This window comes from Oncorhynchus keta, chromosome 1 (genome assembly GCF_023373465.1).
Source record: "Oncorhynchus keta strain PuntledgeMale-10-30-2019 chromosome 1, Oket_V2, whole genome shotgun sequence".
NCBI classification, from domain to species: domain Eukaryota; kingdom Metazoa; phylum Chordata; class Actinopteri; order Salmoniformes; family Salmonidae; genus Oncorhynchus; species Oncorhynchus keta.
Window position 1 is genome coordinate 26,038,802 of NC_068421.1, and position 144,179 is coordinate 26,182,980.

General features: G+C 41.4%; 6 protein-coding genes and 1 non-coding gene across 15 annotated transcripts; 2 read left to right on the forward strand and 5 right to left on the reverse strand.

Moving 5' to 3' along the window:
• The first annotated feature begins 1,115 nt into the window (after nucleotides 1-1,115).
• LOC118358077 (mucin-13-like) lies at nucleotides 1,116-7,227 on the forward strand. 3 transcript variants are annotated; one of them, XM_035735549.2, is made up of 7 exons: nucleotides 1,116-3,470; nucleotides 3,665-3,922; nucleotides 4,060-4,172; nucleotides 4,266-4,482; nucleotides 4,708-4,845; nucleotides 5,000-5,146; nucleotides 5,610-7,227. In XM_035735549.2, the coding sequence occupies exons 1-7, from the start codon at nucleotides 3,326-3,328 to the stop codon at nucleotides 5,867-5,869; spliced, it is 1,278 nt and encodes a 425-aa protein (XP_035591442.1). In that variant the 5' UTR covers nucleotides 1,116-3,325; the 3' UTR covers nucleotides 5,870-7,227. The 3 variants fall into 3 exon arrangements, with proteins under 3 accessions (XP_035591442.1, XP_035591515.1, XP_035591601.1); XM_035735622.2 differs by having other exon boundaries at nucleotides 1,775-3,470; nucleotides 5,000-5,032; XM_035735708.2 differs by lacking the exon at nucleotides 5,000-5,146 and having other exon boundaries at nucleotides 1,775-3,470.
• A 3,267-nt stretch (nucleotides 7,228-10,494) lies between these two features.
• LOC118358223 (microtubule-associated protein 6 homolog) lies at nucleotides 10,495-16,674 on the reverse strand. 2 transcript variants are annotated; one of them, XM_035735919.2, is made up of 4 exons: nucleotides 15,559-16,674; nucleotides 14,179-14,404; nucleotides 13,620-13,668; nucleotides 12,662-12,806 (listed from the first exon to the last, which is right to left on the reverse strand). In XM_035735919.2, the coding sequence occupies exons 1-3, from the start codon at nucleotides 16,302-16,304 to the stop codon at nucleotides 13,624-13,626; spliced, it is 1,017 nt and encodes a 338-aa protein (XP_035591812.1). In that variant the 5' UTR covers nucleotides 16,305-16,674; the 3' UTR covers nucleotides 12,662-12,806; nucleotides 13,620-13,623. The 2 variants fall into 2 exon arrangements, with proteins under 2 accessions (XP_035591728.1, XP_035591812.1); XM_035735835.2 differs by lacking the exon at nucleotides 13,620-13,668 and having other exon boundaries at nucleotides 10,495-12,806; nucleotides 15,559-16,670.
• On the forward strand, nucleotides 16,369-23,524 carry LOC118358328 (diacylglycerol O-acyltransferase 2-like). Of its 3 annotated transcripts, XM_035736059.2 has the most exons (8): nucleotides 16,841-19,811; nucleotides 20,019-20,138; nucleotides 20,472-20,577; nucleotides 20,693-20,765; nucleotides 20,886-21,081; nucleotides 21,263-21,425; nucleotides 21,551-21,765; nucleotides 21,982-23,524. In XM_035736059.2, the coding sequence occupies exons 1-8, from the start codon at nucleotides 19,754-19,756 to the stop codon at nucleotides 22,131-22,133; spliced, it is 1,083 nt and encodes a 360-aa protein (XP_035591952.1). In that variant the 5' UTR covers nucleotides 16,841-19,753; the 3' UTR covers nucleotides 22,134-23,524. The 3 variants fall into 3 exon arrangements, 1 of the variants encoding a protein (XP_035591952.1); XR_008137234.1 differs by lacking the exons at nucleotides 16,841-19,811; nucleotides 21,263-21,425; nucleotides 21,982-23,524 and adding an exon at nucleotides 16,369-16,515 and having other exon boundaries at nucleotides 20,472-20,765; nucleotides 21,563-21,708; XR_008137245.1 differs by lacking the exons at nucleotides 21,263-21,425; nucleotides 21,982-23,524 and having other exon boundaries at nucleotides 17,429-19,811; nucleotides 20,472-20,765; nucleotides 21,563-21,708.
• A 14,538-nt stretch (nucleotides 23,525-38,062) lies between these two features.
• On the reverse strand, nucleotides 38,063-41,601 carry LOC118358381 (52 kDa repressor of the inhibitor of the protein kinase-like). Its single transcript, XM_035736192.2, has 5 exons — nucleotides 41,336-41,601; nucleotides 40,776-40,896; nucleotides 40,497-40,604; nucleotides 40,298-40,334; nucleotides 38,063-40,202 (listed from the first exon to the last, which is right to left on the reverse strand). The coding sequence occupies exons 1-5, from the start codon at nucleotides 41,422-41,424 to the stop codon at nucleotides 38,299-38,301; spliced, it is 2,259 nt and encodes a 752-aa protein (XP_035592085.1). The 5' UTR covers nucleotides 41,425-41,601; the 3' UTR covers nucleotides 38,063-38,298.
• Nucleotides 41,602-42,279: 678 nt separating this feature from the next.
• trnap-cgg (transfer RNA proline (anticodon CGG)) lies at nucleotides 42,280-42,351 on the reverse strand. The gene has a single exon. It is a non-coding gene; the product is annotated as a tRNA-Pro (tRNA).
• A 417-nt stretch (nucleotides 42,352-42,768) lies between these two features.
• On the reverse strand, nucleotides 42,769-55,258 carry LOC118358445 (dual specificity tyrosine-phosphorylation-regulated kinase 1A-like). Of its 3 annotated transcripts, none has more exons than XM_035736406.2 (12): nucleotides 54,480-55,258; nucleotides 52,646-52,715; nucleotides 50,930-51,126; nucleotides 50,664-50,756; nucleotides 50,334-50,522; nucleotides 48,451-48,598; nucleotides 48,036-48,322; nucleotides 47,710-47,856; nucleotides 47,444-47,584; nucleotides 47,020-47,323; nucleotides 46,677-46,801; nucleotides 42,769-46,340 (listed from the first exon to the last, which is right to left on the reverse strand). In XM_035736406.2, exons 2-12 carry the CDS (start codon nucleotides 52,653-52,655, stop codon nucleotides 45,768-45,770), a joined length of 2,214 nt encoding a protein of 737 aa, XP_035592299.2. In that variant the 5' UTR covers nucleotides 52,656-52,715; nucleotides 54,480-55,258; the 3' UTR covers nucleotides 42,769-45,767. The 3 variants fall into 3 exon arrangements, with proteins under 3 accessions (XP_035592299.2, XP_035592218.2, XP_035592386.2); XM_035736325.2 differs by lacking the exon at nucleotides 54,480-55,258 and adding an exon at nucleotides 53,717-54,470; XM_035736493.2 differs by lacking the exon at nucleotides 52,646-52,715.
• Nucleotides 55,259-56,969: 1,711 nt separating this feature from the next.
• Nucleotides 56,970-119,278, reverse strand: LOC118358598 (CD166 antigen homolog A-like). 2 transcript variants are annotated; one of them, XM_035736589.2, is made up of 17 exons: nucleotides 119,179-119,278; nucleotides 118,972-119,058; nucleotides 78,519-78,625; nucleotides 71,387-71,588; nucleotides 71,148-71,212; nucleotides 70,617-70,704; nucleotides 70,193-70,351; nucleotides 67,788-67,912; nucleotides 67,403-67,535; nucleotides 66,739-66,851; nucleotides 66,315-66,441; nucleotides 65,913-66,034; nucleotides 64,245-64,377; nucleotides 63,594-63,623; nucleotides 58,015-58,126; nucleotides 57,755-57,905; nucleotides 56,970-57,643 (listed from the first exon to the last, which is right to left on the reverse strand). In XM_035736589.2, the coding sequence occupies exons 2-16, from the start codon at nucleotides 119,021-119,023 to the stop codon at nucleotides 57,791-57,793; spliced, it is 1,683 nt and encodes a 560-aa protein (XP_035592482.1). In that variant the 5' UTR covers nucleotides 119,024-119,058; nucleotides 119,179-119,278; the 3' UTR covers nucleotides 56,970-57,643; nucleotides 57,755-57,790. The 2 variants fall into 2 exon arrangements, with proteins under 2 accessions (XP_035592482.1, XP_035592527.1); XM_035736634.2 differs by lacking the exon at nucleotides 63,594-63,623 and having other exon boundaries at nucleotides 118,972-119,207.
• Nucleotides 119,279-144,179: the final 24,901 nt, after the last annotated feature.

A 144,179-nucleotide genomic window follows, 5' to 3' on the forward strand; every position in this document is an offset into this window, starting at 1 on the left:
CTACATCAACAATCACTTCAAGTGATGCCACCACTCCCTCAACTGCATCAACAGTCACTTCAAGTGATTCCACCACCACCTCAACTATATTAATAGTCACTTCAAGTGATGCCACCATTCCCTCAACAACATCAACAGTCACTACAAGTGATAGCATCATTCCCTTAACTCTCTCAACAGTCACCTCAAGTGATGCCACCACCACCTCAACTATATCAATAGTTACTTCAAGTGACGCCACCAATCCCTCAACTATAACACCCACCTCAAGTGATGCCACCACCACCTCAACTATATCTATAGTCACTTCAAGTGATGCCACCAATCCCTCAACTACATCAACAGTCACTTCTAGTTATGCCACCACTCCCTCAACAGTCACCTCAAGTGATGCCACCACCACCTCAACTATATCTATAGTCACTTCAAGTGATGCCACCAATCCCTCAACTACATCAACAGTCACTTCTAGTTATGCCACCACTCCCTCAACAGTCACCTCAAGTGATGCCACCACCACCTCAACTATATCTATAGTCACTTCAAGTGATGCCACCACTCCCTCAACTACGTCTACAGTCACTTCAAGTGATGCCACCACTCCCTCAACTACGTCTACAGTCACTTCAAGTGATGCCACCACTCCCTCAACTACGTCTACAGTCACCTCAAGTGATGCCACCACCACCTCAACTATATCAATAGTCACTTCAAGTGATGCCACCAATCCCTCAACTACATCTACAGTCACTTCAAGTGATGCCACCACTCCCTCAACTATATCTATAGTCACTTCAAGTGATGCCACCACTCCCTCAACTACGTCTACAGTCACTTCAAGTGATGCCACCACTCCCTCAACTACGTCTACAGTCACCTCAAGTGATGCCACCACCACCTCAACTATATCAATAGTCACTTCAAGTGACGCCACCAATCCCTCAACTACATCAACAGTCACTTCTAGTTATGCCACCACTCCCTCAACAGTCACCTCAAGTGATGCCACCACCACCTCAACTATATCTATAGTCACTTCAAGTTATGCCACCACTCCCTCAACTACATCAACAGTCACTTCTAGTTATGCCACCACTCCCTCAACAGTCACTTCAAGTGATGCCACCACTCCCTCAACTACGTCTACAGTCACTTCAAGTGATGCCACCACTCCCTCAACTACATCAACAGTCACTTCTAGTTATGCTACCACTCCCTCAACTATATCAATAGTCACTTCAAGTGATGCCACCAATCCCTCAACTACATCAACAGTCACTTCTAGTTATGCCACCACTCCCTCAACTATATCAATAGTCACTACAAGTGATGCCACCACTCCCTCAACTACATCAACATCCACTTCAAGTGATGCCACCACTCGGCCATCACCCACTTCAAGTAATGGCAGCTCTCACTCAACTACATCAACAGTCAATTCAAGTGATGCCACCACTCCCTCAGCTACATCAACAGTCACTACAAGGGATGCCATCATTCCCTTAACTACATCAACAGTCACTTTTAGTTATGCCACCACTCCCTCAACTACACCAACACCCACTTCAAGTGATGCCACCACTCCCTCAGCTACATCAACAGTAATTTCAAGTGATGTCAACCCTCCCAAAATTCCCTCAACAGTCAGTTCAAGTGATTCCACCACTTCCTCAACAGTCAGTTCAAGTGATGCCACCACTCTCTCAAATACATCAACAGTAATTTCAAGTGATATTACATCAACATTCATTACAAGTAATGCCACAACCCCTCAACTACATCAACACCCACCTCAAATGATGCCATCACTCCATCAACAGTCACTCAAAGTAATGTCACCACTCATTCAACTACATTGACAGTAACTTCAAGTGATACCACCACTACTACATTGACTTCAAGTAATATTACATTAACACCCAATTCAAATGAAGACACTACTCCCTCAACTACATCAACATCCACTTCAAGTGATGCCACCACTACTTCAACTACGTCTACAGTCACTTCAAGTGATGCCACCACTCCCTCAACTACATCTACAGTCACTTCAAGTGATGCCACCACTCCCTCAACTACGTCTACATCCACTTCAAGTGATGCCATCACTCTCTCAACTACATCAACATCCACTTCAAGTGATGCCACCACTCCCTCAACACCCACTTCAAGTAATGGCAGCTCTCACTCAACTACATCAACAGTCAATTCAAGTGATGCCACCACTCCCTCAGTTACATCAACAGTCACTACAAGGGATGCCATCATTCCCTTAACTACATCAACAGTCACTTTTAGTTATGCCACCACTCCCTCAACTACACCAACACCCACTTCAAGTGATGCCATCACTCCATCAACAGTCACTCAAAGTAATGTCCCCACTCATTCAACTACATTGACAGTAACTTCAAGTGATACCACCACTACTACATTGACTTCAAGTAATATTACATTAACACCCAATTCAAATGAAGACACCACTCCCTCAACTACATCAACATCCACTTCAAGTGATGCCACCACTCCCTCAACTACATCAACAGTGACTTCAAGTTATGCCACCACTCCCTCAACTACATCTACAGTGACTTCAAGTTATGCCACCACTCCCTCAACTACATCAACAGTGACTTCAAGTTATGCCACCACTCCCTCAACTACATCAACAGTGACTTCAAGTTATGCCACCACTCCCTCAACTACATCAACAGTGACTTCAAGTTATGCCACCACTCCCTCAACTACATCAACAGTGACTTCAAGTTATGCCACCACTCCCTCAACTACATCAACAGTGACTTCAAGTTATGCCACCACTCCCTCAACTACATCAACAGTGACTTCAAGTTATGCCACCACTCCCTCAACTACATCAACAGTGACTTCAAGTTATGCCACCACTCCCTCAACTACATCAACAGTGACTTCAAGTTATGCCACCACTCTCTCAAATACATCAACAGTGACTTCAAGTTATGCCACCACTCTCTCAAATACATCAACAGTGACTTCAAGTGATGCCACCACTCCCTCAACACCCACTTCAAGTAATGGCAGCTCTCACTCAACTACATCAACAGTCACTACAAGGGATGCCATCATTCCCTTAACTACATCAACATCCAGTTCAAGTGATACCACCACTACTTCACCTACGTCTACAGTCACTTCAAGTGATGCCACCACTCCCTCAACTACATCCACAGTCACTTCAAGTGATGCCACCACTCCCTCAACTACATCCACAGTCACTTCAAGTGATGCCACAACTCCCACTGCTACATCGACAGTCACAAGTGATGTCACTACTCTAAGACCAATAATGCCGTCAACAAGTGGTACTACTACAGTAATAACAAGAACCTCAACATTTGTAGCAGTATCCACTCCCTCAACTCCCTCACAGGGACTAACTTTCAGAGACACTACTTTGGTGACAACAATCAAAACCACTGTTGCAGAATGCGGTAAGATTATATGCACTCATTCTCAAAAACCATCATAAGATAATATGATTCTTAATAACAAAAGTAGTAGACATAGTATAGAATTATTTATGTTTTAACTTACAAATTGATACCAACGACTATTGAAATGTGTGAAAATATTGCTGTACATACACAGAATTATTTTACCTTTATTTATTGTCATTTGTTTTCAGTGTCAGAAACTCTGGTGAATGTCATCAGGCTGGAGAAAATCACCAGTAAGTTAATCAGTGTGAGTTGGACAGGTATTAACCTGGACCAGCAGATACAGTACAAAGTGAAGCTGGAGTCTGGTTCCAACTCAAGCCAGAGTGAGACCTCAGCCACCAAAGCTGTTTTCTCAGACCTTACTCCTGGAACCATGTACACTCTGAATATTGAGTACTTATCCTGCAGTATCAAGAAATACATTTCAGCAAACATAATCACTGGTATGTCAAAATGTTTTCAAGTAATCTGCTTAAATTCACTAAGAACCTACTTTTGTTTAAAAAAATATATAGATCAAATTAGTACAATGGGACATTTCTTTTGGTGAATGTTAATTTATCTTTTTTTTCTCCAAAAGCTGGAAAGGTCTATGAATCTTTCACTCGAATTCCAGGCAGAGATTTTGTGTCTGATTATACAAATCAATCCAGCAAACTTTACAAAGACTTTGTAACAAATTTCACCATGCAGGTAAATATTCACTAAGCATTTTTTATAATTGCTTTTTCATTTGAGTCATATAATGTAACCCTGTATGATTTAAATGCACATGTTTCTTTAAAGGTTGAAAACAATCTCCCGGAGGAATACCGGGACCTTATCAGGGATAAAGAAATGGTGATTGTTGTGACTGGTGTTCGCAGAGGAAGTGTGATCGTTGACTTTGATCTGGTCACTGCTCTGGAGGTCAACCTGTCAACCTCTGACGTGCAGAACAGCGTCATCAATGCGCTGAAATCATCTGCACTCGGAGTGGATCTGAATATCACCTCTGTAAAAGGTTCAATTCCAATAACTACGTACAATGATATTTTCTATGCTAGTTAATCAAACATGTGATTTTGGAATAAATATTTAAGAAACAGAAATATTGATCCTCTGGATCAATTGAATGATAGATTTGTATATCTAGGTATAACACAAGTCTACATTCACACCAGGTGGTTATCATATCGCCATGTGTATTTAGTGGCTTTTAGTAACTTCATTTATTACTTTATTACAGAGGCAGATATCTGTCAAAGAGGCAGTTACACATGCTCAAAAAATGCCAGCTGTATCAGAGAGGGACCTTCACATACATGTGAATGCAAGGCAAAATTCCATGACAAAAATCCAACCGTACCGGGAACTGACTGCAAGAGTAAGAAAACTTTGTTGCTTGAAATGTGCGCTACACTTTACATTAAATAAGTACTTTATACAAGAGTAATTACCAGCGGAATAGCATTTGTTATTACCCTGTAATACCCTAGTAAGTACCTCCAGTTAAGCAGTATTTACTCACTATTTTGTAGGAAATATCACTCCAGGTGCAGATCCATGCAAAGGTTTGTGTTCATCACTTGCTCAGTGTGTGGTTGGTCCTGGAGGCAGCCAGCAGTGTAGCTGCTATCCTGGTTTGATAGATCAGAATCCTGTTAATCCTGGGAAGCTGTGCATAGGTACACTAACGTCCTCTGCTTCAAAATGTATGTAGACATCTACTTTACTATTTTTTTACATCTAGGTTGTCCCCAGAATACGGCGTGTTCTGACAGAGCCATCCTTTGACATGACAGTGGTGGGCTTTCAGAGGGGTAGTGTGGTAGTTAGGATGATGTGTGGTTTTAATGAGAATATTTACACGGATGAAAGAGCTCTCCAGACTGCTCTACAGGGCACTATCTGTAAACACCTGGACATAACCGCCATAACTACCATGAAAAGTATCTTTAAAACATTGCATTTTTTTGTGTGAATTGGCATTACATGGCGATGGTGTTTGTTTAGTTGAATTAATGTATGTGACTTAGTTGTGATTTCACTAATTTCTTCTGTTTATTTTATGTGGGATGCTGCTTATCTAATATTGTCCTTTCAGTAGTTACTTACAGACATTGACCAAACATTTGTTTTTCCCTGTAGGAGTTTCCCAGATATCAACGGCCCCGGGAGAAGGCTGGAAAGTGGCGACCATAGTCCTGGGAGTTCTGCTGGGCTTGATTTTGTTAGTCGGGGTTGTCGTTCTGGTCAGCACCGCAGTGAGGAAAGCAACTGGCAAGCTGACCTCATACAACCTCCAGCACACAGAGCACAACAGACAGGTGGTGTCCAATGACTATTTACAAGGATGTTATTCTTACCAGATCAAAAATATCAAGATATTGAATATTAATAACATTTGAATTATATATTTTGATAGACAAAAGTATCAGCTATCACACCATGTAAAGGAACAACGTCCTAATTCTTTAATTGTTTTATAAAATTCAACTGGATTGATGTCAACTCCGTCAGACAAATATTTATTATCCAACAAGTGTTAAATAAAGGCCTTGATTGTTTAATTCGAACATTAGATTATTGAAATATGATATGATAATGCTCCAAGGCTAATTTCGTTAGCATTTTGACATGTTTTTCTAGATTCAGAACATAAAACAACATTTGGAAAGCAAACAATAACCCTTAGGTCTAACACAGCAAATAAGTCAGTAGTTTAAGCATATGTTGCAACAATGTTAAAATATTTTTTTGCTGAATATTGACAAAAAGATCGATATTAAGAGGGTTAGCCATCAGTGAGTTGACAAGCCATTGACGAGGCTAATAACAAATACTCAAAACAGCTTCTAAAAATAAACGTTTAATACAAACACTGGTAAAAATATAACCATACTATCAGATCTTTCAGCACTCTGACGGAGTTGACTTTAGACAAAAATCTGACGGAGTTGATGTTTTACGGAGTTGACAAAAAAATAAAATATTTCTTCTTCAATCAAGTAATATGCTAAGTTTATCCTCAGTTTCTTTATGACTCTAAAACCTAATCATATAATGTCCTATCTTAATCTATTCGGCAGATGGAGTTGACAGTTTATGATTGTGACAATGGTGATTTTAATATGGTTTGTTTAAATCTATCAAAAGGAGAGAACTTTACAGACCGTGAGTTGTCTTGTTGCACTACAGGTAATGAGGACATGAAGAAGGTGTCCTGATGGTGAAGCTGTCCCTGCTCATTCATGATTAATTTAGGGTTTTAGACAAATCTGCCAATGTTGACCAAATCTCCTAGTTTTGAGAGAAATATTCTTTAAAGTCAGAGAGGGCTATTGGAAGAAACTACATACGATATTTTTTCATTTAGTATTCATTATTGCTTGTTTTTAAAAACGTTAAACGCTTTTTTTGGAGAGTTTGAAATTGGGATCCTTTGTAAGGGCATGTCACATTCTGACCTTAGTTTCTTTTTATGTCTTTGTGTTAGGTTGGTCAGGGCGTGAGTTGGGGTGGGTAGTCTATGTTCTTTTTTCTATGTTATATTTCTATGTCTTGGCCTGGTATGGTTCTCAATCAAGGACAGCTGTCTATTGTTGTCTCTGATTGAGAACTATCCTTAGGTACCCTTTTCCCCCACCTGTTGTGTGGGAAGTTAACTTTGTCTTTGTTCAGGGCACATAGCCCAAAGCTACACGGTTTGGTTTTTGTTCTTTGTTTTGTCGGTGTCATTTTTGAATAAAGAGAAAATGTACGCTTACCATGCTGCACCTTGGTCCAGTCCTTCAGCCAGCCGTGACAGGGCATTTCTGGGTATAGAGCCGACATGGAAATTAATAATATTACAAATATTTTGACAATTTCAAAATCAAGTCTTTGCTCTAATAAAATTCCCCTAAATGTATTTTAAGGTCAAATAATGCAAAAAAAGATATATAAAAAAATCAAGTATAAAAATCTAGTTTCCATGCCGGACAAGGATTGTCCCGACTTTCAAAAATCCCTGAATTAAGATTTGTCACTCATGAAAACAGGAATAATAAGGTTTGGATCTGGAGAAAACATTTACTATTGCATTGGGAATTAAATATATTGTTTTAAAGTGCTATTGTGTAAGTGTGCAACTTCACTGAGTGCATAATGGCCTGGATCTTATTGCAGTGGATAAGAGTACTGAAAAAATCCACCAGAAGCCACAGTTGTCTGATAACTGAATATAGTACCATGACATCACCTGTGTCAGAGTGTGAGTGCAATGCCATGAACCCATAAAAAGAACAAAAAATGTTTTGTTATTTAACTATGCAAGCCAGTTAAGAGCAAATTCTTATTTACAATGATGGCCTACTCCAGCCAAACCCAGGTGATGCTGGTCCAATTGTGCGTCAAATGTGAAGCAGCCTGGATTCAAACCAGAGACTGCAGTGATGCCTCTTGCACTGAGATGCAGTGCCTTACACCGCTGTGCCACTCGGGAGCCCTAAAACTCATAAAGGGCTCATTTAAAAAAAAATAGCAGTCTTATTATTGTTCAGTTAATAATCAGCATGATTGAGGGCTTGGTAAAATCATTTAAATAAACATTTAATTTGTATTTTTATATTATTCATTTTGAATGTGCCTTTAAACATACCTGTATTCGTCTTGGAGGAAGGTGATTCTATTTTGCAGACAAGCACCTCATTCGCTCCTCCAATCTCCTTCACTTAGTACAGACTACATGATATATCAATGTATCAATGATGTCGTTCTTGCTGTGGGTGATTCTTTGATTCACCTCTACGCAGACGGCACCATTCTGTATACATCTAGCCCTTCTTTGGACACGGTGTTAACAAAACTCCAAATGAGCTTCAATGCCATACAACACTCCTTCTGTGGCCTCCAACTGCTCTCCTTCCAGACTCATATTAAACTAAATGCATGCTCTTCAACCGATCACTGCCCACACCCGCCCGCCCGACAAGCATCACTACTCTGGATGCTTCTGACTTAAAATATGTATACAACTATAAATACCTAGGTGTCTGGCTAGACTGTAAACTCTCCTTCCAGACTCATATTAAGCATCTACAATCCAAAGTTAAATCTAGAATTGGCGTCCTATTTCGCACTCATTTTACCATTCCCTGGTAAAACTGACTAAAAACTTGACTTCGGCGATGTCATTTACAAAATAGCCTCCAACACTACTCAGCAAATTGGATGCAGTCTATTGCAGTGCCATCTGTTTTGTCACCAAAGCCCCATATTTATTTAACTTAGTAAGTCAGTTAAGAACACATTCTTATTTTCAATGACTGCCTTGTTCAGGGGCAGAACAACAGATTTTTACCTTGTCAGCTCAGGGATTTGATCTTGCAACCTTCCGGTCACTGGTCCAACACTCTCACCACTAGGCTACCTGCCGCCCCAATATGCTCTCGCTGGCTGGTCCTCGCTACATATTCGTTGACAAACCCACTGGCTCCAGGTCATCTATAAGTCTTTGCTAGGTAAAACTCTGCCTTATCTCAGCTCACTGGTTACCATAACAACACCCACCTGTAGCACACACTCCAGTGGGTATATTTCACTGGTCGTTCCCAAAGCCAATACCTCTTTGGCCGCCTTTCCTTCCAGTTCTCTGCTACCATTGACTGGAACGAATGTTAAAAATCACTGAAATTGGAGACTTATAACTCCCTCAATAACTTTACACATCAGCTGTCAGAGCAGCTTACCGATCGCTGCAGCTGTACACAGCCCATCTGTAAATAGCCCATCCAACCAACTACCTACCTCATCCCCATATTTGTTTTCTTCTGCTCTTTTGCACTCCAGTATTTCTACTTGCACATCCTCATCTGCACATATATCACTCCAGTGTAAATGGCTAAATTGTAATTACTTCACCACTTATTGGCCTATTTATTGACTTACCTCCTTACTTCATTTGCACACACTGTATACATATGCTTCTATTGTGTTATTGACTGTACATTTGTTTATCCCATGTGTAACTCTGTGTTGTTCTTTTTGTCGCACTGCTTTGCTTTATCTTGGCCAGGTCGCAGTTGTAAATGAGAACTTGTTCTCAACTGGCCAACCTGGTTAAACAAAGATGAAATAAATAAACAAAAATGATTATACTGGTGGGGTCTTGACTGTTCACATGGCAACAGGGGCAGTCCTGGTAGGCTAGACTTCTCTGGGGCAGACAGACTGACGTTCCCTGGTATTAACTCCCAGACAGGAGAAGTTGTCTGTCACTCCAGATCAGTCCTTTCCTGATTCGCTCATTATTCATTAATAGGTCTCATGTCTCCACTGAGTCCAGTCTCTCAGTTAAATAGCTGCAGAATGTGGGAGTGTCTACATTTGTTATAGAATCACCTTGTTCTTTACAAAAGGTAAAGGAAGAAGAAATGTCTGATCATCCGTTTGAAGACGGAGCACTAATGTTTTACTTTTTACCCAATTGGAGATACAAAGTCAGCTAGCGTGGACCTGGTGAATGTAGATTAAAATAATTAAACATCACCTTTATTCTTGTAAAAGGTCTACAGTATGGCAAGCTATGTGCGTGAAGATACTTCTGGCCAAACAGGGGATTCTGCATTAGGCAGTTCCACTGCCATCTTTGCTCCTCCATTAAATATTCAATACAGCTCTCCAAATAGTGGCCCATAACAACTTAATTATTCAGGAGGTTTTACATCAGGATGACTGAATCACAGACAAACAACAGACACTGCATGTGTTCAGTCCTTCATTGGATTGGCTAGGAAAGCAATCAATTACTGTTTCCATGTTATAGCTGCAGTTGTCTGAGGGCACCTTTTGTTTGTGGGAAGCAAAATAATTTGTTGACTTCTTGTTGATGGGGCCATTTATATCTCAGAACTAATTCCTGATGATGCTTTTCTGCTCCTCATTTAGCAATAGTGGGAAGTGTTCCTTGTGTTACCAATTGTAACACATGTTTTTGTTCAAGTTGTACTTTATGCTTATATGATTAAATAATTGTAATTTGACAGAACGTGAATACCACTGCCATAACAAACACTTTATTGTACCACCCAATGAGAAATAGCAAAGCAACCAAACCATCTTCAGTGGACCTTACATCATTTCTCTGAATCTTTAATGTCCACTAAAATAAAAAGAGGCAGTTTTGGTGCCCTCATTTTCCAATAGGTTTTTCAATCTCTCTTTGTCTATGTAGCGTAATAAAAACCACTACCTCTTCTGAAGGAGTCTGAGAGAGTGTCTATGGGCCAGTTCAAGACTTCAAGTGCATTAACTAATACTCTATCATGATAATAGGTCACAACATTCAGATTCTGCTTCAACATTTTTAATTAGTTCATTCAGAGCAAGCTGAGAATACAAGCACACAATCACAACACATCTGCAGTAAATGACATCATATCGTCTTCATTTCACACGGTTCGAGTACATTCGCATCAAACTGACAGCATATAGATGAGAGAGTAATAGCACCGAGGTGTGGTGTGCTCAGCACGTTAGTTACTGTACTGGGGGGGCAGGCTCTAGGAGCCGGCGAGTTGCGGAGGTCTAACACACTGAACCCTGACAGGCACTAGAGAGCAGGGTGGTCTGGGGGTACAATAGACAGTAGCAGACACACAGCAGCATATGAGAGGACTGCCACATACTGTAACACACTGGCGGACTGCAGGTGCACAGACATGAGAAAGACAGGGTGAGATGATTTCAGAGTAGCACTCACTGTGAATAGATGTGATATCAATGGTTCCAGACAGACAGCTGCATGTTCCAAAAAGTGGTTTTGATCTTCTTATCCTGGCCCCCTCCTTATCTTTCTACACCTAACTACTGAGCCCATTGAAGAAAGTGGAGGTGATTGAGTAAATACAGTAGGTTTTCCTATGTCCTATATCATACATATGCTTATTTTTTACATTATACATGTTTTTGCACACCAATAGCATCACAGCTTTGTAATGACTATAATAACGACGAATCATTAAATAGGGTTATATTATCAGAAATACATCAGTTTTCATACTGTATCAAATAACTGGAAAGTGGACAGAGTGGTTCTCACATTGAAGAAGGCAGTAGAACCATGTGTGTGAAGGCAGAACTACAAAGCTGGTGGGTTGACATAACAGTTTCAATAGGCACCAGAGTACTAAGTGCATCTTTTGTACTGTAAGTCAGTGACAGTTTTCTTGTTTGTTTGTGTAGACACTTATGGTATGAGATCAGACTATGACTACACATGCAGTTATTCTGGAAATGGTTTGCCTCCATTTGATTTATCATGAATGATTTCAATTACAAGCTAGTTTGGGACCACAAATAGGGCCTTGCATGCAAGTTGTAGCAATTACATTACAGTTCAATTGGTTTCTTAGCAACCAAATTTATGAAACCAGATATCCTCCCGAATATGATGAAATATTAAATGATGTTAAATCTTGGTCAAAAGAGCGCAGTCACTGTAACCAGGAAACGCTACAGTAGTTAAGATTTTATATCTGCAGAGACCACATAGTCAATGCCGTCTAAGAGATGGAAAAGAAGAACCATAGAGAATCCATCATCACTATGATGATAGGTAGTCAGAAAAAAAAGCTAAACCTCTCACTGCCTTCAACAGCCGTTTAAGAGCCACACACTGTGTATCAATGTCTCTCTGTTTTAGAATGGTTAATCATTCTTTCTACAAAGGTTTGACAAATGCAACAAAATAATGTGCAAAAAAGGTGCTGAGTTTTAACAGAGAGGAAGTGCACACACGCGCATGCAAACACACACACACGCACGCAAACACACACGCACGCACACACGCACACGCACGCGCACGCACGCACGCACGCACACACACACACACACACACACACACACACACACACACACACACACACACACACACACACACACACACACACACACAAACAAAGCATTATAGTTAAAGGAGGGCATGGTGAAGATGTCAAACTGTCAACTTAAAAGCTCCACATCTAGTATGTATACACAGAGATGAGGAACATGAAGGAAAAGACAAAGAGAAAGAGATAGACCAAATGGATGAGAGTTCTCTAATTCTTTAGGCAGCCTTTAATTCCCCAAATTAAGTAGTGCAGAGATGTTTTGTTTTTACTTTTTTGCCTCAGCCAGTCTATTGCTTATCTCTTTGCTCTTCTTTGAGATAACTCCTCCTGGCTTGGACTCGTCTGGTTTGGTGCTCGTGGAGGTTTTCTTCTTGGTTGACAGTGCACCAGCGATGGTCTTCTCTTTCACCTTTTTCACCATTTTGCTCGTTGTTGTTGGTGTCTTTTTTGGTTTGGTTTTTGTCTTGTCCACCTATAGGGGCAGAGACGAGGGCAGTTTGTACTTGACATCCTCCTAAAACTGGAAGTAAACTATGCAGCCAAAATGTCATCAGTCCAGGTTACAGTATCATCTTTGCAAAGATACTGTATGATACAGTAATACAAAGAGCTCATGAATCTCTAAGGTAATTCATTGCCTGGAGATGTTACAGTAAATGTTTATTATGAGCATGCAATACATACCTTCCTGTTACTAACATCAAATAAAAATAAAATAGCAAATGTCATCATCTTGTTGGTAATATTTGCAATGCGTGGTTAGTGCACTTACAATGAAAGAAAACCACTTGCGTCTATTGTAACAAAATCTCTGCTTAGAAAAATGAATTTCACAACACAAAGGCTGTGTCTAAAATACAAATTTACAGTATAAAATTGGGGTTAGTATAAGAACAACTAACTTAATATGCACAATCTTATTCTATTTCCCTGTGACGAGACTATATTTTTGGTCATTCAACTATTTTTTTTATTTTTTAAAGAAAATTTTGATGTTTGCCTTTTGTATAAAGTGCCACTTCTGACACCAATCAAACCAAAGAACTGAGAGTTGAAATGTCATGCAAAACAATACATTCATTTAATGAATCCAAGCTCTCTTGGTGGTCTTGAGAGAGGCATTCCAAACTCTGAAGATGTGGCTGATAGCTTTACAGAAGGATTGAATTATCTGTCAGTTTGGTGGCTAATGTGACCCTAGTCCTGTTGGTTAAGGTGCATTCATCAAGGCGTGAGTTAATCTGAGGTTAACCTCCATGCCTTCCAGAAGAAATTGACAACACACCTGACTACAGCAGATCTAGAATAGAGCTGCTCTCAGTCTCAGAACAGTCCTACAAGAGTGAGAGAGGGAGGGGCCATATAAACATAGCATGCAGACACATGAGACTTCCCTACCACGCACAAACATGCACGTGGAGATTTAATTAAGCTTGATTGATTACATTAGTTTTGTGATGTGCTAATGCTTATCTTCATTTTGTAGTTTAGACAGTTCCTCTGGGATTTTATGCTGTACAACTTTGCAAAGTAATTAGGACCATGGAACACGCAACAGTGATGATCTCAATCATTATTATTGTAGCATCTAAATCAAAATAGTATATTGCTTGAAGGAGAACATATACATGAAAACAACCATGTCCAGAATAACTAATGCAGTTGGAAGTGTAATTTGCATTATCTTAATTTCCAATTAGACATAAATACATAAACATGAATTGGCCCGTCACAGCAACAGGTTGGAAAACTCTAAATTGAACATGTATTTTGTGCAATTAGATACACATTTTAACATAACATAGTTAGTGTTCAGTGTCATATGCATGTTGATGTGGGCTCACCTTGGTGGTCTCCTTGCCGCCCGGCTCGTTGTACAGGCTGCGTATCCTCCTGCGCTCCAGCAACTTGTTGTCAGTGGGCTGCACCTTGGTCTGCTCCCCCTTGTAGGTGGCGCTGTAGCTGGTCTCCAGGCTGGTCTTGTCCTTCTCATCCAGAGGAGGTTTGTACTGAGACTGGGGCTTGGTTAACTTCACTGGCTTCACATCTTTGTATGCCTTGAACTCATTCCTGAAAATCAATGAATCAGCAAACTCAGCATTAGTTCCACTGTTGTTTTGTCTAGATGCCACTGTATTAATTCATCATAAAACAAATCACTAAGATTTATTATGAATCCCAAACAAACATTGCTGTTGCCCAAAATCGGTGGGAGGAAATTGACCAGCCAAAGTGTGGTCTACAGCCAAAGTGTACACCGGGAGTGTAGCATGACTCGTTAGTCTCTTTACTGCCCATTACAGTAACTACAACACAGAGATTATGCTTACTTTTACACACAGACGACAGCTGCAAAACTCTCTCCATATTTGACACAAAAACTCATTGACCTTGCAGTCAAAAATGAGGGAAACAAAGGGAGAGCCCCCCCAGAGAGGCATTAGGGATAGGTTGAGAACAGTAGACATGATTATATCCAGAGCTCCTGCCTTGGCCCTGACATGATGTGCTTCTGTATTGATCTGGTAATAGAGGAGGATGAAACAGGGGACAATCAATGCTGCAGCAGCTACCTACGACAATATTAGTCCGATCATCATGATCACAGGACACTGAAATGAGAGAACATATGTTATATCAAATATCAAAGTAAAAAAACATGTAAGATTCATCTAGAAATAAACTGACACGTACAATTCATGATGTAGAGGCAGTGTGGGCTTTCTTGAGTAGATTATAAAGCCCAGTAGGGATTATGTGCACTTTATTGTCAATAGACTGAAGGCTACATGCATCTTGGCTTTGCTACTGCTAGTACAGTAACTACCAAAAATGCATGCATCAATTGTTAATCAATTGTATTTAAATGTTGTGCACAATATGTTCTTATCTTACCAACATGTGCACAATATTTAAATACAATTGATTAATAATTGATGCATGTATTTAGGTAGTTACTGTAATGCAATATTAAGATGTTGTGTAATTAATTGTACATTGAGTATTGGCTAAGCAACACAAAATATTGTGTTATGTCTTGTTACATCATTTTGGGCTCCACAATAAAGTTAATTGTGGCCTACATTCCATGTTTAATTTATGGTTGATATACTGTATTTAAACTGTGAAAAAATATATTTCAGAGGCAGAAAATGTGTACATAAAGTAATTCAATAATAAACATTAAATGAAAATACATAGTCCCGCAGTAATCAGATCGTCACCTATAAGAGCTGCCAGTGCCAGTTGAGACGACCTGTTTTATCTGTCTGTTCAGCGCGTCTGCTGCTGCCCTTCCTTTCCCCTCCACAGTGCCACCTGCTGGTGGCTGTCCCTCCGTTTTGGCACTCACTTTCTTCTCTACACTCTTCTCCTTCATTGGTTTCTTTTTCCTCTCTATGGATTCTTTCTCTTGCACCTTTTCTTCAATTTCACTCTTCTCCACACCGCTCTCGGGCTCTGTGGCTGCATGCTCCAATTTGGTCCCAACGCCTCCTTCTTGGGCACCGGAGGAGGCAGTGGGGCTGGGTTTGGGGATCCAGGGGTGGTCTCCCTTTTTCGGGACAGGCCATGGTTTATAATCCTTCTGATACTGGGTTACGTTGTTGAAAGGAGTCGCCGAGGGGTGATATTCATTCTTGGGTTTGTAGCTGGGCTCCGGGCGTATATCTTTCCATTCCCTGAAATCCTGGCGCATCACAGACGCACTACAGCCATGTTTTCCTGATGCGGCACCAGTCGCGGGCGGTGCCTTGGCCGCCACCGCCCCCGGTTCACTGTGAGAAGGTTGGGTTTCTATGGTGATAGGTCCGGTCCTCTTCTGTCTAGATGGAGGCTGGGGGTGGAGGTGTTGCACCTCGGCCACATCCGAATATTTCGTGAAAACCAGAGGCACGGCGATGTCCGCTTTGTCTAATTCACTCCAGAAGCGGTTAATGCAGCAAGCCCGTGTGATGCACGGCCATGCCATAATCAACGATGGAGATAGAATAACCTATGTACTTCAAATCTGAATCGAAGTGTTAGGCTACTGATGAGAGTCCTGGAAGAACGTCCTACTCACGGACTGGAGACGGGGAAATGATGCTCCCTGCACCCACTCAAATGCTGTCCAGTCAGGAAAATGTACTTGTCCACCTATGTCTCATTTTTTTCAGAAATCCTACGATGCTTGCTAGATGGTAAGAAATGTATGAGTCTTATAATACAAATAGACAAAGACCTTTGTAGGCTACTAGTTCTGCACAGTTAAAATAATTTAAATTGAAATAGACTGGATTTGCTGTGTGGAGCACATTGCATTCGCGGTCTGGATCGGCTTTCTGGTTGCGCATCAGAGCGACCCCACCCCGCTACGTTTTGTAAAACCTCAGAAAATGCCCTGGGTCTGCATTGTGAACTGTCACCTGGGTCGGTCACGTCTAGGCCTTAAAGAGGGAGGAGACACTGCCTGGTTAACCCTTCTTTTCCCGTGGATGATGTACATACACTGCCGACCTCGGTCTAGTGTACAGTATAGTTTAGCTCTGCCCTCACAAACTGTAGATTAGAATGTATGATGGGAGATGTACAGGGATACAAAGTATATTAAAAGCAGGTGCTTTCACACAGGTGTGGTTCCTGTCCTATTTAAGCAATTAACATCCCATCATGCTAAGGGTCATGTATAAAAAATGTTTGGCAGAACATTATTTCGGCCCTTATTTTGGCTGCCATGGCTATGCCCCCATAAGATGACAATTCATCCACAGGGCATGAGTGGTCACTGAATGGTTTGATGAGCATGAACATTATGTAAACTATATGTCATGGACATCTCAGTCACCAGATCATAACTCAGTTGAACACTTACAGTATGTGAGATTCTGGAGCAGTGCCTGAGGCAGCGTTTTCCACCTCCATCAACAAAACACCAAATTGTAGAATTTCTCTTGGAAGAATAGTGTCGTATCCATCCAATAGTGTTCCAGACACTCTATGCCACCAATGCCCAATTAAGAAACTTTATGTTGGTATTTACTTTATTTTGGCAGTTACCTGTATGTCTATAGCCTAAAGCTCGGTGAGTAGGCTTTAGTTCAATACAGTACATGACAAAAAGTATGTGGACATCAGCTCATTGAACATTTCATTCCAAAACCATGGGCATTAATATGGAGTTGGTCCCCCCTTTCCTGCTATTTTTTACCTTCATTTAACTAGGCAAGTCAGTTAAGAACAAATTCTTATTTTCAATGACGGCCGAGGAACAGTGGGTTAACTGCCTGTTCAGGGGCAGAACGACAGATTTGCACCTTGTCAGCTCTAACCACTAGGCTACCCTGCCGCCTCCACTCTTCTGAGAAGACTTTCCACTAGATGTTGGAATATTGCTGCGGGTTCTTGCTGCCATTCAGCCACAAGAGCATTAGTGAGGTTGAGCACTGATGTTGGGCGATTAGGCCTGGCTCACAGTCGATGTTCCAATTCATCCCAAAGGTGTTTGATGTGGTTGAGGTCAGGACTCTGTACAGGCCAGTCAATTTCTTCCACACTGAACCATTTCTGTATGGACATCGCTTTGTGCACGGGGGCATTGTAATGCTGAAAAAGGAGAGGGCCTTCCACAAACTGCTGCCACAAAGTTGGAAGCACAGAATCATTGAGAATGTCATTGTATGCTGTAGCATTATGATTTCCCTTCACTGGAACTACAGGGCCTAGCACAAACCTTGAAAAACAGCCCCATACCATTATTCCTCCTCCACCAAACTTTAAAGTTAGCACTATGCATTGGGGCAGGTAGGGTTCCCAGATTCGTCCGTTAGAATTCCAGATTTCCACATACCTTTGTATATATAGCTTAGCATCAATACTGAATAATTATAAGTAGACCTATGGTGCTTGAGGCTATTGGGGTGTGATTCAGTGTGAGTAGTCCTACTTTATTGAGAATGTAAAGGTCACAAATATCAGTCGCAGAGACACCGTTGGGAACAAACACAGAAACACAGAGGGATAGAAAAAGCTACAAACAGTTGGAACAACCAGGGCATTATTCAAATCATTTACATGTGGCTGAGAGATGCAAAGTATCATCAATTATAATGGAGGGACCTATTAGATAGGCTTTGTGAACGGGTAAATTGCACAATTGTTTAGGTTTCATATCATGTGGGACTGTTATTGAATAAGCCATTATGAGGCTTATAATGCATTTAGGCTTTTTGTCTCCATTAATGAGACTAAAAGTGGCATTGATGGATAGCCGACCTGTCTTTGCTCATAGTGATCTGTTTAAATCTATACATTAACTAAGGAAACGTTGCCAATATAATTCAGGTGGCAATATTTATTGTATTATACTTGATTCAAAGAAAACTCCTTATAAATATGTACAGTATGCAAGATACATTTTCATGTTTATTTTCACCATGATTCATTCATTGGTTTCAATGTGGGGTCAAGGTTTCCTTTATTAAACAAAAAATGTTAAGATTACAGGATCATTGCAAAACAAAGACATGCTGTTAATTGTTACAGTAGCTGTTATGAACCAAGGACAGTCTATGAGACACGTTGTCTCAAAGCGCTGGAATGGAATCTCTCACCCTATGACTACCATTGGATTTTCCCAGCTTGTGTATCTGTTAATTTCGAGTTTGATGCCATGATCCATGGACTGATTGCTTAGTGAAAACACATTTGTTCAATCAAAGAAAAATCCATTTACCTTTCTGTTTTATTTTACTATCGGACACATTTCCTTTATTAGTTGACAATCATCATTGACACCCAATTCATCCCTTGCTTCTACCTGGTCTCAGAGAATGTTGTATTATTCTGTACGTAAATCCACAACACTTCATCATTTAGTATGATATTACGTTTCATATTAAGGTATGTATTAATATGTGGATGTGCATCACTCCTTTCGTATTATAAATGACAAATTACATGATGAAGTTCAAACTCGCAACCTTTGGGTTGCTAGATGTTCACCCTGACCAACCACCCTACTTTCGTTTCTGGCATAACTAACCATCTGTTTTATGTAACCATACCAAACTTAACATACCACACTAATTTGAGTGTCCTGGATTTACATGTACTATGTTACGCCTAGTCCATGAGACCAGGATGCTTGCTTACGTAGTTTATAAATGGCATGTAATATGACTAAAGAGAGGCAACATAGCCCAGTTGGGTCATTTTGACATAATGGAACAGATAATATACAAGGACAATGTTCAGATGTCCCCTGCACTAATAAAGAGAGTACACAATGCTCTCTGTGACAATCCCAGCACCCTTCACACTGTCGCCCCTCCCTTGAGGAGTATAAACTTGCTCAACTGAGTGTGAGAGCACTGATGTCATGGGTTGTAATAGAGATCACTAGTTGTATTGCCTGTTAACTGCTAACATTTTTGGCTTTCTATGTTCAATATTGTGGTTTTTAAGGCAATACTTGTGGCATACACCAGTGTCCTGCGAGGTAAGATCAGTTTTACGGGGTGCAATTAATCCATTCCAGTATAAATCCATTCATTATTAATTACATTTGGTTGATTTCTTGAATATTTTGGGATATTGGTTACATATTTTTTGTAGTTTTCAAGGTCATGAGAATAGAATATGATTGCATTTTAACTAGCAAAGGGTTGACATTAAACTTAATCAATCCTAATGTGATGTGTTTCAGGAACTGGCTCCGTCATCCTGTCGGCCCTGCTCTCTGTGCGCTGGGCCTGGTGTCCCAGGCTGGAGAAGCAGGTCCAGGTCTTCTCTGTCATGCAGTCCATCGTCTCCTTCCTTATCATGGGTGAGATTCCCTGATGAGCTCTAAACTCTTCACTGTAAAATGGCTGAAGCACTGGATTTTTGGTTTCTATTTATGTTTAGCATATAAAATGGCCAGCCTTTTATTGGGTTTCTTGGAAAACTGTTGGGTACTAGAGGGCATAAACATGGCACCATGGTCTTAATGGGTTGTAAAACCTCTAACTGGCTATGACACAGCACAAATAGTAATATATGATTCTCTAAACTTGTGTGCTTCTTTGTATACTTTTTTGTATTTTTACAGATTTTAATAGGATGTTTGTCAATGCAAAATGAATCTGTGTTTCATTCCCTGGCGTCTGTGTTGGACCAGGCCCTATATGCTCTGTGGTGATGCTGTACCTCCTCTGGACTGACCTCTGGTGTGTCACAGCCTCATGTACCATCTGGCTCTTCTATGATTGGAACACACAAACAAGGCAAGCTAATCGCTACATTTACATCGCTACTTCAGAGAATACAGTTGGAGTAGGGCACTGGTTGCTCTTCAGACTTACTGTAGCTTTTTGTTGATGATATGGTGTGTTGACTACTAGCTGGCCGAAGGGTCTCGTGTGTAAGGAACTGGACAGCGTGGACCTACTACCGAGACAACGACTGTATCCGAGTGAGTGATAGTAACTGCACACTGATGTCACATTTCAAATTAACTGTTGTTCAAGACAATATTTGCTATTTAGTATAATTTCAATGTTGAGTCTCATATTTAACAATCTTGTGATTTCAGCTTATCAAGACTCACAACTTGTTGCCCAATCGAAACTACATCCTTGGCTACCACCCACATGGAATTGGAGCACTGAGTCTGAGTCCAACTGAGTCCAATGGTTTTTCAGCCAAGTTCCCTGGAATAACACCATTTGTGGCTACCCTGGCTGGGAACTTCCACATGCCATTAGCCAGAGAGTACCTGGTGTCTGCAGGTGAGGACACTGGTCTCTGGTTAGTCTCAACCCATACTAAAACAATGAGTGATTGTTCGTAACATGGACATACATTGTAGATTAATTAACTCCAATGACAGTAAAGGTTTAATTTATAGATATGATTGAGTAGTTCTGTAAATGTTGCTCCTAAAAATAGTGATTCATTATTAATCTTCAGGGGTTTGTCCTGTGAATCGCGCCACTCTGGAGTTCATTCTGTCATGTAATGGAACAGGGAATGCAGTCATTATTAGTGTTGGAGGGGCAGCTGAATCTCGGTACTGTACTCTAGGAGTTCATTGTATGACCCTAAAGAACCGCAAGGGCTTTGTGAAACTGGCTTTGGTATACACAAACAATCCACACCAGAAAGCTACATTGATTCAAGGAGATACACTTTGAACAGACTGTCAAACTAATCATCTGGAGGTGAGACTGACTATGTTGTGTTGTGTCTTATTGTGTTATTGTCTAACAGGGCTGACCTGGTGCCTGTGTACTCATTTGGAGAGAATGATGTCTATAAGCAGCTGATACTGAATGAGGGATCGTGGTGGAGGCTGATCCAGAGGAGGCTACAGAAGATCCTGGGCTTTGCCCCCTGTGTGTTTCAGGGCCGGGGCCTCTTCTCCCCTGACACTTGGGGCCTGGTCCCCTTCTCCAAACCCATCAACTCAGTTGGTAAGCTTACCATGTTCCCTAGAAATAGTAGCGGGATGTGTGAAAAGTTATTTATATGTTATTACTATGTAATTACCATTTGACCATGTAATTTCTTAGTAATTTCTGTTCCTCTAAAACAAAGTGCAACCATTAAGGTATGTATGTGGGGAGTTCAGGTACATTTTTTATCTATTTTGGGGTGAGTAACACTGATAAAATTATTTTGCCTTTCAGTTGGAAAACCCATGGAGAAGCCCAAGATCAGTTCACCCAGCCAAGAATTGAATCATTACCACGCCATGTACATGAGCTCCCTTACACAGCTCTTTGACAAGCACAAGACCCACTTTGAGCTGAGGGAGGAGGATGTTCTGGTGATTCACTGAGGAGTGGTCATACCCTGACCGGGTCAGATGCAAGCAATACTCGTTGGCTGCTCCAGATAAGCCATGTACATTATGACTGAAGCTGTGACTACAGGAACCATCACACAGATCAAAGGCTACCTGTCAAGACAGACTGAAACACAATAGATGCTGCCGGTTTTTCTAGGATAATCACTAGGTGAAGTGTCCTGGGGGAAGATTGTTGTTTTATGTCTGGAACCATAGCCTGCTGTAGCACATTTGATGCATCATTCAATTCAATATAACCCCCAGGGGGTAGAACATTTCTTCAATTTCTGGTTCTGCTGATGAAAATAAAAACAGATAATGTGTATTTTAAATCCATAACATTTGTTTTTTTTAATCAGAACTGGGTTGTTTTCTTGGCACTTTCTAAATATATTTTGCAGCGAGAACATAGTGGTCAAATCACTTCTGTATTTGTCTTAACAAGTCAGTTGCATGGCCACACGGGGGGTGTCTTGACTCTTCACTACAGTGAACGAACCAATGTATCCCAGCTATTCAAACCATTTGTAAAACATTTTATATCAAGCAGGCATGCAATATCATGTATTATTAGTCAGTTGTATGCTTTAATATAACTATTCAGTGGTTCAGTGTGTATATTTAAAGATATTGTTCAGAGAGACACTATTTATCTAAATTCACTTGTCCTCAAATTGTTCCACATAAGAACAAGTGAGGTCAATAGACACTCAAGATGTAGCTTCCACATTATCATAATCTGTGACTATCTGTTCACAAAACAGTGATAAGAATATAGGTTTTAATAAAACATATACACACTATAACATCCCCCCCTTTATTTTAGAAGGGCACAGAATACGAAAAACATTCAACTGCCCTCTGATGTTATTGATCATAGTTTGAATCACTAAGCCCTCACTGAAAGCCCTTATTCTGCCTGTCAGTCAGTGCAGTGGTCCCCGGCCCTTCATCCATCCACATGTGCATCTGTGGAAGGAGTAAACAAATCAAATGTATTTATAAAGCCCTTCGTACATCAGCTGATATCTCAAAGTGCTGTACAGAAACCCAGCCTAAAACCCCAAACAGCAAGCAATGCAGGTGTAGAAGCATGGTGGCTAGGAAAAACTCTAGAAAGGCCAAAACCTAGGAAGAAACCTAGAGAGGAACCAGGCTATGAGGGGTGGCCAGTCCACTTCTGGCTGTGCCGGGTGGTAATGTTACCACAGCTTAACAAGTTACAGTATGTCACCATATTGACTTTCAGTTGCTCAAACACTACATATGCCTGTAAAACATTTGATATCTTTGTTTGTTCATTGTAAAGAAATGATGCCTTTGAGCCATTCACCCTGTAATTGTTGTCGTTTTAATTTTCTGGATTTTACAGCTAAACAATCAAAACATGGAAAAAACGAAATACTTTATAGTAGTATCATAAAGTTGGGTTGACACCTAATATTGAAAGTGAATCAATAAATGAAAGACTACACAACCAGCTGTAGAATATATGATTAGCATGCTATGTATATTGGCATGATTATTTAAAAAGCGCCACGTACATTTCCAATTTTTACCATTACCTATGCCCTCATGTCTCTTGCCATTTCTCTATTATGACATGGGTTATCATTTGTACTTACAGTTAAAGTCGGAAGTTTACATACACTTAGGTTGGAGTCATTAAAACTAGTTTCTCAATCACTCCACAAATGTATTGTTAACAAACTATAGTTTTGGCAAGTCGGTTAGGACATCTACCTTGTGCATGACACAAGTATTTTTCCAACAATTGTTTACAGATGTAATGATCGTCGTGGGTGGAAGAAGAGGAGGACCAATGCGCAGCGTGGTAAGTGTCCATATTGTTTTATTAAGAATACTGAACACTGAACAAAAACAATTAAACGAACAGTCCTGAACGGTGAAGCAAAACACAGAACAGAAAATAATCACCCACAAAACCCAGGTCGGAAAAGGACACCTAGGTATGATTCTCAATCAGAGACAACGAATGACACCTGCCTCTGATTGAGAACCATACCAGGCCAAACACAAAACCACAACATAGACTACAAAGACATAACAAAAGAACTAAGGTCAGAACGTGACAACAGACAGATTATTTCACTTATAATTCACTGTATCACAATTCCAGTGGGTCAGAAGTTGACTGTGCCTTTAAACAGCTTGGACAATTTCAGAAAATGATGTCATGGCTATAGAAGCTTCTGATAGACTAATTGACATAATTTCAGTCAATTGGAGGTGTACCTGTGGATGTATTTCAAGGCCTACCTTCAAACTCAGTGTCTCTGCTTGACATCATGGGAAAATCAAAAGAAATCAGCCAAGACCCCAGAAAATAAATTGTAGACCTCCACAAGTCTGGTTCATCCTTGGGAGCAATTTCCATACGCCTGAAGGTATCACGTTCATCTGTACAAACAATAGTACGCAAGTATAAACACCATGGGACCACGCAGCCGTCATACCGCTCAGGAAGGAGACGCGTTCTGTCTCCTAGAGATGAACTTACTTTGGTGCGAAAAGTGCAAATCAATCCCAGAACAACAGTAAAGGACCTTGTGAAGATGTGGGACGAAACAGGTACAAAAGTATCTACATCCACAGTAAAACGAGTCCTATATCGACATAACCTGAAAGGCCGCTCAGCAAGGAAGAAGCCACTGTTCCAGAACCGCCATAAAAAAGCCAGACTACGGTTTGCAACTGCACATGGGGAGTTTTTGGAGAAATGTCCTCTGGTCTGATGAAACAAAAATAGAACTGTTTGGCCTTAATGACCATCGTTACGTTTTCAAGGAAAAAGAGGGATGCTTGCAAGCTGAAGAACACCACCCCATCCGTGAAGCACGGGGGTGGTAGCATCATGTTGTGGGGGTGCTTTGCTGCAGGAGGGACTAGTGCACTTCACAAAATAGATGGCATCATGAGGTAGGAAAATGATGAGGATATATTGAAGCAATATCTCAAGACATCAGTCAGGAAGTTAAAGCTTGGTCGCAAATGGGTCTTCCAAATGGACAATGACCCCAAGCATACTTCCAAAGTTGTGGAAAAATGGCTTAAGGACAGCAAAGTCAAGGTATTGGAGTGGCCATCACAAAGCTCTGATCTCAATCCTATAGAAAATATGTGGGCAGAACTGAAAACGTGTGTACGAGCAAGGAGGCCTACAAACCTGACTCAGTTACACCAGCTTTGTCAGGAGGAATGGGCCAAAATTCACCCAACTTATTGTGGGAAGCTTGTAGAAGGCTACCCAAAACGTTTGACTCAAGTTAAACAATTAAAAGGTAATGCTACCAAATACTAATTGAGTGTATGTAAACTTCTGAACCACTGGGTATGTGATGAAAGAAATAAAAGCTGAAATAAATCATTCTCTCTACTATTATTCTGACCTTTTACATTCTTAAAATAAAGTGGTGATCCTAACTGACCTAAGACATGGAATATTTACTCTGATTAAATGTCAGGAATCGTGAAAAACTGAGTTTAAATGTATTTGGCTAAGGTGTTTGTAAACTTCCAACTTCAACTGTACTACATGCATTAATGACTTTGACCACCATATAGATCTTTTTAAGTTTTTCCGTAATCTGAGATTGTGTGAGTTCTTTAATGAGAGTGCAATTTACATGACTCCACTTGAAATGTCATCCTCAGTGAGATATACACATAGGTCTACTACTAGACTTACCTGCCCTACTGTGAGCCAAGCAGGAGATGGAGCCATCAACCAAGCTGAGGTACCTGACAACTCTGAGAGAACCACATTTAGAGCAAAAAGTTAATTCATACCTCCCCCAAACGCAATGCATCTGTAGAAACCTTCTGCAGGATTGTTGAAAATTATGTAGGTGTTAGACTGAAAGACAAACAGAAACACAAATCCTATGATAACCTGAGTAGAGACGAGAGAATGGCTCTTAAGGATCCTTCTATTATCATTAAAAAAAATAACAAAGGAGGACACATTTGCATACAAAACAAATGTGACTATGTAAATGAATGTGGCCCACAACTATCTAAAGGTGACTTCTATCACAAACTGAATCATGACCAAACCCTAGAATTCCAGCATAATATCATATCCGGCAAGCGGTGCCGGAGTGCCAAGTCTAGGACCAAAAGGCTCCTCAACAGCTTCTACCCTCAAGCCATTAGACTGCTGAACAATTCATAACCCCCCCACCACCACCTGTACACTGCTGCTACTCGCTGTTTGTTTGTTACCTATGCATAGTCACTTCGCCCCCACCTACATATACAGATTACCTCAACTAGCCTGTACCCCTGCACACTGACTCGGTACCGGTACCCCCTGTATATAGCCTCATTATTGTTATTCTTATGTTGTGTTACTTTTTATTGTTTATTTTTTATTTTAGCCTACTTGGTAAATATTTTCTACTTCATGAACTGTACTGTTGGTTAAGGGCTTGTAAGTAAACATTTCATGGTCAAGTCTACACCTATTGTAGCGGCGGCAGCGTAGCCTAGTGGTTAGAGTGTTGGACCAGTAACCGAAAGGTTGCAAGTTCAAATCCCCGAGCTGACAAGGTCATCTGTCGTTCTGCCCCTGAACAGGCAGTTAACCCACTGTTCCTAGGCTGTCATTGAAAATAAGAATTTGTTCTTAACTGATGTGCCTAGTTAAATAAAGATAAAATAAATCAATTGTATTCAGGGGCATGTGGCAAATAAAGTTTGATTTGATATCCACAGTGGAAATCTATTTGGAATCAGGACAAATCACCCCAAAAATTATGTGAATATCTATATGTGAAATTTCCTAAGATACCAACTTTTTATACAGTTTCTAAATTACACAAACAATTGTCTCCTCCCCCATTGTAGCAGCAATTGACTGTGATGTTCAGTGGCAATTTTAGAATGTAAATCTTGGTAGGGCAAAACAAAAAAGTGGGATGCGTGCACCACCAAGTTAGAAAAGTAGCTGAAATTAAGAGGTGAAAATAGACCAAATTATTAGGGTGAGGCACATTGAACGGCTTTTGGGTCTTATATATATATATATATAAAAAAACACTATTTGACGCATTAAATAAGCTTTTAATTTGACACATCAAATAACACAATTCTATTATAGAATGTTGTGTGTGCTGAAATTGCACCTGCAAGCCAAGCGCCACCCCTACTATCAGTAGCACTGTCAAAGCTGTACCAAACAAGCACACAAACATCACGAATGATGTGTGTACAATACCGCTTTGGTGAAAATAGACCAAATTATTAGGGTGAGGTACATGGGCAACTAACAGTTTAGTATACAACATACACTTAGTACTACTTTCTTAGCTACAGTATACATGTCTTCCTGACATATTACATCATTTATGTAGCAGCATACAATACATTATTGAGGCGAGCAGGACTCACCTTGTGAAGGTGGGTCGGTGGTCCATTGTTATGACAGAGCCAAGTGACTTGGTGTATAGCGAGAATAGGAGAGGGCCTAGAACAGAGCCCTGGGGGACACCAGTGGTGAGAGCGCGTGGTGAGGAGACAGATTCTCGCCACGCCACCTGGTAGGAGCGACCTGTCAGGTAGGACGCAATCCAAGCGTGGGCCGCGCCGGAGATGCCCAACTCGGAGAGGGTGGGCAAATTTTGACGGAAGGGGACGTAGCCAGCGGTCATATTACATATTACATATATACATATATATATACATCATTTATGTAGCAGCATACAATACATTATTGGACTCACCTTGTGAAGGTGGGTCGGTGGTCCATTGTGGGCAAATTTTGTCATCAAGGTCTGGTATTCTCTGGATTTATGGTGGGAAAAAAACACACAGCCACTCCAATGAATAGCAAGCTAACGTTAGTGATTGCTTTGCAATGCTTGTAGTTAGCTACTGATTCCTTCCAAACGACTCATTGTTGAATTTGTGATTTCCAACTTGTTGTGTAATCTTTATGTCCAATGGTCGAAATGTATCATTTATTTTCATTATTTATCTTCAAATGACAAGGATTAAAAAGGATTTGCCAGTAGATTATCGACTTGATTCATGATGATGACTGCTAGTTAAGACTTTGAAAGTAAGATGTTGACATGATCAGTCCAATCATAGCCACTGTACATATTGTAATGACCTGACTAGATCATAAATGAACAATTGTCCAGACAGAGGCTTGAGTTTGCGAATTGACGGTTTATTAAACCAACTTTACACAGGCTACTGTTTGGGCCGTAGCACACGCCAAATAGATGACAGATAACCCACAAGCCAATCGTGACCTTCTCTTGTGAAGCCCAGACGTAAGAGAGAGAGAACAAAGGCTGAACCTGGTCTTAATTTCAATGCTCCACCCCCCTGCTCAACCCCCCTCCACGCCACTCCGCCAGCCACCAGGATGCCCGGCATCAGAACATTCCAGGCATTCCCGTGATTGGCAGATAGCAGGTTGATTGACATGTCGGACCCCGCGAACACCGGGTACTGGTCAGTACAACACAACCACCTCCTAGCCTAACACATAACACACAGCCGTCTGTGCGGGTCGCTACAATATAACATGATTTCATGTCATTTTATCTTTGGCCAATGACCTTGAGCCTTCTTGGAAGGGCACACTATGGCAGGCCCCAAAAGGCTGAAATTTTGGATGCCTACCCTTACTAAGGATTTATGAGTGAGTGACAGAACACTGAGCCAATCCCTGCAAAATGCTCCTATTTCTGCTGGCTCGCCCCACCCCAGAAAGCACTGAGCTAGGCTGAAACACCTGCATTTTGGAGCTGCCTTATTCAAGAAAATAAAAAAGAGACCATGTGTGTATGCAGCTTTATTAACATTGTTTGCAAACTGATATATGACATATATTAATGCCAAAATAACATGCATAACAGGCAAGCCCCCCCAAAAATGTTTGGCAAGTGGCAAGAAAAAGTATGTGAACCCTTTGGAAATACCTGGATTTCTGCATAAATTGGTCATCAAATTTGATTTGATCTTCATCTAGGTCACAACAATAGACACACACAGTCTGCTTAAACTAATAACACACAAACAATTATACGTTTTATACATTTTCATGTCTTTATTGAACACACTGTGTAAACATTCAGAGTGCAGGGTGGTAAACGTATGCAAACCCTTGGATTGAATAACTGGTTGACCCTCCTTTGGCAGCAATAACCTCAATCAAACATTTTCTGTAGTTGCAGATCAGACCTACACAATGGTTAGGAGGAATTTCGGACCATTCCTCTTTACAAAACTGTTTCAGTTCAGCAATATTCCTGGGATGTTTGGTGTGAACTGCTCTCTTGGGTCATGCCACAGCATCTCAATCGGGTTGAGGTCAGGACTCTGACGGGGCCACTCAGAAGGCGTATTTTCTTCTGTTGAAGCCATGATTTACTTATGTGTTTTAGGTCGTTGTCCTATTGCATAACCCAACTTCTGTTGAGCTTCAATCGGCGGAGAGATAGCCTAACATTCTCCTGCAAAATGTCTTGATAAACTTAAGAATTTATTTTTCTGTCGATGATAGCAAGCTGTCCAGGCCCTGTGGCAGCAAAGCAGCCCCAAACTATGATGCTCCCTCCACCATACTTTACAGTTGGGATGAGGTTTTGATGTTGGTGTGCTGTGCCTATTTTTCTCCACATATACTGTTGTGTATTCCTTCCAAACATTTAAACTGTAGTTTCATCTGTCCACAGAATATTTTGCCAGTTGCGCAGTGGAACATCCAGGTGCACTTTTGTAAACTTCAAACTGTTTTTTTTTACACAGCAGTGGCTCCTTCTGTGGTGTCCTCCCATGAACACCATTCTTGTTGAACTATTCCCTCTGCAAGGCAATCAAACAAGCTAAGCGTCAGTATAGAAACAAAGTGGAGTCGCAATTCAACGGCTCAGACACGAGAGGTATGTGGCAGGGTCTACAGTCAATCATGGGCTACAAAAGAAAAAACAGCCCCGTCGCGGACCACGATGTCTTGCTCCCAGACAGACTAAACAACTTTTTTGCTTGCTTTGAGGACAATACAGTGTCACCAACACAGGCCGCTACCAAAACCTGCGGGCTCTCCTTCACTGTAGCCAACGTGAGTAAAACATTTAAACGTGTTAACCCTCGCAGGGCTGCAGGCCCAGACGGCATCCCAGGCCTCGTCCTCAGAGCATGCGCAGACCAGCTGGCTGGTGTGTTTACAGACATATTCAATCAAACCTTATCCCAGTCTGCTGTTCCCACATGCTTCAAGAGGGCCACCATTGTTCCTGTTCCCAAGAAAGCTAAGGTAACTGAGCTAAATGACGACCGCCCTGTAGCACTCACTTCCGCCATCATGAAGTGCTTTGAGAGACTAGTCAAGGACCATATCACCTCCACCCTACCTGACACCCTAGACCCACTCCAATTTTCTTACCACCCCAATAGGTCCACAGACGACGCAATCGCCATCACACTGCACACTGCCCTAACCCAACTGGACAAGAGGAATACCTATGTAAGAATGCTGTTCATCGATTACAGCTCAGCATTTAACACCATAGTACCCTCCAAACTCGTCATTAAGCTCGAGACCCTGGGTTTCGACCCCGCCCTGTGCAGCTGGGTCCTGGACTTCCTGACGGGCTGCCCCCAGGTGGTGAGTGTAGTTAACAACATCTCCACCCCACTGATCCTCAACACTGGGTCCCCACAAGGGTGCGTTCTGAGCCCTCTCCTGTACTCCCTGTTCACCCATGACTGTGCGGCCATACACGCCTCCAACTCAATCATCAAGTTTACGACACTACAGTGGTAGACTTGATTACCAACAACGACGAGACGGCCTACAGGGAGGAAGTGATGGCCCTCGGAGTGTGGTGTCAGGAAAATAACCTCACACTCAATATCAACCAAAACAAAGGAGATGATCGTGGACTTCAGGAAACAGCAGAGGGAGCAGCCCCCTATCTACATTGACGGGACAGTAGTGGAGAGGGTGGAAAGTTTTAAGTTCCTCGGCGTACACATCACGGACAAACTGAAATGGTCCGCCCACACAGAAAGCGTGGTGAAGAAGGCGCAGCAGCGCCTCTTCAACTGTATCACCACCTAGTACGGCAACTGCTCCGCCCATAACCGTAAGGCTCTCCAGGGGGTAGTGAGGTCTGCACAACGCATCACCGGGGGCAAACTACCTGCCCTCCAGGACACCTACACCACCCGATGAAACAGGAAGGCCAAAAAGATCAACAAGGACAACAACCACCCGAGCCACTGCCTGTTCACCCCGCTATCATCCAGAAGGCGAGGTCAGTACAGGTGCATCAAAGTGGGGACCGAGAGACTGAAAAACAGCTTCTATCTCACTAGCCACTTTATATAATGCTTACATACCATACATTACTCATCTCATATGTATATACTGTACGCTATACCATCTACTGCATCTTGCCATCTTGATGTAATGTATCACTAGCCACCTTAAACACTGCCACTTTATATAATGTTTTCATACCCTACATTACTCATCTAATATGTATATACTGTACTCTATACCATTTACTACATCTTGCCTATGCCGTTCGGGCATCACTCATTCATATATTTTTATGTACATATTCGTATTCATTCCTTTACACTTGTGTGTATAAGGTAGTTGTTGTGAAATTGTTAGGTTATATTACTTGTTAGATATTGCTGCATGTTCGGAACTAGAAGCACAAGCATTTCGCTACACTCGCATTAATATCTGCTAACCATGTGTATGTGACAAATACATTTGATTTGATTTAGTGTTTTACGTATCGTAGACTTGTCAACAGATATGTTAGCATGTTCCAGAGATTTCTGTAGCTGACACTAGGATTCTTCTTAACCTCATTGAGCATTATGCACTGTGCTCTTGCAGTCATCTTTGCAGGACGGCCACTCCTTGGGAGAGTAGCAACAGTACTGAACTTTCTCCATTTATAGACAATTTGTCTTACCGTGGACTGATGAACATCATGGCTTTTAGAGTTACTTTTGTAACCCTTTCCAGCTTTATGCAAGTCAACTATTCTTAATCTTGGGTCTTCTGAGATCTCTTTTGTTCGAGGCATGGCAATGCTTCTTGTGAATAGCAATAATAATAATAATATATGCCATTTAGCAGACGCTTTTATCCAAAGCGACTTACAGTCATGTGTGCATACATTCTACGTATGGGTGGTCCCGGGGATCGAACCCACTACCCTGGCGTTACAAGCGCCATGCTCTACCAACTGAGCTACAGAAGGACCACCATAGCAAACTCAAACTCAAATGTTGTGAGTGTTTTTAAAGGACAAGGCAGCTCTAACCAACATCTCCAATCTCGTCTCATTGATTGGACTCCTGGTTAGCTGACTCCTGACTCCAACTATGTTTTGGGGAAGTCATTAGACTTGGGGTTCACATACTTTTTCCAACCTATACTATGAATGTTTAAATGATATATTCAATATAGACAAGAAATATACAATAATTTGTGTGTTATTAAACATAGCACACTATGTTTGTCTATTGTTGTGACTAAGATGAAGATAAGGTCAAATTTGATGACCAATTTATGCAGAAATCCAGGTAATTCCAAAGGGTTCACATACTTTGTCTTGCCACTGTATATTATTATTATTAATTTAGCTAAAAATGGGGTCTCTGCCCCACCTGCCCTGAATGACAGGTGGCCACTCGTGACGTCCAACATCTCTACGTTTGTGGACCACCACATTAAACCAATGGTTGAGAATCTCCCATCTTATGTCAAAGACACCGGTCACATGATCTCATTGATAGAGGGCTTAAGAAGGATATCGGAGGGCACCCTGCTAGCAACTTTTGATGTGAAGAGCTTGAACACTAACAGTTTACACACTGGAGGCTTGCAGGCGCTACAACACTTCCTTCAGCAGAGAGAACCTACCCTTGCTCCATCCAAGGATTGCATCTTGCAACTCACTTAACTGGTATTATTCAAAAACGACTTTGTCTTTGTGTCAGACTTTTACTTTCAAATTCGAGGTGTAGTCATGGGCTCCCATTTTGCCCCTAACTATGGGAACCTGTATGTGGGACAATTTACAAAACAGAGACGCACCACCTACTTTCTAAAATCATCATATGGAAGAGATACATTACATTACATTTACATTTAAGTCATTTAGCATACGCTCTTATCCAGAGCGACTTATGTATTTTTGCTCTGGGAAAGAAGTCAGCAGGAACTAAATTAATTCCAAACTCTGTTAAACGAAAGCTCTGAATATCTCAAATTCACCATGCAGACTGATGAGAGAAGAATGAATTACCTGGACTTATGGATCATCAAAGAGAATGATGCATTACATACAGACTTATACACAAAGCCCACAACACCCTGCTACAGGCGGATAGTATGCATCCACTTCCCCTCAAGAATGGTATACCATATAGCCAGTTATGCGGGGTTAAATTCATTTGTGGCCATCTGTCAGATTTTGACAGCAATGCTAAGAAAATGACAGAAATTCTAAATGAGAGGCTACAAGGACAAAACTCTTCATTCTGCAATGATGAAAATATCTTAAAAACCAAGAGAGTAATTGCTAAAAACTAAACCAAAGAAAAACAACGCAAGTGTTTTGCACTAAGTAGACCAAGTGTTCAGAGAAAATGAAAGCAATCCTTAAAAATCACTTTTTTTTTACTGTACTGTATAAGGATAATGAAATTGTAAGACTGACATGCTCATAACCTGTCATTGGATGCAAAATATTTAATAAATTGGGCATGTAAAGTTATAGTCAAATACTGCATGGAAAATTATATTTACCATCTATTATTATTCAGCACTTCAAAAATAACAGTTTTGAAATGTGTATCTATAATTTTTTGCTACTGGATTAAATGTTAGTAAAAATGACTAAATGGTGAGCCCATCATTCATTATCTGATGTATTGGTGACTAAACAAAACACAAAAAAAGGTTATACTTTTAAATCATCTGGCCATAGAACATTCTTCCAAGCATCTTAATGGTCGATTATGCCTGACGAAAACCAAGCGGTGCATTCCAGAGTAAGAACCTCATACCAACTGTCAAGCATGGTGGCGGTAGTGTGATGGTTTGGGGATGCTTTGCTGCCTCAGGACCTGGACGACTTCCCTTAATAGAAGGAACCATGAAAGCTAGACTTAGATAACAAAGTTTCATGACAAAATTTGCTCACAAAAAGGACCGCTGCGCCACCATCCTGTTCAAGCATTCACAACACAAGGTGAGTCCAAAAATGTATTTTATGCTGCTGCATAAGTTATGTAATATGTCAGGGAGATATGTATACTGTAGCTAAGAAAGTAATACTAAGTTTATGTTGTGTACTAAGCTGTTAGTCACCCATGTGCTTCACCCTACAAAATTGGTCCCTTTCCCCCTCATAACTTAGCCTACTGTTCTGACTTGGTGGTGCACATGTAGCCTATAACCTGTTTTAGAGAAATGTCATCAAAATTGTAAGAGTTTTCATAGTCTGCTTATATGCCCCCTTTATTTATCCTACGGTTTTAAGCTTGGAAAAGAGACTCTTAAACACAGACTTGGACCACACACCCTCTCCACCGAATAGCAGGCAGGGGAAGCAAAATAGGGATTGCTTTGCAAAGCTTGCAGTTAGCAACAGATTCCTTCCAAACCACTCTTTGTTGAATTTGCGATTTCCAACTTGTTGTGTGATGTATGTCCAATGGCCGATGAGCATTGATACATTTGATCTATAATTTCTCTTCATATGACAAGGTATGAACAGGGCTCCGGGCAGCCGAGCGAAAACTCGCCTCCCTGCGGACCTGGCATCCTTTCACTCCCTCCTCTCTACATTTTCCTCCTCTGTCTCTGCTGCTAAAGCCACTTTCTACCACTCTAAATTCCAAGCATCTGCCTCTAACCCTAAGAAGCTCTTTGCCACCTTCTCCTCCCTCCTGAATCCTCCTCCCCCTCCCCCCCCTCCTCCCTCTCTGCAGATGACTTCGTCAACCATTTTGAAAAGAAGGTCGACGACATCCGATCCTCGTTTGCTAAGTCAAACGACACCGCTGGTTCTGCTCACACTGCCCTACCCTGTGCTCTGACCTCTTTCTCCCCTCTCTCTCCAGATGAAATCTTGCGTCTTGTGACGGCCGGCCGCCCAACAACCTGCCCGCTTGACCCTATCCCCTCCTCTCTTCTCCAGACCATTTCCGGAGACCTTCTCCCTTACCTCACCTCGCTCATCAACTCATCCCTGACCGCTGGCTACGTCCCTTCCGTCTTCAAGAGAGGGAGAGTTGCACCCCTTCTGAAAAAACCTACACTCGATCCCTCCGATGTCAACAACTACAGACCAGTATCCCTTCTTTCTTTTCTCTCCAAAACTCTTGAACGTGCCGTCCTTGGCCAGCTCTCCCGCTATCTCTCTCAGAATGACCTTCTTGATCCAAATCAGTCAGGTTTCAAGACTAGTCATTCAACTGAGACTGCTCTTCTCTGTATCACGGAGGCGCTCCGCACTGCTAAAGCTAACTCTCTCTCCTCTGCTCTCATCCTTCTAGACCTATCGGCTGCCTTCGATACTGTGAACCATCAGATCCTCCTCTCCACCCTCTCCGAGTTGGGCATCTCTGGCGCGGCCCACGCTTGGATTGCGTCCTACCTGACAGGTCGCTCCTACCAGGTGGCGTGGCGAGAATCTGTCTCCTCACCACGCGCTCTCACCACTGGTGTCCCCCAGGGCTCTGTTCTAGGCCCTCTCCTATTCTCGCTATACACCAAGTCACTTGGCTCTGTCCGAACCTCACATGGTCTCTCCTATCATTGCTATGCAGACGACACACAATTAATCTTCTCCTTTCCCCCTTCTGATGACCAGGTGGCGAATCGCATCTCTGCATGTCTGGCAGACATATCAGTGTGGATGACGGATCACCACCTCAAGCTGAACCTCGGCAAGACGGAGCTGCTCTTCCTCCCGGGGAAGGACTGCCCGTTCCATGATCTCGCCATCACGGTTGACAACTCCATTGTGTCCTCCTCCCAGAGCGCTAAGAACCTTGGCGTGATCCTGGACAACACCCTGTCGTTCTCAACTAACATCAAGGCGGTGGCCCGTTCCTGTAGGTTCATGCTCTACAACATCCGCAGAGTACGACCCTGCCTCACACAGGAAGCGGCGCAGGTCCTAATCCAGGCACTTGTCATCTCCCGTCTGGATTACTGCAACTCGCTGTTGGCTGGGCTCCCTGCCTGTGCCATTAAACCCCTACAACTCATCCAGAACGCAGCAGCCCGTCTGGTGTTCAACCTTCCCAAGTTCTCTCACGTCACCCCGCTCCTCCGCTCTCTCCACTGGCTTCCAGTTGAAGCTCGCATCCGCTACAAGACCATGGTGCTTGCCTACGGAGCTGTGAGGGGAACGGCACCTCAGTACCTCCAGGCTCTGATCAGGCCCTACACCCAAACAAGGGCACTGCGTTCATCCACCTCTGGCCTGCTCGCCTCCCTACCACTGAGGAAGTACAGTTCCCGCTCAGCCCAGTCAAAACTGTTCGCTGCTCTGGCCCCCAATGGTGGAACAAACTCCCTCACGACGCCAGGACAGCGGAGTCAATCACCACCTTCCGGAGACACCTGAAACCCCACCTCTTTAAGGAATACCTAGGATAGGATAAGTAATCCTTCTCACCCCCCCCCCTAAAAGATTTAGATGCACTATTGTAAAGTGGCTGTTCCACTGGATGTCATAAGGTGAATGCACCAATTTGTAAGTCGCTCTGGATAAGAGCGTCTGCTAAATGACTTAAATGTAAATGTAATGTATGAAAATGATGATGACTGCTTGTCAAGCTTGCTAGCTCAGATTTTGAAAGTACGATGTTGACATGATCAGTTCAATCAAGGCTATGGTAGATTTAACGTGATTTTACATAATTGTATCTTTGGCCAATGACCTTGAACCTTCTTGGATGGGCACTTCTAATGTAAATCTATGACAGCACCCAAGGGGGCTTGAACTTTCAAGCTATCCCTGTAGATTTTGCAGTGACGCAGTCCCCATGAGTGAGAGAACACTGAGCCAATCACGGCGCAACTAGAGAAGATTACCAACCCCTATGCTCTGTATTTTCCGCTGGCTGACCCTCCATCACAGAAAACACTGAGCTAGACTGAAACACCTGCATTTTGGAGTTGCATTATTTAAGAAAAGCAAGAAAGACCATGTGTGTATGCAGCTTTATAATGAAAATATATATATTTTTTTACATTGTTTGTTTGCAAACTGATATGTGACACATATTAATGCCAAAATAACATGCAAAAGAGCAACAACAACAAAATGATTGAGGCCTTGTTCTGGGCTCTGTGGGATGTCATACATACCAAACAGAAACAGCTATCAAATAGAGCCACATGCACACTCTCCCCCAATTAAGTGATGACATACTAAAGCACCATATTAAGGTTGTTGTTCCCAAGACATATTACAAAGTCTAGTTATTATCAGAATTATTTCCAACAGGTAATTTTGCACCACAATAATGTTGAACTATTTACCATCAAGTAATAACGTAGCCTACAGTAAAATTGCAACATTATACGATTATAGTATATTGGTATCATCTTCCCTCCAATGTGGAAGGTCATGGGCAGATCACAGTAACTGGTAGACTTGTGCTTGTGGCACAAAGGAGGGACATTGTATAACCTTTTTTGTAAAGTTGTCATAAAACAGACTGGCAAATAATGGTGACAAATACATATTTCCCCTCCAAAATTATAGTGGTAGGCTATAGTTAATTGCCTATAGTCCTAATTCAACATAAATGTATATGACGAATTCCCATAAAATAAAGAGCTTTATCATTCAAGACACCAAGTGGCATTTAATTAGAACAAAACAAAATATTTAAAAAATGTTTAATGGCAATATTCTTAAGGTACAGAGCAATATTAATGATCAAAATGTTACACAATTATTCCCAAAAAACCTTGTCTAGGTCATATTTTACAGTTACCATTTTCATGAAACTATCAGACTAAAGCTATAATATAACAGCGAGACATCATTTGAATGTAATTTTAATTGGATTTTTGTACCCTTTATACAGAAAAAAACTCCACAAGTTCAAACTTAATATGCTATATCACCACAGTGCTGATCTCAGACTCTGGCTCGGGTTCAGGCTCATCCTCGGGGTACAGTCTGCAGTATTTTTCAACCATGACATCCAGGTCATGCTTAACATGAGAGTTTATGTGGAGCACAGCTAGACTCTTGCACCTGTGTTTGATAGGTGTGTCACTGAGATAAGTCTGCAGGCGTTTCCTGGATGTCTCAGAGCTGCCGCTGTCCTCCAGCATCAGAACAGGCAGGGTGGTCAGGACCTTCAGGAAGCAGTTGACGTTGGGGAAGAACTTGACGTCCGACAGCTGAAGTGTCTCGTGGATGGTGGAGGGCAGGCGGACCTCCTTGCTCCGGTGCTTCCATTTGATCTTCCAGCAATGCAGCTCAGCGGGCAGCGTGTCTGGGTTGGGGAGGTCCTTGCGGTACACATCTGCATGGTTCTCCTCTGAGGTGTTGAACTTCATCTGGCCCATGATGGCAGGGACCAGGGACAGGCACTTGAGGGCTTTGAGGTTGCTCTGGGAGAAGATGTCGTCCACTTCATCGATGATGCCGCGGATCACCGGGACCGTCACATACTCCTTGAAGTAAGTCTCTGGCGGGATCTCGCCTGTGTCGGGCGATCGGTGCTTCCGGAGGAACAGACGAGGCACCTTCACCGGGATCTCCATGGTACCCGCCAGATTCACAGCCTCCTCAAACCAAAACTCATGGTAGACCTCGATGTTGTCGAAGACTTCATTCAGAGAGTGCAGGACAGCTGTTAGACTGTTGGCAGCGAAGAACACATCAAGGGCCTCCCCTTGCAGGTTTTTGCCGAAGGCTCGTGTGAAAGAAAGAGCATTTTTCAGGATGACCAAGGTGACAATAAACTCAAAGTCAGCCAGGGTCTCTGCGATCGAGTAGGCGTCCCCAGTCATAGCGTCAGGAAACTTGACGTTCTCATTGTCCCGAATGCAGTCCATGCACAGCAGGAGGGACTCGAGCAGGTCCACAGTCAGTTCAAACACGTTGTGCTGCACTGTCCAGTTAGAGCTGCAGGCCTCCTTCAGCTCGGTTGCCTTCTCATAATTTCCCTGGTGGTAAACAGAGATGGCCTTCTCCAGCTCAGCCTGCAAGGATGGAGACTGCTTAAAGAAGTTGCCAATCTTTCTCAGGGTTGCCATGACAACCTGAACACTGGGGAAGGGAAGGCTGTTGGCCAGGTGTATATTCAGTGCGCAGGTGGAACAAGGCGTGTGCATTGCCATGGGGTACTTTCCCATCAGTCCGACTGCCACAGCTTTCATCTTAGTGGCAAAGGTGCCGGTGGCTACATGGGCCTGGCCACGGCAGTCCTCCATCCTCAGCCCCCACCCGTCTGTCACTTGGGTCTCTAGCCTCTCCACCAGTGAGGCCTCGTCCCCCTCGAACGGCAAAAAGTCCAAGAACTCCTCCCTGAGAGTGTTGGACTGATCTACAAACCGCAGAAAGAGAGGCAGGTGTCTCTCCCCAGCGAACTCCACCAGGTCCCCTGTGACCAGTGAGAAGAAGCGACTCTCTCTCACCTCCATGAGGACCTCCTCTCTGACAGTGCCCTCACAGACGTCTAGGAGCTGGCTCTGCTGGGCCGTGGAGAGGTACTCCACATTCACTGCTGTGGCCTCAAACCGTCTCTTCAGAGCCTCATCTCCAGCATTAATGCGGTACTCCAGTAAGGCCTGGAAATTACTGGGATCTCTCTCCAGTCCTTCTGGGACATTGGTCTCCAATGGGATGTTCTGCTTTCCTAGCATGAAAATAATCTCAAATAGAGACCTCAGGTAATCTCGGAACTCCTTCTCCTCTGGGGACAGCTTGATTTCCTCCTCAGTGGCATCTTGACCCTCAGTTGCCTCAATGTCTTTCTTTGAGTGGAGCTGTTCAATGGAGGATGCCACTGCAAGGAAACAAAAAAATGAAATTCGATATAAGCTTATGTTTAAAAGGTGTATGGATACAACAATACTTTTAAACAAAAACAATGCAACTTACATCTTCTCTCTTTAATTCTCCTTATGTCTTCTTCAGTCTGTTAAAACAATTATTTGAAACATAAGACAATGTAACTATGTTAACTATTACATTGAAAACAGACCTAAAGAAATATAGCCAGTAGTAGTTAACATACATTTTCCTTTTTGAAGCAACACAAGGATATAAAGTTCTAGTAAAAAAATAAGCGATATTATACCAATTCTTTGATCCGCTTGCGATGTCTGCTATGAGGATTTTTGAGGTGGCTTGTTAAATCAAATATGGTTGGAATAGCAGTATCCTTCAGTACTGTTCTGTAAGGGCTCTGAAAAACAATAATGAAGACAAAAACAAGTTATTCAAATACATGAATAATAAAACACACAGCTCAAGACCTCTCAAATGTAAGATTATGATCATCTCTAAAAAGACAGATTGTTCAGTGAGGTAGACATGTTTCAAACAAAGACCTTTGTGGTTTGACATATGCACTTACTGTTTTACAAACCATAGCCGGGTCAAAGTGTTTGGCACACAGTCTGTAGTGTTTATTGAGTTGGTCTGATGTTTTCGCCTCCAGATCCGCCCGTCGACAGTTCTCAACCCAGAGCCTACATCTGAACAAACCAGAATAGGAGGAGTTAGGTGGATTTTTTAAATTGGCCTAGTTACCTGTAAACTATTCGTTTTAAAGAATCATGGTCCAGACTGATTCATTTATTATTTAGGTGTGTTAGTGCTGGGGTGGTACCTAATGTATATATGTCCCAAAGTTTCAATAGAGGTACGATGGATTTACACCACAAATGCCATGGTGGCTAACTTATCCTTGCAACTCAGCTACAGGCGAATGTCAGCACTGTAAGCTACACACACCACTTGGCTCGCTGCAAGTGAGCTGGCTAGCTAGCTAGTTTCCACATACGAAAGTTAGCTATGATGACTAGCGTGCTACTGAACACAACATAGCTACATTTAGCAAGCAAGCTATCGTATAACTAGTTACTCCCCGAGAAAGGTAAGGGTTCATATTGTGACGATCAGACTTTGTCATACCTTTCTGGATCTCTTGGAAACCTGAAAAAAGCCAAATCGGATTGAGTGCTCTTCCTGGTACAATTTGGAGCCGCGCAAAAATTGGGCATTGTGCATAAACGTCTATTCAATTTCAAATGAATTTAGTATTCAGACATATGCTTTGCGTTTGAATAATGTATATTACACAAGCTAGCTAGCTACCTGTTACTTTGAAATTAACCTAAAAGGCGCGCAACAGTGCTAAGGGTGGCCTGGAGGATTTGAGAAAGAGGAAACCGAACTGCTTCCGTTCAACAAATAATGTACGTCACAATGATGTCTTGTCACGTGCTCATTTGTGTTATCTCTATGCACAGATCCAGGATCAGCTCTAACTAACAACCATTACACATTTACATTGTACGGGTTAAAAGAAAAGCGTACCTCGGATCAGTGTAAAACCCGTGAATAGAGACTTCTAGATGACTGTGCGTCTTCTACGTTACACTAACGATTTCGTTACACTCGTGTAGAGGTACCCCAAATTTGCAAAAATATAGCTAGTTTGTCATGGCAATTGGACATATAGGAAATATAGTCAACTTTAAACGGCTACGGTTCGGATTCATGAAAAAAAAAACACGAATGTACTTATAAACGAGCGTGAATAAAGACAAAACACATGCTTCATCTGGCTCGTTGGTCTAGGGTGCGAGAGGTCTCGGGTTCAAATCCGGACGAGCCCTCTTTTTATGTCTAAAAGTAAATATGTCAACGTTGTGGATGGAAACATGGTGAATTCGCTATAAATGTGCATGAGTTAGACCCAGCAAAAATAGAACTCACTGGGTCATAGAGTTATTGTTCAATCTTTGTTATATTCTATGTAGTTGCACCAAATATACCACTTTTCACTACGTTGTTGCCATGTTACAGCATTCAATTACTTGTGTCTTAGCATTACTCTTTAAATTTAAAATGACGGGCTCGTCCGGGATTTGAACCCGGGACCTCTCGCACCCGAAGCGAGAATCATACCCCTAGACCAACGAGCCACAACGTAAAATAAGCTGATCTATATGATTATAAAATCAGAAAATCCACGTGATAATTTGGCGAACGATGAAGAGTTCATAAGGTCACTTCAATCACAATACATCTCATCTACACCCATTACATATAGCTTGCTGTTGTGGAGAGAATCACTCAGGCTTTCTTACAACTAGTACGATAACGTTGCCGGTTTGTTGTGCTGATCAGTATATTTTGAGTGTGAATCATAATTATAGGCTACACAAAGGAGTTATGGTGTTAAACAGTTATTATTATTGAGCAGAAAAGTATCCACTATCATGATAATTGATTTGGTATTTGTGCAGGTATAAATAGCATTGAGACAATAGACAGTGTATTCCTGGAAGAAATACATATTGGTGTGTGAAGATAAGTTGAGGAACAGAGGCTCACAACAGTTCAATTAACTTCTTTTTATATATCATACATAAGACTGTCTTAATATAATACAAAGGGCATTGTCATATACACAGCAAAGTCTTGACTAGATCTTACAATCTGTGGATACATGGACTTATCCTTTTCCCCATGCTGTTCAGTTTTATAGTGCATGTTGCATGTACAAACATTTTGATGAAAAAAAAACAACAAAAAAACAAAGGAAAAGATATTCAAATGAAATCTGAGGACTTGCGCTTCTGTAGGGTGAGGGATATGTCAACAAGTACTCAAATGTGTGAAACCCAAACATAACAGCCTTATTGAAAATGGAACCACTTTTTTTCCCACCACTTTTTTTCCCACCATGTGCTTCTCATACAACCAAAATGTAAGGTTTGTGGATGTACATGCACTTACAATATACCCTGTGAAAATTAAGGTTTGAAGATATAGCTTTCCCTGTTTGATTCAAACCCTACCTCATAGTGTTGTCCTGATGTAGTCAAGTACCTCTGACCAGAGACCATGATACACCACTGACTAAGAAAACTGAGATCTTGCCACTGAATGGTCACCAAATTGACAAACAATCATCATACCAGCAGGAGCAAGGTAGTGAGTTCTATACTTCCTTTATTAAAAAATATAAATATATACATCAATTCTATTTCAACTATTAAAAAGGGGCTGCATGTCATGACAACTGCTCTAGATCAAAGGTAATTCAGCATGATCTGAAACAGGCTCACACTTAAGAGTCACTCAAGTTTATTATTTTTAAATCTTTTTTTTTAACCTTTATTTTGGAATGTTTAGTACCAGTATGAGTGCCAGCAAAACCACTGTCAATTTCTGAATCTCAAAAATCATGAGGGGTATGAAAAATGATTGTGATTATAATTTTAACATTTAGATAAAATCAAAATATCATTACAGGTAGCTTTGCATTTGTGGTTATACCAAACATGATTTGTCCTTGTGATGGTCTCTCCCCTGAATTATGATGACAATAGAATGGTGTCCTGCGGTCAGTGTGTGTTTAACTAAGGCTGTTATGAGCAGGACTTTGTTTAGGTCTTGTTATTTTTCCAGAGATGACCAAAAAAAAAAAACACTTCAAAATCCCTGATATAAAATAAACTGAATGAACCATGTATTTTATTTACTGTCGAGTTCTATGGACATGCATGTCTGCCTAAGTTGAGCATCATCCTCAGGACATTAGCAAGAGGTCTGCTGGCACGCTTTCCATTTGAATAGGACCAGGCTCACAAGGTGCTCTGCCAAATCATTTTGAAACAATTGTCTAGACACTGCCAGGGTAATGAAACTAAAATAGTCTTGAGTTATGGCAGTAGCTAGCATGTCAACCAAATTATGTATGAAAGGCAGCGAAACCCTTAAAAATAGTATACGTGGGGGAAAATGCAGAAATAGAATGCAGTTGTCTCCATTGAACCATGAGCTTTTAATTCTGCTACTCTGGAGCCTGCAGAGTAACTACCAATGTCACTAAACATACTAAGGTTAAAAGAGACTCCACAAATTAAAGTCAACCAAATAATATGGAAACAGGTTTGGTAAAACATTGCAACCTTAACTGTTAAAATATATGGTAGCTAAGTTCAACAACGGGTTCCAGTTTTGCTAGAGCAATATATTGCTGCTGTTTTGTATTGATGTTAAAATAAGATCTTGATAAACAGAGTCAAAAGTGGTGAACTGCTACATTATTGGTCACAGACACCTAATATGCTTTAAAAACAACTGCTTTGGTATAAAAAATATCCAAAGGGAAAATAAATTATTGTAAAATTCACAGCATAATTTGAGGAGGAAAAAAGGCAGTCACTTAACTCGTTTTTCTTTTCAGTTTCCATTTAAGATGGAGAATTTGTGCAGGCGTTCAGATGAGGAACTACATGCAGATTTGGGGGGGTAAGCAAAGGGAAAAGATAGTTCTTTCCACTGTGAAATCCTTAATCTGTGAACAAGATTTGAGGAAGTAATGTTTAGGAGATTGGTGTGTACAAGAAGACCCTGTAATGTGGGGCCCCATTAATAAGAAATCTTTGTAGAGAAAGGCCTCAGAAATGATTCTTAATGACCTTTTTCTATTATGTTTATTCTCCTTAAAGAATTAAGGGCTGTCTAGAGAGAAAAAAATAGAGGAAAGCCATGTTAATTCAAATGATAATGTCCAGCTCCGTCCCATTCCAAGTCCATGAGTCGTAAGGCCAAAGGGTTATCTGAGAACCAGCCACTGACTGAACCAGTCTTCCCTGCGCGTCGCCGGATCCTTTTCTTCTCCAGAGCCAATCTCTCGTCTGTGCCAGGCCGGACCCAGCTCACCGGGCCCCTGGACTTAATGGGGGCAGCGCTCCCCTCAGAACCTCCCCACTCAACAGCTTCCACCTGCAGGGTAATTCCTCCACTGTCTGGGCCAGCGCACGCTGTAGGAACTCCACTGCTATGTGCTCCCCTCTCACAGAGTTACACAATACCAACAGACAACACGAAATATCACTGCAAACACTTTCCTCAGGTCAAGCTACATGTTTTAAAAGCAGCTCTTTTGTGACAATTCACTTTAAAAAAGGGGTAAAACAATCAACAACTGTGGAACAAAAATGTCAGAAATTCCACAGTTTTAAATAAGAGGTGTTAGCAATTCATTACTGACAGCTACCTGTAAAACTGCTTCCAACTGTATCCCCAATGCTCACCAGAAGATTTTGCCACGTAATACCAGACGGTGGTTATTTGTTACATGAATTTTGTGAAATGGCAGATGGATGTCTCAATTTTACTATGGTTATTTTGCAACATTACTATGTGTAATGATTGCAAAGGAAAAACGGAAACCACATTCTTTTAACAAAGGATCTTCTCTGTAGTAGCGGTTCAGTGATATCTCCCTTCTGACGTGAGCAGCTTTAGTTCGACACATCTGTAGTAAAAAACACCACCTTAAAAATGACGCACAGGGGGAACACATAGCCAAATGTTAGTGCAGTCACGAGCTGGCCATGGAACTCTGCTGCACACACACTCCAGTCATGGGAGACTCCTCCCGGTCCATGCCCTGCCTCATGCCCAGGTGGCCCTCTGGTAGGTAGTGAGCCGGCCCAGTGTTTGTGCCCATGGGGTACGCAGGGTGGGCGGCCATGCCCGTCTCCTGCCGGGGGTTCGAGAAGGCGCCCAACCCCATGCTCAGCCCGCCGTGATGCCCAAAGGGCAGGTGGCGGAGCTGGTAGGCCTGGTTGCCATGGTTCCCAGTGGAAGAGGAAGATGTGGAGGAAGAGGAGGCAGAGGAAGACAGGGAGGTCATGGACAGATGGCCATGCACCACCTCCATGGAGTCCTGTGTGGAGGCGCTGTGTGTGGGAGAGGTGTAATGCCGTGGCCGGGGCCTTGTGGCCATCACCTGCGCGTGGTGATGATGGGGGTGGGAGTGGGGGTGCAGGGCCTTGGGGTGCTGAGGAGGGACATGGAAGGTGGTCTCCTGGACTGGGTGGGTCTCTCCGGCCACTGGCTCTGGTCCAACACCGCCTCCCCTCACCAATGGGGGAGGGTAAGTCTTTCTTGCCTGTCAGTGGATCACAGAAACAGAAATCCAATCAATTCATCTCTCATACTGGCTCTGACTTTGCTGATAGCTACTTTGAGGAAACATATACTTAATATGACTGATGTGGTTGTCCCACCCAGCTCTTAAGATGAATGCAATAACTCAGTCACTCTGGATAAGAGCATCTGCTAAATGACTAAAATGTCAATTTCAAAAAACTTGGCAAATGCTACTTCGGAAATGTTATACCATTACATTCCCAGTGCATTTAAATAATATTGACTACATTAGGACTTACAACATGTTGTCTATTGATTAATTAGCTTCTTCAAATGAATGACAAAGACATGTCACCTGTGGACAGAGGGTGTCACCATCGATGGCTGGCAGCACTGCCCCAAAGTGCCCTCCACTGTGTAGGTGGTGATGGGTGGGGTCAGACCTTGCTCTGCCACTGGTACTTGTCCCAGATGATCCTCCTGCAAGAGAGAGAGAGACGAGGGCACAACCTCAGCCCATCACACCACATCTAAAAAATGACAACCTAGCAAAGGTTTAAAATAGTATATATTTTTAAAGCACCATCAACTGTTGGGTTTCCCACCAGTGCACTGAAAAGGCACCACTTTGAGATATGAGCCCGCAACCGCAATATTCCGAGGAGAGAAAGAGGGTCAATTGAGCCAGGGAGTGTTACCGGAGCTGGAGGAGGTGCTGGAGGTGGTTCCAGAGGACTGGGACTGCTCCAGCGCTGGGCTGGTAGACACACTGCTGCTCGTGTTGGTCCCCTCGTCTGCAGTCTTCTTGAAGAAGCTGTGCTGTAGGGCGTAGTAGGGCTGTATGCGGCTCTTGGGGTCGTAGTCCAACATCCGCAGGATCAGGTCCTTGAACTTCAAGTAGTCAGCGACGGCGTGGCCAGACTCCCCCGCCCGCCGGCCACCTGGACCCCCGGCCTCCACACCCAGGATGGAGTGGAGCTTTCGAGAGGCTGGAGGTTTATACTGCTCAGAGGAAAGACAAGAGAGAAGGAGGGGTTGTCAGGTACTTGAACTCAAATACACAACACTACCAAAAGCCACTGTTAGAACACCACATTGAGAGAGGAACTGCAGAACACTCACCCTTTTGCCATCTTTGGTCTTCTTAACGCTCCATGTGCCATCTGATAGCTTCTCAAAGAACTTCCTGGCTTTTGGGGCTAGGTCCATAATATGATTGGGGGGGATACCTAGAACTTCAACTATCTTATTCATCTGGTCCACCTGAGAATTATAGAACAGAACAAAATACTGCCATGGATTAATGTTAATGGCATGTATCAAATTAATTTACTAAGAGTTGGCTACATTTAAAAAGATCTCCAGCTAGTCAGTCAAGCCTACTGTACCTCATTGGCGCCACTGAAGAGGGGCTCTCCGGTGTGCATTTCTACCAGGATGCAGCCCAGGGACCACATGTCGATGGCCAGGTCATAGGGCATGCCCAGCAGCACCTCTGGGGAGCGGTAAAAACGACTCTGGATGTACTGGTATATCTGAGGAAAGATAAAAAGAGTAAATCACAACCCATTCTTAAACATTACAAATATCAGCATTAAACGCTTGAGAACAGAATATACATCAGAGGTATACAGAACATATGCAAGAAATTAGACTTGTGAAAGACAAGGTTAAACTCTTTTGGACCAAGACAATAAGTAGTAGATTAGAATACCCTCTGTCCCAGTTGGCAGGAGCTGCCAAAGTCCACTATCTTGATGGCGCTCCTTTTGGGGTTGCACAGCAGGATGTTCTCAGGCTTCAGGTCACAGTGGATGATGCTTAGCTCAGGCGTGGCCAGGAACAGTAGCGCAGTGCAAAGCTGCTGGGCAAACTTCCTGGTCAGGTTGAGAGAGACGCCACGGAAGTTGGTGTTCCGCAGCAGGTCATATAGGTTGTACGAGAGCATCTCAAACACCAGGCAGAGGTGGTTGCGGAACATGAAGTGACGTTTCAGGTGAACTACATGATAGGAAAAAGAGACATTCTGCCAGTCAAATTTGGCTGTTACACCAATCTCTCCTGTATGTGTAAAACATAACATTACTCCATAATGGCTTGGACAATAGACAAGCACTAGAGTGCATTACCTATGTAGTATTTCATCTCAGTGTCATGTTTGTTCATGAGCTCCAGGAGACGCACTTCAATCTGGGCTTGATTGAGAAAAGCTTTTTTGTTCTTGATGATCTTGATGGCAACCCACTCCTGCTCTGCACGGTCATACGCTTTTACAACCTACAGCAATCACAAGGAGAGAAAAAACACCAACACATGCAGTACCAGTCAAAAGTTTTAGAACACCTACTCATTCAAGGATTTTTCTTTATTTTTGCTATTTTCTACATTGTAGAATAATAGTGAAGACATCAAAACTATGAAATAACACATGGAATCATATTTGAGATTCTTCAAAGTAGCCACCCTCTGCCTTGATGACAGCTTTGCACACTCTTGGCATTCTCTCAACCAGCTTCACGAGGTAGTCACCTCGAATGCATTTCTATTAACAGGTGTGCCTTGTTAAAAGTTAATTTGTTGAATTTCTTAATGCGTTTGAGCCAATCAGTTGTGTTGTGACAGGGCAGGGTGGTATACAGGAGATTGTCTTTTACCAAATAGGGCTAAATCCATATTATGGCAAGAACAGCTCAAATTAGCAAAGAGAAACAGTCCATCATTACTTGGAAGACATGAAGGTCAGTCAATCTAGAAAATGTCAAGGAATTTGACGGTTTCTTCAAGCGCAGTCGCATAAACCATCAAGTGCTATGATGAAACTGGCGCTCATGAGGACCACCGCAGGAAAGGAAGACGCTCTGCTGCAGAGGATAAGTTCATTAGAGTTACCAGCCTCAGATTGCAGGTTAAATAAATGCTTCACAGAGTTCAAGTAACAGACATCTCAACATCAACTGTTCAGAGGAGACTGCGTGAAGCAGGCCTTCATGGTCAAATTGCTGCAAAGAAACCACCACTAAAGAAGAGACTTGCTTGGGCCAAGAAACACGAGCAATAGATATTAGATCGGTGGAAATCCGTCCTTTGGTCTGATGAGTCCAAATGAGCGATTTTTGGTTCCAACCGCCATGTCTTTGTGAGACGCAGAGTAGGTGAAGGGATGATCTCTGCATGTGTGGTTCCCACAATGAAGTATGGCGGAGGTGTGATGATGATGATTTGCTGGTAACACTGTCAGCAATGTATTTATAATTCAAGGCACACTTAACCAGTATGGCTACTACAGCATTCTGCTGTGCATTTAGTGGGACTATCATTTGTTTTTCTACAGGACAATGACCCAACACACCTCCAGGCTGTGTAAGGGCTATTTGACCAATAAGGAGAGCGATGGAGTGCTGTATCAGAAGACCTGGCCTCCACAATCACCCGACGTCAGCCCAATTGAGATGGTTTAGGATGAGTTGGACCAGAGTGAAGGAAAAGCAGCCAACAAGTGCTCAGCATAGGTGGAAACTCCTTCAAGATTGTAGGAAAAGCATTCCTCGTGAAGATGGTTGAGAGAATGCCAAGAGTGTGCAAAGCTGTCATCAAGGCAAAGGGTGGCTACTTTGAAGAATCTAAAATCTATTTTAAATTTGTTTAACCCTTTTTTGGTTACCACATGATTCCATGTGTTATTTCATAGTTTTGATGTCTTCACTATTATTCTAGGTCCTTCTGTGGCTCAGTTGGTAGAGCATGGCGCTTGTAACGCCAGGGTAGTGGGTTCGATTCCCGGGACCACCCATACGTAGAATGTATGCACACATGACTGTAAGTCGCTTTGGATAAAAGCGTCAGCTAAATGGCATATATTATATTATTATATTATACAATGTGGAAAATAGTAATAAAGAAAAACCCTTGAATGAGTAAGTCTGCCCAAACTTTTGACTGGTACTGTATTTTCTTATGTTTTAATCACACAAGTGATCACGAGAATAATGTTGAATCATTTACAAAATTATACCTGTCCAAATGACCCTTTGCCGATCAAGGAGTCAATCTCATAGCGGTCCATCCACTTTTCCCCATTCTTGACAATGTAATCGTAGTTGTCATCGTCGTAGCCATCATTGAAGACCTTCCTCTCTTTCTTGTGACTGGAGTCTTCACCCTGACCCGTTTGGTGCCGCCGCTTCTTTTTTGCATAATACACCTGAGAGTCCAGGAAAGAACCGCAATACAGACATTAGCATATGTACTTCCTGATCTAACCAACTACATTAAAAATATTAAAAAATAATATTTTTTATGTTGTGGCAACTGCAGTACATTAAACAGCAGAAACCAGTCTCACCTCATTGATCTGTTTATAGGTTTTGATAAGGTCTATGGAGAGCTTCCGCAGGGGAGCCAAAGTAGGGTCACGAAAGCACTGGGGCATGTGCCTCTGTAACAAATCACAAGAAAAGCATTAATATCTCAGACAAAAAAAAAGGTGTATGAACTTTTCTTACAATTTGCAATAAAAATGATAGGCTACTTAAAGTTCTGATTTCTACTGGGCAAGTGTGTGTTTAAAAGTGAACGACAAATTGAGAGGTTGGTGGGTTGCTTGTATACCGGATTGGCAGTGAGCTGTTGCGCCTGGTCGCTGTACGGTAGGACCGCAGCAGTTTGGTCAGTGCTTGGCTGGTGGCGGTCACTGTACTGCTGGTGCGTATGGGGCATTGGAGCAGCCATCTGAAGACCAGCAGCGTGGAAAGAAAAAGAGGGCGCAAGCCGGACGGACGAAGGTTTGCATGCTGAAGTCTCTCCTCCTGAAATAAGTCAACATTAATGCTGATTTAAAAAAATATATATATACACACACACACACACATTTTAAAAACGTATACAAACTTTCCCTGAAGTAGTGAAAAATGAAGTTGATTTTTCAGACAGATTACTCTATCAATGGCAGGTTTCCTGCAGTAACAAACTGATCAAAAATACCACATCAAGGGGTCAAGAAATGTAGGCACACAGCTTTAACCTTTACTATGTAGTATGAATCTCAATGATTCTCAATTGAAATTCCCAAATGGGATGTTGGTAAATTCTAACTAACATGTTACGGTCAGTGTAATGTCTCTCATATAATTGACATGAGTAGGAAGACATAGGCCTAACTCTTACTGTTAAATAGCGTTGTTATTCAAATTATATACAGTATGTTTGTTGTATTTAGCATCCATGAGAAGGTGCCGTCAGAACAGCGGGAGGCTATAGAATATGTACTTTTAGATCAGGAATAAAGATGCAATATTTATATAGCCTGGGTAGTTAATCAACCTTCTCTTTATGTGAAAAGAAATTAGAAAAGTATTACGTAGCTTGTTCATCTATCAGCATCTCACCAGACAACACAATTCACTAGCGTTACACAGTAACCACTATTCAGAATCCCAGCAACAGCACCTAATTAGCATAGCCTATCACCACAGAGATACAGCGTGATTTGGCAAGCCCATCAATGCACAGGCCAATCACAACGCAGTATGCAAATAGCCTACTTTTGTTGCCAGGGCAGAGCGGCTCCCATTTTCCAATGAGAAAGCAAGAAATAAACAAGAAATAAAATTGAACTTTGGCACACTTAAGAGGCCGCTTTCAGTACACTAGAGCCTGACAGCAAAATAGCAGCACAGCCTAAAACCTGCACTTCATCTGAGAGCACTAGAAACAGAGCTGACCCAGCTGTGGAGGAACAAATATATCCAGACTGATAGATTATTAGGAGAACCTTGGAAATAAAGATGTACAGTAGCTACATTCCAGGAGAATCCAGTTTAGAATTATACAATTGTAACATGCCATTTCTGACACATCATACAATAATAACACATGTATTAGGTATAACTGATCATGGGGGTGACCTCAGAATCGGACAAAAATCAAATAAGGTAGCCTAGTCTAACCCCGTTTCGCACTATAAATAGTACAGTACTATTCCTTATAAATTGTAATTTATATTACATGTGTAATATTGTACATGTAATATTATATAGGCCTTTATATAATTATCTGCGGCTGGTCACTTCACGCTTGTCCTTTGTATAACTGTTCAATAATAATGCTTGCCAGTTGTTGAAGCATCCTTCCAAGCTCACTAAATACAAAAGATTCATCTGTAAGGATGACTGGCATTTCTTTCTTCTCCACTTTCTTGGCTGACATCTTGAGGTGCACCATGGTTTATTTTAAACTTCACTCCATTTAATGTAATCCCAATTCCAAATTGTCCGAAGACTGCCTCCTCCCCACCAAAGAGAAAATATTGCAGATATTGCAGCTAACCTGGATGCATCGTCTCCTGTAAAATTTCATATCATCCTGGGAGGAGAGTCCAGCAGCAAACCACAACCCACTATGAAGAACAAAAAGAGATAAGTATCATTGACTGTGCATTTCTGGTGGGATCTACTTTCCAATAGCACAAAAACTTTGGTGGAAAAAAGAGGGAGGAAAAATACCAAAACATTGGAAAGGATGACTCTCACAATGTTTTTTTTTTTAGAAAATATATATTGTAAAATTCACATTCTGAAAATAGAAAGCTCTAATCAATCCAACAAATCACATTTTCCCAGTCAGTCTGGTTAATTTCATTGAACCAATGACTCAAAGATTGTGTTTAGCATGTTGACAATTAACCATATAAATCTAAGAAGTATAAATCTGTCTGTTTACTTTTTGCAAGAACAGTTCAGAAACATGGTTCACACCGAGACAGGTGCCATCCTAACAAGCAGGTCAAATAAAGGTTGACCATTGTTTTGGACCTAGTAAAACTAGAGATCTCCTCTCAGAATGTCTATACTCATTGTCAAAGCCATTAACTTGATATGCCTGTGATGAAGATGGCCCGAATGCCTCAACAGCAACTAACTAATAAAATAAAATATTACACTATGTATAGACAGTGAGCTGAAGTATTTTCAGTGTGGGAAGGGTTGCTAAATATGATATGGAGTATAAGCCTATATTGCAATGCAAGTGTTTTGAATACAAACTGTATACCATTTAAATTAATCAGAACAGTGCATATAAAGTAGAAATAACGCATCCAACTGTTCCACTAAGGAAAAACAAGGTAATTACTTGTAAAGCATAAACGATCATAACATTCCGTTTTCAGGACCGTCTTCTGAACAGTTCCTTTTCTGGCTATTGAGTCGAGACATGAACACAGGCCTAGTTACACTGATATACCGTTATAATACGAATTGTGTGTATGCATCTTCATATCTAACTATGTCTATCCTATGACATTTATTATTCCCTCTGTTTTGTTACATACTTGCACTTTCAAATCGGGCTGTCATCAGGTCAAAATAAGGAATTGTCAACTGTTAGCTAACTACTCACAGGTGATGGAGTATTTCTCGCCATGGTTGGAATTTGGAAAGGAAATCATCTGTTAGGTTTAGCCTTCTCAAGAGCAGAATTGTCAACGGCAAAGTCTGGCTTCGTCCACAATGACAAACACTACCTAGCTTGGTTGCTCATTAGCTAACGTTACCCTTCTAGCTTTGGTACGTTAAGGCAAGCCACCCGTTTCCTCTCGCCAGAGTGATTGCAGTGACGATGTGTTCTGCGAGCGAGCTGTATGGGCCTACTAGCAAGCTACGCGTTAGATGACCAGCTTGCTATGTGGCGAGCTTGCCAACTTATTAGCAAGCCAATAACGAAAGATATGGGGCCTGAATTGTTAACTGGCTACCTTGTTACTGTTACCTTGCCCACACCTTTCTAACAGGTTTGGCACGTTAACGACCATAGCTAGCTAACGAGAAATGCTCGCCCATAAACACTTAAACCTTAGCTAGCTATTAACTTCCGTTAGCACTCTGACGTAACGTTAGCCGCTAGCTACAACGAAATGTACAATGTTGTTAGCCCACTAGCTAGGTTTAAAACATGTTAGGTGTAGCTAGATCCAGAGCGCTAACGTTTGCTAGCAAATCTGTACTGGCTAATGTTAGCGACATTCTGATGACATCCTCCGGCCAATGCAATGGTTGCTGATCGTAAGCTAGATAGTTTATTAGTTAGCTAATTGCCACCCCGTGTAACGTTATTGCTACCTTTCTTACACAACACACATAGTCAGCTTCATATACGGGCTCACCTCTGATGGCACGATCTTCATTTAAAGTCAAATAACCTGTATGATAGGGCAACTTATCCAGTTTGAGCTTCTCCGCCCTCAATCGTCGGCTAAGTTAACGGTAGCAGTCAGTCAACTCAATTCCCGTAACGCGAAGGTGAACAGTATCCCCCACTGGCCAGCCAAGTAAAACTTCTTGACGATCAAATGCGTTCCCCACCAACAAAATGAGTTATCCACCCAACTTCGACTAGCATCAGCTGATGACTAGCGCCAGCTAGCTCGTATGCTAGCTAGCTAGTTGACAAAACGAACGTGGCTACTGCTGTTGACTAGCTAAGGTTAGCTAACAAGATTCTGTAGCTAGGAATTCAATAGCGAAATAAAAGGTTGCTACATTCAGATTGTTCCGTTTTCTTGCAAGCTCACCACGGGAAACACGGACGTAGGCTATCATAACGAATAATATTCTAAATCCCCCAAAATATGAAACAAATATCATGCCCTAAAATATACGCTTATTTTGGACAATAATTTTTATGTCAATTTTCACAAAATGGCGCGCGTCCCAAACCTGCGCAGTGAACCGGCCCGGTAGACCAAGTGCGGCTCTCCCTAAATGTATTTAAACTATGCTACATAATTTGCTTCATAATTGTCTAAATTCGATCCATTCGACGCATTGTTTTCAACACAAATGTCAATGGTATATCCAGTGATTGCATTATTCCGGCGGGAAGGGAGAACATTTGAAAATAATCCGCAAAAAAACCTTCTGACAAAATGGCGATGGCCTGAGTTGTTACTATGACAACTGTCAATCAAACTATCCAATCCGGGATGACCCAATCACGAGAATAATTCAACCATAGATTCAACGTTGCATGCTGTCATAACTTGTCAATCAATCAGTAATTCTGATGAAGAAATTGTCTCAATTTAACTATAACATTCTAAAGTAGAATAAAATCACCCAGATAGGATTTCTAAATTATTTTGAGAAAATGCATGAATAGGAATTTGCCAAATTTTTTTGGATGCATTTTTGAGGCAGTCATAAAACTGTATGTATGACTGCAAAAAGAAATTAGTAGAAAATGAAATGCAAGACATGCAGACCTAAATAAGAATTTGTTCTTAACCGTCTTGCCTAGTTAAATAAAGGTTAAATAAATAAAAAATAAAAAAAGTCAGATTGACATCATGATTCCTGAATATGAACAAGCTGTGTGATACTGTTGCATCTATAAAATACATTCCTTATCAGGACAGAATTAAATTCAGTTTTTCTTTTAGTGGCTGTTGTGCTTTACAGCAGAGACTAGAGGTATAAAGGGCACCCACATGTAGCCTATACTGTATGGCTGTCAGTTTAACAGTTCTCTAAGGTTCCATGAACTCAGTTTAGCAAAACCTAATGCTTGACAATTTACTAGTAACATTTAACATGTGATAAGATATTCACAAATCAGATCCAACTACAGAAAGTAACCCAATTTAAATATCCAAGTGGGATCTTATTTGTAACATTTTTGATCTCTCTGAATGAGGATGAAGCAAATCCATGTGCTATGTTCTTTGGCCAATGGATGGCAGCATACATCCTTTCTATGTGCAGTTCTGGATTTCTGATTATCATGTTCTTGTATGAGTCTATATTGATTTATCAGAGTCATGCTATTAGTGTTGAGGAACGCTCAACTTGTAAAATATGGATTTATGGATTATAGGGATGAATAGAGATTGATTCTCTGGGATTTTGGTGTGTATATGTACCTATTCTCAATGATGACCGAATGGTGATCATTTTTAGGATGTATTGTGAAAAGAATGACAGAGCCAACAAAACATTCTTTAACAACTTTCTTCAAAATGTAGGCTACACTTTATTTTAAACAAAAGTACAAAAACAAAAGCCAGTATTTACAATACTTGCATGGCAACATTTACCCTCTTTGGTCTTATTTCCAATTTGATGGTTTCAGATGAACTACAATGTAGGAAACAAACAGCCAGCGGACAGTATGAGATATCATGTGGTAAATCTCATAGAAATCCACAGAAGGCTTACATTATAATTATCATTGTCAAATACCTGCAAGAAAGAACTATCAATTGTTCAGTACCTTTAAAACTAAGTGGTGGAATATGTGAGAATAATTGAATATAACTAACAGAGATGCTATTTGTGTAATCTTGAACAATATAAATAGCGAAATATAACCTAAACAAATCACAATTACATCCAGATCTGATATATTTACAGGTTCATTAAATGCTCCTCATAACCCTGACCAACTGCTGGACAACTTGTCTCTTTCCACATAAAAAAATGACATGAATGCACAGAAATAAACACTATGAACACAACTGAGATAAGACATATTCTGTAATGTAGTGGTTACATTCAAATAAAACACGACCCACTGATACACAAACAAATGGTAAGAGTGTAATGGATGCCTAACAGCATGACTCAATCTCCTGATACTTTTGATGGTAAAAAAAATGTTAAAAAATAAACAGGAACCATGAAACATGTCATGAAATAATTTGTACAACAGATCCTCTACTTCCAAGGCAATGCATCTTGGTATAATGCTTAACTCATATTACCTTACAACACCCAAAGCTATGTAGCCTATACCCTTAGCCCTTTCATTAACATTTCTACAATTTATTTTCCCAATGGAGACTACAAAAATGGCTGTGTATGTGCCATTAAAAACAGACAAAATGCACTGATGATATGGAACTGAGACGTAACTGCGGTGAACACCTTCAGCTCTTCGGGATGCATTGAGAGTCAGGGAGGTATAGGCCAATGTACACATCCTTACAGAAAAGGCAACTGGTCCAGTAGTAATTCTACCAGCAATAATGTTAATTCAATCCAAGCCAAACACTCCAATTGTAATTTTTCTCAATTTGACCAAATCCCTCTTAACCAACACTTGAAACAAAAACTATTGTAGTAGGAAAGTTAATGCATTTTATCTAGAGTGTAGACAATTCAGGCTTATGTACAACACATATCTGTTCATTTAGCCAGTTTTTTTCATTCAATATTGAGAGGAAACAAAGTGTTGTGTATAAGTCCGAATCCAAATGATCTTCATCCAATTCAATGCCCCCTTTCAAATTTGAACAGAAGTGTGCAAAATCTTCTAGTTGCTGCTTCCACACTGCAGAAAAATAAAAAGTGATGATGTTACCGGCATATTTTAATCTAAAACAAAAGAAGCAAATATTCTAATATACAGTAGTAGATGTGTTTTTCAAAACAAGTTCTTTACCTTTTTTCTCTCTCATTCTTTAAACATTTATTTTCTTTACACCTCAACTTTCTGGCTGTTCTCCTCCAGCTTTTCTTCTATTTTCTCCTCCAGTTTCTTGCTCTCCTCAGTGGATCCATCCTCCTTCTCACCGGTCTTCCAGCTGCCTTGCCTTTTAACACAAATCAGTTTGTTTAACACTAATCACAGCCCTCCAATAATAACACATATTTCACCATAACATGCTATATAAGAATGGCATTTTGAATTGATGCACTTACTTGGATTTCTTCATGTACAGCCAGTACGCTAGACCCACAACAACGGTGGCCAGGAGCAGACCAACAATAACTCCTACCACCAACTTTGTCGTGTCACCCTCATCGGATGAGTCTGTAAAGGCACAAAGAGAGAGGATAAATCAGAAACTAGGAGAGAGAACATTCTGCAAATGAAGAGACTGCAAAAAATACATTTCCGTACATGTATGCATAAACAGGGTTGGGTAGGCTACTTTCTGAATGTAATCCTTTATTTCAATTTCTTTTAAGTATTTAGTAATTTGTATTTTACCGGTCTGAACTATTTCATCCAATGTATTTGGTAACAATATACTTTCTGGGCATGTAATTGTTTTCCAAAAATAAATAAAATACTTTCTATACCATTTTTTTAAAATAGCGGTCCACAATGCTGTGTCCCCCTTTCACCCTACATTGGTATCAGAAGTCTGCTAGAACAATGGTGTGACAAGAGTGTCTGATAAATTACCAAAATGTAAATGTAAAATGAACACTTGCAAAATATTTATATTTGGTCATTTAGCAGACACTCTTATCACAATACCTATGTAAGAATGCTATTCATTGACTACAGCTCAGCATTCAACACTATAGTACCCTCCAAGCTCATCATAAAGCTGGAGGCCCTGGGTCTCAACCCCGCCCTGTGCAATTGGGTCCTGGACTTTCTGACCAGCCACCCCAGGTGGTTAAGGTAGGAAACAACATCTCCACTTCGCTGACCCTCAACACTGGGGTCCCACAATGGTGTGTGCTCAGCCCCCTCTAGTACTCCCTGTTCACCCAACGACTGTGTAGGCCATGCACGCCTCCAACTCAATCATCAAGTTTGCAGACGACACAACAGTAGTGGCTTGATTACCAACAACAACAAGACAGTCTACAGGTAGGAGGTGAGGGCACTCGGGAGTGTGGTGTCAGGAAAACAACCTCTCATTCAACGTCAACAAAACAAAGGAGATGATCATGGTCTTCAGGAAACAGCAGAGGGAGCACCCTATCTACATGGAAGGGACAGCAGCGGAGAAGGTGTAAAGTTAAGTTCCTTGGCGTACATATCACAGACAAACTGAAATGGTCCACCCACACAGACAGTAGGAGGCTGAAGTAACTTGGCTTGTCACCCAAAACTCTGACAAACATTTACAGATAAACAATCGAGCGCATCCTGTCGGGCTTGTATCACAGCCTGGTACAGCAACTGCACCACCTTCAACCACAAGGCTCTCCAGAGGGTGGTGCGGTCTGCACAACGCATCACCGGGGGCAAACTACCTGCCTTCCGTGACACCTACAGCACCCAATGTCAAAGGAAGGCCAAAAAGATCAAGGACAACAACCACCCGAGTCACTGCCTGTTCACACCACTAACATCCAGAAGGCGAGGTCTGTACAGGTGCATCAAAGCTGGGACCAAATGACTGAAAAACAGCTTCTATCTCAAGGTCTGCTAAACAGCAATCACTAACTCAAGAGTGGCTGCTGCCTACACTGAGACCCAATCACTGGCCAATTTAATAAATAGATCACTAGTCACTTTAAACAATGCCACTTTAATAATGTTTACATATCTTACATTACTCTTATCATATGTGTCACGCCTTGGTCTTAGTATTTTGTGTTTTTTAAATTTGTTTGGTCAGGCCAGGGTGTGACATGGGTTATTGTGGTGTGTTTTTGTCTTAGGGGTTTGTGGGGTGTCTACGTAGTCTATGGCTGCCTGAGGCGGTTCTCAATCAGAGTCAGGTGATTATCGTTGTCTCTGATTGGGAACCATATTTAGGCAGCCATATTCTGTGAGTGTTTGGGTGGGTGATTGTTCCTGTCTTTGTGTTTGCACCAGATAGGGCAGTTTCGGTTTTTCACTTTTCATTTATTTTGTAGTTTCCGCTTGTATTGTTTTTCCTTCATTAAAAATTGTATCATGAATCATCACGCTGCATTTTGGTCCGATCCTTGTTCTAACTCTTCGTCAGAGGAGGAGATAGAAGAGAGCCGTTACAATATGTACTGTATTTTATACCATCTATTGCACCTTGCCTATGCCACTTGGCCATCGCTCATCCATAATCCATAATTTATATGTACATTCGTGGCCAAAAGTTTTGAGAATGACACAAATATTAATTTCCACAATGTTTGCTGATTCAGTGTCTTTAAATATTTTTGTCAGATGTTACAAGCATTTCATAAGGCTTTTATTGGCAATTACAGGATTGAGGATTGACCACAAGTTCTCAATGGGATTAAGGTCTGGGGAGTTTACTGGCCATGGACCCACAATATCAGTGTTTTGTTCCCTGAGCCACACAGTTATCACTTTTGCCTTATGCCAAGGTGCCCCATCATGCTGGAAAAGGCATTGTTCGTCACCAAACTGTTCCTGTTGCTCTTGGAGGATGTGTTGGTACCATTCTTTATTCATGGCTGTGTTCTTATGCAAAATTGTGAGTGAGCCCACTCCCTTGGCTGAGAAGCAACCTCACACATGAATGGTCTCAGGATGCTTTACTGTTGGTGTGACACAGGACTGATGGTGGCGCTCACCTTGTCTTGTTCAGACAAGCTTTTTTCTGGATGCCCCAAACTATCGGATAGGGGATTCATCAGAGAACATGACTTTACCCCAGTCCTCAGCAGTCCAATCCCTGTACCTTTTGCAGAATATCAGTCTGTCCCTGATGCTTTTCCTGGAGAGAAGTGGCTTCTTTGCTGCCCTTCTTGACACCAGGCCATCCTCCAAAAGTCTTTGCCTCACTGTGCGTGCAGATGCACTCACACCTGCCTGCTGTCATTCCTGAGCAAGCTCTGTACTGGTGGTGCCCCGATCACACAGCTGAATCAACTTTAGGAGATGGTCCTGGTGCTTGCTGGACTTTCTTGGGGGCCCTGAAGCCTTCTTCACAACAATTGAACCGCTCCCCTTGAAGTTCTTGATGATCTGATAAATGGTTGATTTAGGTGCAATCTTACAGGCAGCAAAATCATTGCCTGTGAAGCCCTTTTTGTGCAAAGCAATGATGATGGCATGTGTTTCCTTGCAGGTAACAAAGGTTGACAGAGGAAGAACAATGATTCCAAGCACCATCCTCCTTTTGAAGCTTCCAGTCTGTTAAATCAAACTCAATCAGCATGACCGAGTGATCTCCAGCCTTGTCCTCGTCAACACTCACACTTGTGTTAACGAGAGAATCACTGACATGATGTCAGCTGGTCCTTTTGTGGCAGGGCTGAAATGCAGTGGAAATGTTTTTAGGGGGATTCAGTTCATTTGCATGGCAAAGAGGGACTTTGCAATTAATTGCAATTCATCTGATCACTCTTCATACCATTCTGGAGTATATGCAAATTGCCATCATACAAACTGAGGCAGCAGACTTTGTGAAAATTAATATTTGTGTCATTCTCAAAAGCTTTGGCCACAACTGTAGAAGCACAAGCATTTCGCTACACTCACATTAACATCTGCTAACCATGTGTATGTGACCAATATAATTTGATTTGATTGTGCCAGCAGACTTCTGATATCCACAGTGATTTACAGTCAATGCATTCAACTAAGGTTGATAAACAACAACAACATCTCACAGTAATGGCAAGTAAAATGCTCAGGTGGAACAAACTTAACTTGAGTCCCATGGTCACACTGGTGCATTTTGGACTTGTAACCCCTTTTAAACATTGCGTGTTTGAGCTCCAGACTACTGCTGCATTAGATTCTTCTATTTATTTTTCATCCGCTGATACTATCCATTAGTGTGTGTAATTAACAGGGGCTGTGCTAGAGTGGTGATTATGAGACAAGGGCGGATCCCAGAAGTGGTTCATCTCACAAAAACATCTGTAAAGTCAGAACGGTTTGAGCTACAAACTATTATGATCTATCTATACAGACCACAGGAGAATGGTGGCACCTTCATTGGGGAGGACAGGCTTGTGGTAATGGCTGGAGTGGAATGGGTGGAATGGTATCAAATACATCAAGCACATGGTTTATATGTGCTTGATGCCGTTCCATTAGCTCCGATCCAGTCCTTATTATGAGCTGTCCTCCCGCTCAGCAGCCTCCACTGGCTGAGACTCTCACTAACACGTTTTGCTCTATGACGCTCACAAGCCATTGTTTTGTGTTCTACCTGTAGCCATGGTTGTCCTGAAAAGAAAATGGTAAAACACTTCAATGTGAGGATAAATATGAGGGCAGTGCAAGCAGGTTAATGAAAGCAGCGAAATTCAGCTTTTTCACTGTGGGAGTCCTAGGACCAATGGAGTTAAACGTGCCTTTTTTCAAGTCTGAACGAAATGTATGTAATGTATGTTTTCAAAAATGTCCTTTCTAAATGTAATCATCTACATTTTTGACAAACACTGTTATCCAGAGTGATGTACAATAGTCAGTACATAGATTTTTATATTTTTCATACTGGGCCCCCATGGGAATTGAACCAACAACCCTTGTAAACACAAGTGCCATGCTCTACCAACTGAGCCACACAGGACCATATAGGTTTTCCAAAGTATCTGTAATCTGATTACAATTATAGTTTCTTTTTTCTGTAATCAGATTACATGTAACTGTTAAAAGTTACTGCCTGGGCCTCCTGGGTGACGCAGTGGTCTCGGGCACTGCATCGCAGTGCTAGGTGTGCCACCAGAGACTCTGGGTTCACGCCCGGGCTCTGTTGCAGCCAGCCGCAACCGGGAGACCCATGGGGCGGCGCACAATTTTTCCAGCGTCGTCCAGGTTAGGGGAGGGTTTGGCCGGCAGGGATGTTCTTGTCCCATCACGCACTAGTGACTCCTGTGGCGGACCAGGTGCAGTGCATGCTGACACGGTCGCCAGGTTTATGGTGTTTTTCTCCGACACATTGGTGCGGCTGACTTCCGGGTTAAGTGGGCATTATGACAAGAAGCAGTGCGGTTTGGTTTCGGAGTACGCACGGCTCTCGAACTTCACCTCCCCTGAGTCTGTATGGGAGTTGCAGCGATGGGACAAGACTGTAACTACCAATTGGATACCATGAAATTGGGGTGAGAGGTTAAAAAAACCAAACTAAATGTGAATTAATACATATGGATGAATGAATAAGGTATATACAAACATGCCACAAAATTAGATGGTTGTTATACAATTTGTAACCTTCTGTATTATGATTTAAATAAATGTATCACTGACTACATACGAACAGTATGCAAACCCAGTTTACCCCATGTGTGAAAATGTGATCTGTTCCTTGTGAACGGGTAATAAATACAATTTTGGCAAATGAAAGGATAGATAACATTGAGAGATTTTGTCAGGATGCTGGTGGCTCCACTCCTTCTGATCCTCAGAATTTGTATGTTTATCTTAACAAATATTTCCAACATCCCCAGCACCACATCTTGTTGTTGAACAGATTTCAGCAGTGGGAAATTTCTGGATGCTGTTAATCTGATAGGGTATAATACACAATAGCAGATTCCACTTTCTCTGGGAATCCTATATATTTTATACAGAATCCCTCCTCTCCTCCCTCTTGCTACAGGAAATGATAAAGAAGACCATCACAACTTACCTTGTTTATCCATTCTCACCTCCTCAAATACTGAAATCAGATATAAAGGGATATTAACGTCCAACCCAGAAATCAATTAAGTATACTGTATAATGTCATTGGTCAGACAGTGCTTTATTGGCTATGTTAGACTCTAGCTTGAGTGTAACGCTGTGAGTTGTGTAGATTTTCCGGTCGCATGCAAACTGAGAACGTGACGCAGAGAGGGGAAAGGATAGAGTCCAGCATCCCGACAAACAGACCAAAAGTGACTAAGAGTCGAAGAGTCTAATTAAAAAGGGACAAATTCCTTTCAAAACACACAAAGATGAGTGAGATATGGCTGTCTATACTGATTTATCTATTCAGATACTGCAGAAACCAAAGGGAGATTATTATTGCCAAGGAGCATGCATAGTATGCCCAGTATGCATACTAGCATGTTTTAGGTTGGCTAGAGACAAGAACTAGGCCCCCATGGCCAAGGTTCCCTCCATAAAACAGTTCCATATTATTTGACTAATCATCATGCATACAGACAGTGGGTGAGTTTGTTAGCGTCGGAAGAGGGTGATAGACCAGACCCACGCAAGAATTAGTGAGTTACCATTTAGAGAGGAAGGAAGGGGATAGGGCAGGGAATTGTAGGCCATACCACCACACTGTACTTACAGGTCGACACGTTAATAGTCCTGGTGTCCTGGCCAAGCTCATTGTACACAGTGCAGACAACGGTCAGGTTGACTGTAGGCACAATGGTCAGCTTGTGTGTGATCTTTCCATTGACATAGGGACTCTCATCAGCCTGAAAATCAAATAGACGCAGTTAGTTAGTGTACAATGGCTTATCTTGTATCTTGTGTATCTGATAGAGATTTAATGATGGCAGAACATAGCTGCTTCTTCTTCAGTAATAGCACAAAGATGCATATCATATAAATCTATTGTGAGGGATATATGGAATCTTATATTATTCCATGGCATAATGAACATTGCTAGAATCAAATAAAATATGTGCATTTGATGTACTATCACTAGGAGTTGGTGTTGTATTTTTGTAAGGCTCAACCTACTCCTGATAAGGAGGCATAGAGGGCATAGAGGGAGGTGACTAGAGAAACCCCCAGACACACAGGCAAACAGTGTGCGTCTGCTATGAAAAGAGCCTGCACTAAGCTTACATTTGATCTCTTATCCTATTTACTGTTTTAAAGAACTCTTTATCACACAATAAGAGACGAAAGACTAAACTTTGAATGCACTGGTGTGTTTGTCCCCAGATGCGCAGCAATGTGGGCTGTGACTAAATTACTGTGTGTGAGTGACTCAGCCTTAGAATAGTCATTGAAAGAGGTCAGTGCCGCCTTGGATTGGATTAGTCATGCAGACCCAATGTGTGTGTGCGTGGTCATGGACCCACACCCATACAAAAAATAAACACACACACACACACACACACACACACACACACACACACACACACACACACACACACACACACACACACACACACACACACACACACACACACACACACACACACACACACACACACACACACACACACACACACACACACAGACAGGTGCACATCATCTCACACTGGCTCATTGTGTAGCTGTGCTATCAGTGCACACACAGGTACGGCAAGAACAAAAAGCCTTTGTCTTCATGACAGGCTAATGCATAATAAACGTGGTGTGCATCTGAGAGAAGGAAACCTATATACAAAAACACTGAGCCCATCCATTTGGAAAGTGTCAGTCAGAAAAGTTTCAAGAAGACAAGTTACTTAGGAAGTCACAAATAGTAACATAGTGAAACATATTATGGGGGAAGTTTCTGTTTGTCTGAAATGGAGTGTGGAGAGTAAAAACCCACAAGCACTGATTCACTACAAAGACATCCAAAGGTTCATTGACTGTAAACCACCCAGATTTAGAGTTCCCTGGCTTCCTGACAGATTCCAATAAAAGGAAGCTTAAATGGACTCTTTTTATAAGGTCAGGAGCTGCTTTCATATTGGCAGTAACACATCCGGAAAGATGGCAAGGATTTGTGTGTTCCGTTCCGTTCATGTGGTGAAACGCCACACATAAATGGGTGCATGGCACAAAGTGTTGCTTTGAGAGAATTCCAGATAGACTAATGATTTTGTGAGTCTTTGCTGCAATTCCAAGATAGATAAGGGTGTTGTGCGTTTTACAGTAACTGATGGATAAATACAGTATGTGTGGTATGTATAATGAATGTCTCAATGGGTGTGAAGTCTAATGGCGTCTCCTGTGTGTCAGTGGACTGTCCTGGCGCCTTAGTGAAGATGTTTGTGTTTGTTCATACCGAGGTACCGTTGACGCTCCAGGCCACAGTGGGTTTGGGGGAGCCCTCAGCCTCGCAGGTAAGTACCTTATGCTGTCCGTCCTCGCCGCGCCGCTTGGCCACCCGCCGAATGACTGGAACACCTGCAAGAAGACGCACATCCTCCTCAGCTACACCAGAACAAACAAGAAAATGATCACACCATGCCATGCCACAACACCAGATACTGTATGGACAATACAAAAAAATATGGAGAAAGCCTCTTCCTCAAGTGAGACTGCCATCCACTGGGAAATCGGGATCTTTGAATAAAAATCTCTATCATTAGGAACAAGTACAAAAATCGATTTTTGAGAAACAGTGTTGAATGTGCCCAGTAACAACAGCAAAGCCATATCTGAGTAACTGTCACAAAATCTTTACCTTCAACGACCAACTCAAAAGAGGCTTTCTTGATGAGAGGACCCATGGTGACCACAACCTCATACTTTCCAGAATCAGAGTAGGTCAACTTGTCAAATGTGGGACGACTGTCCAACTTGCCATTGTCCTGAAATGAATGAACAAAACTGACAATTACCAGACAGAGCAACAAGGTTTAAGTGCCTTGCTCAAGGGAGCATCAACATTTTTCACGCAGTTGGGTCAGGGATTTGAGCCATCAACCTGTAGGTTATCAGCCCATAGGTTATCAGCCCAACACTCTTAACCACTAGGCTACCTTCACCTACATTTATTTTTTAAACACGTGAAGTCATCTTATCGCTTTGAGAAGGTTTTATCACCCATTTCCAACCAAAAACATAAATCTTGGCCTTATAATAACTTTGGTACTGTTTAGTCTTACCTTAGTCCAAGACACCTTAAGTTCTCCAGATGCATGGGTCTGCAGGTTCAGAGCCAAGCCTTCACCAAAGCTCTTCATAACCTTCCCTGAGGGGCTCAAACTCATATCCAAGTCTGAAAGGGAGAAAGGGAGGAGGACACACTGTAAACTGGCAGTTTAACAGTCTGGAGGAGAAGGGGCAACATCAGTCCTGTTGAAAACCATATCAGCTCCCTACAGAAGCCCCAGCACCTCCTCATTGATCCAGCTTATTTAACACATTAAAGGACCTGAGCTCTCCAAGCATTTTCACCTCACAGCGTGAGAGGAGATGCTTGGCTTCTATTCTCTATAACAAACCGTATGTCCTTTCCTGCTGAGGGATGAGGTTGCAAACGGAAATATACTCTGACAATGTTCCCCTTTGAGAAAACGAACCCTAATGAGGTTATACAGCCGGACATAAAATTAATTATGAATTAGATGATGAGTATTGCAATCTATAGCAGGAGGAAGTGGGCTATCATTATGGCTGGTATTTCCCATGAATTCATTGCTGGCCTAGCATCGTTAAAGAAATTGCTGGCAGTATCTCAGTTGAAGATAATACCTAACTTAATTGAAGAACGCATAATCAATAACTTAAACCATTGATCAAGATATCTGTAGATAAAGAGTGACTTACAATTGATGGTAATGTTCTTGGAGTCTTCCATCTTGGCATTGTCAATGATAGAACACTTGTATTCCCCTGTGCTGTCACGTGTGACATCAGTCACAGTGTAGGAGTCAGAGTTCTCCACCTTCACCACCTTTCCCTTTAGGAACATAAGAATACATTTTGAAACTCTCAGATGGGCTTGAGTCTATGTAGCGCTTTAAAGACAGGGTGGATGGTGTAGGATGTGTAGAGTTTGACAAGGTGTAGGGTTCGACTGGGTTAAAGAGGACAATAGCAGTAGAAGGCAAGTAATTAATGGGATCAGAGTAGGAACTAAGGGCATACAGTATGCCAGGTGGGGTTTCTGGTTGTGTGGGAGGGTAATGGAGTCATATCACTGAGAGCTTGCCAGAATGTGGAAGTTGAAGCTGGTGGGAGGTGGGTTCCCGTCGGCCTTGCACTTCAGAGTCACGTTGGCTCCTTCCATTAGGGGCCCTTTCGAAATGACATGCAGACTGATCCTCTCTGTGGGGTCTGTTGGAAGAGGACAGAGAGACAGAACAAGAGAGAGAGAGAGAGAGAGAAAAGGGGTCAGAGAGGAGGAGGACACAGTCAGGCTGAGACCCGGCACACAGTTTTATTTTTTTATTTCACCTTTATTTAACCAGGTAGGCTAGTTGAGAGAACAACTGAAACCTGGCCAAGATAAAGCAAAGCAGTGCGACACAAACAACAACACAGAGTTACACATGGAATAAACAAACATACAGTCAATAATACAATAAAAAAAGTATATATACAGTGTATGCAAATGAGGTAGGATAAGGGAGGTAAGGCAATAAATAGGCCATAGTGGTGAAATAATTACAATATAGCAATTAAACACTGGAGTGATAGATGTGCAGAAGATGAGTGTGCAAGTAGAGATACTGTGGTGCAAAGGAGCAAAATAAATAAAATAAATAACAGTATGGGGATGAGGTAGTTGGATGGGCTATTTACAGATGAGCTATGTACAGGTGCAGAAATCTGTGAGCTGCTCTGACAGTGGGTGCTTAAAGCTAGTGAGGGAGATATGAGTCTCCAGCTTCAGTGATTTTTGCAATTTGTTCCAGTCATTGGCAGCAGAGAATTCGAAGGAAAGGCGGCAAAATGAGGTGTTGGCTTTGGGGGTGACCAGTGAAATATACCTGCTGGAGTGCGTGCTACGGGTGGGTGCTGTTATGGTGACCAGTGAGCTGAGATAAGGCAGAGATTTACCTAGCAAAGACTTATAGATGACCTGGAGCCAGTGGGTTTGGCAATGAATATGAAGCGAGGGCCAGCCAAGCCAACGAGAGCATACAGGTCACAGTAGTGGGTAGTATATGGGGCTTTGGTGACAAAACGGATGGCACTGTGATATACTGCATCCAATTTGCTGAGCAGAGTGTTGGAGGCTATTTTGTAAATTACATCGCCCGAAGTCAAGGATCGGTAGGATAGTCAGTTTTACGAGGGTATGTTTGGCAACATGAGTGAAGGATGCTTTGTTGCGAAATAGGAAGCTGATTATAGATTTAATTTAATTTTGGATTGGATTGGAGATGCTTAATGTGAGTCTGGAAGGAGAGTTTACAGTCTAACCAGACACCTAGGTATTTGTAGTTGTCCACATATTCTAAGTCAGAACCGTCCAGAGTAGTGATGTTGGACGGGCGGGCGGTCGTGGGCAGCGATCGGGTGAAGAGCATACATTTAGATTTCCTTGCATTTAAGAGCAGTTGGAGGCCACAGAAGGAGAGTTGTATTGCATTGAAGCTTGCCTGGAGGTTGGTTAAAACAGTGTCCAAAGAAGGGCCAGAAGTATACAGAATGGTGTTGTCTGCGTAGAGGTGAATCAGAGAATCACCAGCAGCAAGTGCGACATCATTGATGTAGACAGAGAAGAGTCGGCCCGAGGATTGAACCCTAGAGACTGCCAGAGGTCCGGACAACAGGCCCTCCAATTTGACACACTGAACTCAGTCTGAGAAGTAGTTGGTGAAGCAGAAGAGGCAGTCATTTGAGAAACCAAGGCTGTTGAGTCTGCCGATAAGAATGTGGTGATTGACAGTGACCCTGGACAGACAGGGCTTCTGAGACCATCACAGGGAGCAGACTAGCCAAGCTAGTGAAGTCCTCAGAGCTGTACATTCCATTTCTGAGTGTGTTCTGTGGCGATGGCTGCTTTTGAATGCAGCGGTGGAGCTGTTCGAATGGCAGTCACACCCCAAGGCTCTAGACAAAAAGCTCCTTTCAAACGCCAATGGTACTGCTCCAGACGAGCCAAATTGCCCACATTTCTTTAAAAACAGGATTCATCTGAGCCCTGTCCTATTTAAAGAGCCATCTAGAGCAAATAACATTGACTATGCTATTCATTGAACGCTATGCTCCAAAACACTCCCACAACAGACTCATGCTCACCTCATTTTTAAATTAGTGCCATTATGGTGTCATTGTTGTTGTCTGTCTGGGCTGCAAGAAAAAAGCCATAGAGGCACAAACTTTCCAACTATAACTTGAAAATAAAATAGCCATAAATCTGTTTGTCGATACACTAACTGCTGACTGCTGAGGCTGATAGCAGATCAATAGCCTTCCTAGAACAACCAGCGGTTAGGGAAGTTGTGTCGGATAGTTGAGGCAGTTACGGTAGTTGGGGTAGCTTGGGTAGTTTAGGTAGTAAGGGTAGTTGAAGGAGTTTGAGGTTGGTTTGGTCAGTTTAGGTCTTTGGGGCAGTTGGGCTAGTTTGGGTAGTTGGAGTAGTTTGGTGGCTCTCTGGTTACTTACAGGTGACAGTGAAGGAGACTGGAGAGGACAAGGTATTCAAAGCCCCGCAGGTGAACAGAGCTGCTGTGTCTCCCTTCTCAGCTGTGTACTGCAGAATGGAGGAGGTGGTGGTGAGGCCAGTGACTTCGTCCACCTTTACTTTGGAACTGATTATAATGCCTATAAATCACAACAATAATGATTAGAAATGGTATGGTCACAGAGTAGCCTACAGACACAGAGATAAATAATAATATGATCACCAAGTCACTGACATTTTAGATCCTGTAGAAACAGACACATTTATGAGTATTGAAGAAAATATGTAGTTCTAGAGGTGATATTTCACTGCTCGGTTCTTGTGGAATCTCACACCTAACAAGTGAAATGTGTGAATGTGCAATCTTCATTATTTACCACATCCATCAAAATTTCAATAACGTACCTTTCCCATCAGCCACCAGAGGTTTCTTGTTCTTGAACCATGTGATGCTGGCAGCTGGGTTGGCATCAGAGGTGCTGCATTGCCCTAGCTGTGCAGATGATAAAACAAAGTGAAGAAAAAACTGCAAAATCCTATTTTAGAACAATCCACAAGGGCACACAAAAGGTTGGAAAATCCTTATGTTATGAAAGTAGCCCAGTAAAATTCCAATATTGTTGTTGCTAAATTGATCAAATATCTGTGCAAACTAGCTCTCATCTGTGTTGGCTTTACTGCATTTGTGAACTCCCCTCATGTAGCATGAAATGCCCAAAGCATTTTAAACCCCCTCTTAGATCCCATGGTTGTTTTAATTGGAGGAGGGATATTCTGCTGTTTACTAATTCATCAGGATCACTTTAAATCTCTCATCATTCCAGCAGCACCATCCTTCCTTAGTTTGCCTCAAGATACTTCATCCGCAATGAAGGATTTCCCTTGATTTCCTGCTTAACATAATGTAGGCATAAGCAAAGCACATGATGAACCTACCTGGGTTGGTTTGCCAATCTCCAGCTCCGTGGCTAGGGCTGTGATCTCCACTCCGGTTGGAGCCTCTGTAGAACACAGTTCATAACATTAACTAGCTGTAGGCATCTCAGAGAGCACTCACTATCACCAGGGCTAACCATAATAATATCACACAGCAGAGCACAGCATTGAATTGTACCTCAAAGACCCATTCCATAGCATGCATTAGTATGGCTGCACTATTGCCCTTATGTACCCACTGTGGATAAGGAGTTTGACTGGGTATTCTGAGATGTCAGCCCCAGCCACCACCATGCAAGTAAAAGTCTTCTCGTCCTTCAGTGTTGCTGCAGCAATCAGCAGGCTGGAGTTTTCGGCCATGCTGACACGGTCCTTGTACTTGTCAGTGGCTATGACAGAGGCGTCCTGGTCTTTAAGCTGGGTCAGCAGGTCTCCATCGTCCTGTAAATATAAAACAGTTTGGGTTTTAAAAACTTAGTTAATGGAGCTGCACTACTTTAAGACTGTCTTGGTATAAAAACCATTGAACAAAACATGCACCCACTAATGGTGCAGGAGCTCAATAGACTTAGTTTGTGACTTATTAATAGCTATTTTAGAATATCAACCATTGCTGCTGTCGAAGCTTGAAGGTGTAAAGAGAACATGTACACATATAGTATACAAAATATGAAATCTCCTTGTGGTCTTCACAGTAGAAATACACTTAAAGGTGTATACGTGTGTCCAGACAGGGTGGGGTTCAGATATGTGATTGTCTCAGTCTCTATCAGTCTCTCCAACATTAGCCCAGTGGACTTTAGGCAGGAACACCTGCTCTTTCCATGACATAGACTGACTAGGTGAATTCAGGTGAAAACTATAATCCCTTATTGATGTCACTTGTTAAATCCACTTCAACAAGTGTCGTTAAAAGGGGGGAAATAGGTTAAAGAATGATTTTTAAGCCTTGATACAAGTGAGACATTGATTGTGTGTGTGCCATTCAGAGGGTGATTTTGATTATATTTTATTAGGATCTTTTAGTCTTCATTTTGACTAATCTTCCAAGAGTCCTTAAAAGGGACATTAAAAAAACATTAAAATACAGTTTATAATACAAACACATTTTCATATATAACACACTGTTACAAACAACAGACATAAAACACTGACATATTGACCAGATAAATACTCTAACTGTCTGAAAAGATAGATTTGTTCCTTCATCTACCATAGCCCTGCACAACTTTTCAATTTATTATATTTAAATGGTTCTAAAGTATTGTTTGAATTTATATATTAAAAGGTTTCTTGTTTGCCTAGATAAATTATTTCTTTTCTTTATTGCTCTGAATCTAAATGTTATTTAGCCTTTTTCTCTTTTCTGTCTGGATAACACATAGACAGACGGTGGACAATCTATTCTTAGTATTGACTGAATGTCTGTCTCTTACCAACTGAATACATTTGTGAATGGAGTTTGGCCGTTTTAAATGGTGTACATTGTGAAATAAAATAAGCATGTTTTTTATTGACTGATGACCACCCAAGAGCATTGTGCATGACTACAACAGAAGAATCATATCTCCACCAATTCTTGCTGCTTTGTTCTGTCCAATCTGCAGCCTCCTAATCTCACCTGCTGATTAGGAGATGATCGTGGACTTCAGAAAACAGCAGAGGGTGCACACCCCTATCTACATCGACGGGACCGCAGTGGAAAAGGTGGAACGCTTCAAGTCCCTTGGCGTACACATCACTGACAAACTGAAATGGAACCCCCACACAGACAGTGTGGTGAAGACGGCGAAACAGAGCCTCTTCAACCTCAGGAGGCTAAAGAAATTTGGCTTGTCAACTAAAACCCTCACAAACTTTTGCAGATGCACAATTGAAAGCATCCTGTCGGGCTGTATCACCACCTGGTATGGCAACTGCACCACCCGCAACCACAAGGCTCTCCAGAGGGTGGTGCGGTCTGCCCAATACATTACCAGGGGAAAACTACCTTCCCTCAAATCAAATCAAATTGTATTTGTCACATACACATGGTTAGCAGATGTTAATGTGAGTGTAGCGAAATGCTTGTGCTTCTAGTTCCGACAATGCAGTAATAACGAACGAGGAATCTAACCTAACAATTTCACAACAACTACCTTATACACACAAGTGTAAAGGGATGAACTATATGTACATAAAGACATATGAATGAGTGATGGTACAGAACGGCATAGGCAAGATGCAGTAGATGGTATCGAGTACAGTATATACATATGAGATGAGTAATGTAGGGTATGTAAACATATAAAAGTGGCATTGTTTAAAGTGGCTAGTGATACATGTATTACATAAAGATGGCAAGATACAGTAGATGGTATAGAGTGCAGTATATACATATGAGACGAGTAATGTAGGGTATGTAAACATTGCATTAAGTGGCATTGTTTAAAGTGGCTAGTGATACATTTTATACATCCATTTTTCCAATATTAAAGTGGTTGGAGTTGAGTCAGTATGTTGGCAGCAGCCATTCAATGTTAGTGATGGCTGTTTAACAGTCTGATGGCCTTGAGATAGAAGCTGTTTTTCAGTCTCTCGGTCCCTGCTTTGATGCACCTGTACTGACCTCGCCTTCTGGATGATAGCGGGGTGAACAGGCAATGGCTTGGGTGGTTGTTGTCCGCGTTGATCTTTATGGCCTTCATGTGACATCGGGTGGTCTAGGTGTCCTGGAGGGCAGGTAGTTTGCCCCCGGTGATGCGTTGTGCAGTCCTCACTACCCTCTGGACAGCCTTACGGTTGTGGGCGGAGCAGTTGCCGTACCAGGCGGTGATACAGCCCGACAGGATGCTCTCCATTGTGCATCTGTAAAAGTTTTGTTGACAAGCCGAGTTTCTTCAGCACGCTGTCTGTGTGGGTGGACCAATTCAGTTTGTCCATGATGTGTACGCCGAGGAACTTAAAACTTACTACTCTCTCCACTACTGTCCCATCGATGTGGATAGGGCGGGTGCTCCCTCTGCTGTTTCCTGAACTCAACGATCATCTCCTTTGTTTTGTTGACGTTGAGGGTGAGGTTATTTTCCTGACCCCACACTCCGAGGGCCCTCACCTCCTCCCTGTAGGCCGTCTCATCGTTGTTGGTAATCAAGCCTACCACTGTAGTGTCGTCTGCAAACTTGATGATTGAGTTGGAGGTGTGCATGGCCACGCAGTCGTGGGTGAACATGGAGTACAGGAGAGGGTTCAGAACGCACCCTTGTGGGGCCCCAGTGTTGAGGATCAGCGGGGTGGAGATGTTGTTACCTATCCTCACCACCTGGGGTGCTGTCCGTCAGGAAGTCCAGGATCCAGATGCACAGGGCGGGGTCTCGACATCGATGACGAGTTTGGAGGGTACTATGGTGTTAAATGCTGAGCTGTAGTCGATGAACAGCATTCTCACATAGGTATTCCACTTGTCAGATGGGTTAGGGCAGTGTGCAGTGTGGTTGCGATTGCGTCGTCTGTGGACCTATTGTGGCGGTAAGCAAATTGGAGTGGGTCTAGGGTGTCAAGTAGGGTGGAGGTGATATGGCCCTTGACTAGTCTCTCAAAGCACTTCATGGTGACGGAAGTGAGTGCTACAGGGCGGTAGTCATTTAGCTCAGTTACCTTAGCTTTCTTGGGAACAGGAACAATGGTGGCCCTCTTGAAGCATGTGGGAACAACAGACTGGGATAAGGTTTGATTGAATATGTCCGTAAACACACTAGCCAGCTGGTCTGCGCATGCTCTGAGGGCGCGGCTAGGGATGCCGTCTGGGCCTGCAGCCTTGCGAGGGTTAACACATTTAAATGTTTTACTCACGTTGGCTACAGTGAAGGAGAGCCCGCAAGTTTTGGTAGCGGGCTGTTTCAGTGGCACTGTATTGTCCTCAAAGCGAGCAAAGAAGTTGTTTAGTCTGTCTGGGAGCAAGACATCCTGGTCCGCGATGGTGCTGGTTTTCTTTTTGTAATCCGTGATTGACTGTAGACCCTGCCACATACCTCTTGTGTCTGAGCCGTTGAATTGCGACTCTACTTTGTCTCTAAACTGACGCTTAGCTTGTTTGATTGCCTTGCGGAGGGAATAACTACACTATTTGTATTCGGTCATGTTTCCGGTCACCTTGCCCTGGTTAAAAGCAGTGAATAGCGCGAATGCTGCCACCACGGTTTCTGATTTGGGAATTTTTAATAGTTGCTGTGGGTACGACATCGCTGAAGCACTTGCTAATAAACTCGCTCACAGAATCAGCGTATTCATCAATGTTGTTGTTTGACACAATGCGGAACATATTCCAATCCACGTGATCAAAGCAATCTTGAAGCGTGGAATCAGATTGGTCGGACCAGCGTTGAACAGACATGAGCGCGGGAGCTTCCTGTTTTAGTCTCTGTCTATAGGCTGGGAGCAACAAAATGGAGTCGTGGTCAGCTTTTCCGAAAGGAGGGCGGGGGAGGGCCTTACATGCGTCACGGAAGTTAGAATAACAATGATCCAGGGTTTTATCAGCCCTGGTAGCACAATCGATATGCTGATAGAATTTAGGGAGTCTTGTTTTCAGATTAGCCTTGTTAAAATCCCCAGCTTCAATGAATGCAGCCTCAGGATATGTGGTTTCCTACAGCACCCGATGTTACGGGAAGGCCAAAAAGATCATCAAGGACATCAACCACCCAAGCCACTGCTTGTTCACCACGCTATCATCCAGAAGGCGAGGTCAGTACAGTTGCATCAAAGATGGGACCAAGAGACTGAAAAACAGCTTCTATCTCAAGGCTATCAGACTGTTAAACAGCCATCACCACACATTAGAGGCTGCTGCCTATAGGCATAGACTAGAAATCACTGGCCACTTTAAGGAATGGAACACTAATCACTTTAATAGTGTTTACAAATCTGGCAAGCGTTCATAGCGACGTCGCTTTTTGATCCTTCGATGTCGGCTCTTCCTTTCATTGTGAAGCAGAAATCACAGAGCGTTGGGATTGATCACCCACTAATAGGGCACGTGAGCTGGGTTTAGACCGCCGTGAGACAGGTTAGTTTTACCCTACTGATGTGTTGTTGCAATTGTTACTGATGATGTGTTGTTGCAATCATGCATCAATTGCTACATCTCATATGAATATAATGTTTTCTATACTATTCTACGGTATCTCATTCACTTAATAATGTTTTTCATATCTTGCATTACTCATGTCATATATATATATTGTATTCTATACTATTCTACTGTATCTTAGTCCGTTCCGCTCTGACATCACTGGTCCATATGTATATATTCTTAATTCATTCCTACTTAGATTTGTGTGTATTGGGTATATGTTGTGTAATTTGTTAGATATTACTGCACTGTTGGAGATAGAAGCACAAGCATTTTGTTACATTCGCAATAACATCTGCTAATCACATGTATGTGACCAATAACATTTGATTTGATGATGCATTTCCCCAGACCACAGAACAGTAGTTCACTCCCAATTAATGTTTGGGTTGTTAGCTTCAGAATCTTTCCCGGTAAATATTTAGCTATCCTTCTGATCATGCATGGAGTTTTTAAATGTTTTAAATGTTTAAAATTTGTATTTTACATATATTAGTTATATGAGACGACCATAATAATAATAATAAGCTTCACACCAAGTAGTTTGGTTTCTGCCACTTCCTCAATTTGTACTCCCCCAAGCTTAATTGCATTCCCATGCTGTGTTGACATTTTCCTGGTGGAACAGACCAACATAACTTTGGTTTTCTTGGCATTCAAAACAAGTTTGTTTCCCGGAAAACCCACTCCCTGATATTTCCAAGATCTACTTGTAGCTTGCTGTAGCGATTGTTTGCTGTACCGATTGTCTTGCTGTATAAATTGTAGTATCATCTGCAAATATAGTAGCTTGAGTTTCAGATAAAGCATAAGGAAGGTCGTTGGTATATATTAAGTAAATAAGTGGCCCAAGGCAGCTGCCCTGCGTTATTCCACAGTTTAAAGCATGAGGGGAAGAAAACAACCCACTGATATAATGTAGGTGGACTGTTTTCTGTCAGTTAGATATGACTGTACCCAATTGCCCCCTTAAACCCATAATGCAGTATTTTTGTCCCAGTTATTTAGTGATCCACTAAATCAAATGCTGCACTGAAATCTAAAAATAGTACACCCACAAACCTGCAATTACCCATAGCATTCATGTCAACCAATGCAGTGGTAGTGGAATGTTTTTTTGCGATAAGCATGCTGATCGGCTGTGATCGGATAATTATTTTCCAGATACTCCCATATTTGTCTACACACAATAGTAGACTGATTGGTTGACTATTGGCAGGAGTAATGGGTTCTTTGCCGTCTTTCGGATTGGGCACAGTTTAGCATTCTTCCAAACATTTTCCAGTGATAAATTAAATATGTATTTCAGTTGAGCTGCAATCTGGGGAGCAGTATAGTAAAGTAAAAACTTGTCCATAAGATCATCATCTGTAGATTAACCATAGGTAATGACTATAAAAGGTTTAACACCTCCTCTACTGACACCAATGGTAGAATAAAATAACAGTTTATTTTGCTATTAATATGATCATCAATCCATTGGCTTGTTTGCAAGAATGGGTGTTTACATTATCTCTCAGTAAATGAGTTTTCTTTGTAAAAAAAAATCTGCAAAATGATTGGCAATATCAGCTGGTTCTGTTATTGTTCTCCCGTCAACCTCCACACTAGATGGGCATGATGAAATAGATTTACCAAGTATGCCCATAACTGTATTCCATACCTTTTGAAATAATTTTTACAATCAATAAAAGCATGTTAGTAAAATATATATTTTCTCTTACAATTTAATTTAACTGCATAATTACTTGGTGTTATAGGGAGTTTTTCCTAGCCACCGTGCTTCTACACCTGCATTGCTTGCTGTTTGGGGTTTTAGCCTGGGTTTCTGTACAGCACTTTGATATATCAGCTGATGGAAGAAGGGCTATATAAATCAATTTGAGTTTATTTGTTCTATAATTATGTTCACCAATTTAAAGTTTTTGGGCAAGACAAAAGATTTAAGTGCCTATGAACGGGATATGGTATCAGTTTGAGTGTGTCAAGAACTGCAGCGCTGCTGGGTTTTTCACGCTCAACAGTTTCCTGTATGTATCAAGAATGGTTCACCACCCAAAAGGACATCCAGCCAACTTGACACAACTGTGGGAAGCATTGGAGTCAACATGGGCCAGCATCCCTGTGGAACACTTTCGACACCTTTTAGAGTCCATTCCCCAACAAATTGAGGCTGTTCTAAGGGCAATAGGTGGAGCAACAAAATATTAGGAAGGTGTTCTTAATGTTTTGATAAATTCAGTGTATGAACAACTTACGTATTTCCATTTGGTCATGAACAGGTCCTTTGGTTTGGGGGCTCCATTGTTGCATGGCACCTCAATGGTCTCTCCATACAGGCCGATAACTGTATCCATACCGCTCACTGAGAGAGAGTGGAAAACACATGGTTATTTACTCAGTCAGTGGGAAAATTTGATTCAATATTTAACACAGACCGAGATCTATTGACATTCAAATGTATTCAGGTCTTACTGATTTTTGTGGGGAATTCCAGCTCATCTTCATAAATATATCTAATCTAAAAGGTTGTTAATTGACAGGTGTCTGTCTAACTTATAGCACATTAACGAAATGCACAAGGGTAGCCAACGTTTGAAATTGCTTATTTACAGCCACTTTACTTCACAACCTTTCCCGCCCCCAATATGTTGCTGTGGAGACAAAGTCCAGCATGAGAGAGAGAGAAAAAACAGGGGACTGAGGGGAGGAATAGTTACACAGGCATAGAGAGAAAAAAAAGAGGTCCTCCATGGTTCAACTGATTACAAGGTGTTGCTCAGCTAGCCATAAACAGCACTCACATTTCAGCCTTTCCAGAGTTCAGGTCAGGGTTAGGGGGTGTGTAGGAAAGGAAATGACATAGGAGAGCCATGGAACCAATAAAACCCCTTGAACGGAGGCTAAAGGACGGCAATTAACATACTGTACGTGCAAGATTTACTGGTAAAAAGCCTTAACCCCATACGTAAACAATTAACTAAGTACTCAACTGTCCAGATCAATTTTACATTCAAACCTAAATTGATCACCTCCATTGCAACATCAGGGGACCTGATCTTCTCAACAAAAGCAGCAGCAGCAGGGTATGCTATCTGTATAGACACTCGCTACACTGTTTACACATGCCACTTCAATATAGTGTTGTTTTTTCCCCAATGAAAAACACAGAAATAAAAACATTTTTTTGGCAGAGCTGAAGTTCCTGTCAGCAAGCAGTAAGTAACCAATATAAATGTTTAACCAAAAGTCTAAAATCCAAGTTCTAAATATTACACCCCCACAGTATAATCTCAAACAAAGCAGTTGTGAAGTTATCCTATTTCCATTGGATAAATTCAAATATGTATTTTTGAACAGTCAAATAAAGCCGTGTTCACCCTCTTGGAGAACTTTAAATTAGTTTGTATTAAAAAAATACTATCTGTCCAGACTGCAATGGACCACAATGGGAACGAATCACAGTGTGCTAAATGACAGGATTACAGAGGATAAAGCTCCTGCTGCCTGTTGAGATAAGGTAATTCTCAGCAACAAGAGTAGGTGACCATCAACATGTGTCACGCCCTGACCTTAAGGATCCTTTTTAATTCTCTATGTTTGGTTAGGTCAGGGTGTGACTCAGGTGGGAAAGTCTATGTTTTCTATTTCTTTGTTTTTGGCCGGGTTTCTATTTCTTTGTTTTAGGCCGGGTGTGGTTCCCAATCAGAGGCAGCTGTCTATCGTTGTCTCTGATTGGGGATCACATATAAGTTGTAATTTTCCTTTTGGGTTTTGTGGGATCTTGTTTTCTGTTTAGTGTCTGTGCCTGACAGAACTGTTCGTTTTCACTTTATTATTTTGTTTAAGTGTTTTTTAAATAAAAGGAATCATGAACACTTACCATGCTGCGCTTTGGTCCACTCTTCCTACCACCTACGAGAGCTGTAACAGAAGATCCCAACACCAAACAGAAGATCCCAACACCAAAGGACCAAGCAGCATGGCCAGGAGGAGCAGGGATCCTAGGCCCGGGAGAAAAGGGAGTGGAGGACATCCTGGACCTGGGAAGAGGTAATGGCAGGGTACAAGACCCTGCCATGGAAGCAGCCAGAGGCAGCGAGTGAGGAACGGCGACGATAAGAGGAGTTAAGACAACGACGGAAGCCCAAGAGACAGCTCCCCCCAAAAATTGGGGGTGGGGCACATGGGGTGATTGGCGGAGTCAGGCACTGTGTTATGCGGTGATGCGCATGGGGTCTCCAGCGCGCATTCACAGCCCGGTGCGCTCTGTTCCAGCTCCCCGCAGTTGCCGTGCTAGAGTAGGCATTCAGCCAGGACGGATTGTGCTGGCTCAGCGCTCCTGGTCTCCGGTGCGTCTCTTCGGCCCAGGATGTCCTGCGCCAGCTCCACGCACGGTATCCCCAGGTCGCCAGCACAACCCAGTGCGGCCTGTTCCAGCTCCTCGCACTTGCCGTGCTACAGGGGGTATTCAGCCAGGACGCGTTGTGCCAGCTCTATGCTCCAGACCTCCAGTGCGCCTCCACGGTCCAGTATATCCTGCGCCGGCTCTATGCACTATGCCTCCAGTGCACCTTCATAGCCCAGTGTGTCCTGTGCAGCTCTCCACACTCACCGAGCTAGAGTGGGTATCCAGCCAGGACTCGTTGTGGCAGCTCCACGTAGCAGGCTTCCAGTATGTCTCCTCAGTCCAGTGAGACCTGTTCCGGCTCCACGTACAAAGCCTCCAGTGATGATCCATGGAATGAAGCCACCAGTGATGACCCATGGCCCAGAGCCTGCAGTGATGATCCATGGCATGAAGCCTGCAGTGATGATCCATGGCACGAAGCCTGCAGTGTTGATCCACGGTCCAGAGCCTGCAGCGTCGGTCCCCAGTTAAGAGCCTGCAGCGACGATCTACAGTCTGGAGGTCCCGCCGACCATCCCTGCACCAGAGGCGCCACCGAAGTAGGGGGAGCCTCAAGCGGAGCGGGGTCTGCGTCCAGCACCAGAGTCCCCACCGAGAGTAGATGCCCACCCGGACCCTCCCCTATAGGTTCAGGTTCACGTCCTGACCTTAGAGATCCTTATTATTCTCTATGTTTGGTTAAGTCAGGGTGTGGCTCGGGTGGGAAAGTCTATGTTTTCTATTTCTTTGTTTTTGGCCGTGTGTGGTTCCCAATCAGAGGCAGCCATCTATCATTGTCTCTGATTGGGGATCACATATAAGTTGTCATTTTCCTTTTGGGTTTTGTGGGTGTCACGTGGTATGCGTACATTCTAATTTATTTAAAGAATGAACACTGAACAAACTAACAAAACGAACTGTGAAGCTAATATGAATAGTGCAGACAGGCAACTAAACACAGCACACAGTACAAGAACCCACAAACACCAAAGGCTACCTAAATATGATCCCCAAGCAGAGACAACGATAAACAGCTGCCTCTGATTGGGAACCCTTCACCCTCGTCACACCCTGACCTAACCAAAATATAAAGAAAACAGAGATAGGTCAGGGTGTGACAGTGGGATCTTGTTTTCTGTTTAGTGCCTGACAGAACTGTTCGTGTTCATTTTCGCTTTGTTATTTTGTTTAAGTGTTTTTTTTTTATAAAAGGAATCATGAACACTTACAATATGACACAATGTTAACCATGAACTGAATAATCAGCCATTTAAATTACTAGCCGTAAAACCCCACTATGTTTTTATTACAAATGACATGTCCACTCCATTTAATGTTTAGTTTCAAAAACAGAACATTGGTAGTGGAACGGTGTGTAGAACTACTTAAGAAGTAAGGCATAAGAACCCAGGGATTATCACCTCGGGCCTAAGAACAGCCCTTAGTCAAAAGTTATCACACGATAATCCCCTGGCTCAAGAGCCTTTCATAAAACGGTTTCCAACATATTTATACAAATATTAAATAAATGTTTGTATTAACATTTTTAACAAGTAAAATCTTTTTCGCATTTTGAAGTTGCTACCCAAGTGGGCTGGTCATTAGTTATTTTCTCATGTTTTGAACCAGTCCTTAATTCTAATATTTCTATTCATTCGACATTGCTATGCTAAACAAATCATTGGCATATCCAGTGCCTTCAGGAAAGATGAATTCCCCTTTACTTACTTCACATTTTGTTGTGTTACAGCCTGAATTCAAAATTGATAAAATACTTTTTTTAAAACACTCCATTATGACAATGTGAAACCATTTTTAGCAAATTTACTGAAAATGAAATATAGAAACATCAGATTTTCACAAGTATTCACACCCCTGAATCAATACTTTGTGGAAGTACCTTTGATGGAGATTACAACTGTGAGTGTTTCTAGGTAAGTCTTTAAGAGCTTTGCACACCTGGATTGTACAATATTTGTCCATTACTCTTTTCAAAATTCTTCAAGCTCTGTCAAATTGATTGTTGACCATTGCTAGACAACCATTTTCAAGTCTTGCCATACATTTTTAAGCAGATTTAAGTCAAAACTATAACTCGGCCACTTAGGAACATTCACTGTCTTCTTGGTAAGCAACTCCAGTATAGATTTTGCCTGCTGAAAGGTAAATTAATCTCCCAATGTCTGGTGGAAAGCAGACTGAACCAAGTTTTTCTCTAGGATTTTGCCTGTGTTTTGCTGCATTCCGTATCTTTTATATCCTGAGAAACTCTCCAGTACTTAACAATTACAGACATACCCATAACATGATGCTTGAAAATATGGAAAGTTGTACTCAGTAATGTGGTGTATTGGATTTTCCCCATACATAACACTGTATTCAGGACAAAAAAAAATGAATTGGTTTGACACATTTTTTGCAGTATTACTTTAGTGCCTTGTTGCAAAAATGATGCATGTTTCTGTACAGGCTTCCTTCTTTTCACTCTGTCAATCGGGTAAGGATAATGTTGATCTATCCTCAGTTTTCTCCTATCACAGCAATTAAACTCGGTAACTCTTTTTAAAGTCACCATTGGCCTCAGGGTGAAATCCCTGAGTGGTTTCCTTCCTCCCAAGCAACTGAATTAGGAAGGACACCTGTATCTTTGTAGTGGCTGGGTATATTGATACACCATCAAACGTGTAATTAAAAACTTCATCATGCTCAAAGGGATATTCAATGTCTGCTTTTTTACATTTTGACCCATTTACCTATAGGTGCCCTTCTTTGCGAGGCATTGGAAAACCACCCTGGTCTTTGTGGTTAAAAATGAGCGCTCGACTGAGGGACCTTATGGACAACTGTATGTGTGTGGTACAGAGATGAGGTTGTAATTAAAAAATTATGTTAAACACTTTTTCTGCACACAAAGTGAATCGATACAACTTATTATTTGCAGAGTGAAGAAAGTCTACATTGTAGAATAATAGTGATGACATCAAAACTATTAAATAACACATATGGAATCTTGTAGTAACCAAAAAAGTGTTCAAATCCAAATGTATTTTATATTTTAGATTCTTCAAAGTAGGCACCCTTTGCCTTGATGACAGACTAACTAGATAGCTGCTGCAAGTTATGTTTTGAATTGGCTATCTCACCAGTTTGGATTTTTACCCCTTTTTCATGATATCCAATTGGTATTAACAGTCTTGTCTCATCGCTGCAACTCCCATACAGACTCAGAAGAGACATGCGTCCTCCGAAAGATGACCCTGCCAAGCCTCATTGCTTCTTAACACACTGCTCGCTTTAACTTCATATGGCTGCAGGGGCAGTATTGAGTAGCTTGGATGAAAAGGTACCCATTGTAAACGGCCGGCTCCTCAGTCTCAGTTGCTAATATATGCATATTATATATGCATATTATTAGTATTGGATAGAAAACACTCTAAAGTTTCCAAAACTGTCCAAATATTGTCTGTGAGTATAACAGAACTGATATTTCAGGCGAAACCCTGAGGAAAATCAAAACAGGAAGTGGCTTCTATTTTGAAAACTCCATGTTCCATAGCCTCTCATTGCTCCATTTAAAGGGATATCAACCAGATTCATTTTCCTATCGCTTCCTCAAGGTGTCAACAGTCTTCAGACATAGTTTCAGGCTTTTATTTAGAAAAATGAGCCAGAAAGATAACATCGCGTCAGGTGGTCACATGAGTTTTGCTCGCGCAACAGCGTTTGGACAGCTATTGTTTTCCCTCTCCTACTGTGAAAGACATTTGCGGTTGATAAATTATCGTTATATATTTTAAAAACAACCTGAGGATTGATTATAAAAAAACGTTTGACATGTTTCTGTGGACATTATGAAGACTATTTGGAATTTCCGTCTGCGTTGTCATGACCACTCTTTCCTGTGGATTTCTGAACATAACGCGACAAACAAACATTGGTATTTTGGGTATAAAAATAATTTTTATGGAACAAAAGGAACATTTGCTGTGTAACTGGGAGTCTCGTGAGTGAAAACATCCGAAGATCATCAAAGGTAAACGGTTCATTTGATTGCTTTTCTGATTTTCGTGACCAAGCTTCCTGATGCTAAGTGTACATAATGCTATGCTAGGCTATCGATAAGCTTACACAAACGCTTGGATTTCTTTCGCTGTAAATCATAATTTCAAAATCTGAGATGACAGAGTGATTAACACATGGCTAAGCTGTGTTTCAAAATATTGCACTTGTGATTTCATGAATATGAATATTTTCTAGTAATATTATTTGACTGTTGCGCTATGCTATTCAGCGGTTGCAGACGGAAATTATCCCGCTACAGAGATTGGTAGCGTCAAGAAGTTAATTTTTTTTTTTTTTTTTTTTACATAGATTAGTTATTTGAGACGACCATTATAAGCAGTTGTCTAGCTGCACTTCCAATACTTTGGTTTCTGCCACTTCTTCAATTTGTACTGCTCCCATACTTAATTGTATCCCATGCTGTTTTGGCCTTTTCCTAGTTGAACAGACCAACACAACTTTGGTTTTCTTGGTGTTTAAAACAAGTTTGTTTTGGAAAACCCACTTCCTGATATTCTCCAAATCTCCTTGTAAAGCCTGCTATACCTGTTGAACCGATTGTCTTGCTGCATAAATTGTAGTATCATCTGAAAATATAGTAGCTTGAGTTTCAACTAAGGCATAGGGAAAGAAGTGGCCCAAGGCAGCTGCCCTATGGTATTCCACAGTTTAACACATGAGGGGAAGAAAATGAACCATTGATATAGGTAAACTGTTTCCTGTCAGTTAGATATGACTGTACCCAATTCAATGCTACCTCCTTAAAACCATAATGCATTAATTTTGTCAAAATTATTTCATGATCCACTAAATCAAATGCTGCACTGAAATCTAAAAATAGCACACCTACAAACTTGCCATTATCCATAGCATTGAGCCACTGGTCAGTCATATCAACCAATGCAGTGGTAGTGGAATGGTGTTTGCGATAAGCATGCTGATTAGCTATAATCAGATCATTCTTTTCCATGTACTCCCACATTTGTCTACTCACAATACCCTCCAATATCTTACTGAGTGGAGGGAGTAGACTAATTGGTCGACTATTGGCAGGAGTAATGGGTTCTTTGCTCTCTTTCGGAGGTTCTTTGCTCTCTTTCGGAATAGGACACAGTTTTGCATGCTACCATACATTTGCAAACATCCCCTTTTCCAGTGACCAGTTAAATATGTCTCTCAGTGGAACTGCAATCTGGGGAGCAGCACAGCGAAGCAAAAAATTGTCCATAAGACCATAACCTGTAAATTTACCATCAGGTAATGACTTCAATAGGTTTAACACCTCCTCCACTGACACTGTTTGCAGACTAAAAGAGCATATATTGTTGCTCATAATATGATCATCAATCCATTGAACAATAGCTTGTTTGGAAGTATGTCTACATTGTTGCTCGGTAATTAAATTTTCTGTACAAAAAAATCTGCAAAATGATTGGCAATATCAACTGGTTTTGTTATTATTCTCCCGTCAACCTCCACACTAGATGGGCATGATGAGATTGATGTACCAAGTAAGCCCTTAACTGTGTTCCATACCTTTTTAGATTCATTTTTACAATCAATAAAAGCATTGTTGTAAAATAACCGTTTTTTCTTTTGATTCAATTTAACTGCATAATTATGTAATGTTCTATAATTCTGTTCATCAATGTATGTATGTATGTATGTATGTATGTATGTATGTATGTATGTATGTATGTATGTATGTATGTATGTATGTATGTTACTGCTCTACGAGTGAGTTAGTTAGCATGTAAGTCGCTCTGGATAAGAGCGTCTGCTAAATGACTTAAATGTAAATGTAATGTTCTAAATGTAATGGTTGCATTAGCTCCCTGCTAATTCACAGTTATTTCCATGCTAACAGACAAATCACAAATCTACAGCCATCAACATATTGTTGTTCTGCACATCTAATGTGCTTCCTTGTGTCTATCGTCAGAATAAACACCAATCAACTGGGGCTGCTGGCTGGACAGTTTTTTCTTTAAAAACACAATGGAAGAGAGTTACGAAGTACGGTCACATCTGTTACACTGGTGCCGAGACCAGTCTTCTTGTCTTCGCTGAGCAGCTGTTACATGAGCATAGTGTCACAACCATACTGTAACACATTATCAGGTAACACGGTCATAACCATGTCATAATATGGTCAAAACACTGTCATGAACCTTATTCCTGAGTTGCGTTCAACAAGGGAAATAGTTTGGCTAACGTTAGTTAACATATTCCATTTGTTTTGTGTTAGCCGCAACCGTTCACAAACATTAGCTAACAGTCTGAGAAGATAGTGTGCGGTGAACATAAGTGTCAGTTTCAGGTCTAAACTGCCGCTAAAAATAATCAAGTGGCCATGTAGACTTTTTACTATATTTAGTAGGAATAGCTAAGTCATTTTCAGTTTGAATATTGTCGCTAAAAAGCCACAGTAACACTTACAAAAAGTAGCTGTTCATTTCAAATCGTTCAACTGAAATTGTTACTCTGGCAACATGTTCGCTGCAAAGAGAAGCCTTGTTGAACTCGCCTGTGTTGTGACATATTTAAGCAATAAGGCCCAAGGGGAGTGGCCAATATATCACAGCTAAGGGCTGCTATTTAGGCACGATGCAACGCGGAGTGCCTGGATACAGTCCTTAGCCGTGGTATATTGGCCATATACCACAAACCCCGGGGTGCCTTATTGCTATTATAAACTGGTTACCAACGTAATTAGAGCAGTAAAAATAAATGTTTTGTCATACCCGTGGTATACGGTCTGATATACCACGGCTGTCAGTCAATCAACATTCAGGGCTCGAACCACCCAGTTTATAAATTGTATTATTTTATGGCTAGGTATGACACCTACATAAAACAGTGTTTTTCCCTTCCAAGAAGTTTCCTTTCATTTGAAAGTTTGTTTTATAAGTCTTTTGTTGTAATGAATTCTTTACAGTCATATTTTGTTCAGCTTATTTGAAAATACACTGTCATAAAGCATTATGACCATCCTCTATTACTTTACTTGGACTAAGAAAATGCACTTTATGACACTGTCAAGAAGTATTATGACCATCATTAGCCAGATTGGCCTATCACATACATGCTAGAGGTCGAAAGACTAGGATTTTTCAACGCCGATACCAATACCGATTAATGGGGGACCAAAATAAGCCGATAACGATTAATCAGACGATTTTTATATATATATATATTTGTAATAAATGACAATTACCACAATACTGAATGAACAATGAACACTTATTTTAACGTAATAATAATAATAATAATATATAATACATCAATAAAATCTATTTAGTTTCAAATAAATAATGAAACATGTTCAATTTGGTTTAAATAATACAAAAACACAGTGTTGGAGAAGAAAGTAAAAGTGCAATATGTGCCATGTAAAAAAGCTAACGTTTAAGTTGCTTGCTCAGAACATGAGAACATATGAAAGCTGGTGGATCCTTTAAACATGAGTCTTCAATATTCCCAGCTTCTTAGGGAATGGCGTCCCGTCAACGGGACAGTTGTAAATCATGCAGCGCCTTGTGTCACCATCGCAGATTTTAGAGAAACAAAAAATGTCGGTACATATAAGTGTCTTACATCGACTGAAAGCTTAAATTCTTGTTAATATAACTGCACTGTCCAATTTACAGTAGCTATTATTGTGACAAAATGCCATGCTATTGTTTGAGGAGAGCTCCAAACAAGAAAACACCTTTTTCACCGCGATAGGTTTGATAAATTCAGGTGAAATGTGTACTTACATTCTGAAATCTTGCTCTGAATAATCATCCAAAGGGTCCCAGAGAACATGAAGTGTTGTTTAGTTAGATATAAATCCATTTTCATATCCTAAAAAGGTCCATATAGCATACACGACCGATTTTGCATTTCCACTCGTTCAATTTGCGAAAAAAGGAATCTGTGAAACCCTGTATATGTCAAAAAATGTAGCTACTAACCTTGTATGACAGCATGCCTTTTCCTTTTGGACAAAAATTCTAAGAATATTCAGAGTTATGAAGTTATGAAAACAGGTTGTTTTGCAAATGTTGAACCTATGATATAGCTACTAATACTTGAAAAGCTAAATCAAAGTCAAAGTATACAGATTTGATGATATTCTTGCAGAAAAATGTAATATGAATGCAAATGTATCCTTCACGATTTGCCCAAATGTACCTGGGTGACTTCACACTAAATGTCATGTAGTTCGCTCATTCTTCAAGTTATCCGTCTGAAACTTTGCACATACACTCCTGCCATCTTGTGGTCACCCTCGGAATTACAACCAGTGTGAACTGGGACCTTTCTCTTGCATATCAAAGATGGTGGGAGAAAAAAAACGGTTGTTTTTTTCTTTGTATTTTCTTATACCAGATCTATTGTGTTATATTCTCCTACATTCAATTCACATTTCCACAAACTCCAAAGTGTTTCCTTTCAAATGGTACCAAGAATATGCATATCCTTGCTTCAGGGACTGAGCTCTAGGCAGTTAGATTTGGTATGTCATTTTAGGCTAAAATAATTTTTAAAGGTGTCTATCCCGAAGTTTTAGGTTGTAGTTATTATATGAATTATAGGACTATTTCTCTCTATACCATTTGTATTTCATATACCTTTGACTATTTGATGTTCTTATATACACTTTAGTATTGCCAGCCTAATCTCTGGAGTTGATAGGCATGAAGTCATACACAGTGCTGTGCGTCCCAGCATTGCTAAGAGCTGCTGTTTGAATGAATCCTTACAAGCCTGCTGCTGCCTACCACCGCTCAGTCAGACTGCTCTATCAAATATGAAATCATATACTTAATTATAATATAATAAACACACAGAAATACGAGCCTTTGGTCATTAATATGGTCAAATCCGGAAACTCTCATTTTGAAAACAAAACGTTTATTCTTTCAGTGAAATATGGAACCATTCCATATGTTATCTAACAGGTGGTAATCCTAAGTCTAAATATTACTGTTACATTGCACAACCTTCAATGGTATGCCATAATTATGTACAATTCTGGCAAATTAATGACGGTCTTTGTTAGAAATAAATGGCCTTTCAACAGTTCGCAATGAGCCGGAGGCCCAAACTGCTGCATATACACTGACTCTGCTTGCACTGAACGCAAGAGAAGTGACACAATTTCCCAAGTTTCTTTTAACTACATATGCAGGTTTAAAAAAATATACTTGTGTATTGATTTTAAGAAAGGCATTGATATTTATAGTTAGTTACATTATTGCAACGATTGTTCTTTTTTCGCGAATGTGCTTTTGTTAAATCATGAAGTTGAAGTAGGCTGTGATTCAATGACAAATTAACAGGCACCACATTGATTATATGCAACGCAGAACAAGCTAGGTAACCTAGTAATATCATCAACCATGCGTAGTTTACTAGTGATTATGTGAAGATTGATTGTTTTTTATAAGATAAGTTTAATGCTAGCTCGCAACTTACCTTGGCTCCTTGCAGCCACAAGGTCTTTTTGATGCTGCACTCGCGTAACAGGTGCTCAGCCTGCCATGCTGTGTCCTCGTGGAGTGCAATGTAATCGGCCATAATCGGCATCCAAAAAGGCTGATTAACGATTGTTATGAAAACTAATTAATCGGCCATGCCAATTACAATGATAATTTAACATGGTCAATTTCAGAAAATGTTAAAATAACATAAACATACTGTTGACAAGTAGGCTATGGTGTAATGGAATGTTTTGCCTTGTGTGGTAGGTTTTGTGGTATCTGACACTCTTATGTAGGTGTAATATCTAGTCATAAAATAACACAATATGTCACAACAGTGACAGTGTTATGACCATATTATGACAAGTTATGTCACGTTAAGTCAGCTGTTATGACATATTTTGACATGGTTATGTCCTCTGAAGATTTAAATGCCCATTGCAGTTAAACATTTGATTCCCTGTGTTTTATATATATTTCCACACAGTATGAGGTTGGTATACTGCTATGAAATTGTGCCCTTTTATTGTAAGAACTGTTTGAAAAGACAGGCTGAAATTTAAGCCTGTTTTGGTGAGATAGAGTTTTGGCCTGCCTGGTGACATCACCATGAGGTAAATTAGTTAATAGACCTATAACAAAGAGAGTTCCAAACCTCTCTGCCAATAACAGCTCATTTTCAGTTCTCCCCTCCCACTCAGACCACTGCCAGACAGTCCTAGCAAAATTATTGCAAGAGAAATGGCTATTTTTGTTTCTTTTGATCAGTTTAATTGAAAACGTTCACAGTATGTTACTTAATTGTTACCCAGAAATTATTTGATATTAAAATAATAAGGGCTGCATTGGGCTTTTAATAAGTTCAGATCACCAGTTCTGATGTGACATCCTCAAAGTCAAATCCTCAGGTTCAAATGAGTTGATACTGCATAGAGTGGAAATGAGTTGATACTGCATAGAGTGGAAATGAGTTGATACTGCATACAGTGGAAATGAGTTGATACTGCATAGAGTGGAAATGAGTTGATACTGCATAGAGTGGAAATGAGTTGAGACTGCATAGAGTGGAAATGAGTTGATACTGCATACAGTGGAAATGAGTTAATACTGCATAGAGTGGAAATTAGTTGATACTGCATAGAGTGGAAATGAGTTAATACGGCATACAGTGGAAATGAGTTAATACTGCATAGAGTGGAAATGAGTTGATACTGCATAGAGTGGAAATGAGTTGAGACTGCATAGAGTGGAAATGAGTTGATACTGCATAGAGTGGAAATGAGTTGATACTGCATAGAGTGGAAATGAGTTGATACTGCATAGAGTGAAAATGAGTTGATACTGCATAGAGTGGAAATGAGTTGAGACTGCATAGAGTGGAAATGAGTTGATACTGCATAGAGTGGAAATGAGTTGATACTGCATAGAGTGGAAATGAGTTGAGACTGCATAGAGTGGAAATGAGTTGATACTGCATAGAGTGGAAATGAGTTGATACTGCATAGAGTGGAAATGAGTTGATACTGCATTGAGTGGAAATGAGTTGATACTGCATAGAGTGGAAATGAGTTGATACTGCATAGAGTGGAAATGAGTTGATACTGCATAGAGTGGAAATGAGTTGATACTGCATAGAGTGGAAATGAGTTGATACTGCATAGAGTGGAAATGAGTTGATACTGCATAGAGTGGAAATGAGTTGATACTGCATTGAGTGGAAATGAGTTGATACTGCATGGAGTGGAAATGAGTTGATACTGCATAGAGTGGAAATGAGTTGATACTGCATAGAGTGGAAATGAGTTGATACTGCATAGAGTGGAAATGAGTTGATACTGCATACAGTGGAAATGAGTTGATACTGCATAGAGTGGAAATGAGTTGATACTGCATAGAGTGGAAATGAGTTGATACTGCATAGAGTGGAAATGAGTTGATACTGCATACAGTGGAAATTAGTTGATACTGCATAGAGTGGAAATGAGTTGATACTGCATAGAGTGGAAATGAGTTGATACTGCATAGAGTGGAAATGAGTTGATACTGCATAGAGTGGAAATGAGTTGATACTGCATAGAGTGAAAATGAGTTGATACTGCATACAGTGGAAATGAGTTGATACTGCATAGAGTGGAAATGAGTTGATACTGCATAGAGTGGAAATGAGTTGATACTGCATAGAGTGGAAATGAGTTGATACTGCATACAGTGGAAATTAGTTGATACTGCATAGAGTGGAAATGAGTTGATACTGCATAGAGTGGAAATGAGTTGATACTGCATACAGTGGAAATGAGTTGATACTGCATAGAGTGGAAATGAGTTGATACTGCATAGAGTGGAAATGAGTTGAGACTGCATAGAGTGGAAATGAGTTGATACTGCATAGAGTGGAAATGAGTTGATACTGCATAGAGTGGAAATGAGTTGATACTGCATAGAGTGGAAATGAGTTGATACTGCATAGAGTGGAAATGAGTTGATACTGCATAGAGTGGAAATGAGTTGATACTGCATACAGTGGAAATGAGTTGATACTGCATAGAGTGGAAATGAGTTGAGACTGCATAGAGTGGAAATGAGTTGATACTGCATAGAGTGGAAATGAGTTGATACTGCATAGAGTGGAAATGGGAAATCAAATAAAAAAGAGAGAGAGAGAGAGAGAGAGAGAGAGAGAGACAGACAGACAGACAGACAGACAGACAGACAGACAGACAGACAGACAGACAGACAGACAGACAGACAGACAGACATACAGACAGCGGCACCACAGGATGGGAGATACTGTCATGTTCCTGATTAAGGTGGCTCTGTCCCTGAGGAGAGACAGCTGAAGACAGCTCCGATACGCACTCACGGGGGAAATCAAACACCCCCCCACCACCACCACACCCCGCCTGCAATCCTCTCCTTTGCCTCTCTCTGTTGTTCCTCTTCCTCTCTATCTCTCTCTCTTTCTGTGCCACACACCTCTTCGGAGAGAGATACAAAAAATAAGCCCACACTTATTAAGTGGTGAAACTGACGGGCTGTGCAATGAATGGTGATCCCGTGGCGCATGTCCACAAAGGCACCATGGCAAATAGCTGGGAATGCAGGGGTTAGAGAGCAGCTAGGAGAACCACTCTAACTAGATCAATACTGGTTGCAGAAAGGCCAGACTCCTACAGTGAACACTACTTGTATAGGCAGCAGAAATAAAAGGAAACTTAACTCTGCATGACAGTTTTCTTTTCCTTCCATGTATTCGTGAATTATTAAGCAAGCACCACGGAATTTTGAATCCCATATCCCTGGAGTCTCTTGAGAGAGCACAGAGAACAGTAATTTAACAAACTCTTTCATCTAGAATCTGAAGAAACAAAACAATACAGAGCAGTTTAGCCTAGCCTACCATTTCCTCACAGCTGTTCAGTACTATGAGCTAACTAATGTAACTAGATTGGAATGTGAGGCTGAGGATAAAAGCTGAGTTACTGTATGTTTGTCTTGTCCATACTGTATCAATGGGGTTCAGTCACCGATTGATTCATCAAGCTCATTGTAAGTCAGTTACAATGGCAGGGTTTCATATGCTAATTTGCACAATGATTCCAAGTCAATGTTATTCAACTGATTCCTGTTCTTAGGAAACATTTTTGACATGCATAGAGCAACCAGTTGAACAGGTTTGTGACACACAGCTGCACATCTCACTCTTTATTTCTATCTCCCTCTCTCTGTCTCACTCTCTGAGGAAGGGGTGTAATCATCTCGTTGATGGATGACTGACAGCACACTTGCACAACAACCTTATCGCACAGGGGCCTTTTTGTTCAACGCACCATGCCGCTATATCATGGGAGCACCCGGCCATCTGTGTTGTGCTCTTTAGTGCCCATTCTTCTTGCCTGATGCTGTCCCCTGACAAGCTACATGCTGTCCTGTCTGATGCTGTCCCCTGACAAACTACATGGTGTCCTGTCTGATGCTGTCCCCTGACAAACTACATGGTGTCCTGTCTGATGCTGTCCCCTGACAAGCTACATGCTGTCCTGTCTGATGCTGTCCCCTGACAAGCTACATGCTGTCCTGTCTGATGCTGTCCCCTGACAAACTACATGGTGTCCTGTCTGATGCTGTCCCCTGACAAACTACATGGTGTCCTGTCTGATGCTGTCCCCTGACAAACTACATGGTGTCCTGTCTGATGCTGTCCCCTGACAAGCTACATGCTGTCCTGTCTGATGCTGTCCCCTGACAAGCTACATGCTGTCCTGTCTGATGCTGTCCCCTGACAAACTACATGGTGTCCTGCCTGATGCTGTCCCCTGACACGCTACATGTTGTTCTACCTGATGCTGTCCCCTGACAAGCTACATGTTGTTCAGCAGACTTTATCCAGCACAACTAGGTTAATGATTAGACACGACAGGGTAAAGGCAACTGAATCATAGCGGCCGTCGAAGGCCTTTCTTTAAATTACTATAGCGGCTGTCGAAGGCCTTTCTTTAAATTACTATAGCGGCCGTCGAAGGCCTTTCTTTAAATTACTATAGCGGCTGTCGAAGGCCTTTCTTTAAATTACTATAGCGGCTGTCGAAGGCCTTTCTTTAAATTACTATAGCGGCCGTCGAAGGCCTTTCTTTAAATTACTATAGCGGCTGTCGAAGGCCTTTCTTTAAATTACTATAGCGGCCGTCGAAGGCCTTTCTTTAAATTACTATAGCGGCCGTCGAAGGCCTTTCCTTAAATTACTATAGCGGCCGTCGAAGGCCTTTCCTTAAATTACTATAGCGGCCGTCGAAGGCCTTTCCTTAAATTACTATAGCGGCTGTCGAAGGCCTTTCTTTAAATTACTATAGCGGCCGTCGAAGGCCTTTCTTTAAATTACTATAGCGGCCGTCGACGGCCTTTCTTTAAATTACTATAGCGGCCGTCGAAGGCCTTTCCTTAAATTACTATAGCGGCCGTCGACGGCCTTTCTTTAAATTACTATAGCGGCCGTCGAAGGCCTTTCCTTAAATTACTATAGCGGCTGTCGAAGGCCTTTCTTTAAATTACTATAGCGGCCGTGAACAGCCTTGTTTTTCTAACAATAATATCTGTGTCACTATCGCAAAATCTACTTGCTAGCAACCTGTTGTCGTAAGTGGATACAGGGTATTCTGTCATTGGACGTTTGAAAGTTTTTAAAACTTCATTACTCAAAATGACGGCGCAGAAGCGGACACAACTTTTCACTGTAAAATAAGCTGCATCTATGTTGGTGATGTGTGGCTCAGTTGGTAGAGCATGGTGCTTGCAACACTAGGGTTGTGGGATTGATTCGCATGGGGGACCAGTAAAGAGATAAAAAATGTATGAAATGTCTACACCCCCTACAGTTAATTGATCTGGACATGTCTTTGCACTTTGAAAAGTGATGAGGTGAGGGAAGTAAGTAAACAGCAGATATATGTTTGGTGTTGTCGATGTTTGATGCTGTGAAACTTGGGCAATAACACGCCGATTAGCAAATCCTGTCATGTTAACTTGGTTGGTACAGGTGAGCACATTAGCGGCAGAGCTCGAATGATTGCTCTCTGTCTCATGGAAGTAGTTGCAGTGTTTAGCTGTATATAGTCAGCGAACTAGTTGGTTGTTTTGTCTTGTTTCTACCGATGTAATTCATTTGGAAACAGCCCAAGTTAGTCTGTCAGGCAAGAAAAGTTGTGTGTTGCGGTAAATTAGGACTGCACTCACAAAGTGTCAAACTCAGTAGTCACTTTCACTAGCTAGCCATAAAGACATCCAGCTAACTAGCCACCGGAATGAAGGCTAGAGTAATTTGTTTTTATCTGTTGGGCTTGGGTTATGGTTTGTCATGTTTGCTAGGTGCAGATATTCATAGGCTATACATTGCTTTGTTGTCCTGTTATTTGACATCTTCGCTGTCGTGTTAGGGTAGTAGATGCCCGTGCAGAGCTCATATTATGAGTTGGATATTTGTTTATAGCTAACAAGTTGCTTGCTTGTTTCTACCGATGCAGTTAATTTGGAAACTGTCCCAATTTAGTAACTAATCAGCTAACACTGGCAAACTCTGTAGTTAGTCTGTCAGACAAAAAAGGAAGTTGATTGGAGGGGAGAGAGCGAGAGAGAGAGCGTGTGTGGGGGTGGGGGGGAGGTGAGTAACTGTATCACACAATTTATTATGGAAAGACCTTATTTGGAAGATAGTATGTGTATGGTTGTGAAAAAGAAAGAGGAAGGAAGAGAGAAATAGTGTGAGAGGGAGAGAGATTTTGTTCCTAACCACAAATATCCTATTTGTTGCTCCTCTCCTCTCCCTCTGTTACTCTGTTCCTCTAGGTCAGTGAAAGTGAGGGAAGTGATGTGTAAAGTCAGGGCTCAGCAGCAAAAGGCAGGGAGGAATAGGAGTTAGAGATGATTGGAGGGATAGTGATGTGGCGCAAGGAGGAAGGAGTAGAGCGAGAGGAGAGTGAAGGGAGAGAGGAAGAGGAGAATAAAGAGGAGGGAGAGGAGACTGGAGGGCGACAAACACGGAGAGGAGGAGGGAGAGTATGAAACAGAGGTAGAGTACAGAGCAGAGGGAGAGGAGAAAGCAGAGGGAGAAGAGGAAGAAGAGGGAGAGTACACCTGAGAGGGGAGCCTACATTTCCATGGAGTGTGTCTCACCCTTGTACCACACAGCCTGGGCCATAAGTGATAGTGGCAGGGGTTTTGGAGTTGTTTTTAAAAGTGGTAGGAACTTATATCTGTTCCAGAGCTTGTAATGGATTACAACAAGAAAATGGGAGGGGGTTGACCATCTTGACCAACTGAGGAGCTATTACAATGTTGGACACGCAGGCAGAAAATGATGGAAGTATGTGTTTTGGGGGATGCTCAACATTGCCATCATAAATGCATACATTGTGACGGGGACCCTGCAAAGCCCCTTCCCAGAAACTGCAGGCTTTGGTCACTGAAGGTATTCAAAATGCAGCTTGTACATCCACTTTGTGTTATGGCTACAGTGGCAGGAAGAGGGGAGCCAAGCTTGTGGCACCAGGGTGTGTAGACTGAGTTGTAACTCATTTGAAAGCAGGTGAAGTTTGAAGGGCAATAGAGAGGGTGTGTGGTCTGCTTCCGAAGTGGACGCAGGGCAAAGAGTTGGAGATGTGTAGTAGAAACATCCTTTGTGTGCTCTACGTGCTCTGTGCCACTTTGCAGGATGGGGCAGTGCTTCCAGAAGTCCCATGACATGTTTAAGGCTAAACACTAAAGTGACAGTGTGAATTATTTTGTCATACAAATATTTTATTGTTTCTGAACTGTTGTGTTTTGTGTCTTCTCTCTTTATCTGCCTCTATCTAATACTTGTTGCATTCACTGAATTGTTGTCACAGTAGGCTGCTATTTCTACATTTTGTGTCAGGCCTGGTCTGTACTAAATCTTATTGAGAGAGGTTACCTACATCCTGAAATAGTTGTTCACATTTTTACAGAATTAAGAATCATTGTCAATCATCTCGTCTACTTTGTGTGGGTTTTCAAGTACTAGTCACAAAAATTGGTCACATTTTGGATAATTGTATTTATTTATATGTAAATAATATGTTGAGTGTTAATCCTTTATTTGATAGTGAGTGTCTTCACACAATGGAAAACTACATTTCTGTTATTGCTATTGCCATGAATGTGGTGTCAGGTTGTGCTCTTTAAAAGTAAGTTAACTTGTAATTTTCATTTGTTCTTTGTTTTTGAGCTATGTCTGTTTATTTTAAATGTGTGAGAAAATGAGCTTTATCTTGTAAATGATCAGTAATCTACAGCAGTATTCTAGAATTCTAATGGTGACTAAATTAAGCTGGGGTTTTATCAATTCAGGTCATCAATTCTATGGCTGAGGGGATTATGACTGAAACACTTCGTACAGAGATTCTGAGACGCAGAAAAATGAGGAGGAACCCAAGGTTTCTTTCTCACTTTCAAAGCTAGGCTATATATTTTGCAATCAATTATTTATTGAAAAGGGTACATTTGAATGTTCATGTAGTTTCTTTAACACTGAGACCAAAACAAGTGTTTCCCCGGGCTCTGTTGAACTGTGCAATGATGAATCAGTCCTCTATAGGAGATGTGACTTACTGTAGATTCCCCAGATATTAGATAGAGTCAATCATGTATGGTGACAAAACCTCCAGATGGAACATTGGCTTTATTTTCTACACAAAGCTAGTGTAGCAACACTTAGGCCTACAGCCCCATTTTCAAAAGAACTGACAGAACTGCCAAATTTGCAGCCTCTATGACGAGTAGTAAAGAATATGTTGTTGATGATGCAAGAAGGGCATTGTAAGAAACACATTCCTTGTGAGTTCCTGTGAGGAAATACCAGAAAGGAAAGATGCAGCTATAGTGAATAATCTATTTACTGGCCACACCAAAAAAAATGGTTGTGTTACAGTGACAGTCACTCCAGAAAAGTACCAAATATATTTAACATGCAGCTCTTAGAGGAGAAGGGGCATATAAACGGAGTTCTCTACCTCAGCTGAAAAGGAACTTGTCCTGAGCTGCTGTGCCTGTTTGAGATGACTTGGTCCTGTTTGGTCCTTCTGTGGCTCAGTTGGTAGAGCATGGCGCTCGTAACGCCAGGGTAGTGGGTTCGATTCCCGGGACCACCCATACGTAGAATGTATGCACACATGACTGTAAGTCGCTTTGGATAAAAGCGTCAGCTAAATGGCATATATTACTATTACTATATTACTACTGGTGAGATCTTGGTGTAAATAAGTAAACACTGAGGATAATAGCAAAGGATATTGCCACTCCTATTTTCCATATCTTCAATTTAAGCTTGCTAGAAAGTGCGTGACCTCAGGCCTGGAGGGAAGCAAATGTTATTCCCCTACCAAATAATAGTAAAGCCCCTTTACCTGGCTCAAATAGCCAACCAATCAGCTTGTTACCAACCCTTAGTAAACTTTTGGGGAAAACGTGTTTGAGATAAAATGCTATTTTACAGTAAACAAATTGACAACAGACATTCAGCACGCTTATTGGGAAGGACATTCAACAAGCACAGCACTGACTGATGATTGACTGAGATAAATTGATGATAAAAAGATTGTGGGGGCTGTTTTGTTAGACTTCAGTGCAGCTTTTGACATTATCGATCATAACCTGTTGTTGAAAAAAACGTATGTGTTATGGCTTTACTCCCTTTGCTATATTGTGGACAAAGAGTTACTTTAAAAAATCTTTACTAACGACATGCCACTGGCTTTGAGTAAAGCTAGTGTGTCTATGTATGAGGATGACTCAGCACTATACACGTCAGCTACCACAGCGACTGAAATGACAGCAACACTTAACAAAGAGCATAAGTTATTCCTAAATATTTCAAAAGCATTGTATTTGGGACAAATCATTCACTAAACCCTAAACCTTAACTAAATATTGTAATGAATAAAGTGAAAATAAGAGAGATTTGAGGAGACTAAACTGCTTGGAGTAACCCTGGATTGTAAACTGTCATGGTATCACACCCTGATCTGTTTCACCTGTCTTTGTGCTTGTCTCCACCCCCTCCAGGTGTTGCACATCTTCCTCATATCCCCAGTGTATTTACACATGTGTTCTCTGTCTGTTTCCAGATCGTCTTGTCTTGTCAGGTCTTACCAGCGTATTTCCCGTTTCCCTGCTTTCTGTTTCCTAGTTTCCCCGGTTCTGACCATTTCTGCCTGGCCTAACCACGAGCCTGCCTGCCGTTCTGTACCTGCCTGACTCTGACCTGTTTAAGAACCTCTGCCTGACCTGACCCCGAGCCTGCCTTCTGTTCTGTACCTTATTGACTCTGCCCTGGATTATGGACCTCTGCCTGCCTTTGACCTGTCTTTTGCCTCCCCCTGCTTGGGCCAATAAACATCTGTGACTCGAGCTGTCTGCATCTGGGCCTTATCCTGAGTTCTGATACATGGTCAAAACATGTTGATACAACAGTAGCTAGGATGGGGAGAAAATGCAAATGGCTCAGAACAGGGCAGCACGGCTGGCCCTTGGTTTTACACAGAGAGCTAACATGAATAATATGCATGTCAATCTCTCCTGGCTGAAAGTGGAGAAATTGACTTCATCACTACCTGTATTTGTGAGAGGTATTGACATGTTGAATGCACCAAGCTGTCTGTTTGAACTACTGGCACACAGCTTGGACACCCATCCATACCACAAGACATGCCAACAGAGGTCTCTTCACAGTCCCCAAGTCCAGAACAGACTATGGGAGGCGCACAGTACTACATAGAGCCATGACTACATGGAACTCTATTCCACATCAAGTAACTCATGCTAGCAGTCAAATTAGATGAAAAAACAGATAAAAATACACCTTATTGAACAGCGGGGACTGTGAAGCAACACAGACACATGCATACAAACACACAATAACATACGCACTATACACACATGTACACATGGATTTTGTGTTGTAGATATGTGGTTGTAGAGTAGAGGCCTGAGGGCACACACTTAATATGTTGTGAAATCCTTTATGAATGTATTGTAATGTTTTAAAAATGTATAACTGCCTAAATTTTTCTGGACCCCAGGAAGAGTAGCTGCTGCCTAGGCAGCTACAATGAATACAAACAAACCTTACGTCTAATATCTAATGACTGAAATTCCATCTCCTGTCATCTCTGTCCAAGACAGATCCTGAGGAGACCTCAGTCAGTACATGTGCAGACTTGCCACTAGACAGGATCAGGTCCCCCATTTTCCCTCTCTTTGTGGTAGCAGGGAATACTCAGGAAACAAAGGAGAAGAAAGACATAAAAACATGAAGGACTAGAAACTAGACATCTTTCAACTGCTCAATGCCAATAAATAAAGTTGGTGCATGATACACAGTTACCTATGTTTTGTTTGATCGGTGCATAATGATACTATTCTAGTACTATCCAGGATGTGGCCCTGAAAAGACACCCAACAGGTTAAAGGGCAATTCCGCCACTTTTCAACCTCATTCATTATGTCCAGCACCAAACCAGTGTCTACATACACTACATGGCCAAAAGTATGTGGACACCTGCTCATCGAACATCTCATTCCAAAATCACAGACATTAATATGGAGTTGGTACCCTATTCACTGCTATAACAGCCTCCACTCTTCTGGGAAAGCTTTCCACTAGATGTTGGAACATTGCTGCAGGGACTTGCTTACATTCAGCCACAAAGGTCACAGAGGTCGGGCACTGATGTTGGGCGATTAGGCCTGGCTCACAGTCGGCGTTCCAATTCATCCCAAAGGTGTTTAATGAGGTTGAGGTCAGGGCTCTGTGCAGGCCAGTCAAGTTCTTCCACACCGATCTCAAAAAACCATTTCGGTATGGACCTTGGTTTGTGCACGGAGTCATTGTCATGCTAAAACAGAGAACTGTTGCCACAAAGTTTGAAGCACAGAATCATCTAGAAAGTCATTGTATGCTGTAGCGTTAAGATTTCCCTTCCATGGAACTAAGGGCCCTTGCCTGACCCATGAAAAACAGTCCCATATCATTATTCCTCCACCACCAAACTGTACAGTTGGCACTATGCATTCGTGCAGGTAGCGTTCTTCTGGCATCCGCCAAACCCAGACTCATCCGTCGGACTGGTAGATGGAGAAGCATGATTCACCACCTCAGAGAACGCATTTCCACCTCCCCAGAGTCCAATAGCGGCGAGCTTTACACCACTCCAGCTGACATTTGGCATTGCGCATGGTGATCTTAGGCTACGCGCTTCAGAACTTGGCAGTCCCGTTCTGTGTGCTTGTGTTGCCTACCACTTTGTGGTTGAGCCGTTGTTGCCCCTAGATGTTACCACTTCACAATAACATCACTTACAGTTGACCGGGACAGCTCTAGCAGGGCAGAAATTTGACAGTGCCTGTGACGGTGCCACATTAAAAGTCACTGAGCTCTTCAGTGCGGGCCATTCTATTGACAATGTTGTCTTTTGAGATTGCATGGCTGTGTGCTCGATTTTATTCAACTGTCAGCAACAGGTCTGGCCGAAATAGCCAAATCCACTAATTTGAAGTGGTGTCCACAGAGTGTATGTGAAAACAATGTGTTTCTATGAACTGTGGTTAAAACAATAACAAGAAAGGTCCTAAAAAACTTTGTCTGTGACATCAAAAGGTAGGAGTAAAAGTAAAAATTTAAACGGTAATTTTCAAAACCTGCAACGAGTTTCTAGCCAGAGGGAGGGTGTTTCACTGCGAATCTCACAATGTTTGAAAATGACTGTTTTTAAAATGTTTAAACTTTTTAAGATGTCATCGGGTAAAACTTTTTAACTTTATATTATTTTCTATAAAGCGTGGAAATGTGCCGTTTTCACATATGTAGACAGGGACACTGGTATTGTACTGGAGATAATGAAAATTATGTTGAAAAGTGGTGGAATTGCCCTTTTAACACATTTATTTTATCACCCTACAACACAGGCACCAGCAACACCTGCTGAAAAGTATATTCTAGATTCTCCATCACCAGAGTTTATTTTGAAGAGTAAACACAAAGAGGCAGACAATATGAAGCCTCTCTCTGTCTCTTGTCTCCTCTGAGCCCTAAGCCATCGCTAGGTGATGCAAACAAATTACCCAGCAGTCTTTGCATTGTTTGTGAACAGGTGCATTTTCCTCCACCTGCCCTCCCATGAGAGAAGCCTTCCACATCCCAGTGTCACAGAGAAGAAAACAGGCCTTGATATTCACACAGGTTCCAGCTCAATAGCATTCATGCTCAGGAGTCACTGAACATAAAAAATGTATGTTACTGATCTTTATTGCCAACAGTAAATGCCTAAAATAGCTCAGTTGATTTTACAGTGATGAAACGAGGAAAGCATTGGCAGATCATTTCAGTAAATGATTAATACTTACATTTTCCATTTTCAACCTGCAATCTATCCTATGCTCATTTAAAGAAGGCTTTGAATCTTGCTGACAGCGCAATCGAGAGAGAAAATCTTGTATCTCTAACTTCCAATTAACTGAAATTGTTTAATTAAAAATGTTCACATGCTTGAGCAGAGCACTCACTTAGAAAGAGGAATATCTGGGGATGCTGTTTACCTTGGAGCTTAGAGTAATCAGGAATAAATGCTTACCATAAAGCTGAATAAAAACCTTTTTTTTTTTATAGTTTAGTTTGATAATTGTTTTTTATATGGGAAAGTTCACTCCCAAATTAAATTTGGCAACTACCTATATTAGTATAGCTGGATTTATGTAAGAATACAGACAGAGTTCAATTTTGGGACACTACAAAGCTATATCTATGCTGTGCTATGCCATTATGTCTAAGGACTGATGTGCCATACTGCAGTACAAAAGAGAGGACATTAGGTTGAATGAGGGTGTGTTCGCGTATGTATGTATGTATGTATGTATGTATGTATGTATGTATGTATGTATGTATGTATGTATGTATGTATGTATGTATGTATGTATGTATGTATGTATGTATGTATGTATGTATGTACGTGGACGAGACAGACAGGAAGAGACAAAGCACATAAGAAAAAAGAAAAGCCACCAAATTAGAAAGACCAGCATGGTTGGCCTGAAATTGATTTTGTGGGAATCATTAACCTTTCAAATGTCCTCTTCTATGCACTCAAACCCGATGCAGGCTCCAGTAAAGCCTCTTAAAAAAACTAATAAATTATCTCTGTGGATGAGCAGGGAGGGTACAGGAACTGCTTTCAGAAACAGCAGCCTTCTGTTGGGTTACGGGATAAGTGCACTCTGAAATCACATCCATTATGTTGTGAATGATGTATTTGAAGGGGGCGGCCGGGGAGGGGACCCTAGGGGAGGGGTGGTTAAGGGACGTCTCTCCAGACAAGGGAGGGTCAGATCATGGGAGGTGTAGGGGATGGGTCCCAAAGATCCTCCCCTTTATTGATTAAGGGGACTTTAAGATTCATATGTTTTGCTGCAGGCCTTATAATAAGATACTGTTGCTATGTGTCTAAAAACTCTGCCACTATACGTTGCACAAGCTATCTATATTAGTCTGTGTGGTTAAGCCTGGCTGTTGTGAGAGTGTGCTTGCAGCCTAGGCCTGAGTCAGACCGAAACTAGATAAAGAGATGTAACCACTGTCTGGTTTTGATATTTTGATCTTGTGTGACAGAGGACAATTCTAATAAATTCAGAGAAACTACTGTACTAGGTTGCCTTATAAGGTAACCTCAGCTTATTGATGCATACATACATTGACGTAGGTGATCATACCACTAGGGAGTGATCACATGTATAAAATCAGCTGTGCCCTTAGGTGGGGTGGAGAACTTACTCAGAAACATGTGTGCTATGTTCCTGTTGTCAACTTCTGTCTGCAATTGTCTGAATGCTAATTTCACCAATGAGCCAATGATTGACAAGGAACAGGGAACAAACCCCAACAGAGGCTCACAGTACTGACCCCAAAGATCCACCAACATCTCCCATTAATGGCGTGCCATTAAAGCCACATCCGGACATTAACAAAGCACAGCCACACTGCTTCCCCTGTGGTCCATTAACTCCTAATCTAATTCACTGCATCCAGATTTGTAGCAATGATGTCATTCTGCTGCTTCTGCAGAAACGGAGATTACCTCAGCCTAGTAGTCTATGGGTTACGTACTGTATATTACGGAAGCACTTAATGTAACTTTGAACTAGTCAGACTACAGAGTGAAAGAACAGTGTGGGAGGGCTAATGGAGCTTCTTGATTACCAAGTCAGAACCACATTTTGGAGTCTGACTTTGAATGAACTTGATGACAAATCAGACATTCTTACCTCAGTGTTATTTCTTTCCAGCTTATTCACTAAACATCTGCTCAACAGCTGTGTCGACATGTGACCTTTGAAGAACATGTTTCTTCTAATTGCTGCTGAAATTGAATTGATTCCGCCATGTCTATGGAAAATACAAAACGGGGGAATTGGGAGCATCAACAGTGTGAATGTCTTTCTATTCTTTACAAAGACATTAGCCTCCTCACAGATATATCATTACATAGCACACTGGTCCATTCTGACAGGCTTGGTCTGACTGCGCTCTGACAAAAGTGTTATTGAGGTAACTTCAAAATGGTCTTGGCACTTGAAGACAACATTCTTGACATCAAAGTGTTCCTACTCTCAACACACCTCTTCAACAGGTATTGCATCAGACAGCACACGTTTGTTGTTTTTGTTGCATATGGCCAGCCATAAAATTCTTATCCTATCCTTCCCTGCCTGAGGCAAAGCTAGCACACAAGCAGCAGAGCATGAGCACAATTTCTAGGCCCAGTCCTCTCTCAGACTGGGTTCGTTTGACATTCAATTTACCATTCAGTTCAATTTCATTAGTAGCCCTGGGGGTTTCTAACAATGTCCCTGTAACAAACCACTTCACAAGCAGGCCTGGACACCCAAAACCCTTGTGGCTAGCCTATTATATCAACAATGACAAGGAAAGGCACTTTGGAGTAGTCAGATTAAAACAGAGAGGAACCAAAGCTATAGGCTGCTCTTAACCCATTGCCTTTCGTGTAAGAATGACTGTAGTTTAACCTGCATTCAAACATCTAGTATGTTTCAGTTACAGGCACGCGTCTCCGCCTAAAGCATCCCCTGCAGGGCTCATTACTACCCCCTTCCCCTCTGTCTCTCTCTCTCTCTCTCCCTTTTCTATAGCTTCGATCATGCTAGCAGCCCCACTCCTGCCCTGGATGTTTGGATGGGGGTGTGTGTGGAGGGAGTTAGGTGATACGACACCAAGGCTGATCACTTATATTTATGTGTAAACAAAACACCATCCAGCTATTGATCTGAAAGTGCTTCATTAGATGGTGTAGGAAGCAGGAGTTGACATTTCCCCGATGCAAAATGAATGATTAATGGGTGTATACACTCAACAGAACCTACAGTTTCATTGTTTGTTTGTACTTTGCACTATCAATAATGTATGTCTTATTATGTTGTAAAAAAGCTAATACAAATATGTCCATTTGTTCAACTGACTGCCGGCAATGGCTTTCATCTTGTGTAATTGCCATAGCGGTGCTTGATGCTTCCTCATGATCCCAGTAAGTAGTGCACTGTGTTGTGGAACATCTAATGACAGAACTGACCTTTCAACCCTTCACTGTGAAACAGACCAGGCCTGTCTTCCATTCCAATAAGGTCCACAGCCTGGTTGGTATTAAGAGGGCATTAGCTGTGAATTCGGAGAGTTTGTGTTCTGCTTGACATTCTAAACACTGGGGGTTTGAGGTCACTCAGATGGCAACACAGATAACATGAATGAACACATGGAATGCAGATAATACACACAGATGATTAAATACCTGCATGGGCATCCTGTCTGTGTATTTTAAAATGTTATGCCCACCAACCAACGTCACATGTTTTGGAGGACTGCTGTGACAGGTTGAAAATGTGTCCAAAGTCTAAGGCTATGTCAGAGACTCCAGCCACCCAAGTCATAGGCTGTTCTCTCTGCTACTGCACTGCAAGTAGTACCAGAGTGCCAAGTCTGGGACCAAAAAGCTCCTGAACAACTTCTACCCCAAAGCCATAAGACTGCTGAACAGTTCATCCAATGGCTACCTACACACACACATATTGACGACACACACACACACACACACACACACACACACACACACACACACACACACACACACACACACACACACACACACACACACACACACACACACACACACACACACACACACACACACACACACACACACACACACACTCAGACTCTTCACATACACTGCTGCTACATTGTTTATTATATATCCTGTTTATGGTATATCCTGATTGCCTGGTCACTCTGCATTGTTGGAAAAGGCCTCGTAAGTAAGCATTTCACTGTAAAGTCTACACCTGTTGTATTCAGTGCATGTGACCAATAATATTTGATTTGATTTATGAGGGGGATATCACGCTCCTAGTTACAGTTTCTATCAATTCCAAAAGGAAGATATCGTTTCTCAAGTGTCTTCCTTACATAAATAATATTGTTTACTCTGCTTTAGTAAATGTATAAAAAGGAAGGTCACACTTTATTTGTATAATGCAGATTTTGCATCTTTAGATGCTCTACAGATAATAGATAAAACAGTCATAATATCAACAAACTATCTGTTGATAAGCATCTGCTTGCTAATATTACGGTTAGGGTAAGGATTAGGGTTCAGTTTAGAGTTAGAATAAGGGTCAAGGTTAGGGTTAGAGCTAGGGTTAGTAGATAGTTAGTACAAATGTTACCGATATTCTGTGGACAGTCGGTAGAGCATCTACAGATGCACTATCTAAATAAAGTGGACCGGGAAGTAACATTCAATGTGCAGAACAAAACAGAGAAAGCTTTTGTGTGTGACTTGGCACACTCTTTGGCACCCCCCATTCTAGGGTTCTGGGCTAGGCTGCCAAAGGTTCTGCCTGTTGACCCTGAGGTCAATGTTGAGCCATGTATCTAGAATAGAGTGCAGTGATCTCCACTCCCTCAGAGAGATTAACACAGAGATTAAGGAGAAATGGAGAGAGGGAACGCTGTGCTGGTCCAATAACAGACTGAGCACACAGTCCAGTGACTAACATGGATGCCTCCAAGTCAGCATGAGTTGAAAACCCAATGCCCTGCTGAACTCAACTATTACTACAAGTATAACTACAACTATTACTACACTGTTATCACTGTCTCCACGCCTGGCCTCGCTGGCAAAGAGCGACATTTACAATTATACAACTTTTTTTTTAAAATTCAAATTTATTTTTCAAACTGGTTGAGCAGGATGCAGCCTGTAAAGCTCGGGAGGCAGTAGGTTTTAATACCTGTCGTTTTCTAACCACCACACTGCAGTGCTTGAGCGCTCTCCCAACATAATCATAATATGCAGATGTATTTTTCAATTTAAGTAGGCTTTCAGTCAATTAACGTGTGCAATGCAAAGCTGTTCCCCAACAGACAACTGTACAGAAAAGATAATGAATTTACTATCAACCTTCACAAGATGTGATTAAATCCTCAAGAAGCTGTATTCCACTAAGTATGTAATAAGCATTTCTGTGCAGGGATTTTGGCGAGATTACAGTTAGCATAAAATGGTAAGTGTACTACATACAGTAAATATGCAAATGTGGGCACGTGAAAAATGATAATATAAGTATGCTTTTGACCCATTATTATAAAACGTGGCATTGTCACAAAAATCCATGAGAGAAATTGCATACATTCAAATGTCATTCAAGCACTTTGAGAAAATTGCATACTTCAGCCACTCTTCCCCTCACAATTACAAGACAAAATTGCTTATTTAAGTTCACTGCCTACTGCTGACAAATGTTCCCTTTTTTTTTAAAGGCTTGAAAACACAGGGAGTATTATAAAACTAAAATTAATACATTTTACACACAGAGTGGGGTAGAGAACATGACTTGTTTAAAAAGGTTATGTTCTGGTAAGATTATTACGTTCTTCAGAAACAAAGGAGAGAAGTTGAACACTTGTATTTACTTTTCAAATCAATCAATTGTTAGAACTGTCACCTCACATTGAGTATTACCATTCACTTAGGTGTCCCTCGTTTATGAGCATTCATTCTCAGGTGTAACATATTTTCATTAGTTTTACTACAAATGACTCAATGGCCATTACATTTTCTCCTTCCATCATCACACGAGAGCAGCCATATATCAACATAAGTGCTTTAAACCATTTAGCCTGGCGCCTTTCACTAGTATCCCCTCCTGTCTGTCTGTACAGAACATATTCCAACATTGGTGCTTTTGAACAGGAGGTTTGCCGATTCCCCTGATAATGAGCTGATTTGCCTTCACTATCACCAGCAGCAGAAAGACACGATAACGTCACAGGAGCCTGTCGATAAGCAACATTTCAGCTGTATGACTCATATCATTCCAACAGAATGAATCCACGCAGCAAACATCTCCTGATTAAAGAGTCCGTTGGCTTGGAGAGCTCTTTGGCTGGATCCTCACACTTTGAATAGTCAAATGTAAAACCTGCCCTAGAACATTCCGTACGTACAGAACAACAGCCTCTCAACAGTCCACACGGACAAAAGAACAAGCAACAGCAACATTCTGTGTGGGGATCACAATATGAGACAACACTCTATGAAGCATGGACATCAATAACAAATGTATATGAGAACCCGGAAAAGTACTGTCTGGTGCCAAAGGGTGACAAAGCGATCCAATTACTGGCGAGGCCATCTGGAGACATTACTGTCTGGGTAAATGTGCATGTAATGGCAGACAGGGGTAGTGATGCTCTCCACTGTGATGCATTGCCTGTGTCAGATCTGTTTATAGGCAAACACACATTGGCAAGGTCTAGAGCATGGGACAGGTAATCCAGAGAATTCCTCAGAGAGAGAGGGGGAATGCCATACCCATTCATCCATACAACACATAAACTAATATGACTAGCCAATTGTTATGCATTTTCCATTGTGAGAATCTCTTATTGCATAACCTGGAGAATTTAAATGAAATCACTATCATTACATTAGGAAAAGAGAAATCCTCTCCTCGTTGTATCTACTGCAGGTGAGAATGTAAACACATTCCTAATGGGTTATGGCACCTCCATTACTCAAAATGAAACACCTGGAAGTTTATTTTACAACTGCTTCGCTCTCATATACTGGGGCTGGCACTTCGAATAATGCAGCATTTATTTGACACGGAACTATGCAGCTGAATTTGTTTGTGATTCCTTTAGAAAACACAATTCCTTCTCTCTAACATGAAAAGTGTTTCTAAAGCAAAAGACTCATCATTGTAGAACAGATTCTAGTGTTTCATTGCAAATTCCTGTGGTCCGTCTTAAGCTGTCTCACTGCTTAACACAGCGTTTCCCAAACTCGGTCCTGGGGACCCCAAAGAGTGCATTTTGTTTTTGCCCTAACACTACAAAGCTAATTCAAATTATCAAAGCTTTTCATATCAAATCAAATTGTATTTGTCACATTCACCAAATACAACAGGTGCTTACTTATAAACCAAGAATGTAGTTCAAGAAAAAGAGTTAAGAAAATATTTAATAAATAAACTAAATTAAATAATGTAATAAAAAGTAACACAATAAAATAACAATAACGAGGCTATTTACAGGGGTACCGGTACCAAGTCAATGTGCGGGGGTACGGGTTAGTCGAGGTAATTTGTACATGTAGGTAGGGGTGAGGTGACAATGCATAGATAAGCTTGATGATTAGTTTGATAATTAGGTGATTATTTGAACCAGCTATGTAGAGCTATGGCAAAAACCAAAACGTACACCCCTTGGGGTCCCAAGGACTGAGTTTGGGAAACCCTGGTTTAACAGCTCCGATGGGAGTAAAGTACTTTTCAGAATTCTCTGCAGGAACATGGGGCTACTTGACCTCTCAAGATGAGTCCCATTAGATAATTAGGTTCTCCATCTAAATGGTGCACAAGAGGCTTTTCACCTACCCACTAATGTCTGACAATGGAAGGGTTAGAATACAGCTACTGCATAGTAGCACCTAGCTAATGAAACACCTCACAGTTTTACATGGCATTCATTATCAACGGCATCCACACTGTGACACATTTACTAGAGCATCATTTTACTTCATTGAAAGTGAAGTGGTTCAACATCTAAGATAATAGAGCTGGTGTGAAGAATTCTGAGTACTTAGATTTAATTTAAAAAATACACTGTACTGTATATACCTTCTATATAAACAGTAAATTGCAGTGGTCGTTCAATGCAGTTTTATGAGGATCACGCCCTTAAGGACAAAATCAACCAGTGACTGACCAGCAATGTCACGTTCGCTGGAATAATTATCGGACCAAGCTGCAGCGCGATATGGTTTCCACATATTATTTATTAGAAACGCACAAAACAACAAAGAAAGAATGAAACAAACAACGAACCGTAACAAATAGGTGTAACATACACTAACTTACAACAATATCCCATAAAACACAGGTGGAAAAAATGCTACTTAAATATGATCCCCAATTAGAGACAACGATAGCCAGCTGCCTCTAATTGGGAATCATTCCAAACACCAACATAGAAAAACTAAACTAGAACCCCCACATAGAAAATAGTAACTAGAAAACCACCCAGTCACGCCCTGACCTACTCTACCATAGAAAATAAGGGCTCTCTATGGTCAGTAAGTGACAAGTAAATATGTCTAGTTCTCAACCTCACCAGACACCTTTTAACATAATTTTATCATATGGTAAAAATAATCATTCAGATTTATGTTTAGAATATATAAAAGATGAACTAAAATGTATTGTTACAAATGATCACAAAAGCCTTGGTTCTGGATTTTTCATGTACGCATCAGGTGAAGGAACTCCATACACCCAAGGCTAATACAAGGCTTTGAATTCCAGGCAGCGAGAGCTCCACAGCCAGATAAGTATCAGCATAAATACCACTCTCTTACAAAGTCCTTTACCACCTGGGATTTAGAGCCAGGAATCCAACGCATGAGAGGAAGCATGCATTTGAAACTGCCTGAGCAACATGTTTAGGACCTTGAAGAATACTTCAAAGCAACTAAGGAAGAGTACACCCTGCACTCTTGACATGTGAGTGGGCTGAAGAAAAAGGGTTGAATATGATATTCTGTATTTTTACGAGTTTATATACCCTGGCATGCAAAAATGACAGGCGTTTTAATCTCCAGAAAGCAGAGATATGCAGTGACTGAGTGTCTGTCCCTTGTTGAAAGTGAGGCGCACTCTGGGTTTGAATGAGAACTCCTGCAAGTTCATCTGAAGCAGCATGTAATCATAGATAGCTCCAGGCTCCGTAGTGTGCCGCCTTCTCAGAAGGATAGATGACGGACATCAACAGTGCACAAAGAACTATCTTTTATAAAGGCTAGAATGGGGGACTACTGAGGTCAAATGCAGACACAAAACACTTATGTTTGGATCCCTGGGGCAGGATACTTCATGGAGCTACACTAAATATGACATTGTGTTTTCATGGCTGAAAATTGCAAAATAAAGTTTGAATGAATAGAGACCAGTCACTATTGATGGACTGTTTCTGACCAAAAAGCGATTTAAAAGTGAATGGGAAAGTGACAATTGCATGACATTTTATTGCTCAATGCTTCTTATTTCTGCTTCATATTTTGGACAATGACATTGTCATCTCAATAGACCGCTCTGGATTGCAGAGAGATTCAAAAATAGGTGTGATACAATAGTACCACCGGCTTCAGCCCTGACTCCATGTAAATAGGTGGCAATATAATCACTTTATGGGTGTGTACATTTTGGCAGTTTCCCCACTGACCTTTAGTGGGTCTGGTTGAGTTCCTAGTGCTTGGGAGCTCACTTATTGAGAGCTAGTTCTGATTTTTCTGCTTTTTCTCTTTTCAGATTCCATCAGGCAATGTGAGGAAAAGAAGACAAGATACATTTTCTTCTATGAGTTCTGAGAACAAAGAGCTTGGGAACACCTCCCCTTCCTCTTCATGCACCCAGCTAATGGTATAGCTAATGAACTATTCTAATTAAATGACACCTAGTAAAAAGCTTTCCATGGAATATTTCAACTAAGATTGTTGTGTCATTCATTATGGGCCATGTCATTAGCTTTCATATGGACCAGACCTACTTTCCCCCAGTAGGCTTGGATTGCCTTGCGCATATGAGAGGTGGGAGAACAGGGGGAAGATACTCAATGCCCTCCCAGAGGGGTGTGTGCTGTTCCATCTTCATGACAAAGAGAGGAGACGGCAGGAGAAGTCAGCATCAATACTGTCGGAAGGAGTCCGCAGGAACCCAGAGAAACCAGGGGGGATAATGTGAATAACAAAACAGAGAAACAACCTCACTTTTTTTCCCAAAACAGGGGCCGAGCCATTTCCAGTGATCTGTAAGCTTTCCCCAAAACCAAAGATACCCTCATACATTTCCGTGTGTGCATTTCAGCATAAGGGACTAGGGAGAGAGAGTGCTGTTGCACAGTCATCTCGCTCCTGTTATTAAAGGCTTTCTCTAAAATGTAGTTACTCCCTCCATATAACAAATAAATATATTTTCTGTGTGTGAAAAGCAGGAGTGCTATGATGAAGAAAGATTGCTGAGAGATAATGGGGAGAAGAATATATATGCGGACTCGAAGGCTGGCATCTCCATTCAATGAAATACCAGGGTGTTCTGTGCCATTCTCCAACATTTTTACATTATAGCTTTCACGCAGGAATGTGTGACTGGAAACGTAATCTATATGTAAAACATGTCATATATCTTAAGCTGTCTAATAAAACCCAACCCAGGCCTTTATAACCTGTCTAACCAGTGACAATACAAGCAGAGTTGTGAGTTGTCTGGATAAGGGGAGGATTAAGGGGAAATCTCAATCATGACTGTTGAAACCGAACGTATCTCCCGCTCCTTTCTAAAACTGGGATGAGCTAATCATACTAGCTAGTGTAATTGAGACTCCCTTGGCTGTTTTACTGATACCCTCGCGTGTAAAACTGTCACAGGCAGACAAAATGTTTTTTTCATCAGTGAGTCATTGTTTGAGACTGATTACAATGGCCACACAAGCCCTTTCATTTTCCTTAAGCAAAGCTGTACATCTTATAGCTGTGTGTGTCCAGTCACTGTGAATACTATTTTTTACATTGCGGAAATACACTGTTTTCTGTGTTGGCTTAAATGTTCTCATTGCTGCCTGACTATAGCTCTGTAGTGCTGAAACATTTTCTCACTACAGATAATGTCGGAGAATCCTGAGCTCTTAACAGAAAGTGGCGATACTTTTCTCTAAACTAAGTGAATACTGAGAATTGAACATTTCAGGGGAGAAATCAGAGATTGAACCAGAGTGAATGAATCTAGTATGCTAGATGTGTGTATATCACAGCCCATTCTCACTCATGTACACTCCTAGAAAAAAAGGTGCTATCTACAACCTAAAAGGGTTCTTCGGCTGTCCCCATAAGAGATCTCTTTGAAGAAACCTTTTTGGTTCGAGGAAGAATAATTTTAGGTTCAATATAGAACCCTCTCCACAGAACCAAAAACGGTTCTCCTATGAGGACAGCCGAAGAACCCTTTTGGAACCCCTTTTCCTAAAGTGTAGGGATGCGTTTTCATTCATAGAGCTGTATGCTCTCCCTCTCACCTGTGATATTAGCTGTATCGGGAAAGCTCCACTTCAAATAGATAGGTAAATATTGGCCAGTTCACCAGCAGTTATCGTAATGATATGTAGACATAAAGACACTGAATTTTGGTCCTACTAACGACTGAGAACACACAGAGAGCAGGGCCATTGCAACCACTACAGGTCCCTCAGTATGATCCTGGACCCTCCACCTAGTCAACTGTCTCTGTACACATTGTCCTCCCAATTAAATAAAAACTACCTGCGGGCCAAATTCGGCCCACGGGCGGCCAGTTGGGGAACCCTGACCTATTGGCTAGCTCACCCTCATCCACAGCATTTGGGTAAAAGGATAGGTTCCATCTTTCACTCACCCCTTTTCTCGAGAGGCCTCAAAGTGGATTAAAACTAAATTAGTCTCTGTGACTCTAATCTGGATTAAATTATAAAGAGTCAGAGCCACAATAGTGCAGTAGGTTTACTAGAATGAATATGTCCTCCCACTCCCAGATTGCTCAAAATATGATGCCCCTTATCGAAATATACAAGTTATTTTCTTTTTTCACCAGTTCTTTTCAAGCACTTCAATGATATAGTGGAAAGACTGAGAAAAGCAAGAGATACCCTCAAAGAATGAGACCATTTAACATTGCTCATTGCAATTTCCTATGACATACATAAACTGTTCAAACACAACACTGACTGTCCCACAGTGGCTTTGAAGGAAATGAAGAGCTGTCAGTGCGAGTTGAACATTTGCAAAGCTGGACAAAAGTGGTATGTTTATTGGGTATGATGTGTGATTAAGGCCATTTTCAGTAATTCATATCTAAATGAGGGGTAGGAAATTAATTCAGAAAAGGAGAGAAAGACACTCATAGGAATAAATATATAGTCCTGTATACCAAACTGTTGATGCTGTCATGCAATGCACAAATAACTCATTAAAAATATCCATATTTGCAGTATTATGATGTAGGATGGTGACATTTTCTGTAAAGATACTACAGGAATGATTTACAGATTGAAGACCCGTAAATGCAAGTGTAAAGCACACAAAATGATGATGTCATCCTGAGTGACGCCCGCTCTCAGAGCTAAGTGTGGCATTTTCAGCATGGCAGTGGTACTTTATTTATATTCTAACATGTCACCTCCCTGTAACACTGTCATGGAACTTGTCATCAGCATTTACATTTTTATTATTTAACCTTTATTTAACTGTAGGACATCAAGTTAATAATGATATTACAATTGCATTATCGGATATCACTGTCTTGCCCCACCCACATACACTCTCCTTTGAAAATAGGATCTGGATCATAAACAGCTACGATTAAGGATGAAGAGTTTCATGTTATTGTGCTTTCCGTCCATGAAACTACATTTTGCATGAAGGGCTACATTGTATAAGGAGTCAACGGGAGATAGAACAACCACAAACATCTAGACAAACCCGCCTCTAAACAAGACGTGACGTGCACAGTCACACAAATTGACATGCGCAAAATCCCAAGTGCAAACTGAGAATGCAAATCGCTCCAGTCTTTCTCTACACCAATCAACTGAACATGTATCTATCATGTCAGGACAAAAACTGGTTACGGAGAGTGAGAAAGTGGATGAATATATTTCAATGAGGTTTCACTCAGACAATGAAACCTTGTGGTCCCCACGCGAACAGGGGCCAGATTAGCCCATTAGCAAATGAAGAGCCCTACTTGCTTGACGAGTAATACCAGGTGTGACTGAGTGTTGTCTATTCCAGGGGGGGTAGGGTGGGGATGGGGGAGGGGTGGCAGGAAAGCAGGGAACAAAAAAACAAATGCACCTATGCAGACTATTTGTTCTAAAAGTCTTTCAGGGCCCTGTTTTTCCAGCACTATCTGGTCTAGGCTGAGGGTCACAGCTCTCAGTGTTTGAGCCGGAGGAACTGCATTTAACCACCTCCGCTTCCCTCTAAAACAATGGAATCCGAATCACCTTTATTCACCAAGTACGTTTACACATACTCAGAATGTGACTTGGTGATATGGTGCTGCTAGTCATAGACAACCTTTAGAGCCAGAATACCGACAGTGGAGTTTAAACAAAGTTGACATATGGTACATTATATACAACTAGATAGATTGAGGATAAACATATAAGAGAATGTGCAGTCAGTAAACAAATATATGATGGGTATACAGTTGATATACAGTGGATGTACAGTATCAGTATGAATATATCTAAATGCAGAGAGATGAACAGAGTGCAATGCAGTATAGTGCAGTTATTTTGTGTACAGTTCAGAGATGGCTTGATCCCGTGTGCAGCATAGAGTGCATAGTCCTTTAGTCTCTATGGGCCCAATGGCTGGTTGGTGAGGGCCACAGCCAGGGGAAAGAAACTGTTCAGGTTGCGGGAGGTTTTGGTCATGATTGGCCTGAACAGCTTGCCAGAGGAGAATTTTTGGAATAAAAGATCAGCAGTGTATCTAATTACTGACTGATGGTGTCTATTCTGAAAACTACCTTCACAAACTGAGCACTTAGTTTAAAACCTCCAATTCTACATTTACAAGGTGGCATGAGTGATAGATGAAATATGTGGTGTTTAGACTAAGGAATTTTGTGATTTGATGAAGATGAATAACTAGATGGTTGCCTAGTGCTTCTTAAAATGACACTGCATATGAAGTTGTAATGAGTAACCAGCACATTGAAAAGTCATCATCAATCCTCCATAGAACAAGCAAACAGACACATGGTTTCACCATTTATGGAGGACTGACGGCAAAACTGCCAGCATCATGTTAACTCATCAAATGTTGATGTGGGGGGCTATAAACCTAAATTACAGCCCCACCCTAAAGGCCTTCCAATTCCACTATTTTAAAACCAGCGGCGATTGGCAACAGAACGACAACACACAGTCCAACGAGAAAAACGGTTAACACGCGACATGCTATTATTATAGGGGAGGCTCTTTTTTCCAACCAGTTCAAGTAAAAACGCCTGAGAGCGGGTGGCAGTGACAAGTGAGGCACACTGTAATTTACAATGACAGGCATGTCAAGTGACAGTGTCAGACAGAGGAGAACCTAAGTCAGATCACCCACCTCCCTTCCCAACCTGGTCGCAGAGCATTTCGCATTATTCTGCATGTAATTCCGAGACGCGCCATTTAGTATGATATGTTATGTTTGGTATGGTTAAATAAATAATATAAATAAATAATATGCCATTTAGCAGACGCTTTTATCCAAAGCGACTTACAGTGCTTTGTGTGTGCATACATTCTACGTATGGGTGGTCCCGGGGATCGAACCCACTACCCTGGCGTTACAAGCGCCATGCTCTACCAACTGAGCTACAGAAGGACCACAGATGGTTGCTTGAGACAGAAACAACGGGCAGTTGGTTGGTCGGGCATATAACGCAAACGTCTTGCAACCCAAAGGTTGTGTGTTCGAATTTTTTTTGCTAATTAGCAACTTTTCAACTACTTACTACTTTTAAGCTACTTTGCAACAGCGTAGCATGTTAATTAACCCTTCCCCTAACCTTAACCCTTTTAGCTAATTATTCCCCTAAACCTAACCCCTCCGCGCATGTGACAAATAACATTTGATTTGATTTTGATTTAACCTATCTCCTAATCTTAAACCTAACCCCTCGCGTAGCTAGCGCCACCTAGCTGGAATTCGTAACAAATCATGCATTTTGCAAATTCGTAACATATTGAAAGTTTGAAAATTCGTAACATATTATACTAATTGTATTTCGTAACATATCATATGAAATGGGTGATGGACATCCATAAATTAATACATACCACACGAAACATAACATATCATACTAAATGGAGTGTCTCTGATTTACATTTCATACTAAATGGCATGTCTCTGATTTACGTAAAAAATAATATGAAATGCTCTGAGAACAGGTTTTTCCCTCTCCCAAAGGACTATATTCAGAGCTCCACTGCAGATTGGTTAAATGTTGCGTCTGAACGCTTAAACACGTGGCGCATACTTGTTGGATTGAAAAAAAAGCTTTCTTTAACGACATTTACAGAATGTAAAAAACTCAACTGTAATCTGCAAGGCGTTCCTGCCTCGTGGGAAAACACTGGTAAGTGTGCGCGTTTGAGTGCGTAATGTATATGTTTCGGAATGAACGATTACCACACAAATTATTGTGAAAAGTCGATTTACTGTTGTAATTATTGAAATAAAATGAGAGGACAGCGCTCCCAAATTGAGAGCGCATGACTATCACCTGGCGAAACCTGCTCAACACTCCCACGAAGTGTGGCCAGTGGTTGTACACACTTAATGCGCTATACAATTTGTAGTTACGCAGTAGTTATGCTATGAGCAATAATGGTAGAGCGGCAAAATAACGTTCTAACCATGACTATAATTGGCTATAACTCTGTATTCACAAACCGCAGGGTAAATCAAGATTGCTAATCGAATGACATGTATTTTCACTTCAGATGTATCGTCTACAAACTCATCATCACCATGCAATTCCCATTATGTGTTTATTAAAAATGTTGACAAAATGTATCAGTGTTCTTTTAAACAATGTAAGATATGATGCATGATAGGCTACATACAGTACCTTGGTAGACAAGCGCGACGAGGAGGGCACACAGACAGCCGGAAAAATGCATCCTGGCGAATGCCAGATATCCTTGCCCTGCTGTTCCTAAAGTTAGATAATATGTTTGTTATTATCGATCAGTTAACTTCTTTCCGTAAACTTCAGGGTTAAATATTCACTAACTGTGTGCAGTTACTGCTGTATAACATGTGCTCTCTCACTTGCCTTGGCAAACAAATGTGGGAGCGCATCGAGTGAGCGACGACGGGAAGCTCTGTAGGGTAGGATTTTACAGCAACTCCGCCCAGGATCTACCACAATCTTGTGGATCCCACTCCGCACTGCATTACCCGCACACACACACACACACACACACACACACACACACACACACACACACACACACACACACACACACACACACACACACACACACACACACACACACACACACACACACACACACAGACTAGCGGTTAGAGTGTTGGGCCAGTAACGAAAAAGTTGCTAGTTAGGATCTCTGAGCCAACAATTTGAAAAATCTGTTGATGTGCCCTTGAGCAAGGCACTTAACCCAAATTGCTTCAGGTTCGCTGTTGATAATGGCAGACCCTGTCCGTGACCCCACACTCAGAGGTTCTCAGGGAGACTGGGATATGCAAAGAACACATTTTGAAATAAGACAAATATATGTATACACAGTGACCAGATGTCATTTCAACATCGAGTTTTGATTTACGTTTGGTTGAGTTGTCAACTAATGTGAATTCAATGTGAAATCACCATGTCATTGGATTTAGGTTAAAAAACAAGAATTTCCCTTATCAATAAGTTTTCCACGTTGATCAACATCATCACATTGAACGTTGATTCAACCAGTTTTTGCCCAGTGGGAAGGCTCAAGGTGGCTCTTCATAGTTTAAATTCATAACTGCAGCGCACTGTTATTTTACATTGCCTCTTTGCATTGTAAGAGATTGAATAAAATAACAGTGGAATTTGCAACCTTTGGATTGCTAGACTATCGTGGATTACACCCAAGTATAGTATGTTTCGTATGGCTCTGAGGCCAGGCTGGATGTGAAAAGGGTGGGGTGTGGGCTAGCACTAAAGCCTCCACTGCAGCCAGTTTCTATTGTGACTCCTCATAGCTAAGGTGCTGTTTTATGTGCCACCCAAGTTTCTAATGCTAATGACTGAAATAAAATGCATGATGAGGGTGGCAGGTAGTCTAGAAGTTAAGAGCGTTGGGCCAGTAACCGAAAGGTTGCTGGTTGAAATCCCGGAGCCCGCTATGTGAAAAATCTGCCAATGTCTGCTCTATGTCGCTCTGGATAAGAGTGTCTGCTAAATTACTAAAATGTCAAATGCATGATGTCTAGATTACATTGCTCCTCCCATACTGAATCCTGATTTCAGTTGCTGATGGCAGAGAGAGACAGTAGGTGTTCAAACTACCGCCTCACTAACGTCCTGATTAGAGGCTCAACATTCTGCAACGTCAGGTGTTAAACTTGAATCCTGTGTTGATTGAAATGAGGACAGCGGTATCTTAAAAGGTTGGAGAATATGTGAGCTGTCAGTACTTATGTTTGGGTAGGTAGTACTATACAGTCAATACTCCCACTAGACTCAGACTGTGCTGCTGCTGACTTTACTTGTTTTCAAATCAAGTTGTATTTGTCACATGTGCCGAATACAACAGGTGTAGACTTTACTGTGAAACGCTTACTTACAAGCCCTTAATTAACCAACAATGCAGTTCAAGAAATAGAGTTAAGAAAATATTTGCTAAATAAACTAAAGAAAAAAGGAAAAGAGTAATTCATACAAATTACATAACAATAACGAGGCTATATACAGGAGGTGCGGGGTTAGTCAAGGTAATTTGTACAAGGCTGAGGTGTGCTGCTGCTGCAGTTAACTGAGATGGCCGTGGGTTTTAGATGGTTTCTGTGACTCAGAGTTTATTTCTGTGTCTGTTGAGCTTCATATCTTACCTTGAAGCCTCTGCCAGTGACTCCACCAAAGCACCAATTTCAGGAGGTGGTGCTCTGATCCGACGAGCAGAGCATCATTTCTAATGCTGCTAGACATTCAGAGGTGGGACTGAGAATCAGAAGTGAGTGAGATTATGGAGTTTGCGTTTGACAAAACCAGACACTGTGAACTTAGCTCTCACTGTGCTATTAACTGTGTCGTCAAGCTTGGGTAAAAAGCCGATTTGTGGGGGTGAAAATGTATCTAACCGGGGAAGGATTTAAAGTACAATGGTTTTGTAAGGATGTACTGCGTGCACTGGTTGTGAAAAACTAAATGCAATTTGATTAGGAGTGAACCACAAAGCAATATTCTGTGAGAGTGATATGCTTGGCTGCACAGGAAGAAAAAGATTTAAAAAAAAAAAAATCCACACGGGTGAGAATGATTAGGTCAGAATGGTAACAAAGCCTTAGACTTCGGCATTCAATTACCAAACAAAAACAGGTTGGTATAATTGGCACTTGAGCTAGGATCTAAGGAGACCCATAAACTAGCTAGGGTAGACAAGGCTAAAGCAAATAACTCCAAGACTGAACATCTGAAAGAAGTGATGGCCAACATATATAGTTGAGATAGTTGAATTTACACCATCAATTGTCACAAAGTGCTCATACAGATACTCCACCTGAAACCACAAAGAGCAAGCAATGCAGATGTAGAAGCACAGTGGCTAGGGGAAAAAAATGTTTAGGAGGGAAAGAATGATAATGAATACCCAGTAATGTAGTAGTACTATTTAGTATGCACTGGAAAGTATTTGCTATCCACAGAGCTAAATAACAAGGTTTCACAGAGAATAATGAATTACAGCATATCATGTCATATCTGAGCCACTGTACCGATGCTCACATCTTTTATTTGATGAAAGAGAATGTTCTCGCCTTGACATCTTTTGAAACATCTTGTGACATTGCCCTTGCTATCAGGGTGAATAAAAATAACCTTGCATTTCTATGGATTCGTAGAATAAAACTAGTTATATCTTGGGGCAGTCAACATACCGACACAGTGAATCTTTCATGGGTTGAAATCATTACATTGCTGGTGAGTTTTTATGACTTATTTTGAGGGTCTTAAGTGACTGTAACATAATGATATATTGATTACCTAAGTGCATTTTATCATCTCATGCTCTGAATAGGCTATATAAAGCATTGAGCAGGACAGCAGTGTGACATTTTAATGAAACATGGTTCATTAATTACACCATCATAGCCTTGATACTAATCCTGCTTCTGTCTCTGTGTTCCGTTGTGGAGAAGCAGCATGTATGATATGACACAGTGCATGCTGTCCCCTGACTGGGCCTTGGGGACATGATATTGCAAGTCCCATGAAGCAGGAGGCCTAGGTCACATCTCCTCCAGGGGCCAGTGGTGGAGTGATTAGTCTCCCAGTGAATAGGCTCTGTGACAAGGCCGTGGAACAGAGCGGATGGAGAACACAGTGACCCTGACATTCTCTCTGTGCTGTGTCCATGGGAGATGAGGATCCACTTAATGGCCGGCCCTGTGTCAGCCAGCCGCAGAGCCTCCAATCGATGATTGCTTCACTAGTTAATCTGATTGAGTGTGCGAGCGCCCAGTGGTCGATGGCAGGTTAGCTCTGCCTCTGCAAAGAGTCAGTGTCGGATTCGATGTTATTGTTCTTTGTAGAGTTCAATTTTTTTTGATCCCCTTCAAGTCCTCCATCATTATATTAAGGTAATCAATAAAAAATGGGTTATTGATGCTATCTATTAAAGCAACAAGGCAGGTTGCATCTTTATTGTAGTTAGGCCCATCATATTGTTTCTCTTGAGCTAATTACTCACAGTCTCTATTACTCAGTCTGTGGCATTCACTGTGTAGTCTGCCATGCATGCTGCTGTGTTGTGCTGTTTGTTTGGTACCTGTTATATCCCAAAGTGTTACTCGCTGGTAGCTGGAGAGGTGAAGAATTTATTCATAAAGACATCGGCCTGTCTGCTAGGATTCAAGCAGCTGTCAGGCATCACTAATGTTTACGCTCACCCAAACCTGCAATTATTTGTTGGTTTGTCAGCTAATGATGCCTCTGGAATCAACCGTACTTATATTTTCATCGCCTGCAGGCTTACAATCAGAAAGCAAACCCAGAAAATAAACAAATGAGAACTTTTGAAAATGGTGTGTTTAATGAGGTGAGATTTATAGACATAGCCGCGGGAAAGTAGGGGTTCTGAGGGTGCTGCAGCACCCACTGAAAAATCAGAATAAAACATGTTTTTTTCTTTACAAAAGTAGAGCACTGGGCCATTACTAGTCCTGTATTAGCGGACCATCATAGCCATCTGTAGCACTGGCAAAAAAAAAAAATCTGGTCCCCCCCTCTAGAGAAAATATTGACAGCAAAACATCTTCGCGGCTATGTTAATAGATACCTAATTACTCTTTTCTCCCAATGTGCAACATGTGCACAATGGTCTGAAGCGTTTCATTAATCCAAATGTTTGTATAACATTACAAGCTAATGCAATGAATGCAGACAATGATACAGGTTAATTATGGATTGTGTTTAAATGTTGTTGTTGTTGTTGTTTTTTTACAGGAAAACTGGAAAATCATTCAATGTTGAACTTCGCTCTCTTTAATGTGAGGCCAGATCAAATCCCACATTAATTTAGGAGTCTAGTCCAATTCATAGTTATTGCACTGGAACACTACAGTATCTTGATTATTGGATTTTGATACGTAATTATAAACATTGTGTCTATCATGGGGATGGTTTGGGCTTGCTCACAGACCTGCAATAACCTATGCATCTGCCAAGCTGCCAAAGAGTATGGATCTCCAACTTTGCAATGTTTTCTTGCCTCGAACAAGTCTGGGACTGTGGACCCTTTTGCTGATTCATTTTACTCAGTCTCCAAAGACAGCGGACTCTCCAAAAATGTAGTGAAAGATGTTTACAACCAATAATAGTTTATTACTTTAATAGTACTTTACTTACTACACTTTAGGTATCAATATATTAATTACTTCATCATCAGTTTTATATGCTTATTATTCACTGTAGTGTGGCTTTATAACAATTGAAAGCATTGGAAAACCTTAGCCTGCTAATCCTCTGACCCAGCTGTGTTTGACTTTAGAGGTAAAGATGTTGTAATAGTCCTCTTTCTGTTCACCAGCATTTGCTACAGATCCAAATTCAAACAAAACAGAAATCTTTGTGAGAAAGAAAGCAGGTTGATATTCTATTAGCCATTTAATCTTTAAAGCAAAAGCTGGAGATATATAGCAGAAAAAGCTAGATAAAACCTGATAGATTTGAGTGAAAAGGGCATGTGAAGAATATCAAAGAGATGACACAGAAATCCAACATTAAAGACACTATTTTTCCACCACAAACGAAGCAGCTGGATCTACGGATAAGATTTTTGGGCTAGGGGTTGAAAGAGCTGTCATTACATCAAAAAGTATTTTCTCTGGAGTAGTTTTTGAACCACTTTGTTTTGGCCTGTACTTTCCCATATTTCCAGGCTTTAAATAAATTATATTAATCCCTTTCAAATTCCAAAGTACTGGATTCTGAAGAAAGGGAATCGATACATGCAATGTTAGGTAAGGGTAGCTAGCCTATTATCTTTTGCCTCAAAGCAAGAAATTACAGTTTTTTTATTGCTTTGGTGCAATTTTCACAAGTATGTGGTAACATTTTCACCACTCATAGTACAAAACTCAAAACGGATAATCAAAAAGGCAGATGTTTCAAAACTCTAAGCACATTTTCAATTGACTAAGCAAAACACACAAAATCATACAGTCACTTCTTCACCATACGTAATCAGTGTTTCATCTAGAAATATACAGTTGAAGTTGGAAGTTTACATACACTTAGTTTGGAGTCATTAAAACTCGTTTTTCAACCACTCCACAAATTTCTTGTTAACAAACTATAGTTTTGGCAAGTCCGTTAGCACATCTACTTTGTGCATGACACAAGTCATTTTTCCAACAATTGTTTACAGACAGATTATTTCACTTATAATTCACTGTACCACAATTCCAGTGGGTCAGAAGTTTACATACACTAAGTTGACTGTGCCTTTAAACAGCTTGGAAAATTCCAGAAAAGGATGTCATGGCTTTAGAAGCTTCTGATAGGCTAATTGACATAATTTGAGTCAATTGGAGGTGTACCTGTGGATGTATTTCAAGGCCTACCTTCAAACTCAGTGCCTGACATCATGGGAAAATATAAAGAAATCAGCCAAGACCTACAAAAAATTATAGACCTCCACAAGTCTGGTTCATCTTTGGGAGCAATTTTCAATTCCCTGAAGGTACTTGAAGGTAAATGAAGGTAAATTGAATACGTTGTAGTAACATCGTTGTGTGGTAGACGGGATACTCTGTCTGTTCCTTCCTACCCTCGTTTGCAGCGGCTTTTGCTAACTCAACGGCTAGGAGGTATCACTTCTGTAGTGAATAAGAGTTCAAAGTTCATACCATTCGCAACCAAAGCTCACTCTGATTTTGGCTTCATTCTGTAGTTATTATCTGAACCATTCTTTATATGGGAAGGGAGAGGAGGGCGTGTTTGAAAAGTTTTATAGCCCATGTCCCTTCACAGGGGCGGGCCACTGATTGAGTAGAGCCCTATCTTATGAAATCCCAAATCTCACATTTTAGAAGCTAAAATCACATTTCATCCCATCACGAATAATTTCATATTCAAACATTTAAATTGAATGACAATTCCATGTGAATCCGATAACTCTGACGTGTAGACTTTACACCGTAGAGTTTGTTATCTTATCATTGATGAGAATATCCCAGATGGCACCCGAACTGACATCATATTCATTTAAGTACCACCGCATATGTTCAATTGGTCAGATTACCAGAATATAGTTAATTTCTCCCCACCTTCTGATGTCCCCAGAATCTCTATGTTAACCAAGGGTTTTGCAAATGTAACATCAGTAGGGTAGAGAGTGGAAAAAGGGGGAAAAGAGGTATTTATGACTGTCATAAACCTACCCCCAGGCCAACGTCATGACATTGCTAAGGACAACAAAGTCAAGGTATTGGACCTCATCCTATTGAACATTTGTGGGCAGAACTGAAAAAGCGTGTGAGCTAGGAGGCCTACAAACCCGACTCAATTACACCAGCTCTGCCAGGAGGAATGGGCCAAAATTCACCCAACTTATTGTGGGAAGCTTGTGGAAGGCTACCCAAATTGTTTGATCCAATTTAAAGGCAATGCTACCAAATACTAATACCATTCTCTCTACTACTATTCTGACATGTCATATTCTTAAAATAAAGTGGTGATCCTAACTGACCTAAGACAATGTCACGATCTTCAAAATGAGCGGACAAAGGCGCAGCGTGCATTGAGTTCCACATCTTTTTAATACAAAGTGAAACTGGAAACAAAAATACAAAACTTACAAAGAACGTGATGTAGTAGTGCCCAAACACACTAACAAACAATATCCCACAAACACAGGTGGGAAAAATGGCTACCTAAATTTGATCCCCAATTAGAGGCAACAATTACCAGCTGGATCTGATTGGGAACCATACCAGGCCAACATAGCTATAAACACACTAGATCACCCACCCTAGTCACACCTCGACCTTACCAAAATAGAGAATAAAAAGGCTGGGAACCATACAAAACACCAACATAGAAATGTTGAACTAGAACACCCCCTAGTCATGCCCTGACCTACTACACCATAGAGAACCACGGGCTCTCTACGGTCAGGGCGTGACAGCACCCCCCCCAAAGGTGCGGACTCTGGTCGCAAAACCTGAAACCAAATGGGGAGGGTAGGGGGGGTGACTAGTGTCGGTGGCGGCTCCGGTGCAGGTCGTAGCCCCTGTCCAGACCACAGATCCGGCAATGGCACCGGGCTGAACGCCGTGCTTGGACTGGGCATCGGCGCAAAGGAGGACATTGGCCCTAGAGCTGGACGGGACGCCTGCGCAGAATAAGGCTCCGGCCATGGAGCGGGACTGGATGCCGTGCCTGGACTGGGCACTGGCGCAGAGGAAGACTCCTGCCCTGGAGCGGGACTGGACACCGTGCCTGGACTGGGAATCGGCGCAGAGGAGGGCTCCTGCCCTGGAGCGGGACTGGACGCCATGCCTGGACTGGGCACCGGCGCAGAAGAAGGCTCCGGCCATGGAGCGGGACTGGACGCCGTGCCTGGACTGGACACCGACGCAGAGGAAGGCTCCTGCCCTGGAGCGGGACTGGATACAGTGCCTGGACTGGGCACCGGCGTAGAGGAAGACTCCGGCCTTGGAGCTGGCACCGGACGTACCAGGCTGGGGTGATGCACTGGAGGCCTGGTGCGTGGAGCTGGCACAGGTGGCACCGGACTGGTGACACGCACTTCAGGGAGAGTGCGGGGAGCTGGCACAGGACGTGCCGGATTAGGGAGACGCACTGGAGGCCTGGTGCGTGGAGCCGGCACAGGTGTCATCGGACTGGTGACAAGCACTTCAGGGAGAGTACAGGGAGTTGACACAGGACGTACCGGATTGGGAAGGCGCACTGGAGGCCTGATGCGTGGAGCCGGCACAGGTTGCACCGGACTGGTGACACACACTTCAGGAAGGGTGCGGAGAGCTGGCCCAGGATTCACCAGACTGATGACCCTCTCCAGCCTGCCTGCCTGCGCTGCAGCCTACTCCTTGCTAACTCCTCTGTCCGGTATCCTTCCTCACATTGTTCCATCGACACCCAAAGGGGCTCTGGCACTCTCCTCGGCTCGAGCGGCCACCCCTCGTGCCCCACCCCCCAAAAAATCTTGGGGTTTCTGTGGCCGTGGACCCCGGCGTCGTCGCTGTCCTTCCATGCTCCTTGGCGACTCCCGCCAAGGAAGGGTCTCGTGTCCTCCCATGATTTCCTGCTTGGTCCTTGCGTGGTGGGATATTCTGTCACGATCTTCAAAATGAGCGGACCAAGGCGCAGCGTGCATTGAGTTCCACATATTTTCAATACATCTTTTCAATGAAACTGGGAACATAACAACAAAACTTACAAAGAACGTGAAGTAGTAGTGCCCAAACACACTAACACAAACAATATCCCACAAACACAGGTGGGGAAAAATGGCTACCTAAATATGATCCCCAATTAGAGGCAACGATTACCAGCTGCCTCTAATTGGGAACCATACAAACACCAACATAGACATTTTGAACTAGAACACCCCCTAGTCATGCCCTGACCTACTACACCATAGAGAACCAAGGGCTCTCTATGATCAGGGCGTGACAGAAAGGGAATTTTTACTAGGATTAAATGTCAGGAATTGTGAAACTGAGTTTAAATGTATTTGGCTAATGCAATGCTCACTTAACTTTTGATATGATTCTCTTATCAATGGTTAAAATACATTACTATTACTACATTACTATGAATTAATCCAACTGTTCTTAATTGTTCATCAATTAACTGTTTGGTAAACCTATAGATTTTAAACTGGCTTGTCTACTACAGATTTTGAGAACTAATAATAATAATAATGATGAAATAATAATAATTAATAATAATGAACTAATAATACAAATTTATGTTTGTAAAGTATAAACATATAAAGTTGATATATACTGCAATGTACTATTATAATGATGACTATTCTGATTTTACTTCAAAGTAAGTTTTAGAAAATCTGAAATGGTCAAAATCAGAGATGTACTGTATGTAACAGCCTTATTCTAAAATGGATTAAATGAAAAATGTTCCTCATCAATCTACACACAATAACCCATAATGACAAAGTGAAAACAGGTTTGACATTTTTTTAAATTAAAATTATAAACAGAAATACCTTGTTTATATCCAGTACCTGTCAAAAGTTTGGACACATCTACTCATTCCAGGGTTTTTCTTTATTTGTACTATTTTCTACATTGTAGAATAATAGTGAAGACATCAACACTATGAAATAACACATATGGAATCATGTAGTAACCAAAAATGTCTTAAAAGACTCAAAATACATTTTATATTTGAGATTCTTCAAAGTAGCCACCCTTTCCCTTGACAGCTTTGCACACTCTTGGCATTCTCTCAACCAGCTTCATGAGGTAGTCACCTGGAATGTATTTCAAGTAACAGGTGTGCCTTCTTAAAAGTGAATTTGTGGAATTTCTTTCCTTCTTAATTAATGCATTTGAGCCAATCAGTTGTGTTGTGACAAGGTATAGTAAGGGTGGTATACAGAAGACAGCCCTATTTGGTCAATGACCAAGTCCATATTATATCAAGAGCAGCTCAAATAAGAGAAATGACAGTCCATCATTAATTCAAGATATGAAGGTCAGTCATTCCAGAAAACTTCAAGAATTTTGAAAGTTTCTTCAAGTGCAGTCGCAAAAACCTTCAAGCACTATGATGAAACTGGCTATCTTGAGGACCCCCACAGGAATGGAAGACCCAGAGTTGCCTCTGCTGCAGAGAATAAGTTCATTAGAGTTAACTGTGCCCAAATAAATGCTTCACGGAGTTCAAGTAACAGACACATCTCAACATCAACTGTTCAGAGGAGACTGTGTGAATCAGAAACTCATGGTCGAATTTCTGCAAAGAAACCACTACCAACCACTATTGGACACCAATAAGAAGAAGATACTTGCTTTGGCCAAGAAACACGAGCAATGAACATTAGACCGGTGGAAATCTGTCCTTTGCTCTGATGAGTCCAAATTTGAGATTTTGGGTTCCAACCACGATGTCTTTGTGAGACGCAGAGTAGGTGAACGGAGGATCTTCGCATGTGTGGTTCCCACCGTGAAGCATGGAGGAGGAGGTGTGATGTTGTAGGGTTGCTTTGCTGGTGACACTGTTAGAGATGTATTTAGAATTCAAAGCATACTTAACCAGTATGGCTACTACAGCATTCTGCAGCGATATGCCCTCCCATCTGGTCTGTGCTTAGTGGGACTATCATTTGTTTTTCAACTGGCCAATGACCCAACACATCTCCAGGCTGTGTATGGGCTATTTGACCAAGAAGGAGAGTGATGGAGTGCTGCATCAGATGACCTAGCCTCCACAATCACCCAACCTCAGCCCAATTTGAGATGGTTTGTGATGAGTTGGACCGCAGAGTGAAGGAAAAGCAGCCAACAAGTGCTCAGCTTGTAGGCCGTCATTGTAAATAAGAATTTGTTCTTAACTGACTTGCCTGGTTAAATATAGAGGCGAAGGGTGGCAACCTTGAAGAATATAAAATATAGAAAACACTTTTTTTGGTTACTACATGATTCCATATGTGTTATTTCATAGTTTTGACGTCTTCACTATTATTCTACAATGTAGAAAATAGTAAAAATGACGAAAAACCCTTGAATGAGTAAGTGTGTCCAAAATTTTGACTGGTACTGTACATGTACAAATTACCTTGCACATTGACTCAGTACCGCTACCCCCTGTAAATAGCTTTGTTATTGTTGTTTTATTGTGTTACTTAAAAAAACAGTTTTTACTTTACTTTATTTAGTAAATATTGTCTTAACTCTATTTTCTTAAAAATGCATTGTTGGTTAAGTTCTTGTAAGTAAGCATTTCACCTGTTGTATTCGGCACGAGACAAATAAAATGTGATTTGATTTGATTGTTCAAATAACTAAATTGAGAAGATATCATTATGTTGTTTTTTGGCAATTAAATCAATGTTCTCATGGTATTTCACAGTAAACTTAGATTTTGTATCAATGGTTGTCTTCAAGCAAAAGTCATTTTAAATGTTTAAATATGAAACATTACAAGTGTTACCAGTTTGGATTTTTGTACTGAGTTTTTAAAATTCACCACATACTTATGAAAATAGCACCAAAACGATAAAAACAACTGTATTTATATGATTGAGTTGATTAACATTCTTGCCGTATAAGTGATCCTTCCCTTGATAACTGAGGTGTACTATGGTACCTTGATGGTATGGGCAAGAAAAGGAACGTGAAATGCAATTTACATTCAACATTTTAGCTTATTAAGCGTTTTAGCTCTCATGGCTCTAGCCCTCATGGAATAACTGAAGTTATGTAATGGTTTAGGTAACCGCAATTCCAAAGTTGCAAAGTCAAAACAAAAAAGACAGTCAAAAGTCATTTGTTACCGTCATGACAAGAGTGGTGACAAGAACCTGTGGAGAGCATGTTGTCCAGCGCCAGAGGGATGACTGTACAGAACTCCTGTCCTCCAACCCCCTCTCTCAATTTACAGACAGGTAACACCTGATCCAGTTCAACTTTCTGTCAACGGCTCAATCATCAAACATAACTGATTAATAGATTTGTTCAACAGAGGTAGTTCACTCTAAAGTTGGCCTAGGGGACAAAGCAGAACAGCAGAGAAGGTAAGTCCCGTGACATTTGAATCTGGGGGGATTTGGGGGGAGCTGTCAATGTAAATAGTCCGGGTGGCTATTTGATTAATTGTTCAGCAGTCTTATGGCTTGGGGGTAGAAGCTGTTAATGAGTCTTTTGGCCCTAGACTTGGAGCTCCAGTACAGTTTTAATTATTATTATTATATTTTTTTAAACCTTTATTTAACTAGGCAAGTCAGTTAAGAACAAATTCTTATTTACAATGACAGCCTACCGTCTTGGATGGCAGAAAGCTTTGTCCCACTACCCCGTACGCACTACCCTCTGGAGCGCCTTCTGGTCAGATGCCGAGCAGTTGCCTTACCAGACGGTGATTCAACCGCTGTAAAACTTTTTGAGGATCTGGGGACCCATGCAAAATCTTTTCAATCTCCTGAGGGGGAAAAGCTGTTGTTGTACCCCCTTAATGACTGTATTGGTGTGTTTACTCTGAAGCTCATTGCTTGAGTTATTTTAGAAAACCTGGGAATTTATTAGAGTGCAGTGCCTCCTAGCTCAAACATATTTTGAGATCCTGAGACACATATGTTGGCAACCCCCCTTATTTGGGAGATCAAGATGGAATTAATCTTGTTAAGTGCTTGCTGCAGATTTTAATTACCTTTGGTAGAAAAGGTTTCAGTGCAGGAACATATGGGGGTGGGGGGTCTAAGTATTTCAGCACTTGACTGAGCAAGCCCCCGTGTCCCTGCTCTGGTGCCTTCTCACTCCTCACAACCTCAAATGCCTCCCCCAATGGCTTATTTGAAAAAATTTAACTTTGGGCCTAATTTTTATTCTTTGTTACATTAATTTCATATGGAGATTATCTAATTGTGCCATTCAAAACTAATGTGTTCTAGTGAAACACAATCTTTATGAAATGGATTACCTGTTTCAAGAGGATATGATTTGTCTCTGAGAAAGTAGCAGCTAACAGTAAAGCCCATCTTGGCAATATTTTTCTCCCTATAGCAATGCCTTTGATAAGCCTTTGGATGGTATGGTGGATTTTGTTTGATGTTTGATGACTAGGTCTATTGTAAGAATCCAGACAGTATAAGACATCTGAAAATAATCAATTCATTTCTATGTAGCCTGTAGTCACATAAATTATTGTCTGTAAGTATTCTACATGGGGGGTACACGGTTTCTTTTATTTTATGTTCTTTTTCAACTGTTGTTTTGTGCAATTTTGTTTAATCTCACACCGGGTACTTTCATTCATAGGGAAATATGTTCTGATATTAAAATAGCTGACAAAGAAGTGGAATCCAATCTTTTCTCCCGATTATGGTTGAGGATTGTTTGCTGCATGAAAACAACCTGTGATGTTTTTCTCAAAAGGAACCAAATCTATTTGAGCCCTCTTTAATTCTTTGACTCAGGCCTTGGTAAATGTGTTGGAGAGTGTGGTACTACTGTGATTTTTAATGTACGTGTACCAATGGGGATCTGATTCCTACTCTATACAACACCAAAGTATCATGACACAAGGCAAGACCCAGATGCAGACAAAGGAGGCAAATGGTTGGAGTCTTACAATGTTTATTAATCCAAAAGGAGTAGGCAAGAGAATGGTCGTGGACAGACAAAAGGTCAATACAAGATCAGAGTGCAGGAGGTACAAAGTGGCAGACAGGCTCATGGTCAATGCAGGCAGAAAGGTCAGGCAGGCGGGAAACAGGCAAGGGTCAAAACCAGGAGGACTAGAAAAAGGAGAATAGCAAAAAACAGGAGAACGGGAAAAATGCTGGTTGACTTGGGAAAACATACAAGACGAACTGGCAGAGAGAGAGACAGGAAAAACAAGGATAAATACACTTATAAAATAAGCGACACTTGGAGGGGGTGGAGACAATCACAGGGACAGGTGAAGCAGATCAGGGTGTGACACAAAGAGGCCCATGGCCAGCCCCATGGTAAAATGCACAAACTGATGCATTTTGTGCCTGCCACCCAATACTTTACATTAATGTATTCACAAATCAAGTCTTCTCTTGAGTTGGGCTCAGGGATGGAACAATTGTTGAACATCTGAGCTTGTGACTGTTTGTGGGGGAACGGTGGGGATTCGTATGAACTGCCAGTATTATTACACATATTATTTGTTAATTGTGGAAGTAAATTAAGATATGGAAGATTTATTTATATATATTATTTTTTTTAACATGATTTAACTAGGCAAGTCAGTTAACTGCCTGTTCAGGGGCAGAACGATAGATTCGTACCTTGTCAGCTCGGGGATTTGAACTATGCAACCTTTCGGTTACTAGTTCAACACTCTAACCACTAGGCTACCCTGCCGCCTAATTGGAGTAAACTAATGGACAACAACACTTAGGCTTCTACTTCCAGCTTATACATACCATATACATTTTACGAACACAGTATATTTTACAATAGTTATCTTTTGTTTGTTTTTAGTCCCATCCTTCAGCTCCACTCAACCTCTCCCATCTACCTCTGAACAATAGGCCTGTTTGATTTTCTCTGGCTTGCTGTTCCAAATCAAATTGAATATTATTATTTAAGTTGCTAGCTGTAGGCAAGGCCATATGTAAATTGGTGAATTGGGATATGACTAAAGAGTTAATCAAGGTGATTTTACCACAAATAGACAGGAATTTTCTGTTTTCCCATCTTTCTAATTAAAATATATTGTAGTGAAAATGTATTTATTTCGGGATATGAATACCGAGTATGTCCACTTCATTGTCAGACCATTTTATTGGTGAACGACACGGTAATGTAAAAGTTGTATTTTTTTGTGATCCAATACGAAATATGGTACACTCATCATGTAATCCAGAGAGGTTTGAAAAAAGCATCTAGATCATCTATGAGGCTGTGGGTTTAAAAGCAAACATCAGTTTACAATGACACCTTTGTTTTTAAGCCGTGTATTTCTAGGCCCTTGATATTATTGTTGGATCTGATTTTAATAGCTAACGTTTCATAATAATCGTTATGCGGATAGTTTATAACCTTGTTTTATAGTTTAATACGTTCAAGAATGATTTACTATTTTACAGCTAAGTGTCACACCCTGATCTGTTTCACCAGTCTTGTGCTTGTCTCCACCCCCCACCAGGTGTCTTCTATTTTCCCCAATTTGCCCTCCAAATACACCTCTGCTGTTTTCAATCAGCGATCACTGCCTTATTGCCTGCATCCGCTATGGGTCCTCAGTCAAACAACCACCCCTCATCACTGTCAAATGCTCCCTAAAACACTTCTGCGAGCAGGCCTTTCTAATCGACCTGGCCCGGGTATCCTGGAAGGATATTGACCTCATCCCGTCAGTCGAGGATGCCTTAAATAAGCATGCCCCTTTCCATAAATGTAGAACTAAGAACAGATATAGCCCTTGGTTCACTCCAGACCTGACTGCCCTTAACCAGCACAAAAACTTCCTGTGGCGGACTGGGATAAAATGTTATCAGGATAAAATTGTAGACCTGCACAAGGCTGGGATGGGCTACTGGACAATAGGTAAGCAGCTTGGTGAGAAGGCAACAACTGTTGGCACAATTATTAGAAAATGGAAGAAGTTCAAGATGACGGTCAATCACCCTCGGTCTGGGGCTCCATACAAGATCTCACCTCGTGGGGCATCAATAATCATGAGGAAGGTGAGGGATCAGCCCAGAACTACACAGCAGGACCTGGTCAATGACCTGAAGAGAGCTGGGACCACAGTCTCAAAGAAAACCATTAGTAACACACTACGCCGTCATGGATTAAAATCCTGCAGCGCACGCAGGGTCCCCTTGCTCAAGCCAGCGCATGTCCAGGCCCGTCTGAAGTTTGACAATGACCATCTGGAGGATCCAGAGGAGGAATGGGAGAAGGTGATGTGGTCTGATGAGACAAAAATAGAGCATTTTGGTCTAAACTCCACTCACCGTGTTTGGAGGAAGAAGAAGGATGAGTACAACCTCAAGAACACCATCCCAACCATGAAGCATGGAGGTGGAAACATCATTCTTTGGGGATGCTTTTCTGCAAAGGGGACTGGACGACTGCACCGTATTGAGGGGAGGATGGATGGGGCCATGTATAGTGAGATCTTAGCCAACAACCTCCTTCTCTCAGTAAGAGCATTGAAGATGGATCGTGGCTGTTTCTTCCAGCATGACAACGACCCGAAACACACAGCCAGGGCAACTAAGGAGTGGCTCCGTAAGAAGCATCTCAAGGTCCTGGAGTGGCCTAGCCAGTCTCCAGACCTGAACCAAATAGAACATCTTTGGAGGGAGCTGAAAGTCCGTATTGCCCAGCGACAGCCCCGAAACCTGAAAGATCGGGAGAAGGTCTGTATGGAGGAGTGGGCCAAAATCCCTGCTGCAGTGTGTGCAAACCTGGTCAAGAACTACAGGAAACGTATGATCTCTGTAATTGCAAACAAAGGTTTCTCTACCAAATATTAAGTTACGCTTTTCTGATGTATCAAATACTTATGTCATGCAATAAAATGCAAATTAATTACTTAAAAATCATACAATGTGATTTTCTGGATTTTTGTCTCTCACAGTTGAAGTGTACCTATGATAAAAAAATTACAGACCTCTACAATCTTTGTGAGTAGGAAAACATGCAAAATCGGCAGTGTATCAAATACTTGTTCTCCCCACTGTATGTACATACACATACCTATACAGACATACATACTTTTTTAAAGAATATACCTTTATTGTTATTCCCTGCAAACCCTACCACCGATCCCCCAATTGGAGTAAACTAATAAACACTTCGGCTTTTACCTTCAATTTCTACATCGTATACACATTTTACGGACAGTCTATTTTACAATAGTTATTTTTTGTTTGTTTTTACTCCTTCCTCTATTTCTGATGTCCATCCAGTTTGATTTATATTTGTAACTGTGCTATTTCTCAAAAGTTCTGAACCTATATACATTTTACAGACCACGTATGTTTTACATGTTTTATCTTGCTATTAGTCCCACCCTTCAGCTCCATTCAACCTCTCCCATCTATCTCTCAGCATCGTCCATTTTGGATTTCTATTTGCCATTTATTTTTCAACTGTGCTGTGATGCTTCACAAACAAATTGAACATTTCTATTCTCATAGCTTGTATGGATTGTAAATTAAAAATTAAACATTTTGCTAAAATAATTCTTATATTGTTGATTGATTGACTATGGCTTTTCAAATCACCCAGTATTGCTGTCTGCAGCATTAGTTTGAGGCAAATGTTGCAATTCTTCAGCCATTCCTGGACCTGTGACCAAAAACGAGCTACATATGGACAATACCAAAATAAATGATCTAATGACTCTGCCTCACAGCAGAATCTGCAGAGCTATGAAGATTGTATCCCCCATATATATAACATTCTATTTGATGCAATTTTGTATAGTAATTTAAATTGAAAATGTGAAGTTTTGCATCTGCCGTTGTTTTGCGTATCAATTCATAAACCATGTGCCATGGAATGGGTACATCGAAAATCTCTTCCCAACTATTTTGCAGTTTAAATGGCACAGCTGTCAGTTTTTTGGTACTTAAATGAAATTGGTATATGTTTTTATTTATCACACTTTTCTTTAACCATTTATGTTCTTTAATACAGGGATGACATACAAGTTCCTTACTTTTTCCCCTTCTACTTGCCTCTTCCATTTTTGTGGTAATGCTGCAATTAATTGGTTATAATTTTGGGTAGAGCAGACATTTCCGTATGTCTGTGTTAGCTGCAGGTGTGACATACTGTAACTCCACCAGTCCTGTTTATGATAACATTCACAAAAATTATACCTTAAAAAAAATATATATATTTGAAAAATACAGTTTTTTCAATCAATAAGTATATTTGATTTTAACCACAATATTTGTTGTATTATTTGTTCTGTCTTTTCAGCTACTTGTCCAGGCCTCACCAGCTTTCCCTCACCCAAATCCAGACAGCAGATGTTCTGAAAGAGCTGCAAAACCTGGACCAGTACAAATCAGCTGGGCTAGACTATCTGGACCCTCTCTTTCTAAAATTATGACACTCACCTGGACTCCATCACCTCCTTGATTACCTGCCCTATTTATGTCACTCCCTTTGGTTCCTTCCCCAGGCATTTTTTTTTTCTGTTTCAGTTTCATGTCTGCACATTGTTCATGTTTCTTGTTTTGTATTATGTTTTGTTCAATCATTAAATGTATTCACTCCCTGAACTTGCTTTCTGACTCCCAGCAGACACGTTACAGGGACCACGTTACAGTGGACTGGATCTTTAAATTTACCACTTGGATCCTGTTTCAGTAATAATGAAATCAGACCTTCTTGTAGACTATCATTTTTATAGGAGTGATTAAAACGTGCTAATAATGGGCCTTTGAATACATCAAAGGAATACCTCAACTGGTATGCCATCCAGCCCTGGAGTTTTCTCTGACTTTAAGGCTTTAAGTTTCTCCTCTGTAATTTGGCATTCACATGAGTCTTTCTGTACAGCTGTCAATTTTACATTATTAATAAGAAACAAATCCTTACAATTAACTTTGTTTATTGGAGATGGAGACTGAAACAAAAATATATGCTTAAAGTACTTTGATTCATCTTTCAAAATATTGTTTGGTGAATCATGGGTGACTCCGTCATTTGTAAGTTTCAGTAAATTCTTTTTGGTAGCATTTATATGCTGAAGATGAAGAGAAATGTTGCATTTTTCACCATATTCCATCCAGTCCGCTTTTAAATAATATATTACACTTGTTCTTTCTTGAATAAGTTCCTCCATTTATTTTAGTTTTTAATGTATTCTGTGCCTCTATGGTACTGTTTTTATGGTACTGTTTTTATTGCTATCTATCTGTACTGTTAGTCACTCTATTTCCTTTCTTAATATGAATTATTTTGACTTAAATTGCTTTTGTTTTAAAGATGGGTATTGAATTGCATGGCCTCTAAAGTCACATTTAAAAGTGTCCCATACAACAAGGGGACCTGCTGTACCTATATTATGTAGGAAGAAGTAAGTTATAAATGATTCTGTCCTGGTTAAAAACAAGTTGACATCCAATAAATAGACTTTGATTACATTTCCAATACCCTCTCCCACATGGACATTCTGTAAGAGTAATGTATATGCCAATTGTTTGATGAATCAAAATGAAAGCCTCATTCTATTTTAGATTCCACGCAGGGGGCTCCAATATGTCGTGTCTTTGGCTATGCCGGATTAAGTGATATGACATGCTATTCTATAAAATAATTTCTCCAAAATTAATATCACCTGATTGAGCTAATCATGTAAATGTAATTAACTAGAGAGTCGGGCACCACAAAATAATATTTATAGAGCTGTTATCTTCTGAATAAACTCTTAAAGACCTAGTAATATTTTACATCAATAGCAGTCAACATTAATCTTCATTTTACTTCAGTCTCATAATCTGAAAGTTGTAAATTCTTGGGTATCTGCAAGAACCCGGGCTAACAATTTGAATCAGCAATACAAAATTGGGTTTAATTATTTATTCACTAAATACCTAACTAATCACACAGAATTCACATACACACAATAAATCATAACTCATTACAAATTACGTCATAAAGAAAAACGTCCCTAGCGGGCGGAACAGATATGACAGCTTGTTACACAAAAGAAAAGGGGCTGGGTTTGAGTGAAGGAGCGGGAAGACTGAGGAACATAGGGAAGAAGCTGGACTATCATAAATACAGTATTTTATACACTCTAAATTACCACCCATTTGGAAAAGAAAAATCCAATAAGTATTTACTCTGAGCTGCGCTTCAGTAGGTTGGTGGTAGATGGAAGACCGTGTTGCCAAACCGAGTCCTCTGTCCTTTGAAGAATGTCTCTGGTGGTCACTTGGATAAGTTGTAGTAATGTCGTTGTGTGGTACATGGGATACTCTGTCTGTTCCTACCTAACCTGTGTTTGCAGCTGCGGTCGCTAACTCAACGGCTAGGAGGTATCACTTCTGTCGTGAATAAGAGTTCAAAGTTCATACCATTCTCAACCAACGCTCATGCTGATGTTGGCTTCGTTCTGTAGTTATTATCTGAACCATTCTGACATAGGACCGTCATCCTACCTCATCGGAACAGGAAGTTCTATTGTCGTCAAAGCTTTATATAGGAAGGGAGAAAATGGGTGTGTGTCATAGTTTACAACCTCTGTCTCTTCACATGGGCGGGCCACTGAGTGAGCAGCAATATCTTATGAAAACCCACATTTCACATTTTAGAAGCTAAAATCACATTTCATCCCATCACAAATAATTTAATATTCAAACATTTAAATTGAACAACAATTCCATGTGAATCCGATAACTCTGATGTGTAGACTTTCCACTGTAGAGTTTATCCCATCTTATCATTGATGAGAATGTCTCAGATGACAACCGAACTGACATCATATTCATTAAGTACCACCACATGCATATGTTCAATCGTTCGGATTACCAGAATATAGTTCCTTTCCCCCCACATTCTGACATTCCCAGAATCTCTATGTTAACCAAGGGTTTTGCAAATGTAACCTCAGTAGGGTAGAGAGGAAAAAGGGGGGAAGGGGTATTTATGACTGTCATAAACCTATCCCCCGAGCCAACGTCATGACAGTCCCCCCATGTTGGGTTCAATCTTGCGATTAACTTGCATGTTGCAAACCAACATAAAAAAATGACCGTGGGTTGTCCAGGTTGAAAGACCATCGATGTGGTCCCCATCTGGTGGTCGACCCGGGTAGGGTGTCTGCAAATGAAGAAGTCCGCTCCATGGCTGGGCAGTGGATGTCCGGATTGGGATCGCCTGTCGTCTGGTCGTCCAGACTGGGAGATCTGGGCTGTAACTTAGGCAGATGTTAACAACGCACACACACTCCTGAAATATATCATTACATTTCCTCCCAAATGAGCGGTGTTGTGGCACTAACTGATGGTTGTATGTGGATGTTGTTTTAGGCTCTATCACTTTCTAAGTGCCGAAGAAAATTAAACAAAATGAATGAAAGCATAAACAAAACAAAATATAGTTATGCCACCTTAATCATCTACTTGGACTGTATTCTGTCTACGTCCATGGTCTTGGCTTTCCTAATTTGCGGGGTGTTGCTTAGGGTACTATCCTAAATTGATAACTATATGATAAGTCTACAGCTGTACTGCATTAGTTTTGGGCAGTCTACAGGGATGACCTATGGACTTCTGAAAAGAAAACTGGTGAGTGCTGTAGCTGTAGAGTTAAAGGCCCTAAAATAAATGTTCAACTTTACTAAGGCTGGTATTTTGCTTGGACCCTTAAGTGATCCTAGCATAAATTCTAATTGGATGTTATGTTGTGCATGTGAGTTTATGCTTATGCAAGCACACAAGTCAAGTGAAGGAAACCAAGTATCCTGGCAGATTACAACTTGTTCAGAATGAGTCTGACGTCGTCAGGTAATTTTCAGGTCAATGCCTGGAGGTCAGTCAGAATTGGTGTCGAGGGAGTCTGTAGTGGTTTTACTACCAGTCACTGTCTTCCACTATAGTAGTGGCGGTAGGTATGAAGAAGTCTACTTCATAGCTATGTTATCCACGGAGGAGCTAACCTCATGACGGAAGTACTCTACGTATTAGACCAGTCGTACGTGGTGTGATCGTGGTTCATGACTTCTAATAACTTTTCTCCTGAACGGAGGGTTCTATTTATTAGTGGCGCGTGTAACCATTGGAAGAGTGCAATGGAGATTCCCTTCCCCGTGTTGTGACTCCTATGTCACTATTATCAATAGCAATTTAACTTGTGAGGTTACTAATCCTCTTACTGAGTGTTGCTGGACTGACTGTGGTATTGGTACTGGTACTCAAGGGGTCCAGTTGTCCTACCGATTTATTCTGAAATGTTATCCTACAGGAATACATGATTAGAGCATTTTACTAGTTGTCTTGTAGTGACTACTACACATGGCCAGGAATGATTATTGTTGCCATTTGTTTTGGAGGTGGGCAAGTCCACTGGACTTCCTTTACGACCAGTGTGGTACACCTCAGTACTATCTTAGATGTGTTCTAAGATAATCTCCATCTAGGGGCCTGTCTGCTCCTCACTGTTCTCAAAGGGGAGTTTACAACTAGATTTGATTCATGCTCTGGCAGCCTCGTACGGTGTTGTCCATAGTCTCGACCCCCCACCGGCCTCGATAAGGCTCATCATGGGTCTGGGCTACTATTCCCTCCATTTGTGTCTCGGGATCCCCCCACCAGCATGTGGTGTTGGTATCCGAGGCGCAAACGAAAGGTTCGGACCCTATGTACGAGTTGTCAATGGCCGCATTATTGTGAGAATGGCTGTAACCTTTCAACCAAATCTCCTGGTGTTTGTGCTTCAACACCCTCAGTGGCTGTCGAGATCTGTCAGTCACCACCGCGTCCACGTGTGGCAACCTCTTCAGTACCTGCGAACTGAGACGAGGATATCATGGTCTGTGATATCTATGAGGATTCTGTGTTATGCACTATAGCCCTTTACCATATTTGTGATTGAATATTATCTGCTGTTGGCTTGTGTGGATGTATGTATGTGTTTTGCAACATAGCTGACTTGAAACATTGTTAACAGTTTCAGGGCCATGGGCCTTTCTCATGATGGAAAAATACAGAATAACATGAAGACAGGAACTGTGCAATGAGTTGGGGGGCACATTCAGAACGTAGTGTTGCGAGAACAAACAGTCTTTTGTTAGATAACAGGAGCCAGGTGCGAGATAACGGTATCGAGCATGAGCGCATAGATATTCTTCACAGCAACAGTTACATCTATCAACTGAAGCGCTTAGGGGGCTGGGACCAGCCTCTGCGCCAACAATCAACGATAGGCTGGGTGAGTTTAAACCACGCCCAGTCTCTACTCTGACAGGCCGGCTCGGAAGCAGGAACTATTTCTGTCAGGGTATATTTATAATATCTTTGTCAAGAACAAGGCAGTTCTCTGTTTTCCCTGCGAGGTGGGACAGAGAGCCCATATATATGAAAATTGCATTTATCACTTAATGCTTAGCTAATAAAAATACATAGTCTACAATCTGTGACTCATTGTCATATTTATCCTGATACCAGATTCGAATTGACGCAACTCTAACATATCGCAAAGTGTTTCACCAGTGGGAGTCATCGGGTCTGATAGACTGACGCCATTAGTGTCATTATAAGGGTTGACAGTCCCCCCCACAAAGCATAAGGTGTGTCATCGGAAGCAGAGTATACTCTGCAAATCTATGTTTTTCTTGCTGAGACGGCTGCAGTGCTTGCGGAAGTGTCCGAAAGGCAAGAGAAGTTTATCTCAACTACCGTATTGCATGACTGCAAGGAGGGGGGAAGTTGCTCATTCACATAGACAGCTGGCTCGAAATCATGACAAGAATGGTCAATCAGATTGGCTGATGGAGTGTGTTGAGATATCGTAATATCTCCTTGGATAGAATTCTGCACCAAGAGGTTTCTAAACGTCTTTTTCCCAAGGGGTGCATTTGACAGATACCCCTCGGGAATGACTGTGTTGCAACTAGCATTAGGGGAGGACAGTGTGGTCGGTGGAGAAGGCACTGTGGCCTGTGATCATACCTGGTTGGTTTTCCAATCCATCAATGGGAGTAACCGATCCATCAAGTCTGCTCCAAGTAGCAGGGGTACAGTTCTGAGGCTGGTAACATACACAGGGTGAACGAGGCTGGTAACATACACAGGGTGAACGAGCGATACGTCCTCGAAGTGTAGTTTCAGCATGACTCTCAATGTGAAAGGCGAGGTAGTCTGAGTGACCCCTCGGAAGTGTAGTGTCGCATCGTTCCACTTTTACCCAACGTTTAGTTGGCTTCAAAGCCCTTTTTAGATCATCAAACAATGTTTGAGAGATGAGTGATATTGTCGCACCCAAATCAATTAAGCAGTCCTCCAGGACTGTTTCCATGTATGGGCGTTTCGATTCGTGTTTAGTGGACATATTCCCCACAGAGTGGAGTGGTCGTTCGCAATGACGTGATGTGTCAATTCTGTTCAAGGTGGAAGCAGATCGACTTTTCCGATTTTGAGTGGGCTTGGCTTTAACGAAGCGTTTGAACTTTTTCTTCGCAACTTTTGTATCAGAGTCTATAGACAAAGCTCGTGGGCTTGTTTCTTGATCAAGCAGTCTCAAGTGAGAGCGGGAGAGACTTGAATTTTAACGTCCTTGCTATGGGTGTTAATTCCTGCGGATCTGGTGTCCGGTAATTCCCCCGTCTAGTCCTTGTGACTTATCTTTTACGCTTTTCTCAAATGTTTCTCGCTTTAGTTCTTCATGTAGTGGAATTTCTGGAGAACATTGGTCTACGTTTTGATCATCCTTCAACCCTTTGTTAACCTTGTGCTTTGACACTTTGTGTGGGTTGGGTGCAGGAACGTAGTGAACAGGTCGATTGTAGTGGTAGTCGTTTTGATGGCGATCACCCGAGTTCTCTCATCATTAATTTGGTCAGCGAATTCAATGAGTTCTGCTGATTTGTCATCCAACTTAGTCATTGTGTTCATCAATTGACTGTCTTTGGTCTGCAGAATTTTGAGTAGAACCGTGTTACTCTGAGTAACGTTCAACAAAACTGCCTGCATGTTATCAAATTGCGTGCTCCTGTTTGTAGATAACTCAACAGATTTATCTAGTTTGGAGTGGACTACCGAGTATTTAGTTTTGGGTAAATCAAGTTGTTCCTGGAGACAACGATTTTGTTGAAGAGTTTGTGCTCGTTCATCGTCATAAGTATTTGCAATTACTTTTAATTGTTCAGATTTCAAACGCAGTTCCTCGACTAGCAGAATGTTT

Coding starts and splice junctions, on each gene's coding strand:
- LOC118358077 (XM_035735549.2), top strand. CDS start 3,326: ATGCCGTCAACAAGTGGTACTACTACAGTAATAACAAGAACCTCAACA. Junction 3,923..4,059: donor TTCAGCAAACATAATCACTG/GTATGTCAAAAT, acceptor TTTCTCCAAAAG/CTGGAAAGGTCTATGAATCT. Junction 4,173..4,265: donor TAACAAATTTCACCATGCAG/GTAAATATTCAC, acceptor GTTTCTTTAAAG/GTTGAAAACAATCTCCCGGA.
- LOC118358223 (XM_035735835.2), bottom strand. CDS start 16,304: ATGGCATGGCCGTGCATCACACGGGCTTGCTGCATTAACCGCTTCTGG. Junction 14,405..15,558: donor GGCACTGGCAGCTCTTATAG/GTGACGATCTGA, acceptor ATTGATTTTCAG/GAATGAGTTCAAGGCATACA. Junction 12,807..14,178: donor GCGGCAAGGAGACCACCAAG/GTGAGCCCACAT, acceptor CTGCCCCTATAG/GTGGACAAGACAAAAACCAA.
- LOC118358328 (XM_035736059.2), top strand. CDS start 19,754: ATGTTCAATATTGTGGTTTTTAAGGCAATACTTGTGGCATACACCAGT. Junction 20,578..20,692: donor GATTGGAACACACAAACAAG/GCAAGCTAATCG, acceptor GTGTTGACTACT/AGCTGGCCGAAGGGTCTCGT. Junction 21,426..21,550: donor AAGGGCTTTGTGAAACTGGC/TTTGGTATACAC, acceptor TCTTATTGTGTT/ATTGTCTAACAGGGCTGACC.
- LOC118358381 (XM_035736192.2), bottom strand. CDS start 41,424: ATGCCCAATTTTTGCGCGGCTCCAAATTGTACCAGGAAGAGCACTCAA. Junction 40,605..40,775: donor CGGCTATGGTTTGTAAAACA/GTAAGTGCATAT, acceptor ATTGTTTTTCAG/AGCCCTTACAGAACAGTACT. Junction 40,335..40,496: donor GCAAGCGGATCAAAGAATTG/GTATAATATCGC, acceptor TTGTTTTAACAG/ACTGAAGAAGACATAAGGAG.
- LOC118358445 (XM_035736406.2), bottom strand. Junction 48,323..48,450: donor TGAGATGAAATACTACATAG/GTAATGCACTCT, acceptor CCTATCATGTAG/TTCACCTGAAACGTCACTTC. Junction 47,857..48,035: donor CCTGCCAACTGGGACAGAGG/GTATTCTAATCT, acceptor ATCTTTCCTCAG/ATATACCAGTACATCCAGAG.
- LOC118358598 (XM_035736589.2), bottom strand. CDS start 119,023: ATGCATTTTTCCGGCTGTCTGTGTGCCCTCCTCGTCGCGCTTGTCTAC. Junction 70,705..71,147: donor AGATTGGCAAACCAACCCAG/GTAGGTTCATCA, acceptor TCATCTGCACAG/CTAGGGCAATGCAGCACCTC. Junction 64,378..65,912: donor GGAGCGTCAACGGTACCTCG/GTATGAACAAAC, acceptor TTTGATTTTCAG/GCTGATGAGAGTCCCTATGT.